The following is a 139,805-nucleotide window of genomic DNA, read 5'->3' on the forward strand; positions in this document are numbered from 1 at the left end:
GCAGGAGCCTGGTAGGCTGCAGTCCATGGGGTCGCGAAGAGTCAGACACGACTGACCGACTTCCCTTTCACTTTTCACTTTCATGCGTTGGAGAAGGAAATGGCAACCCACTCCAGTGTTCTTGCCTGGAGAATCCCAGGGACGGGGTAATCTGGTGGGCTTCCGTCTATGGGGTCGCACAGAGTCAGACATGACTGAAGCGACTTAGCAGCTGCAGAGAAAAAACAAATAGTGTTCACACCAATAACAAACTTAGAGTGGAAATTGTAGCCATTAAATACAGGTTTAATGATCTTTGCTTATATATAATCTTGTGATATATAATATATATATATATATAATGCACCATTTGTATACAGGTTTAATTACCTGATCCAAATGGAATATACCAAGAGCAGCAGGAATGTCCTACCTTTGACAAGGACAGAATACTACTCCAATTTCGGTCATTGCACCTGTCAAAAGTTGGACCAATTCCTATTTGCTCAGTTTTGCCAGGTTTGTTAAATCACTCTGATCAGCTACTACTTGGCAACTGCCAAGTCTGTTCTTTTTATGTATGCCTCCCCCTCCACTTGTATCTGGAAGACACCAGTTTATGCTCTTTGTGTGCACTTAATCTGCTCTGGGATAAAAACCTGTGGAAAGGAATTGGAGTTTAAGTGGTCACTCAGTTCAGTCACTCAGTCATGTCTGACTCCTTGTGACCCCGTGAATCGAAGCACGCCAGGCCTCCCTGTCCATCACCAACTCCCAGAGTTCACTCAGACTCAACGTCCATCGAGTCGGTGATGCCATCCAGCCATTTCATCCTCTGTCGTCCCCTTCTCCTGCCCCCAATCCCTCCCAGCATCAGAGTCTTTTTCAATGAGTCAACTCTTTGCATAAGGTGGCTAAAGTACTAGAGTTTCAGCTTCAACATCAGTCCTTCCAATGAACACCCAGGACTGATCTTTAGAATGGACTGGTTGGATCTCCTTGCAGTCCAAGGGACTCTCAAGAGTCTTCTCCAACACCACAGTTCAAAAGCATCAATTCTTCAGCGTTCAGCTTTCTTCACAGTCCAATTCTCACATCCATATATGACCACTGGAAAAGTCATAGGCTTGACCATTAGTAGACGATAAAAACTAGTGAAAACCTAACTCATTTTCCTAATTCTGGCTAATTCTGCTTACAAGCACAAGTTGTGTGTCTGATCCATTTCATCGTAAGTAGCTAAGCTGTGCAAAACCAGCAAGGTAGGGCTTGACGCTGCAAAAGAGGAATTTCCTCTGCCCTTATATTCTGCACATCTGTAGGTGCATATCATCCTTAAAAAAAAAAAAAAAAAACCTTTGCCTATTTATACTTAAAACTTTCTACAAATTTGACCCTTATAAGTCAGGCCAACTTTTGTTTTCATACATAGAATATACTATCCTAGCCATTTTTAAATAACATCTTACTCTGTTAACCATAATTCATTTAACCAATTCCCTATTGATAGGAAATTTTGACTTTTCCATTTTGACTTAACTATAAATATCCATATCTTTACATCTTTCCAATTTCATCTGTACATGGAGTGTTTGAGACAGAAGATTCACACATTTTTACATTTGATGAAAACAGTGAGAGCCTGTTCATAACCATCCTGTGCCTTCATAACCATCCTCCTGATTCCTGCATCCTACTTCACCTTCCATCTCAAGTTAGAATTGTTGCCTGAACAATACATGAATTGCTGTAGCGTTTTAAAATTCTGGACCTCTGATGATTCCATTGCAGTGTCTTATCACTGGCAAACTTTAATAGCCTGCCTGCCTTGTGACACTTTTCCTATCAGACCATCACCACCATCCAGACAGCATCTACAGATTATAAACTGTTATGGTTTTATACTCTATCTGTTCATGCCTCTTCTAGCCTTGAGTTGATAAATTACCTTCCAGGTTCCTTGAATTAATCATACTCCATAAACCATAAGTTTTATAAACTTAATAAACTTATAACTCCCTAAGTTTTATAAACTTAATAAACTCCGTAGACAGTTAAACACCGTCTTCCTCCCCAGAGCTGTTTGTTCAGCAGCCAAGAAAGCCAAGCTCTTTTTCCCTGCTTTAGGATTGTTGAGTCACTAAGTCACGTTCAACTCTGCTGCTCCATGGGCTGCAGCACAGGAGGCTCCCCTGCCCTCCGCTACCTCCCGAAGTTTGCTCAAATTCATGAACAATGATGCTGTCTACCCATCTCATCTGCTGCAACCCCGTTTTGCCTTCTTTCATTTCCAGCGTTGGGTTATATTCCTGAGTCAGCTCCTCCCATTAGGTGGCCAAAGTATTGGAGCTTCAGCCTCAGCATCAGTCCTTCCAATTAAAATTCAGGGTAGATTTTCCTTAGGATTGACTGCCTTGATCTTGCAGTCCAAGGGACTCTCAAGAGTCTTCTCCAGCACCACAGTTTTAAAGTACCAATTCTTCAGCACTTAGCTTTTATGGTCCAAATCTCATGTCCATATGAGACTACTGGAAAAATCATAGTTTGACTATATGGACCTTTGTCAGCAAAGTGATGTCTCTGCTTTTTAATATGATGTCTAGGTTTGTAATAGCTTCCAAAGAGCAAGCATCTTTTTTAATTTCATGGCTACAGTCACCTACAGTGATTTTTGAGCCCAAGAAAATATCTGTCACTGCTTCCACATTTTCCCCTTCTATCTGCCATGAAGTGATGGGACCTGGATGCCATAATGTTAGTTTGGTTTTTGTTTTTAATTTATTGTGACTGCAAGGTGTCTTAGTGGGGGCATTTGGAATCTAGTTGCCTGACTAGGGAACAAACTTGGGCCCTCTCCATTGGGAGCATGAAGTCCTAGCCACTGGACTACAAGGAAGTCCCTGATCTTAGTTTTTTTTAATGTTGAGTTTCAAGCCAGCTTTTTCACTCTTTCTCCTTCATCAAGAGGCTCTTTAGTTCCTCTGCACTTTCTGCCATTAGAGTGGTATTACATGCATATCTGAGGTTACTGATATTTCTCCTCAGTAACCTCCAAGATTTTGGTTTTGTTTTTTCTTTTTTATTATTTCTCGCAGCAGTGTTGATTCCAGCTTGTGATTCATCCAGCCCAGCATTTTGCATGATGTTCTCTGCACATAAGTTAAATAAGCAGGTTGACAATATACAACCTTGTTCTCCTTTGCTTTCAAACCAGTCTTTCCCTGTCTGGCTCTATTAATGTTGCTTCTTGACTAGCACACAGGTTTCTCAGGAGACAGGTAAGGTGGTCTGGTACTCCCCTCTCTAAGAATTTTCCACAGTTTGTTGTGATCCACACAGAGACTTTAGTCAGTTTAGGATACATATTTGCAAATGTGGCCAATGTAGTTGACTGAGGAGTAACCACATTTTATTTCTTTGGAGCTTTGGGCTGACTCAAAGATTTTTAATGAATGAAATGGCCCTAGAGAGAAGCCCTGTCAGATTCAGGACTCCATGGAGGGAGATTTTTATTTTTGTCTTCAGTTTTAGCAGAAAAGCTTGATTTTTTAAGATTCAAGGTTTACAAGAGAATAAAAAGATAAATCTCAGTCCCTCATTTTACTTCCCTAGGGGGAAGAAAGTTTTCTTGTGTCCCCTTTCAAATATATATTCGGAGATTTTTTTACACATACTATACACTGTACCTTGATTAGTATCACTAAAAACATACGTAAGACTTGCCAATGGGGAAGCAAGGAAGCATAGATAAATGTATGGCGGGCAGCGCATCCGAGATCATGGAGGAGGAAATTATTGGACCCTTAACTCACTCTTCAGTCTTCCCTCTGAACAGACTATTTCCTTTGTAACTTCGAAAGGGGGCTATAGATCTCAATTCCCAGCTCACATTGAGTTCACCATTGTGGTTGAAAAAGCCTGATTGGCCAAGGGTACGTTCACGTTTTCATGCTATGTCTGGATAGTGGTGGTAAGATCTGGGTTCGAAAAGGGTGTACCTGGACGTGTATGAGTGCAGGTGCTTGTGTAATAAGCCTCAGTGAATTTGTCTTAGTTTATTATTTCTGTGTTATGTTTTCTATGTCAGGATCTGTGGATATGATTTGGTACGTGTCACTCATAGTGTGACGCTGTATATCACGTTTGATGTGTGTGTCTGGCTGTGTGACTGCACTCTCGTTATCTAGATGTTCCTATTTGATGTCATTGTGTTTGAGGTAACTGTTGCGGTGTGTAATAGTCCACGTCTGTGTATCTTGTCTGTGACTCCTTCCTACCTCCCCCACTCACTGCATCCCATCATTCTTGAAGAATGGGCGCGTGTGGGGACACTGGCCCAGCTCCACTCCAGTTTTCCTAAGAAAACGTGACAGCACTCCCAGCGTTCCCCGCGGTCACAAGGGTACGGAGGAAAGGCCTTTGCGCATGCACACGTGTGCAGCTTGGGCGACAAGAACTTTGTGGTGGAGAGGCGGGGTCCTCCCTTTCCCTCTCGTGCGCTCTCTGGTGGCCTCGGAGGGCAGCGCAGACAGAACGAGAGGCGGGGCCGGCGGCAGCGGCGGAAGTGAAGTCACTTCCGGGCTGGGGTGTTTGTTTGGACTGGAGAAGGGAGGCTGCGGGCGAAGCGCGCGTCGAGCGGGGGAGCGGCGCTGCTTGTGGAGATCCGCGGAGGCCGACCGGATTCGTTGGCTGCCGTCCCCGCTGCCGTGCACTGGGTGAGGGGTTCCCTCGGGCGGAGCGGCGAGAAGGGTGCGGCGGCCCCGGCGGTCGAGGGACAGCACCTCGGCGACGGCTGAGGGGCCTAGAGGGTCCCCTGGGTCGTTGGCCCCCAAGCCCGTATGGCCCCCGTTGTTCCTTGCCTCTTCCAGTTGAGTCTGAGAGATGATCTTGGACCGACTTAGTCTCTTTCTTTGAGAAATGGCCGTCGCTTTTTTTTCTCATTGTCATTATTATTTATGATTTGGATCCCGCAGCTCTCTATCCGGGTCCTCGGTGGCGCGCGATGGTTGCCGGGATAGCACTTTCTCGCGAGCCCCCACCCCCACCCCAGTCCCTTCACCCCCGCCTCCGGTACCCTTTTCCCCTGCTCCCCGCTGCCGCCTCGGCAACAAAGCTCATTGTTTCTCCCCACTTTACGCCTGCGCGTCGCCACGCGCTGCCGCTACTTGCTGCGCTTGCGCGCTCCTCCTGAGGCTAGGGTGGGGGAAGAGAGAGGGGCGGAGGGACTGGCGGGTTGCCTTGCGTACTAGTAGAGCGTTTTGTAACCGTCCGCGAGCCTGTACCTTTCTGATCTGTTTTCTCCGGTTTCTTCGACATCCCCTACCCCTTAATTTTAGTTACATTGTATTCCGTGCTCGGGTTAGGAGGTCCTTTGGAGTACTGGCAACTCCTACTCCAGGACTGTTTTGAACTAGTTGAACTTTTAAGGGCTTAGCCAATTCACGTTTTTCAATTTTGGTTCTTGCACTTTTTAGTTTCTCTGTGCTATGCTTATTCTCTCGCACCATCAAAAATATATAGCTTGTGTTCAAGTTACTTGTTTCAAAACATTTGTTGAAGCAGCCAGCATTGATATTTTCTGTAACTGCAAAAAGGGACCTTTACTGCTTCTTTTGTTGTCTTATTTTCCCTGATTTTGCAACGCCATCATCTCACAGAAACCACAAACTCTAGAAAGAATTTGGCATCCAGTGTGCCGTGGGAGAAGGTCTAACAGCTGAGAGCTTTTGACATTTCAGCAGAAGACAAATTCCCATTTTGCATGTGCTGGCTAATCTTGTCTAATTAACCTGGTGGTATGATTTTTCACAGTGCGTTTTAGCAGTTGGTCAGGTGTTAGTTTGAGTTTTCTTTAAATAGCCTTTGAAATTTCATGGGCTGCAGGTTATGTATGCAAATAAATTCTCTAAGGGTTTTAATGAGATTCCTAGTGTTTGCTGTTTTGTGTTTCTGTTCCGGTCTGTGAGAGGATATTTTGAGCAAATTACGCTGTTTATACCACTTGTTAATTGTGAACTTGTTCAGAACTTCATTTTTTCTAACAAGTAGGTGTCTTTGACCAAAAAAAAAAAGGTAACTCTCCCAAAAGTGTAGCCTGCTTGTCTGTTTCTTTATGGGTTGGAAGGTGATTTTCATATTTATTTTAACTTGTGAAATAAGCAGGAAGAGAAGCTTGTCCTGCCCGTTTTGAAAGCAGTAGAAACTTGAGAGATTCTTTTATTAGGCACACACTTCTATAGCCCTTAGTAATGGAGGGCATTGTTCAAAGTACTTTTACAAGTATTTACTCTTCAGTGTCTTTAGGCAGCAAGTACTACTGTAAAATGAAGATTATAAATGAAAGAGAGATGTGGAGTAACTTGCCCAATGTTACACAACTAATAAGAGCTGGAATTCAAATCCAAGCGGAGATTATGTGCTCTTAACCTCTGTAGCATGCTGCCTGTGATTTAGTAACATATTCAGAGTCCTCTGGTGGTTAATGGCATATCTGGGATTTGAACCCAATCCAAAATGAAAGTTATCCAAGTTGTCTTGGTGATCTGGATCACCCTGTTGCACAGATACATTAAGATTTCACGTATGATACAGCCTGAGATTCACTATCAGTAACTCAGTCTTTTTTCTTAATTTCCTCATTGTTCATAGTGGTGCTGTCCAGTAAGATAGCTACTGAGCACATGTCTGTTGAGCACTTGCAATGTAGCAAGTGCAACCGAAGAACTAAAATTTTGATTGTATGGAATTAAAATTGTTCAGTCACTAAGTTGTGTCTGACTCTTTGATCCCATGGACTGACTGCAGCACCCCTGACCTCCCTGTCCTTTACCATCTTCTGGAGTTTGCCCAGGTTCATGTCCATTGAATCTGTGATGCCATCCAACCATCTCATCCTCTGCCACCCTCTTCTTTTGCCTTAAAATAATTTAAATTTAAATAGCAACAAGTATCTGGTGGCTACCAAGTTGGATAGTGTGAATTTATTTGAACTGACTCTGCTTCTTTTATGTATCAGTTTTTATAAATAAGGATGGTATTTCTGATGCACTTCGAGCTTTTTTCAGCTGTGTTGTACCATCCTTTTTCTTACCTCATAACGTAGTTACACTATAATTGAGATCAGGGTTATAGTCTTTGGGATTTTTCTGTGACATTGTTTCACTCCTGCAAGTGGTTGGACCTGTTGTTTTTATCTTATAGCTTGCCCTAGCAATCTTAATTGTTCTACATGTTTAGTAATACTGTTACCTGCTAGGTTGTTTGCCTAGGTACTCTTATTATTATCAATTTTACAGATAGGGAACCTGAAACAGATTAAATAACCTGCCCACTGTCACATATCTAGAAAGGCAGCCTGGTTCCAGAGCCCATGCTTTTAATCATTATTTTATACTGCCAAACATTAAACAAAAAATTCCGTCCTGCTCAGACTTCTGAATTAAATATAGAAGCTGTTGCAGAAATTTCTATATTTTCTCTCACTAACTAAAATACATATGTATACAATATATGTGTGTTTAAACAACAAATAACTTTAAAGGGCCTACAGTAGTTCAAAGTAGAGTCCAGTGGAATAAGAAAAGGTGGTAAGTCTGTGGAGTCAGTTTCTTTTGATTTTTTGTGGGGGTTCTGGTGGCACCACTCGGCTTGTGGGATCTTAGTTCTGCCACCAGGGATTGATCCCTGATTCCTGGCAGTGGAAGCCCAGAGTTGTAACCATTGGACCACCAGGAAATTCCTTGTGGAGTCAGTTTAATGAAAGAAGCAGAGAGAGAATTCTGTTTGAATTTTAATGAGAATTTTTTTAAGAGTTAATGTTTTTACTTTTTATTCCAGTTTTATTGAGATATAATTGAAATATAGCACTGTATAAGTTTAAGGTATATAGTATAATGATTTTATTTACATACATCATGAAGTGGTTAATGACAATTCTTAAGAGATGAAAAAGGGGGAAACTTTCTAAAACTTAAAAGATTTATTTTCATATTTTAAAATTTTGTAGCGACTATAAATGTATGGACACTGCTGGAAACCAATAAATGGCAAAAAATAGCTGAGGAAAAGAGTTTGTAGATTTAAAGTGCCAGATATCAGGAAAAAAACTGCTCTTAACCTAACCAAAATCTGGTGAAATTTCTTTCTTTTTTAGCAGCTCTTACTGAGCTATAGTTCGCATACCATGCAGTTCACCCATTTAAAGTATATAGTAGTCTTTAGTATTTTACCAGAGTTGTACTTCCATCAAATGAGGACATTTTCATTACCTCAAAAAGAAATCTTATGCCCATGATCTGTCATACAATATGTGTTCCTTTGTGACTGACTTCTTTGATTTAGCATGATGTTTTCAGTATTCATCCATCTATCAGCTGGTGGACCTTTGGGTTGTATCTCTACTGCTATGAACATTTTGCCTGTGTAAGTTTTTATGTAGATACATATTTTCATTTCTCTTGGGAATATACCCAGGAGTGGAATTGCTGGGTTATATGGTAATTCCGTGTTTAATCTTTTGGGGAGCTACCAGACTGTTTTCCATTTTAAATTTCCCATTGGCAGCGAATGAGGGTTCCAATTTTCCCATATTTTCACTAATATAAAGTATTATCTCATGGTTTTGATTTGCATTTTCCACATAGTTAAGGATGTTGAGCATCTTTTCATGTGTTTTTTGGCCTTTGGAGAACTTTGCAGATGTTTTGCCCATTTTTAAATTGGTTGGTTGGTCTTTTATTGTTGAGTTGTAATAGGTCTTTATTCCAAATAAAATTCCCTTATCAGATATTATTTGCCTCTGTTTCTTTTCTACCTTTCCAGAGATTCTATGCATTTGCAAATTGTGAACACACACACCCCCCTCACACTCACTGTGTTCTGCAAATTGTAAAGCTGGAGTTTTTTTTCCTTATGATAAATCCCATGTCAGCCTTATCAAGGAAAAGAGGGATATAGTCAAATGAGCTATGAAATAGGAGAAATTCGTTTCTGTTGTAACAAAATTCAAATTCTGGAGAAATGAGATTTTAGTGAAATAAAAATTACTGTGGTTAACCAGAGAGGTTTGTTATTCAGTTGCTAAGTCATGTCTAGCTTTTTGCGACCCCATGGACTGCAGCACTCTAGGCTTCCATGTCCTTCATTCTCTTCTGGAGTTTGCTGAAATCCATGTCCATTGAGTTATTGATGCTATCTCACCACCTCATCCTCTGTTACCCTCTTCTCCTTTTGCCTTCAGTCTTTCCCAGCATGAGGGTCTTTTCCAATGAGTCAGCTCTTCGCATCAGATGGCCAAAGTATTGAAACTTCAGCTTCGGTCCTTCCAATGAATATTCAGGGTTTATTCCGTTTAGGATTGAATGGCTTGAACCAAGGGACTTGCAAGAGTTTCCTGCAACACCACAGATTGAAATCATCAGTTCTTCAGCGTTAGCCTTCTTTATGTCCAACTCTCACGTCCATACATGCAGAAAACCTGAATAGACCTATCAAAACGAGAAAATTAAAGGTTGTTAATAATACCAAGCCCTTATAATTTTAGATTCATTTGTCTTTGGGGATCCCATAATTCTTGTTATTGAAATGATTCCTGAATATAAGGATGGAAAAATTCCTAGTTCATTTTTTTGAAAACTATATTTTATGTAGCATTCTCACAGTCTGGGTTTGCAGTTATTTTCTTTTGGAACTTGATACTTGTCACTCTGCCATCTATATTGTTTGAACCCTCTTGTATTTTTTATCTTTTTGCTGTTTTCTGGATACTTTCTTTTATCTTCAGTTCTATTGTATAGATCTAGTCTGCTGCCAAACCCATTATATTTTTGTTTATGTTGTGGTTTTTATATATCATCATTTGGCTGTTTTCCAAATCTATTGTGTGCACTTTTTATATTTAGCTGTTTTCTTTTTTTTGTTTGTTTTTGTTTTCTGAATATATTTTCAAGCTTGATAGGTAATGATCATTTTGCCACATGAGTGGCAACATGCTACATGAGTTTTGATTATGCTTTCTGTAAATTGCACTGCTTCTTGCTTGTTGTATCTTTTTTTTTTTTTTTTTTTTGCCTTTTGAATTTGGTTATCTTTCATTTTGAACTCTTCATTGGCCTTAAAGATTAATTTTTTGAGGTTCTTGGACTTCCCTGGTGGCTCAGATGGTAAAACATCTGTCTACAACGTGGAAGACCTGGGTTCAAGTCCTGGGTTGGGAAGATCCCCTGGAGAAGGAAATGGCAATCCACTCCAGTACTATTGCCTGGAAAATCCCATGGACAGAGGAGCCTGGTAGGCTACAGTCCATTGGGTCGCAAAGAGTCGGACACGACTGAGTGACTTCACCGAAGGCCTCGAATGAAGATGCCTTCCTCTCAAGGAATTTTACATTTGCTTTTGCCAGGCTCTGGCACCAGTCAAGGGCCACTTTATACTCAGTTCATGACTTGGGATGTTCTGGACTTCCCAGGTGATGAGAATTTATTCCTCCTATCCATAAGAGGTCCAGCCATAGTCACGGTATCTGAGTTCCCTTCCACCGTTCCCTTTTGATTAGCTTGGTGGGGAGTGGGAGTCGTTTTTGGTTCAACCTTAACCTGAGTATATAGCCCTTTGGGGTCCCAGCTTAGAGCGGGAGGATCTCCTGTTCCATCTTTCCTATATGCCTTTTGCCCCTTGAAGCATCCAAGGTCGATTCAAAGAAGCCTAATGGACAGAAAGAAGCCCTCAGTGCAGAGGCAGCCTCAGTGTTTAAAGTTCCACTTTGTTCTTTGAATTCCCACTTTACTTACTTTTCAGCACTTTTGAGTGTTTCTTTAGGAATATGTTATCTAACACTTTTAGTGAGAAGACTATAAATAGTCTACCACTATTGGTAAAAAGTTCTGATTCATTTATGCTTTAAGGAATTAAAATAGTTTCAAGTAAATGGATATGCCATCTTCCTGGCCAGAGGGCTTAACATAAAAACATGATCCTGATTAAACTGCAAATTTTTAGTAAAATTCCCATCAGACTGTTATTGACAACTTTAAAATTGATACAAAGATGAAAGTGCAAGATTCCCCTCTTCCCCAAGAAAGTTGCTAAGGGATTTGTGATACTAGATATTCAAACTTACTGAAAGGCTGCTCTATTCAAAACAGTATGATACTGTGCTGAAATATTTGAAGATGAAAGGTCATGATGAAAGGCCTGCAACATAGCAGATGGTTAAGCCAAAAAAAATTGTATAGAGAAAACAACTGTGGCAAAAAGCTAATAGTTGATGAATCTAGATGAAAGGTACAAGTGTTCATGATACTATTATTTTATTATGACTTTTTTGTAAGTTTAAAATTCTTAAACAATAAAAGTTGGGGATAAAACAGTATACAATATACCATCACAGAGCAAGGAAACAGTATAGTAGGAGTTTGATCATGATAAACCTGAGGAACAAGCTTTCATTTCAATAATGATGAATATAGATCTTTTACATCATACTCAAAGTAGTGCTCACATGAGTTAAAGATTTAGAGGACTTCCCTGGTGGTCCAGTGTCTAAGACTCCATGCTCCCAGTACATGGAGCCTGGGTTCAATCCCTGGTCAGGGAAATAGGTTCCACATGCTGCAACTAAAGATCCCATGTGCCACGACTAAGGAATGCCCTGTAAGCTAAATAAATATGCAAAAATATATTTAAAAAAATAATAGGAATAGTTGGGTTTTGGTGTGTTTTTTTTTTTTTTTTTTTTAAGGTTTCACTATAAAAAAGAAACTATAAAAATACTGAGAGAAAATAAAGGAAATAAAACCTCAAGATAGGGAAAGACTTCCTAAACAAGATGAACATATCCTGGCAGCTGTAGAGGAAAACAGTGAGATTCTTTTATGCCCACCTGTTTGCAAAAGTAAAATGCTATGTTGATTATATAGAGAGCTGTTGAGGATGCAGAGAAATGGGAGCACCCAGCTTATTATAGGAATGTACATTACCATAATATTTTTGGCATATAATCTGTCTTTTAAAGCTACAAATGCACATGGCCTTTGACCCAGTTATTCTCACTTATCAGAATGTATCCTACAGAAAACACAACTAGAAAAGGATGTGTGTACAAGGGTGATCAAAGCAGGATTATTTGTATTGAAAAAACTGGAAATGTAAATTGCATCAGAGAAGAAATGGTTGAATAATTGCTGCTGTATCCATTTAAAAAATTAAGTATACTTGTGTACATTGACTAGTAAGGATCTTTCATGTGATATATTTAGTTTAGCATGATTCTATTAAAATACATAAATTCTTTATGTGTGTCTCTATAAGCAAAAAAATATGAAAGGACATATACTAAGCTGTTAAAATTGACTACCTCTGGGTAAGATTGAAGATGGAAAGGAAAAAACTTCCTTAAGACCTGTTTAAGTAGGGCCTACTTTGTACATAAACAGTTTTTTTTACTTTAATGCTTCCTTTTCCAACAAAATTTCCTAACTATATGCAAAGACAAATTATCCAGAATTTTTCAAATGATTACTTTGATACATTGTTGTTTTACCATTTTGTGATTTTTGTTTAGGAAAATCTTATTAGATGTATTCTTACAACTACTAGATTTTTAGTATTAGTAATTTAATATTGCTTGTTCTGAATTAGTATTACTGTGTTGTTTTAGAAATCCTTTTATGAGATTAAGGCTAAAGATTAAAAATTTTGAATTACATTTTGTGATAATTTTAGGATTTTAAATAATAAAAACATGTTTTTTGAAGCCATAGATGTTCTTTGAAGCAAGTATGAACATTAAAAATTGGGGCAAGGGGATTATGGGTTTTCTCTGTTCGTTTCTGCCCATTTTTAAGTGGTTTCCATTAAATCATGAACGAAGACAAGACAGCAACAGATTGTTATGGTTTACTTCTCAGATTTTTTTTTTTTAAACTGTATTTGTCAAGTCATTACATACATTGTGTCCTCAAACATCACTGAAGCAAATTAGGTGCTTCTGTTTTGTTTTCAGGAGTTCCTGTTTAAGTTTTTATTGGTTTTGTTCTAAGCCACAAGAGACTAATATATATAGATTTGAGCTCACTGACTTGAAGCTGCTGCTTTTGGACTGCCTCTGAATAAGATGATGATACATCTCAGCGGTACACCTTACACTATATATTTTTTTTGGTGGTTTTTCCTAGTGGTTACCCTGGACATGACAAATAACACCTTAGTTTGTAACTCATGTGGACTAATGCTTCTTTAGTTTGCTGTAGAGAAAAAGAGGAGTTATAAAGCAAGAAATCTATTAGTGACTTTTGTATTTACTGTATAATTATCATTGTTTATTTCTTCCAGTGAATTCAAGTTAATGCTGGTATTCTTTTTATTTCAATGTGAAGGAGTCAGTTAGCTCTCCTTATAAGACAGGTATATTGGTAATGAACTCTCACTTTTTTACTTATCTGGGAATGTCTTAGTTTCCCTCCCCGCCCCTTTTATCCTTTCATATGTATTGTCCTGTTTTCTGGCTTCTAGTTTCTGATGTGAAATCATCTATTAATCTTGTTGTTTTGAAGATGCTTTTTTGGTCTTTGACTTTCAATAACTTGATTACAATGTGTCCATGTGGATTGCTTTGGGTTTATTCTACTTGGGAATTCCTTGAGCTGCTTGATAGGTTTCATCAAGTTGGAGGAGTTAGGGGCCAATTAGTCTTCACTCTTTCTCTTCTTCTGGGTCTCCCATTATGCATATATTGGTACATGTAATGGTATCCTACTGATCTCTGAGGTCTGTTCATTTTTAAATCTTCCATTATTTTTTATGTTTTTCAGACTAAATAATCTTCATTGATTTACCAAGTTTACTGATTCTTTCCCCAGTCAAACCTGCTGCTGTATGCTGAGGCACACCTTTAACACTTGAGCACTTTACAGCTCTTTCTTAACCTTTTTATGTGCAGAGCCTGAAGCTTGAATAATCTTGTCAGGTCTTTTCTGAGTGTGCTGCCAGCACTGGGCATGCCTGTGGCCTCTTAGGTTTCCCAGAATATGTAGGAGCTTTTCAAAGCCTTTATTCCCAAAGCATCTCCTTCACCAGCCTTTCTTCCTTTCCTTTTTGCCCCAACTGTTATTCTTTGCTGGCACTGGCTACTATATTTGCCTTTAACTGTTTTTGACAAATGCCAATTTAAAATAAGAAATTTTACGGTATTTGAACTATACACTCAATTTTTTTAAGACAGCAAAACACGTGTGTGTTAATCATTCAGTCATGTCCAACTCTTTGCAACCCCATGGACTGTAGGCCACCAAGCTCCTCTGTCCTTGGAATTCTCCAGGCAAGAGTATTGGAATGGGTAGGCATTCCCTTCTCCAGGAGATCTTCCCGACCAGGGATCAAACCCAGGACTCCTGCATTGCAGGTGGATTCTTTACCATCTGAGCCACCAGGGAAGCCCCAAAACATACATAGGACATAATATAAAGTGTTTGGTCTAAGAAAAATCAACAGGTGATAGAAGAAAATTTAAAATCTGGTAACAATACCTTGTAATTGTAGGTCTGTCAATGTTCTGAAAGTAAATGATCCTCACCCCTCTGGCTTTTCACTTGACTGGCTATAGCAGAAATCTGGTCAGCAGTTGTTTCTTCCTCAGCTATCTTAAGATGCATGATTAGTGCCTGGGCTCCAGTTGATTTTACTGGTTCCAGTTAGGATTTGTTTCCCAAATATTGCTTGACAATGAAATTTTATTTACTGTCCTTAATATACTTTCAGTGGGATCTGTACCAAAGCCACAGGTTGTTTGATGAGGTGATAATGGGCAAAAAGCTGACCTAGAGACATGTCAGATGCAGGGCTTGGGCCCTTTTTGCTAAGCACTATTTATATTTTGTTACTGGTTGGCATCAAACAAGGAGGGAGGGGTTCCTTGAGATTCCCAGACTATAGAATTTGCTGATGCAGATTTTCATTGTTTACATAAACTTATGCTCATGAAATGTATGGAAAACACTTTTTTCTTTAAACAAATTTTTATTTATATATATATATATACACACACACACACTATTATAGTCACTTGAATCATATTCAAAAACAAGTTAGTGGTATTTCTAGTACAGGTCTCACATATAATTGCTACTTAACTGTTCAGTTCTACTTGAATATTGAATGTCCTGTAATCTGCTAAACATGATTTTTATGTACTATTTTTAACTAAAAATATGTCATTTATTAATACTGTGGTCTTCTGAAAGGTAGGATGTAATGGGTATGAGCTGGGATAGGATACATGTTGGGAATATAATGAAAAGCTGTTGTAAATTGAGATGTGTTTGAACATCGTTTAATGATCGGTTTGTGTGCAGTGTAAACAAAGTTCCATGAAGTTGCAAAGCAGAATTGACCTCCTTCTTTTCATAATATTTGAGTCTACTCTAAAGTGTAGTTTGTTTAAAAATGAGCGTATAAATATTTGGTAGCCTGATATATAAGTAATTTACTTTAGAGGAACTGATTGCTGTTTAGTCAGAACTTGTTATCAAAATAAGAGGGTTTATTTAACCCAAGATTAATGATAAATAAAAATATCAAGGATATCTATCATCTGTTTTCTGTTGTGTCTTTTCACAGTGCTTCAGTTTCCTAATCCCAGTCATGTTTTCTTTCTACCCCACACTGTGTGTCTGTTCAGTAGTGTTCCGACCCTGTGACCTCATGGACTGTAGACTGCCAGGCTCCTCTGTTCCTGGAATAACTCTGGCAAGAATACTGGAGTGGGTTGCCATTTCCTCTTCCAGGGGATCTTCTCAACTCAGAATTCAAACCCGCAGCTCCCGCATTGCCCGGTGGAGTGGTTACCGCTGAGCCACCTGGGAAGCCCTCTACCCCACACCCTACCACATAAATCTCAGTCTGTCTCTGCCTTTTCTTTCATACACATACAACACTAAGGAAGGCAGAATTCTCAGTAATTCTTTTTTTAATTTTACTTATTGATTTATATTTGACTGTGCTGGGTCTTCATTGCTGGCAGGCTCTTCTCTAGTTGCGCCAGGCGGGGGCTGCTCTCTAGTTGCAGTGTGCCAGCTTCTCATTGCTGTGGTTTCTCTTGTTACAGAGCACGTGCTCAGTAGTTGTGGCGCATAGGCTTAATTGCTCTGCTACATGCAGGATCTTCCCAGATCAGGGATCAAACCTGTGTCTCCTGCATTGGCAGGCAGATTCTTAACCACTGAGCCACCAGGGAAGCCTTCTCAGTAATTCTTAATTCAGGACTTCCTAACAATGAAAAATGTTAGTGCCATGACACTATTGTCGTTAGTATTCAGTATTGGGGGAAATGCATATGTGCATCAGGATTGGGCCCACCCACCCCCACTGCTTAGAGACTTACCATTCATATTATATGAAAAGCTGTTTTTTAGTACTTATGTCCTGTTAAGTTCATAAAATTAAGTTAAAATTAAGTTCATAAAATGAGTTTAAAGGGCCAGGCAACATACATCGAGCAAGTCTGTCCCTGAACCTTACCCAAAGAAGGAAAACTATTTCTAGTATATTTGGGGTTTTCTGTTTAGTTTGATTATGACAACTTTGGAGTAAGAAGACATTTTTAAAACTCTCATCTTCATATTAGGTATGCTGTTGCCTTCCTTTGGCATAAATCACACTAATGTTTGGATTTACATACAAGTCTCTCTTGCTTTACGTAAACACATTTTTTAGCAATTTCGGAGTTAATGAACTGGTAGACTTACTGTAGGGGCGTCCCAGGTTGTGCAGACAGAGAATCTGCCTGCACTGTCGGAGACGCAAGAGACATGGGGTCAGTCTCTGGGCTGGGAAGATCCCTTGGAGTAGGAAATAGCAACCCTTTCCACTATACTTTCCTGGGAAATTCCATAGACAGAGGAGCCTGGTGGGCTACAGTCCATGGGGTCACAAAGAATCGGACACAACTTTTCGACTGGGTGTACACACACAGACAGAATACTGTAGACTCTGGAACTTTAATGCTTCAAACTTTTAGCTTGCAATATATTAAAAGTTTGTTAGTTTTCACTTCCAGTCCCTAGGTTTTTTAATATCAATTTTCCAAACCATGGTTGTTTTATGAAACATAGAATATTCTATTTTTAACAAATTAGATGGTTTGGGGATTCAATTTAAATAATTGTTTGCCTTTGTTTACTGTTACTAGAATCTAGGCTATTCTCAGTTATTCCTTAGACATTAAAATCGTTTAGGAGAAAAATGAAGCTTTCCAAATGCTTGGTTTATCATGTGGATTAATGTATTAATATGCATCTCATACCTAACCATGATGGCTGGTAATAATAGATGCTCACTAAGAACTGAAAGAATAACTGGCTAAATTAACTGTATTGTTGTTTTAAGGTTAAAAACTACATCTGACGCCAACCATGAAAGATCCAAGTCGCAGCAGTACTAGCCCAAGCATCATCAATGAAGATGTGATAATTAACGGTCATTCTCATGAAGATGACAATCCATTTGCAGAGTACATGTGGATGGAAAATGAAGAGGAATTCAACAGACAAGTTAGTTTTGTGTATAAACATTCTTTTTTATTGTAGCCCGTGATAACCGTCAAATAATATAATTGTACTTGTCCCTGAAATGTGTTTTTCACCTGGTCCCTTATATATGAAATACATGGATTTATGTGCCACCACTTCTGTTTTATTTGGATGTTGATTACTACCAGGTTTAACTGCTCAATTGAAATAACCTTGGGAACTTTTTTCAGTGTCTGACCCCAAAAATTCTGATTCAGAAGAGTTTAGGGTGGGACCTGATAAACTTATTTTTTTTTTGACCGTCTCAGGTGGTTCCTGGGAGCAGTAAGGTTTGGAAACCACTACCTTAGACCAGTCAGATTGTCCTATTGTGGTGAAAGTCAAGAGAATCCAGAGTAGACAGGCACCAGTACCAAAGTACTGGTTTTCATCTAAGGTTCTTGTTCTGACCAGCCCCCAAATCTGACACCACTGTTCTACTTTAGAAAACTCTCATACGTTGTAGAGAAGTCTCATACATTGATAAATGTCTTTATTCCCATATTTCTTGTACCTGTTTTCATCTTTTGTCTTGTTTTTCCCTGATCCTGACTTTGGCCATCAGTAGCCAGTGTGATTTGACCATATCTAGTTTTTTTATATATATATATATATATATATATATATATAGGAGAAGGCAATGGCACCCCACTCCAGTACTCTTGCCTGGAAAATCCCATGGACGGAGGAGCCTGGTAGGCTGCAGACCATGGGGTAGCGAAGAATCGGACACGACTGAGCGACTTCACTTTCACTTTTCCCTTTCATGCATTGGAGAAGGAAATGGCAACCCACTCCAGTGTTCTTGCCTGGAGAATCTCAGGGACGGGGGAGCCTGGTGGGCTGCCATCTATGGGGTCGCACAGAGTCGGACACGACTGAAGCGACTTAGCAGCAGCAGCAGTTATATATATTCAAGAGTATTAAAAAGGGTTAAGCAGTATGGTCTTCTATTTCAATGACAGTTAAGTTGCTGACCCTCTAAAGATAATTTTTCCAGTCATTTTTGGGTGGGTTTAGGGTTTGTATAGTTTTGGGAGTATCATAGGTAATTCTAATACCCAGTCCTGCATAAGAACACTTTTGTTACTTCTTCCCTGCCACCTTTAGTGGAAAGAAAGAATATTCTGCTCTGACAAGTAAGACATAGCAAAAATCTAAATATATCTTTCCAGGTCTTATGGAAAAGATTTTTTTTTTTACCTTAGCATAGAAGCAGACAAGGAAGGTATGACATTGTGATTTTTAATGGTTTAGTTCAAGATACTTTAAGCCTTTCCTAGTGATGTCATCTTACCAAGTATGCTATAAATTACCCTTTATTATAAATCCAGATAGAAGAGGAGTTATGGGAAGAAGAATTTATTGAACGCTGTTTCCAAGAAATGCTGGAAGAAGAGGAGGAACATGAGTGGTTTATTCCAGCTCGAGATCTCCCACAAACTATGGACCAAATTCAAGACCAGTTTAATGACCTTGTTATCAGTGATGGCTCTTCCCTGGAAGATCTTGTGGTAAAGAGTTATTTTTTCACCTTTTTAAAACCTAGTTGGTCTTTCTCATAAGTGGAAAAGTCAGCATCCATCTGTTTAAGAAGAGTTCTACGTCTCTTTCCCTTCAGAAATTCTACTGCTTCTTACTATGGAAGCAGAGGCCTCCTGGTCTCACTTATGATATGGAGTGACTTTTGGCAGCACTCTGGAGCTAGTCTGATTAATAGATTTCTGACTAATAGATTCCTTGACACTACTTTTAGTTATGACAACTACGATACCCTAGGATACGTAAATGTCTAAAAGCAGTCATTCAAAAGGGACAAGTATGTTCATGTGATTTGCCTGTGCAAAAGTAGCTAGACGGAGAGGTTTTGCTCTGTCTTAAATATTTGGTGAAATTACAAATTTTTTCTGAAGGGTAAAATTCTGGAGATTTTTTTCCTAACCCAGGATTTTCATTGAGTTACTCTAACTCTGTTTGGAATTATGATTTAACAAAGACTTACAAACTCTTGGCAGAAAAGGAACACAAACCTATTTATATTTTTAGTTATTCCCAGTGTCTCATTGCTGATGGTTTATTTGTAGTAAAAAGTTTTTTCAGGAACTGTGATAACTAAGCATCAGTACTAAAGTAAAACCTGATGATCCTTTTGCTAAAATTAAGATAATTTAGCCAGAATGTTAAACTTTCTTTCCATATGGACAATCTCTAGTTGCTTCTGCAAGACGGTTCTCTGGAATATTCCCCTAGACTCTGAAGTCATTTTGTAATTGTCTTTTATTCACTGTGCAGTGATTTCCTAACCTGGTTGTACATCATAATGACCTATGAAGCATTAAAAACAGAAATTTTCTCAGGAACATGCCATCCATAGAATCAGTCATCTAGACATGCTAATTTTTATAAGCATTCCCAGAGGATACTGCCAGCCTGCCCTTTCAGACATTTGGAAACTGTTTTCCTAAAAGGCTGTATAGAGAACACTGAAATGTACATTGTGGTATAGCTTTTGTTGCAGTAAAGGACAGTAACCCAATTAGGCAGATATGTGATCTGAACAGTCTGTTGGGGTATACTTGCTTATGGCTGGATTAGTCACTCCACAAATAATCCTGATTCCTCTGAGGAGAAAAGCTCTTTGCTCTAATGTATAACTTTACCTGGACCCAGTATCATCCCACTGTCTAGAAACTGGTTTGTTTGACTCAGTCTATTTGAGATTAACTCCTCCTAGTTATTTTGTATCTGCCCAAAGTTTAGATTAATTTCCCTTGAGAGATGAGAATGATTATGTTTAAATTATGAAACTTAAATTATTGCTCCAAAATGTTGTTTAATATGCTCTGGTCTTGAAGTAAGTAATGTTGAAGGCTCAGATTCAATCTAAAATCCTGCCAGCATCCCTACATTTCAGGCCCTGGAATCTGTCCTGGTTTCTTTTTGTCTTGATCAATTTGCATTCAAAAATGTGGTAGAGGAAAATTTCCAGCTGTTCCCTGTATGCTAACATATCTACTTAGGAAAGTAAAGATTTAGAAATACACAATGATGGTGGTACAAGCCTCTAAGGCTCTGAGAGGCTTTGGCCCATTCCTCCCCTAACTGATACAAAAACAGTCCCAGAGAGTGACTTATCCAGGCCTACATAAGAAGTTAGTTAGCAGAGCTGGGGTTCCAACTTAGATCTTCTGACTCCCCATGTAGTTTTCTTTTCCTGTTATATACCATGCTTCCTGTGGGAATTAGAATACAGCAATTAGAAAGACAACTCCATATTTTCAGTGAGCATCATAAAGTAAAATTAATCCATAAACAATTCCCCAATCACTTTAATCATCATTTCAATACTTGTTTAATGTTTGCATAGTTTGAAACTGTTTAAAGAAAGTCAACTATCATAGTTAAATAAATAGAATTCTGTGTTCTGAGACATTCCTTTGGTGGATGTGCAGTTAGTGAGTTTCCGGTTACACTTAAGCAAATTTAATTTCAAGTCCTACCTTCTGTTTAGGAAATTGATAAAATTTGATATAATATACATAGCTTACATCTGGTTCCTTCTTTCACTGCTATAGATGTGTTTTAATTCAGTTTGACCTTACCATCTGAATTCTTGCCTTTGTCTTTTTTTGGAAGATGGTTTTGCATGTGGATCTGGGTTGAATGCTTCTGAGTATCTGGAGATACCTGCTAATGAATTTGCTTTTTTACTTATTTTCCAGGTCAAGAGCAATCTGAATCCAAATGCAAAGGAGTTTGTTCCTGGGGTGAAGTACTAAAATATTTGAGTAGACGGGGCCCTCTTTTGGTGGATGTAGCACAATTTCCACACTGTGAAGGCAGTATTAGAAGACTTAATTGTAAAAGCTCTCTCTCGTCACTGTGTTACACTTATGCATTGCCAAAGTTTTGTTAGTCTTGCATGCTTAATAAAAGTGCTGAGACTGTTAAGTAAAAAGCTGTCAAACATTTACTGAGAACAGAATTGGCCCCATGGCTTGAAGTGACAGCAAGGAAAGAAGCACCAGTCAGGTTGTGTCAAAGCACCAAATTAAATGATCTCTAAATCTAAATTAAATTCTAATTGTTAAGTGAGTTCCTCAGTTCAGACTTAAATTTGCCTTTGTTCCCATCAAAAAGAATCTCCTTTTTCTGAAGAAGGCTTGCTGGTTAATTGAAATAGTTCAGTATAGACATTTAAATATGTCTTTAGTTACTGAGGTTACAAGGTAGTGAACCTAAGTCCCCTGGCTTTTATGGGGTGTTATCATGTAAGAAAATACTGAATTATCCTAGTGTTACATCTAAGCAAGTATGTGATTTGAGAATTCCATCCTTTTCTAAGGAGTCATTGCATCATAGCTATTACCTGTGTAAAATCTAACATTTGACCAACCCATAATTCAATTGAACAAATAAATTGTTACATATGATTTGAGTGGTGCTTTTCCTTGCTTTGTTAACCATCACTACAATAGTCTGCAGCACAACTTTTCTTTTAACAAAGCTAGAACAGTTTTGGCTTCTTAAACTTCTTATTTGGGTAGGTTAAGCTGCCATACGTGTTCAGTGTGAATAGTGTTTAAGTTGAAAATATTGTAAAAAAATTATATTTTTTCAAAAATATTTAAAAAAATAAATAATAGTAGAACTGAGCTGCTGATGTTTGTGTTTATTGGTGTTGAAATACGGACTCTCAAGTGGTGATACTCATTTTAGTGTGGGCCCAGTCCCTCAGGACAAACCTGTTGGCGAAATTTGCTGAGAGAGCAAGCTTTATTAGATTCCATAGTGTCAAATGTGTTGTTATATATAAGTATCTGTCCAAAATACAGCAGTAAAATAAATCCCATAGCCCCCTCCATAGCCCGCCTTGGTCACCTCAGGCTGCAGTGTCAAGGCAATCATATATATCCATGTTAAGAAACTTTCTGGCTGGCCAGTATGTTGGTAACCTTACTCTAGTATAAGCTCCACTGGCTTCTGCCCTTCACAAACCATTGCTGCTCTGATTGGCCTGGTTTGCTGTTGGGATTCACCTGGATCCCCTTTTTCACTCTCACAAACTAATTTATAATCTTTATTTGGGATAGGCTGTTGGTCAGCTAGCCATTTCCTGGTTCCACATACAATTATGCTTCATGGCCCTATCTTAAATTTGGAGGGCTCAAGATTAAGAATGCCATCTGGTCAGTTCTGGTTCACATTTTCCCTATGGTCCTTTGATGTCAGTACCTGTGCCTGCTGTTTTTTTAATGACTCCCTTACTAAGCTAATAAACAGGTAGGTTTTTTAAGACTCTGAAGTAGATGATCTTGTTCGGCTATTGTTCTTTATAGAACAATATTGTGGTGGTTCCACAATACCACCAGCCCCTTCTGTTCTCTACTAGCTCAGCACCACAAGTGGCACAGCAAGCTGCCAAGTATGTAAGCGTTGGAGACCATTTCCCTAAGCCTAGATGGGTGGGCAGATGAGTTCATTTCCACATACTGCCAGATGATCATCATGTAATATAATAAGAGGTTACAAACTTGAATAACCTAATAATTAAGAGCAAAGACTAACCAGACTTCCTGAATTTGAGTCTAGTGATTATGGGTAAGTCCCTTAACCTTTCTGTGCCTTAGTTTCCACCTTGTTAAAATGGTAGTAATAATAGTATCTATCTCAGGAGTATATTTAGTTAATACACATCAAGCACTTGAGACCATTCCCTGGTACAAATTAATAAATCACTTACTAAAACTTTCTATCATGGAGTCATCTAAGCTAAGCTCTCACCTTGTTGGAACTTGTCTGTCTGTGGCAATGTGCACATTAAAACTACCTTTTTTTTTTTTAAGACCTTGAGACATCACCCCATCAGGGCCTGTATGGCATAGTTTTAGGGTAACTGAAATCATTCTGTTTTGTAGAGGTTTTATTACAACTATTGAGACAGACCGCCTTATGTGAGAGAATTTTTAATATTCTTATACTTGTGTCAGTCATTTCTCAACCTTTTCCATGTCATGAAATATAATTTATCATACTACATGAGGTTGCCTATAGCTACAGGTTATAGCTCACAGGCTCCAGGTGACCCAGTATCAGTTCAGATACCCAAAGGCCGAAAGGATCAATATTTCAGCATACTTTGAACCTCCTACACGGCTAATGGCCCACACTTGTTGGGAAGTTCCACTGTCACTGTCCACTGTCCACTGTCATGAAATGGCTAAGGAGTTCCACATACATACAGTGACTTTTTACCCAGTCTCCCTTTCCATTGAAAATATTCAATTATGTTACAAAAATGGTAACTTGAGTAGTTGTCTCTCTGGTTAAAGCATAAGAATGTTGTGATTTTCCATCCCTCCCACAAAAGCCATAGACTAACATACAGTCCTACCTTTGCTGGGAATAATTTTTCAGACCTTGGTGTACATGGTTTCTGTGTTTTCTGGGATATCTTCTGGAACTGGAAGCTGGTTTTTTGACCTTGATGGAAATCCTTTGAAGACCGGGCAGATAGGAATGTATTTCAGAAAGGCAATTCTTTTTACCATGCTCATCCCAATGGGAAAGTCATAGCTTTTCAGGCTGGAAGACATCTCACTGTCAGCATGGGCCCCAGCTTTCCACTGTATCAGACCTCGTTCTTCTGGGCTTCCTGCAAGTGGACAAAGGGGTCACCAGAGCCAACAATCCTCTACTACCTCCTTCCCCATAACCTAGTCATGAGGGAAGAATTCCAGAGTTAACTTGATTCTCAGTTTTCTGGTCCTGCAAAGTTGAATCTATGATCTCAGCTCCTAACTTGCCTAGAGCTCTAGAGATCCCTGAAAGATACTGGTTATACATAATCAACATTTATTGCATATCTACAGTGTGCCAGGAGACGGCACCCCACTCCAGTACTCTTGCCTGGAGAATCCCATGGACAGAGGAGCCCAGCGGGCTACAGTCTGTGGGGTCACACAGAGTCGGACACAACTGAGCGACTAACGTGTAACAGTGTGCCATAATGCTCCGTGCTTAAGTGCTTTAAATTCATTGTCTGATTTCTTTGAAACATTGGTGGGAGATATATATGCACTATTCGGAGAAGGCAATGGCACCCCACTCCAGTACTTTTGCCTGGAAAATCCCATGGATGGAGGAGCCTGGTGGGCTGCAGTCCATGGGGTCGTTGACAGACACGACTGAGCGACTTCACTTTCACTTTTCACTTTCCTGCATTGGAGAAGGAAATGGCAACCCACGCCAGTGTTCTTGCCTGGAGAATCCCAGGGATGGGGGAGCCTGGTGGGCTGCCATCCATGGGGTCACACAGTCGGACACGACTGAAGTGACTTAGCATACCATAGCATATATGCACTATTATACAAAATTTTATGATGAAGAAGGTTAAGTAATTGTCAGCCTTCACCATCAGTATGGGGCTGGTGTTTGCTGGACCAATGGGGACCAAGTAGTACCCAGACTGCTGTGGAGGTAGGAAGGTATATTTTGAAATACTATAATCAGTATTAGTATTACGAGTCCATATTTGGAAAATAAACTCTAATACAAACTTCAGGAAGTCAAGCTAGGTAAAATCTTTGTTGGTGGTAGGGATACACAAGAGATTTTTCACAAATAGGGGGAAGTAGTTATGGGAGGGATTTGTGAATTCTCTGAGGTTTTCACAAGAGATGAGGTTGAAGACAAGTAAGTGGAAATTTAGTACAGAGATTTCCACACACTGGCAGCCCAGGTTGAAAAACCCCATGGGTAGAGAAACCAGATGTATCCCAAAATCTCAGAGGAGGACGCACTGAGGGAGGGCTGGGATGCGTGGGAGAGGCCACTGGAGCAGGCACTGTCTGAGCTGGGCCTGGCTGCACAGAGAGCAGACAGCAGAGGAGCTGGAGCTGTGGCACCAGACTGGGGTGTCTCAACCCCACTCCTCACCGCTGCTGGGACACAACCACCAGTGCATGCTCCCCACCTGCCTTCCAAACCCCTCCCTTGCGGTGCCTTCAACTCTTGTCCACATTCCAGTTTCCTTGGTCCTTCCAGAATCATCCAGGAAGCGCTCTGGATGACTCAAGCCCAGGTTCATTCACCTTCAGTTCAGTTCAGTCGCTCAGTCGTCTCCGACTTTGCGACCCCATGAATCGCAGCACACCAGGCCTCTCTGTCCATCACCAACTCCCGGAGTTCACTCAGACTTAGGTCCATCGAGTCAGTGATGTCATCCAGCCATCTCATCCTCTGTCGTCCCCTTCTCCTCCTGCCCCCAATCCCTCCCAGCATCAGAGTCTTTTCCAATGAGTCAACTCTTCGCATGAGGTAGCCAAAGTACTGGAATTTCAGCTTTAGCATCATTCCTTCCAAAGAAATCCCAGGACTGATCTCCTTTAGAATGGACTGGTTGGATCTCCTTGCAGTCCAAGGGACTCTCAAGAGTCTTCTCCAACACCACAGTTCAAAAGCATCAATTCTTCAGCGCTCAGCCTTCTTCACAGTCCAAACTCTCACATCCATACATGACCACAGGAAAAACCATAGCCTTGACTAGACAGACCTTTGTTGGCAAAGTAATGCCTCTGCTTTTCAATATGCTATCTAGGTTGGTCATAACTTTCCTTCCAAGGAGAAAGTGTCTTTTAATTTCATGGCTGCAGTCACCCTCTGCAGTGATTTTGGAGCCCAAAAAAATAGTCTGACACTGTTTCCACTCTTTCTCCATCTATTTCCCATGAAGTGATGGGACCGGATGCCATGATCTTTGTTTTCTGAATGTTGAGCTTTAAGCCAACTTTTTCACTCTCCACTTTCACTTTCATCAAGAGGCTTTTTAGTTCCTCTTCACTTTCTGCCATAAGGGTGGTGTCATCTGCATATCTGAGGTTATTGATACTTCTTCCAGCAATCTTGATTCCAGCTTGTGTTTCTTCCAGTCCAGTGTTTCTCATGATGTACTCTGCATATAAGTTAAATAAACAGGGTGACAATATATAGCCTTGACGTACTGCTTTTCCTATATGGAACCAGTCTGTTGTTCCATGTCCAGTTCTAACTGTTGCTTCCTGACCTGCATACAGATTTCTCAAGAGGCAGGTCAGGTGGTCTGGTATTCCCATGTCTTTCAGAATTTTCCACAGTTTATTGTGATCCACACAGTCAAAGGCTTCGGCATAGTCAATAAAGCAGAAATAGATGTTTTTCTGGAACTCTTGCTTTTTCCATGATCCAGCGGATGTTGGCAATTTGATCTCTGGTTCCTCTGCCTTTTCTAAAACCAGCTTGAACATCAGGAAGTTCACGGTTCACATATTGTTGAAGCCTGGCTTGGGGAATTTTGAGCATTACTTTACTAGCGTGTGAGATGCAATTGTGCGGTAGTTTGAGCATTCTTTGGCATTGCCTTTCTTTGGGATTGGAATGAAAACTGATCTTTTCCAGTCCTGTGGCCACTGCTGAGTTTTCCAAATGTGCTGGCATATTGAGTGCAGCACTTTCCCAGCATCATCTTTCAGGATTTGAAATAGCTCCACTGGAATTCCATCACCTCCACTAGCTTTGTTGGTAGTGATTCTTTCTAAGGCCCACTTGACTTCACATTCCAGGATGTCTGGCTCTAGGTCAGTGATCACACCATCGTGATTATCTGGGTCGTGAAGATCTTTTTTATACAGTTCTTCTGTGTATTCTTGCCACCTCTTCTTAATATCTTCTGCTTCTGTTAGGTCCATACCATTTCTGTCCTTTATCGACCCCATCTTTATATGAAAACTTACTGCTGTAAATTGCTTTCAACTCGGTTTTCACTTTCTATTTTGTTGGATGACTTTTTGCCCTTATGTGTCTGACTCAGGGCCATACTGGCAGGCTTCAGGAGCACTTGCTGAACTAAACTTTTTGCCCCTCTAAGGTTGGTTTGTGGGTAAAGGGGAAAGAGCAAGTATAAAGTGGCCTGTGCCCACAGTGTACCCGTCCCACGGAATAAAGCTGTATGACTCCGTTATTGACTGCATTCTGGGCCAGCCAGACCTGGGTTTGAGTCCAGGTTGTGTGACCTTAGGCAAATGATTTAACCACTGTGAGCTTCAGATTCCTCATCAATACATATTGAAGGACTTACCTACTATGCAGCATAATACATATAATGATCAGCAGGGATGGATTAATGATGGGCATTTGGGTTGAAGGAGAGGGATGTGAGGAACTCTGGCACTCTGAGGCTGTTAACATCTGGGTAGCTTAATCCAGCTGCCCAAATCACAAACCCTTCTGTACAGCTGCCTACCCAGATGCCCTCCATCTCTCTGGATTCCCTAGGCATCAAGGTTGCCACTTCCCTGTCTTCATATCCACAGGATGAGCTTCAGGTCTCACCTCAGCTTCCTTTAGGTGATATGTTTAGGGAGGGCGGGGTACCATAATCAGGTACCAAAATCCATCTATTCACTGGATAGCTTCTACCAGGAGCTCCCTCATCTGATGCTATCTAAAATCCCTGAAAGTACCAGGGAGCCCTGCCCCTTCCCTATGTAAACTCTAACCCACCAGCTGTGCACAGCCAGCCCCTGATTCCTGTGCTCTGAGTAGACACTTGTGTCTTCAGAGAGGGGAAAGCAAGTGGAGCCAGCTATATTTAGGCTGTTAAGTGACAGCAGACGGAGAGCTATCATCTTGTTTTTCCAATCTCTTATCTCCGTAGACTAATGCAATCTGGCCTCTGTCCCCACTGAGCTTTCCTTGATCTTACACTTCCCCTGGAACTCTCCAGCAAAGTGGTAGAGTGGCTGGGACACAGACTGTGAACTAACTGCATTGGATAGACTTTATTTAAATCCCAAATTTGCAGTGTTTAAAACCTTCAGTGAGTCACCTAACCCCTGATTCTTTTTCCTCACATAAAATGGCATTGATAGTCTGTCTCACAGGATAGTTTTTGAGGATAAAATGAGACATTTAGCTCCCTTCCTGACCCGTAAATATTTGGTAAATGCTAACAAGTCTCATTACTAGTCAGAATACCTGGTGACATTTAGTTTTTATATTTTGGGGGCACATAAACATGGGCTAGGAGGATTCTCAGGGACCCCACAAAGTATCCTCCATGACCCCTGTAAAAAGCCCTGATACCAAAGAGAAATGTTAAGAGCTCTCCTGGTAGCCAGCATGACAGATCACTGGCATATCTGGAGTGGGTTTTGCCAACATACTAATGCTACATTCCCACCTGTCCTATCCTAAGAAAACAAAGGCACCCCTCAATCCAGTGGCAACCAAGAAATGGCAAGGAAACAATTCATGGGGCCCAGGAATGACTCTCCTAGCCACATCCTCTTCAAGACCAAGAGGAAACTTGGCCTCTATGAGGCCAGTGGTCTCTCCCTCCAGCCCATCTGTTCCTGCTTCTCCCTGCAGAGCCTGCATTGCATCTGACCTGGCCACGGCTCCGGAGACATCTGGTGGACTGCCTATGAGTCCACCATGGTTCTCTGTTCCCCTCCCAGGGCTGACCCATACCTGGCACTGTGTTGTCCAGTATGAAAGCGAGGCACCCACCCACGAACATCTCCGTGGTCAGCAGCACAGTCAAAATCTGGTCCACCTCAGGAACGCCTGTGGAACAGGCCAAAGGCCAGTGAACGTGACGGCCTCATCCAGAGAACAGATCTCAGAGACGCTCCCCACTTGCGCAGCCTGCTGACTTCCTCGAGCAGGTGTGGAGATGGGACAGTACAAAATCCGGACATTCAGGATTATACCCTCTGCCTTTCCCATCCTTGGATTCAAATCCCAGTTTGCTGGTTGCTGCTTGTCCTGCAACAAATCATTTAACCCCTCTCATCTGTAATGAAGATAGTATCTGTCTCATGGAGCTGTTGTGAAAACTAAAAGAGCACATGTAAAGTTAAGACACAGAAAATGTCTTAGTAAAGGACAGTTATTGGTTAGCCACTTGGCTGCTGACTAACATCCAGAGTTGGGGAGGATTTGTGGCTCTGGCTGTGTGGAGCCTTTGAGGGAAGAGGCTATGCTCAGAGTCAAGCCCACCATACCTCCCCCACCTTGAGATGGGTAGACTCTTGGGAATACCTGTGTTAATGACGTCCGGGTTGGAGTCCAGGTAATTGGGCAGCGTGAGACCGAAGAACATGGAAAATCCAAGCACAAAGAGGTTGCGGGAGGAGTTCATGTCCACGAACTGCAGGTTAGACAGCCCCACAGCTGTAATCATGCCTGAGGGCACAAGAGAACCGCTAGAGGCTCCTAGCCCACTGAGTGGGCTCCACTCATTGCGACCACGCTGCGTCTTCAAAAGCACGCGCAACACTCACCAAAAAGGGTGCAGAACATCCCCCCTAGAATGGGGTCAGGGAGTGAGGCGAAGAGAGCCGTGAACTTGCCAATGGTGCCCAGAATTAGCATGATGCCCGCACCATACTGCACCACGCGCCGGCTGCCCACCTGCCAGTGAGCCAGGGGTTGGTGCTAGACCCAGGGGACGAAGCTGGGGGGAGCGTTAGTTGCGGGAGGGGAGGGGTGTGGTGGGTGGGCAGGGCCTGTTACAAGAGCCGGGCACGAATGGGTCAGGGCAGGATGTAGGGCGGGGCCTAGGCCAAAGTAGGACTGGTTTGTGGCAGGGCCTGCAGTACGTGGAATGGAGTTGGGGCTTTGGGCCGCTCTGGCTAATCCGGGCACCTTGGTAATCCCCAGGACGCCAATGTTGGGACTGGATGAGGTGGACCCATTTCCCGTGCCCAACAGCCCTGCGATAATGCAGCAGATGCCTTCGGTGAAGATACCCCTGTAAGGAAAGGGCAAGTGGGGGCCTTGGTCAGTGCTCTATCCTGGCCTGCGTCCTCCCATTGCCCTGGCCAGATCTCTTGCATCCCTAGGACTGTGCGAGCTACAACCAACTGTCCATAGTCGTCCCCCACTCTAGGCCAAAGGGGGTCTGGAAGCCAGGATCCCAGGTCTGAATGCTAGTCCCACTATCCTGGCACTTAATCTTTGGGTGATTCTGGGCATCAATCTCCTCATCTGTAAGATGCGGACAATAGGAGTACCTGTCTTACAGAGCCATTAATGGATTGCAGGAGAGAACGCACACCAAGGGCTAGACACACGGAAGGCTGTCAGTGACTGTGGTTTCTTTAAGACTTTGTTATTCCTCAGCTATTTGCAACAGCAAGTGATGGGAGCATCCTCACTTCATAAGTAAGGAGGACCAATCCTGGTGAGTTAGTGACTTGCCCAACTCCTTGTCCCTCTCCTCTGGGGTTCAACTCTGTCCCAATGTTTGCTTCCCGAGTGACTTTTGAGGGGATCAGACATTAGGGAGGACAGGTGGGCATACCTGTTGATAGCGTGTACTGGAGGGGGTGGTGCACCAGCCAGGCGGGCACAAGCATAGTAATCCCCAATGGACTCAATGATGCCTGCTAACGTGGCACTAAACATTCCCAGGACGGCTGCTGCAGTCACAGTGGGAAGCCCCCACTGACCTGAAGCAACAGGGAGACAGGCAGATGGATGCAGTGAGTGTTCCTAGCTGAGTCAGGGAGTAGAACAGGCAGTACTTGGGTAGAGCAGCGAGAGGGGTAAAAGGATCTCAGCCTGGGATGGGAGCTTATTTGGGATCACTCAGTCATAAAGCTGGAGTGAGGCTATGTCGGAATACACTGGCACTCTGCCTGGAACACTTTAAATGTGCAGTTGATACTTATTATGTCATCAGATGGACTGGGGTCACCAGGGGCCACATTGATGGTCTCAGTTGGAGGCACAGGGGCCCAGATGGGTTGCTCACAGGGATAAGGGATGCGGATCCAGGGAGCAATAGCCATGATGTCCCCTCGGGCATCTGTTCGTGCCTGGAAGCCATAGGCTGTGGGGTCTGAGGGCAGCATGTCCGTCAGGGTCAGCACATAGCAGAGCAGCCACACGGTCATGATGGCTAGCACGATCTGAAGCGAGGGTGGGTGAGGGGTCCACTGAGGGCCCAGGGAGCTCAGTCCAGGCTAACCAGCTAACCCGAGCCCCAGCCCCATGGTGCCCCAGCCCTAGCTCAGACCCTGGCCCCCATTCCTGGCTGGGACCTCATCTTTGCCTCTAGCTCCCCTACTGCCTTGGCCCTTTCTCCCAGCCTTAGCCCTGGACATAGGTCTAGCCCCTGCCTTGGTCCCAGCCCAAGCTGCCTGTCAGCTCCTCACAGGAAACATCTTGAAGATCTGGATGCGGAAGAGAGTGAGGCCTTTTCCCCAGCGGTAGACAGGCAGCAGGAAGGTGAGGTTTCGCAAGTACTGGGAGAAGAGGACGATCAGGAGAATGGAGCTGGGGGCAGAAGCACAAAGAGAAGATGGCTGGTGGGCTGTGCTGGGGCAAGAGCCAAGGCTAAGGGGGCAGGACATGAGGGAAGTGAGGGACTGGGGCTGGGCAAGGACCAGGCCTGGTGCCCACTCACCAAGCTGAGATACCCCAGTGGGAGCCCGCTCGGTCACCAGCAGCTTGGAAGACAGAGAGACCAATGAGGGAGACAGTGGGGGTGACTGTAAGAGGCCCGATGTAACTGAGCAGGGCCCCAGGCAGCCCCATCAGCCCAATCACCACCTCCACCATACTGGACACCATGATTGCACCCTGGACCTGGAAAAGCAAGATCAGCTGTAAGTCACTATGTAGAGGCCATGATATCTATGTTGTTTTTTTAAAAAAAGTTCCAAGGGGCTTCCCTGGTGGCTCAGTGGTAAAGAATCTGCCTCCCAATGCAGAAGACATAGGTTCAATCCTGGTCCAAGAAGATCCCACATGCCTCGGAGCAACTAAGCCTGTGCGCCACAACTATTGAGCCTGTGCTCCAGAGCCCGGGTACCACAACTACTGAGCCCACATGATGCAACTACTGAAGCCTGCATGCCCTAGAGCCTGTTCTCTGCAGCAAGAGAAGCCACCCCAACGAGAAGCCCATGCACTGCAACGAAGAATAACTCCTGCTTGCCGCAACTAAAGAAAAGCCCACATAGCACCCAAGACCCAACACAGCCAGAAATAAATTAATTAAACAAATAAAATTATAAAGAAAAAGTTCCTGGACCACATTCTCACATACCCCAATTCAGCAGTGGCCTTCCCCTCCATCTAACCACACTCTCAAGTGCAGGTCTCTTCTGCTCCACATGCAAACCCACCTCTCGTATCCGTGGGTGCCAAATATGTGAGGTATTCAGGGGCAGACTCCAGTTACCATAGATCTCTTCTGTGGGCAGAGATAGGAACACACACATGGATAGAGAGAAAGTAAAGACGCTGCTCTGAATGGACATGGGACAGACCCGACCTCCAGGCTCCAGGGATTCCCCTTCCCAGTGCAGACCCCAGAAATGCACCCACCTTCTGGAGGGCATTTCCATTTCTCTAGGGCCAGGATGGCTTTCGCTGGGACCAGAAATGCAAAGGCACTGGCCTGGAACAGCGGCAGCCTGGAAGCAGAGGCACAGAGCCACAGGGACAGGATGGGAGGTGGGGAGGCAGGAGCAAGAGACAGGGGAGACAGAGGGCGGGGGACAGGCACAGAGAGAGGCACCGGGAGAATCACAGGGACAGAGACACAGAGGAACAGGGACCGGGGCAGAACAGAGGGAAATCACTGAGGCCTCAGGCCGGACTCGGCGACATTTTGGGCACCTAAGAAAGAAAACAAATGGAGCCCCTAACCCATAACCTGCTCCCTTTCTCTCTCAGCACCAGCTCCTGCACTGTGACGGGCCATGGGCACAGGAGTGGATAGCTTGGCTCCTGTGTGCAAGCTCTGGTCACAACCTTCCTTCCCACAAACAACCATCCTTAGGCCACCCAGGCCTAGGACTGTGCACAAGGAGCAGGGAGCCCCCAGGAGGACAGGCCATTGAAGGGGCCCGCAAAGGCCCTGGAAGCAGGAGAGCGAGTGGTCCCGATTACCCAGAGTAAGGCTTAACTGAGGAGAACCCAGCTAGGCACGTTCCTTTTCCTTGAGGAACCCCCAGGGGTCCAGGGTGGGACCCCAGCCACCTGCCTCTAAGTCTGGCCTGGCAGCCAAAGCAGCAGGTGGGCACAAATAGCAGCTCTCTGTGTCCCACGAGAGTCCTCTGAGACTGCCCCTGCTGTGTGGGTCACTGCGTGTGTGTCTACGGGAATGGGGTCAGAGGTGCAGGTGGCACATGGGGAAGCTCACCGGATGCCCAGTGTGGTCTGGATGAGAGTGGTGATGCCCACACAGGTGAAGATGGTGCCAATGAGCTGGCTGACCATGTACTGGTCACGGCCCACGCATAGCGCCTCAGCCAGCAGGAAGGGCACAGCGATGGTGCCGCTGAAGCAGGTCAGGTAGTGCTAGGGGTTGGGGAGAGTGTGGGGGACAGTGTGTGACGCAGGGCCCAGGGAGCCCACCGGGAAGCAGGGGGGGCCTCAGAGCCCTCACACCTGCTTCAGTGGGCCTGAGCCCAGGCCACCCCTGCCAGGTAGCCCACTCGGGACTGATACTCCCATAAGGGATTCCCACAGAGCGACTGCTCACCTCTCTGGGAGTCGCTAATCTGCCCAAGCTGCTGTGGCGGGGGCCCTCCTCCCTGTCACTGGCGCTCCCCCTGGCGGGTGATGCGCTGGCCCTTTCAGGCCCTATCAAACCTCTTCCCCACCGACTTGGCAACAGTCACTGCAGCTGACCTTAGGTTTCTCTTCCTGTTACCCAGGATGACCTCGTTGGCCAGGGAGGGGGCTGGGATCCTGGGGTGGGTGGAGGGTGGTCGGGGTGGGGGATGCGCAGGGGGCAGGCCCTGGGAAGATGCCCACCTGGAAGCCCAGCAGGATGCACAGGTACCAGGGCGGCACATCTTCGATCTTGTACAACATGTCAAACTTGGGTTCTGTGGACAGGGACACTGGGGGGTCCCTTGTGGAGGTCCCTGCTGAACCCAGGGACTCATGCTGGGGGCAGCATATAGAATAACTCAGCAGGGAGCGTTGACACCCAGAAAAGTCCATTCTGCTTCAGAATCAATCAGGGGCTCCGAGTGGCCTGTTGGCTCCACAGACGGGGGCCTTTGCCCTCCCTCAAGCTTCACCTACCCAGCTCTCCCTTGGCCTGGCTACACCTGGCTCCCACCTCACGTTGCCTTGTGCAGGAATGAGTCCACTGTGCTGGCTCCTGGAGCCCCTGGAACCTGGGCCTTCTAGCCAAGGGAATGGGCCCGTGAGTCAGAAGCCTGGAGGTACCCCAGGAAGAGTCCAAGAGGGCTGAAGACTGTGACAGACCCTCTTGGATCCAATCTGGTCCCACCAGTGCCCCAGTCCTTGGAGTGTCTCCTAGCAGGGTGGTAGGCTGGCCCCCTGCTGGTTCCAGGCTGGAGTCAGCCAGTCCCAAAGCAGAAATCTCCTTCACCCCCACTGCCACCCCCACCCCCTCCCCCAGTTGCCACATTCCACCTGGGACAGTCACTCTTGATCCAGTTCATCAGAACTTTTCTCTCTGCCCTCCCAGGGAGCAGGCTTGCAGAGTGCCCCACCCCACCCCTGACCCACCCAACCCCACCCCCACCCCTACTCATCCCCCAGCACCTGTGTCTGGCCCTCAGCGTCCTCCCGGGCCCTCATCTTTGGGGCACAGGTGTGAGCCGTTCCTGAGGAGAAGGAGGGTTGGCTTTACGAAGGCCAAGGAGGACTTTACTCCACATATCAGGCATTGTTTGAAGTAAATCTGTAACCAGATCTCTATCACTGATTGCGAAAGGAGGGCCCAGGCTGAGGTAACGTATTAACTCTGGCTGTAGTGGAAAAGGCCGCCCAAGCCTCTGCCACATGTACCTCTTGAGCATTCCCTTGCTTGCCCACACCTGAGCCTGGGCACGGGCCACAAGTTTTCAAGAGAGGGCCAGGGTGAGGGTGAGGAGAGGATGCCCTTGGAAGGGTACCAGGCCCTGGGTGAGGTGAGGAGAAAGGGAGTGAACCTGGGCACATATGATGTCACGCTCTGAATCAGGTTTTTCCCTACTTATTAATAAAAAGTTAATCATTATCATCATCATAACCCATCTTGTTATTGGGGAATGACTGTGTGCCAAGCAACATCCTTGTATCATCAAGTCTAACCCCAGGCTCTGGGTGCTATTAACCTATTTTACAGCTGATGAAACAGATTTAGGAGATGTGATCTGACCAAGGCCACACAGGTCGCAAGGTTTTAGAAAACCGTTCCAAAAATTAGGTTTACCTGAACACCTAAACCCACCGTATTTATTTCTACATTAAATGTCATAAAGGACTGCCCTCCTCACCACTACCACTCAGGGTCCGTGAGGCAAAATCAGATGGGCCCAAGGAGCTGCCAGGGCTAGCCCGGTCTTGCCTGTCCTCTGTGTCAGGACAAGGATTCCTTTCCTTCCCTCCCAGCCAGGACCAGCTGTGTGCTCTGTGGGACCCAGTGCAAAATGAAAACCTGGGACCCCTGTTCCAAGTGTTATAATTTTTAAAACAGCAACAGCAGAGCGTTAAACCAAATTGGGGGGCCTTTCTAAGCGTCAGGCCCTGTGTGACGGCCACACAACCCCTGAAGCAGCCCTGGGCCAGACCATCTTCCCCTCCTAGGGGTTGGGGAAAGCCCAGGGGTTGAGGCTCTAGGCTGGCGAGGGCCGAGCCCGAGGTCCCAGGTTCAGCTCCCTTCCGTGCCTTCCCGGCCCCCTTAGGGTCCACCTACTTCTGGGTGGCTGTGCCCACGGCCAGGCCCTGCCCCGAGGGCTCCCAGGCAGCACCGCTGTCCAGCTGGGTAGCAGCTTCATGTCACAGTCCTGAATCCAAAGGCCTGTCCAGCCTCCAGCCCGTTGCTCCGGCCTCCAGCCCGTTGTTCTGCCTGCCTGTCCTCTCCTCTCCCTTCTTGGCTACTGCTCCCAGGTTCCCAAAGTTGTCTGACCAGTTCAAAGCCTGTACTCCTCAGCACTTTCCTCCCCACCCTCTTTTCCTCAGTACTCCCTAAGGGGCTGGAGAGACAGCCCCACCCTTTCCACACACTGTCCTTTGGTCATTCAAGTCTACCCAAACCACATACCACACACAAGGAGACAAGGCTGGCAAGCTGCACATGATCTCAGATACACAGTTGCACAAACACACCCATAGTCTGATGCAAAGTCTAAGTCACTTCACAAACACAGGACCACGCAGGTCCACATCACAGCTCCCAGCTCCACACCTGCTACTTCTGATGCCTCAGCCAATGCCTTGGACCCTGGCTCTCCCTGGGCTTCAGGGTTCTCTCCTGAGGGCCAGGGGAGGGGCCTCAGGCAGGTGGAGAACAGGCGATGGAACACAGAGCGCTGGGCTGCAGGGCAGCTCAGGGAAGCCACAGTGGTCAGGGCCTGCCTAGGACACCCCCATTCCTCCAGCACTATCCTTCCCCCCACCCCTAAATGTGAATTCCCTCCCAGCCCTGCCATTTCACCTAGGACTCTGCCTGAGTCTTTTTGTTGTCTGAGCCAAGGTGTCAACAGAGTATTACAGTGTCTGTTCTGTCCACCTCCCAGAGATACAAAGGAAACTACAAGCTTGAGCATCACTGACCCCAGATACCCAGACTCAGGTGCAACCCAGGTGGAGCTCTTTCCTCTGCTGCTAAAGAAAGGGCCGCAGGTGAGAAGAATTTCTGGGGAGGACGTAGAGCCAAGATCAGGAATACAGCCTGTTCTAGGAACCCCGCCCTGCCCTGCCCTGCCCCAGGGCCCAGTCACGCCAGCTGGGTCACAAGCAGAGTCTAGAAAGTGAGCAGCCTCTGGGCGTAGACCCAGGGAGACTCGTGTTCTGAAAGGGGCACAGCGAGTGCAGCGGCTGCAGTGGGTGTGTCCGCAGGTGACGTGCTTATGGAGTTTTCCTTGGCTTTCGTTTTCTCTCCTGAGGGATCTGGGGTTCCAAACGTGCTGATAACTGATTTCATGTGCCTTTGTCAGCTCACTCACATTTTCAACCATGACAGATCTCACTTACCTCTGGGAAACTGTGGGGCTTGTCCCTGGTCTTCTCCAGCAGAAACACCAATGTTTATCCTCCCAGCCCCCCAAGAACCTTTTGCAGAGAGAAGGAGTCGAGGTCACTGGTTTTATTTGAGTCCAGAGGGAAAGGCCCTGGCCACGTCCCAGGCCCCCGAGGCGGGAGGAGGGAGGGAGAGAGGAAAAACAGATGAGCAAAGCCTCCCTGCACCCCTCCTCCAGGCTGCCTGCAGAAAGGAGGGAGGCAGATCAAGAGGGAGGCCAGCTGTCTTCAGGGGCTGACCAGGAAGGAGGAGTTGGACTAGAGCTCTGTCCTTGTGTCTGGAGCCTTCTCTGAACAGGCCCCCCGGGGGCCTCCACACAGCAGCGCCTCCAGGGTCCCTCGACCTTGTTGGTGGGCTTCATAGATCTGGTCTTCTCCAAATTCCCCCAGGTAGTGAAAGCAGGTCTTGGAGAGCCTAGGGGAGCCCAGCAGGAGCCTCAGACTCTGCCCTGCCTTCAATGGGCAGATTCAAGGCTGCAAGGGCTCCATCCCACTCCAACCCTCCAGTCATCACCTGGTGGGCCACAGCCCCTCCATGATCATCACCATGATGCTCAGCTGCGCTCCTGTGCTAAGTCCTGGGCCCATGAGACGTTTCACCTGGTCCACTTCTCCAACTCCATAGCTGGAGGTGGAGGGAGGAGAGGGAGACAGCATTAGTGGAGCCTGTATCTACCCGAAGCGGGGCACATGGGACATCTACCAAGTTTAGTGCCCAGATTCTGATCCTCTCTGCTAAAAAACTGAGGACCAGAAAGGAGAAGCCCCTGGCCCAAAGTCACACAACACCCTTATCCCCTGGCCACCCAATCTTCTGCTTGCTCCTGGTTCCAGAGTTCAGCCTCTGTCCCAACCAGCCCCTACCCTTGGGCTGGAGACCTTGTGGAGTGTGTATGGTGTGAGTGGGAGGATGGGGACCCCCATTCATCAGCCTGCCCCTGGAGAAGTGAGGCAGGGGCCAGATTTTTCAACTTACCCCTGCCAGGTCTGAGAGCAGCTCTGGTCCAGGACGTCTGTGTATACTGACTCGCTCAGCTCACGACGGCCCCCAGAGTCCAGTGGGAGAAGCTTGGCCTCAGCTTTTGTCAGATGTTGCCACATCTGGAATAAGGAGGGGTTCAGAACCAGGGCTTCAGAACTACTCAATGCAGAAGGAGAGGCGGGGGAGAGCAGAAACCTGAGTCTCGGAGGAAGAACGAGGCAACGGAGCCTTTTGAGCAGGAAGCACCTGTGAGGCTGACTTCGTGGCCCTCCCCCAGGTCCAGAGAGCTGGGAACGTGCCAGCTGAGGCAGGATCCACAGCCTTGGGATGAGGTGGGTGGATGGGCAAAGCTGAGCTGGCCTGGGCACTGGGGGCCTTCCTGCAGGGCACACCTGCCCACCATCACCACACGTGATGTAAAACCACAAGAACAAGCAAAGAAAATAAAACCACTCAGTCATCAGTGACACATGTACTTATAGCACTTACACACACACACACACATACACACACACACACAAGTACTCAGACACGCTTGACAGGTTTGTATGTGAACTCAAGACACCCACACATGCTCATGGGCTCACGGACTCAACAAACATGCACACGTGCACACAAACCCCTGTGCTCCCCAGGTGTGCTTTGGGAAGGAGTCTGGACTTCAGGATCGGCCTGAAACGGGAGAAGTCTGAGAGGACTAGCTAGGGACTCCCTCATGTCCCAGAGATGGTCTGTCTGCTCTTTGCTGGGCAGACAGGTAAACTGAGGCACAGAGGTTCTGGTGAGGTGAAGATGGCAATATCATGGAAGGCTGAGTCTAGCTTGATGCCTGGGGGTGGGCTTGGGGATCAAAGGCCAGTGGTGGAACCTGAGGCAGATAGAAGGGTCTGGCTTGAGAAGGGGCCTGTGTAGGGGCAGGAGAGCTGCTGGGGGAGGGGGGACTCACCTGGTAGGCCACCGCCCTGCAGGCATCACATCGCAGGTGAGTAGGTATGTGAGTTGAGAACTTCTCTTCATCGTCCAGCTCAGGGGCAGTGGCAGTGAGTGAGGCCTCGTCTCCGAAGCCCCCTGGGATGGCCCAGGCCCCAAGGAGCGGCAGCAGTAGCAGCAGTGACAGCCTCATGGCCGGTGGAGCTGACTCAGTGAGCAAGGGCTGTGGTTGGGGTGCAGGTGTGTGGGTGCATCTGTGTGTGTGTATGTAGTGGGGGCTGCTTCAGAACACCTGGCCCAGACCAATGGGGAACTGACACTTCACCCCTCCCATTCTCTCCCTTCCCCCAGGGCCCTGGAGACTCCACGTGTGCACCTTCTCTCGTGGGACCCTGGCTCCAGCCAATGAGGCAAGGAGAGGGGCTGGGCCTGGGCAAAGACACATGGGAGCTGATACCTCTCATGACCTGGGACAGGCCACATGGCAGGCACTGTGCTAAGCTCCTTGGTGGAGGAGATGACTGGTTACTGTTGTCTTAAATCTACCCCCAAGAACACAAAGGTTCAGAGAAAAGTGACAAATTCAAGGCCACACAGCTAGAAGGGCTATGCTGAGACTGGAACCCAAGCCTGGTTGATCCCCAAGGCCCACTGACCACTCAGCCGCCAGAAGAAATGAGGTCACAGGCGTGACTGCCAGCCTAGGGCTCGCTCCCTGAGAGGCAGGTTTGCTGAAGGATGGATGCCCCAGTTTATGAAAGACACATGTGATACTCTCCCCCAAGCCACACCCAGGCATGGACGGCATTGTAGGGGGTGTTAAGAGGCCGCAGCAGGAAATCAGACACTTCACACCAATTTTTCCAGCCATTGGGGCCATTGGGTTTATTGCACATCACGATGAAGTGAGGGGCCCAGGAGTGGCCCAGGGCCCTCCTTGGCATCAGCATCTCTGGCCACAGAAAGATGTCCAGGTTATTCTGACTCATAGTTCTCTGTTTCCAATCCAAATCGAGGGGGGCAGTGACTCCAAGAGATGCAGGTCCACCAGAGGCCTGGAATTTAAGAAAGGCATTGATCTCCATCCCTAACACTGCTTCTAATGGTAACTGTTCTTATGCAAACTCTTCACACCACGTATCAGTCCCGCAAGGCCCAGTCACTTCACTCAGTACTCTACACAGACCCCCCACGAAGAGCACCTCCCACTCTGCGCGTCCCCCTCTGCTCTCCTGGAGTCTCGAGGCAATTGGAACACACACTGTGGGGCCTGTCCCTTCCTACGCTGTGACAGCCTGCAGAGCCAGCCCCTCTCTAGGCATGGTTGCCACATCTGTTACCAGGTGAGTGGAACCAGCTGAGAGCGCCACACAGGGGCATCCCTTCTTTCGCCAGCCCTAACCCACCCTCCACCCCATCCAGATAGGTCAAGAGTCTCCTGACAACAGCCCAACCATCCTCTCTGCTTTTAAGTCTTTCCCAATGACCCACTAATCTGCTCCTCCCCCCTCGGTGGGAACAGCCAGAACCCCCACTTATAACCCCAGAATGAGCCAGTTCAGTTCTGAGGGCTTAGACAAGCCAAGTCAGAGGCTGGAGTTGAGGAGAGAATGAGGGGCAGTACTCCCAGTTGCAGACTACAGTCACCTCCCACCTTCTCCCCAGTCCCCACCCCAGTAAGTCCCAGGCTGACCCTCCATGGCCCCTCCCATACTACTTCCCTGATTTACCTCCACCTCCTGTTCCCGCAGCTCCCTTTCTCAGATGATCCTCGCCTAGGGCCTTCTCCAGCCACTTTCCCCCACAGCCTCCCAGGCCAAGACTCAGATCCCCTTCCAAAGAATAATGGACTTGATACCAGTGTCCTTCTCCCTTCATCCCATCATTGCTCACTAGCCTGCTCCACCTCAGCTGGGCCCACCTTTGGGGAGAGACAGACATCTCCCTACCTCTAGGGGCAGCCCCTTCCTTGCAGCTCCCATTTCCTGCTGTCCCTGAGAAACCCCATCACCCCCTCAGGTCGGTTCCTGGGGCCATGTCCTGGGATTTTTCACACAGCCAACTAAAAATTGTCACTTGTCACCTGCCTCTACAAAGATGAAATCACTAGCCATTGCAATCTCTGACCTTCAACCCACCCTGAAAGTTCAGGGCAGAGATCAGGAATGAGGCCCTCTGTGCTCTGGGAGAAACTGGCAAAATAGGCCTTTAGATATTTATTTTCAGGAGAAGTTTTTATGAGCCCATTTCTTGCAATCTTCTCATATCTAGAAAAGCAATAAAATAGACATCTGCTCATTGTGACTAGCAGCAATCTTCTTCCAAAATGTGTGCTTGATTGCACTATCCTCCTTCACCAAAATCACACATATACTGACCTACCCCCACATAGACAACTTATGTGAGAGGTTGTCTCCCAGGCTTATAGTTTTTCATTTTGCCCCAAGTAACACTTTACTGAACTGAACACTTAATTCACAAATCTCATGTTGTGCATTTTTTTCAGCCCACAACACACACACACACCCACACACCCCAACACACCACACTCTGGGACTTGGGGAAAGGGTATAGGATTTTGCTGAGGTGGGGGAAACAGACAGCCATTTACTGAGCTCCAGCTCCATTAGCCCCCCCACCCCCACTCCAACGTGTCTCAAATAATCTGAAGGTAACTTTCGGTCTGAAAAAAACAAAAAGGCATGAGATGGGTAAAAGAAGAGATGATTGAAGGAAAAGAGGGTAAAGGACTGGATGCCAAAACCTTTAAGACCATCAATAGGCCCCAACATCATGCGGATCAGGCCCTGGGGCCTCACACAGGGAACAAGGAGCCCTTGTTGGGCTGCGAGGGACCCAAGCTGGAGGGTGGAGCACAGAGAAGAAAAGGAGGTGCGGGGCTGGGTGTCCCACTCACTGGCAGGTAGTACATCCCGTCCAGGGGCCCCGCCTCGGAGGCCCAGGGTAGCTGCGGGCCGCTGAAGGCCGGCGGGCCGGGGGATGGTGGCAGTGAGAGGCCGGGAAGGGGCCCATAGGCTGGCGGGTAGAGGCCGGGGCCCAGGGCCAGCGGAGTGTAGACGCGGCGGGGTGGCACCGAGGGCGAGGGTGGCAGCAGCACCTCCACGTACTGCCCGCTCTCAGGGTCGAAGAGCAGCCGCAGCCGAGGCTGCCGCGGCGCCTCCACAAAGTAGTAGCGGCCGCTCTCGGGGTCCACCAGGACCTTCCCCGGGTTTGCAGCCCCCGGCGGCCTACGCGTCCCCTGGGAGGAACCGTCCGCTGACCGGTCCAGCGGAGGCGCCGAGGCAGCGCGGGGCTGGGCCCGGGCCGTTCTACGAGTCGACGCCTGGGGCTCCCGCAGGAGGGGCGGCTGGACCGCCACCGCGGGCTCAAGGGCCTTAGGGGGCGTCTCCAGTTCGGATTCCATTCCAGAGCTCGAGCTAGGGTGCGCCTGCGGGGAGCTGGGGCGTGGCGGTCCGGGAGGTTGGGTCTCTGCCGGCCCTATGGGCGACTGCTGGGGTGAGGTGCGAGCGCCGCCTAGAGGGCTGGTCCGACCCTTGTTGTCTGGGACCAAGCGCTGAGCCTCTGCATCCCGGTTCTTTCCGCCAGGACCGTGCACCGCGACTCCCCGGGTTCTCTCAGGCCGGCGGCCTAAGGCCAGGGCACCAGGCAGGCGGATCTCAGTGCGCGCGAAGGGTTTCGCCGTGCTGTTCTCCGCCCTCCGCCGCAGGACCCCGTTGGACTGGGTAACGTCCCGGGGCACTGTGTCTGGGGTTGGCTCTGGGGGTTCGTAGGGGTGGGACACGACCGGCAGAAAGTCCTTGAGAAAAATGGAAGTGTAGTGAGACGGGGCGGGGGGCCCCAGCGCCTGAAGTTCTTGTGTCTTGGATGCGCTGCCTTCCTCCCCGCGGGGTTCTGCAGGAGGGGCGGGGACCCCTGAGTCTGGGGTGCTTGCCGCAAAGCTCGGCGCGTACGTGGTCTTCACCATCTTGCGTACGTCGCGGGGCCGCGGAATGGCCACGCGCGGGCGCCCAGAGGCCGCTTTTCCAGAGCCCACCGCTTCAGGGAGCACATCGACATCCACGGTGCGACTGAGAGGCAGCTGGGGTGCAGCCACCTCTGGCGACAGCTGGTTGCCTCGGGAGGCAAGATCCGGTATCTCCCGCGTGGACGGACTTTGAACCTCTGTTAGCTTTGGAGTCCCTGGTGCAGACGGCGTGGGCGGCACCAGTTCCTCTTGGGCCGCGCCATTAATAGCTACCCGCGTAGACACTACCGATGAACTCTGCACTGTGGAGTTCCACGTCTCCTGGGGCGATGGGCTCCACGTTCCAACAGGACGATCTGGAGTCTCCCACGAGGGCAAGGTCGGCGGGGACGGGCTCCTGCTTCCCTCAACTGCATCCCCATCTGCCGGGTGCGGCACCTCCCACGAGGAGGGAGCTTCGGGGGATGGGCTTTTTGCCCTGGCAACACCCCGATTCCACTGGGAAAGGGTCGGAGGGGAAGGGCTCTTTCTGCTGACAGTTTCCGTGACAGCAGCATCCTGACTGTCCCATGTAGAGGATGCCTCCGGGATCGATGGGCTACTCACCTTCCGAATTGTTCGATTCCAGGGGGACAGGTTCTGGGGGGAGGTGCAGTGAGGACCCCGCACGGTCCCATTTGGGGCTTCCCACGGCGGGGATGGGCTTCTCCGTCTCACAGCCTTACTCGAAACTTCCCAGGGGGGCCTAGACTGGAAAGGCGGACCCTGTGCCCTCAGGACGGTTTGAGCCGGAGTATCTCGCGGGAAACGAGCCTTCGGTTCTTTTTGGTGCACCTCCTCGGGCTTCTCCCCTGACTTCAGGAAGATGCTGGAACTAACTGGACCCAGAGGCTCGGTCCCGGGCGCGGGCTTGTCGCGCCGAATTGCGCGCTCCCGGAGGCTTGGCCACGGTCTTGGGGCCCTGGCTGGGGCTGAACTATAGTTCACCCGAGGCGGCAGAGACTTGGCTTCCTCCAGGGCCACCCGAGTACTGCGGAGCGTTTCCGGGGTCGCAGGCTCCGGCGGCACCGTGGGTCCAAAGGTGGCGTTGCTTGGGGCAGGGGGCGCCGGGCTCAGTTTTCTGGCTAGCGCCGTCTGCACGAGATCTGCGGCAGCCTGCAGGCGGCTCAGAGACTCGTCCAGGGAGCCGGTGCGCAGGAGCAGTCGAGGGCGCGGCGCATTGGCCTCCCGCGGGGGACTCCGGGGCCGAGGGCGCAGCTCGATCTGACGTTTGGGCACCGTCCGGGGCCTGGCAGGCGCGGTATGCTCCTCCAGTGCCACCTCCACACACTCGAACTGCGATGGGGTGGCAGGACTCGCCGCGTGGGGCCGCAACTCCAGGTAAGTGGCCCAGCGGGAGCCACCGTCGGGGCCCTGTGGCTGCGGTTCGTCAGGGATGGGAGACGTGGACCCAGGAGGAGAGAGGCTGCGGAAGGCCCGCGTCGTGAGCTGTTGCACTTCTCTATCCTCTGCGTCGGAGCGGCTGAATAGGGGCCCAGCGCCGAAGATGACTTCCATCTCCCCCGACGGCAGCATGCGCAGCTGGGGCTGGGGTGGTCGCAGGCCGGAGGCCGGGCCTCGCGGGAAACCCGAGCCGGGCAGTAGCTGCTGGCGGCTATTCTGGGCGCTGACGGACAGGCGAGGCTGCACGCCCGCCCCCAGCGCAGGGGCCACCCTGGGCCAATTCGCCCGGCCCTCTGCGTCCGGCCCAACGTCCGGGGGCTCTGGAGAACCCGGAGCAGTGTGGTAGGAGCCTGACGAACCGGACGAGTCCTGGCGCCGAGCGGGGGCCGCAGGCAGCCGCCCTGGGAACCCAGGCAGGGCTGGCTGGGCAAACGCGGTCAGCATGCTGGGGCCGGACGCGGCGCACTACCTCCCTCGCATTCGCCTCCGCTGGTGCCGCGGACGCCCGCATTGTCCCCGCCCCGCCCGCGGGTGCCGTGGGGGTCACCGCGCCTTAAAGCGGCCGCGTCCGCTCCTAAGACAGCGGCATAGCCAGCCAGAGGGCCTTGGGCCCTACCCTCCTAGATCCCTTCTCGGGCGTGAACCTGAGAGCTTAGGCTGACATTCCAGGCTTTGGTTTGGAAGGTGAGCGGAGGGCAAACATCCAACTTGGACCCAGGAGCTAGGCCCAACTCCACTCGTCCATCCCAGGTGAGGGAACTGAGGCTGAGCGGGTACCTGCTTGAGGTCAAGTATCCTGTGTGGATCAGTGTGTGAGCCAGGAGACCAGACAACCCAGGTCTGGCAATTTCATCTGTCAACTCCCCACATCTTCCCATCACTGCAGCGCACCCCTCCTCTCTGGCCCTCACAAAGCCAGTCCCAGCCAGAGCTCATAAGGGAGCATGCATCACCTTCCGTGACCATCACCACCACCTGCCCCATATCTTTGATAGAGGAGCATTGCATGGAGGGCTCCCCCAACTCCAGAAGTTGTACTGGGGCCTCAGAAAACATGTCCCTGGCTAGACCCACTGCTTTTGTGGAAACCTAGGCTGGAGGGGACAGTGCTAGCTTTTCAGGCTGGTAGAACAAGGCCCAGATGCTACTATGGCATCTTTTAGAAGGCAATGGCACCCCACTCCAGTACTCTTGCCTGGAAAATCCCATGGACGGAGGAGCCTGGTGGGCTGCAGTCCATGGGGTTGCTAAGAGTTGGGCACAACTGTGCAACTTCACTTTCACTTTTCACTTTCATGCATTGGAGAAGGAAATGGCAACCCACTCGTGTTCTTGCCTGGAGAATCCCAGGGATGGGACAGCCTGGTGGGCGGCCGTCTATGGGGTCGCACAGAGTCGGACACGACTGAAGTGACTTAGCAGGGTAGCTGCGGTCCCTTCTCTAAAGGCCTGTGGTAAGAATAGCTCTGTGTTCCCCCAGGCACTCACAATGCCCTCATTCCAGGCCCCATCACTTCAGGACCTGTCCTGGGGACAACTGCTGATGGGGAAGCAGCTACCACCTGTTACTATCCTGGGACGATGACAATGGGCACCACTTGCCCTTAAACTTCTGGCTTCAAGGTCCTGCTATGACTCAGGCCCCAGCTGGCCCTAAAGCAAGAGCACTGGCTCCTCCTACGCACTCAGCCTCACACTGACCCAGGAAAGGCTAGACTTGACAATCTGACTCAGCCTCCCCTGAGTGGGTCCCCTGCCTGGGTGTGTCCCCTTGATCACCTAGGGCACATTAGTGATGGCTTCTGAGAGGACCAAGCCTGGCCATCACATTCAGCTCTGTATATGCAACTTGAGTAAGTCATAAAGTCATAACCCTTCCACAGACTTTTATCCCACCTTAAAAACAGACATAGCAGGGGGAAAACAAAAAACCACACCACCGTCATAGCAGTCTTTTCCTCTTCCTCCATTTGTGCATATAAGCTTCTGTTTCAGAGAAGTCTAAGAAGATGCAAAAGTGATTCACAGGTATAACATTCTTGTTATGTGATGGAAACCGATTTCCCAAATTCACTGTGGTCCTAGAACCCACCATCTTTGAACTCTCCAGTTGGGGTGTCTCAGACACATAACACAGCACATACACACATAGCCCTTCAAGTTTGGAGTTAAATTCACAAAGGGCGCTGGGGTAACCAGGGCTGTTTATATAGGAAGGAATTTAATACCAAGAGTAAGAGGGATAGTGCCTACTAGACAACCAAGTAGTCCTTCCCTAGGCTACAACCCCATACCCCCATGGTCCCCACTATCATCCAAGGGAGGAAGCCAGGGGAGTAACAGGGGCTGGAGACTCGAGGCGCATCCTCAGACTTCTGAGCACAGGAATGGCCTGGCAGGTGGTGGTCCAAAAGGCAGGCAGGGAGGAAGAAAGGGGTGTCTTGCCTTTTACCCTGCCTCTTCCCTGGGGTCCAGGCCACTGTGAGGCCTGAGGGAAGTACCCACAGGGACAGGGTCAGGATGGGGACCTCCAGAGCAGAGAAGGCAGAGGTTGGGCTTTACAGCAGATAACAGGAAGGCGACAACCATTTTATTTTTCCCTGGGACGCTGACGGCTCCGGGCCTGACGCGTCCCCGAGGCTTTCTTATGCTTCTGGTCCAGCACTTGGGCCATGTAGTTCTCTTGCTGCTTCTGGATCCGGAAGTCAGACATGTGATTCCTGCAACGGAGCCGGCTGGGCGTGGGCTGGGGACAGCCCAGGGTAGGGAGCAGAGGTCTGGCTCCCCACTTCCATCAACAACCCCCAGCCTGGCCCAGACCCCTCACCTGAAGATCTCTTTCTGCTGGCTGATAACTTGCTGCAACTCCTTAATCTCATTCTCTTTGCCATTAAGTATATCTTCTTGCTTTATAATGTGAGACTCAATTTCTGTGGGGGAGAGAGGCAGGGAGGAGGAGGGGTTCCCATCCCATGGGCTCTTTCCTGAGATAAGGCATTCCCTCATGGGTCTTTTCAGAACTTGGCTCCCCCCGACCCAGGGGTTGTCCAAGAGTAGTTGCTAATGCCTGTGTAAGGATGAGTTTATTATAGAGTCCTGATGGGGTGGGGGTGTGTGTCAGTGACTTCACAACTCTATTCTGGACCAGGTGGCTCGCCTGTGTGCATGCAAAGGCCCTTGGAGAGAGATGGTCAGCCCTGCCCTCAACTCCTGCAGCTCTTTACAGATATCACCTCCTTGGTGAGACCCTTCCTAGTCTAAAACTACAACCCTTCACTTCCCAATATTTCCTATCCCATTTTCCTGCTTTATTTCCCTTTTAGCACTTAAATCTCACAGACCTCATGTTTTGCTCATGTCTTCTCCTCTACTAGGTTATAAGGTCCACAAGGACAAAGATTTTTGTTTTATTCACAGCTTTAACCCTAAGGCCTAAAACAGTACCTGGCACATAGTATTAAATAGATGCACAATACATTTATTTGTGGAATGAATAAACAAGATGTCCCCTGGGAGTTTAAGTCTTAGAAACATCGCCTAGTTCAGTCATTGCAAACCAACGCCTAGTTCAGTCATTGCAAACCACCCACCCACTGAGGGCTAGCAGGATGCCCAGCCCTATCTTAGAGCTTCAGGTGAGAAGACAGGACCCCAGGGAGATAGTGGTGGCAAAGCTTACCCCCAGATTAAGTGCAAGGATGAGTTTTGTGTCTTGGCTTAAAATCCAATGAGGCTGTAGGGATCTGGGGTTGCTTTATTTACATAATGTCTCTCAGGGAGCCCTGAAAAATTCTGATCCTCCAAGAAGAAAATCCTAAAGCATTTAAAGGCTAGACAAAGATTAAGTAGAATGTAAGCTCTGAAAATGCAAAAATGCTGAAGCAGTTAAGGTTTCAGAAGAGAAAATCTGGTAAAAAATTACAGCATATTTTGAACAGGGACATGGGTGAAGGAAAAGAAGAAAAACCCGGCTCACTGGGTCACAGGACCAGTGCTATTTAACCTCCTTCCCCAGGTCAGTCAGTGAATCCAATCTGATTGCTTATGAAGTTCTTATGGGAAAAAAGCATCAGAAATTTGTTTGAATCTTAAAATAAATGAGAGCTATTTAGACTAAATGGCACCCAATGAGAGAGTGGTTAGAAAAGACTCTCAGAAGAGTAAGGAACTATGTAAGTATACAACCAACCTGGAACCACATAAAGGGAGGTGTGGGGCGTTAGAAGTCAGGCCAGGGGGTGGCTCAGGTCCCCAGATCTGCTCAGGTGAGGGCTTGTGCCCTTCTGGAGGAATTCAGAACATTCTGCAGGGAGGCAGCCAGCTCCTCTCCTATGACTCACACACACTTTCCACAAGCAGACGCAGAGCCGTGAGGCCATGGCTGATCTCTAGGAAATGTCCTAGAGGAAGGGCCTCACCACTAGGAGAGAAGCCTAGGTTCCTTTTAGGGAAGTGGGGGGAAACCCAGGGAAAAGGGAAGGACTAGGGGAGCAGCATCTTTGGGTATGGAGGCATTGCCTGCCTGTTGGGCCACAGGAGAGGCCATGAGGCCATGAGGTTGCCTTAGACAACCATGAGGCTTGTTAGTCCACCTGGCCAGATCAAGATGGCAGCCTGCTGGCATCTTTCCAGTGAGAGTACTCACCAGGGGAAAGAGAAGACTGCATTGGTAGGTAGGGGGTGCCCAAGACTCCAGGTGAGGGCCCATCAGGAGAGACCCTAAACCTCTTTTGGGCTTGAACTCTGATCTACTCAAAATGAACACTGCAGTGAATGAAGGAAATGTTGCATATGGAATTCATATCTACTTCTTAAAGTAGGTAAGGGGAGTTTGGCATTCTGGGAAAATGAAAAGGAGTTCTAAGGTCTCAGGACACTGAATAGCTGACTGAAAGTGCCTCGAACTCAGAGCACCAGCTGAGCCAGCAAGTGGCCACAGACATCTGCACAGAGCAGAGGTGAAAACTAATGGCCCACAGACATATTGTCCTTGGGCCATACAATACTTTAAACATTTCTGAATTTTTAAATTTAGTGCCAACATGAAAAAGTCAGAAAAGCTTCCATTAGAATGTGCTTTCCAGAGTCTTTTTTAAAGATCTGACTGTACTGGGCCCCTGTTCCCACAGCAGAGGTGCTAGGCCCTTGGGAAGGAGTATGGCTCTCCACATTACCACAGTCCCCATTTCTCCCTGTTGGGTCCCCAGCACTCAGACTAAGGATCAGCTTCCATACAGGACTATTCTTTCCCTGAAAACAGAGTTATGAGTAAAGTACACTATTTCTATTAGTCACCAAAAGTGGGAAAACAAAAAGGTGGACTAAGAAGGTCGTATGTTTCAAGAAAAATGGGAGCGAGCCCGTTCCTTTATGGCCATGAAGAATATTGTACACCAACCACTTCCCTCATTTCCGTGGCCTGCCTGGTCCCTGAAGGCCTTTGCGAAGGTGTGGCCCGCTTGGGCTGGCCTGTATCCTCAGCCGGGGACAGAAGTTGGGGTGAAACCCTGCCCTGGACACAGGCACTGGGCTGTTAGGGAAGTGCCCATGTAAGCAAGCGTGGGAGGGACTGCGGGCCTCCCGCCTACCATTGCACTTGGTGATGAGCTGGTCCTTCTTGCTGGACTCCTGCAGGGCTCTGCTCTTGACACTGGAGAGCCTGAGTGGAGAAGATAAGGAAGGTGGGAAGGCTGATGGGCAGATGGGACCCCCAACTCTTCCCCCACTACCAAGGTCCACTCACGCCTTTTCAAAGGCCAGCTTCTCTTTCTCCAGCTGTTTAGACAGCACCTCTACCTCTCCGAGGGCAAACTGCAACTTCTCCTCTTCCTTGGCCAGGAGAACCTTGGTCTTGGCATGGGCTGCTTTCTCTTCCTGCAGGGGCAGCAGCAGTGACCTTATCACCACAAGCCACGCTGAGTCTCCTAGGCCCCCTTAATCAGCCCCCTTTCTCAGACAGGCATGTAGAAGGCATGGTACAGGAAGATTCTGTCCTCACTATGGGGGCTGGAGGTGCTCAGAGACCAGTGCTCAAGGACTGCCCAACCACTAGGATCCTGGGAAATGGGGGAAGATGAGAAGCTGACAGAGGCCATTACTTACCACCAGCTTTTTCTCCACTGCCTGGAACTCTTCTTTACTGACAAAATTTTCATCCTGGAGAATCATCTGCAACAGAGCCTGGTTCAGGGAGGGCCTGGGGTTGTGGTGGGAGGGGTTTCTCTAGGCACCAGGGCCTGGGATAGATAATGGATGATGCCCAGGGCATGTACGACAACACTGGGGCCCAAGGAAGGGAGAGTTCATTCCACAAGATTCACTGATGCTCAACTCTAGGTCCTGCACACAAGGAATAAGTCTCATGGAGAAGACACCATGGCCACCATGATGTGCGCTATGAGGCCTTTGCCTCAGCCTGGGGAAGGGTCAGAACTTCTTCAAGGGAAGGGATGTCACCCTGATATCTGACTGCTAAATGTGGGTGGGCCAGAAAAAAGGATGGAAAAGAGAAGTGTTCCAGATAATGAGAACACACATGTAAAGACCACGTGTCAACAGAAAGGCCTGGGTACCTTTAGGTAATTCAGTGTTCAGAGCGGCATTCAAACATTGGAGTGAGAAATAGATGTGAAGTCAGTTTTATCTATGTCCTCACCTTCTTATCAAGATAAAAAAACAGAAAAATCATATATCCCACTTGGCCATGATTTTACCATACATGTTCAGGAAATTTGTGGCTCCAGTGCTTTGTCCCAGCTTTGCATTTGATTGACAAGGCAAAAGCAAAGGACATAAAGGGGTTGGAAGCCCTTAAGTCAACATGTGACGAGCTTACAGCACTCAGCATGGAGAGTGGATTCCACAATAGGGATGATGTTATAGTTACTCTGTACACAGTGAAGTCATCTCCAATTACAAATGGGGAAACTGAAGCTCAGTGAATAGGCTGCCATATCTACCAGGCCCTGGACAACCAGGCAAAGAGAGCAGGGAACAACTTGGTTTTCTCTAAAATTTCTGGGTAAATGTTCCTGAGACATAGTCCCTTTTGGGCTCTACCTCGCTACCAGCCACAACACATCGGGGCCCCGCCTCCTCCGGATGACGCCATTGGCAATGTGGTCTCGGCAAGCCCCTGGCATAGGGACAGGGCCTGGCCCCGCCCCCACCACGTAGGCGTCCAGTCAGGCCTCCCCCAGCTCTCTGGCTGCGTACCACGTTCCTCAGCTGGTGGATCAGTTCCTCTTGAGACTCAATCACGTCCCGCAGTTGATCAAAGGCGAGACACACCGACCCTGACCCCCCCTGCGACCACCCGACGGGCGTCGCCATCTTTCGCCCCCGCCAGCTCGTTGGAAATGGCTGCCGCGGGCTGCTTCACCGCTGACGCCCACCAATGAGAATGCGGCGCCACAAAGCACCCTGGCAACCAGGGGCGGGGACTTCCTTTGTTTGCAGGGATGGGGCCCGCCTCTTAAAAGAGTCGCTCTCTTACAGGAGCCGCCTCGGGCAGAGAACCTGCAGCACCGTTAGTAATTTAGGTTTATAGGGAATTTGCACGTTTGTTATGTGGTGTCTTTATTACGCAGTCCTGAGGAGCGGGCAGGGCCCGGTTTAAACTTACTCTAAGGGCTGAGGAGCAGGCAACATTCACACCGGCCCACAGCCTTCCCCCAGGACCCATTAAACTACATGCAAGACCTTGAAGCAAGAGTCATGGACAACCCCTGCGTGTGTCTTTATCCCACTCTAAACTCTGAATTTCCCGCATAGTATGAGACTAATGTGATCCCTCTTCGAAGCTCTTAGGAACACACTTAGTACTTAGGGGGCCTGAGCTTCCCAATGAAGGGAAGCTAAAAAATATTAAAGAAAAGTGACTTAATCTAAGATAAGAGTCCTTATATTCTGGGACCAGGCTTTGGGCAACCTGAAGAGTCTGAAGATATTAGAACTGAAGTCAGGCTTTGAAGGAGACTTGTAAAATGGAGGAAAGGAAAAATAAAGTGATTACATATCCCCACCAATCCCCGATGAGGGTTTGTTTTGAAACCCAAATAAGATTATGCTTGGGGTAAACCAGAACTAATATTTATCAAGTATTCACTATTTCATGATACTGTTATGCCTTATTAGTATTATTTCATGTGACCTTCATAATAACCTTGTGAACTCGATTTTAATATCCCCATTTTACAGATGAGAAAATGTAGTTTCTATGAGAATGAATAACCCAGTAAGTCAAAGTCACCCAAGCCATTGAGCTTTGAAACAGTGTTTTGACGGGGGCAGTTTGATTTCAGAGTCCATGTTCTTAATCATGATGCTATGTAGTATTTTGTGAACATAATGGATTCTGAAGTTATGGAATTTGAAACTCCCAAGTAGGAAATGACTATATTAAGGAATTTGGGAAAATATGTTGTCAATGACCACAAAGGGAAGTTGAAATGGCAGGTAAGTCACTTAGGCGCTCTCCTCAGCTGCCTGGGTATCTCTTTTTGGCTGGATGTTGTGACCTGACAAAACATGATCATTCCTGTGGATCTCCCAGTGGTAATCCTTGTTTTATTTTTCCCTTTTTTTCTTTCCTTTTTTATTGTGTTTCTTCTGATGTCCTTGAGGGTAAGGCCACCTCTGTGGATCAATCTCTAAGGTCATAGATGGACCTTTCTGTGATGGAAACGTTCTGCACTGTCCAGTGCCAGCAGCCACTAGCCTCACGTGGCTTGGCAGCACTTGAAATATGGCTCATGTGACTGAGGAGTGCTTTTTAAATATTTAATAAAAATTCTAATTAGTTAACATTGACATTTAAATAGCCATATGTGGCTAGTGGCTATGGTATTGGATTATCATGGGCCTGTAGGATGTTCTGTGATTTATGTACCTCAGGACAGAGCCCTCTTGGAACTTTGTGTTTCAAATGCGAATGTTCCTCTGAATCACCCTGGACAAAGCTGTACATTGCTCTGGGGCAGCGATCCCTAAGTTTCTCCTCTCTAGGGTCTTTCATGAGGTGATGCTTTATGTCCCTTGCCACTCAAAGATCACTTTCACCAGCTGCTCTCCATGTTCAGGGCAAAACTCTGGAGTGAAATAGGCTCCCGCAGCCAGTTTCTAGGGGGTGGGAAGTTGTGAGCAAGAGAGAACCCTGGATCCAGGCCCACGGCATACTAGCACGGACTTGATCTGGGATGGTCCCTCTGTCCAGGGACTGCCAAGACTCCCACTCTGTGACAACAGACACTACAGGTTCCTCGCCAGCTGGGGCTCAGCAAGGCTCAGGATAACATGACATCACAGATAGCTTTGTGATCCTGCTCCAGGAAGGACTGCCTTTCTTCACAGGGCTGTCATCGTGGTTGATGTTCTGGTTATCTATTGCTCTATTAACGAACCACCCAAAATTAATAGCTTCAAAAAAAGTCATTTTGCTCAGAAATCTTCAGCTTGGGCAAAGTTCAATGGTGAAATCTTATTTCTGCTCTATGAGGACCAGGGTTCTTGGTGCCTCTCCACGGGCTGTTTGGGCTCTCTTATAGCATGTGACTGCATCCAAAGTGACAAAACATTCTGGTGGTCCAGTAGTTAGTTAGGACCCTGCGCGTCCACTGCTGGTGACCTGGGTTCGATCCCTAGTCAGGGAACTAAGATCCTGCAAGCTGAGTCTGCGGCCAATAAACCCTCAAAATGACAAAATGAGAGATGCGTTTTTCTTAAGCTCTGGGCCTAAAAACTGGGTTAGTGTCACTTCTGCCCAACTCTATTGGTTCAAGAAACCACAGAGTACAGATTCAAGCAGAAGGGACACCTCCTACCTTTTGATGGGAGTAGTTTCAGAGAATTTGAGCTGCACTTCCAGAGGAAGTCCTGACAGGTGTCATGTCATTTCCTTCCAAGGTTCAGTTCAGATAAAACCAGACTGGAACTTAGTCTAATGGGGGAGACAGATAATAATCAAATAAACACCCAAATAAATCCCAATTTAAGTCATTATTCAAGCAAGAAAAAGAGGAATAAGAGTAATTTAAAAGGAGATTTAGCCCAGCCTGGGTGTCAGGAAAGGCTGTAAGGAAAAGATGTTTGAGCTGAATGAAACCTATTAAGGTAACCAGGAAGCACTTAACAAAGGTGGGCAGGGGCAGGGAAGTGGGAAAGGGTACCAGAAAGAGGGAAATGTGAATACAATGTCCCTTGGGGAAGAAGGTTGGCAGAGTGTAGTAACTAAAAGGTTAGTATGGCAGAAAAGAAAACAATATACAGGACATCATGCTAGGATAGAGGCCAGAAACTTGGTAGAGGCTTGTTAAGCATTAGGCCATGCAGAAGACTTTACTGATTCTTATTATGAGAGCAAAAGAAAGCTACTGAAATATTTTAAGCAAGAGGGTGTTATGCTGTAATTTATGCTTTGAAACTATGTCTCTGGTTGCAGCAAGGTGTACAGATTGGAGGGGACCCTGAGTGGATGCACAGAGACTACTTATACTTAGGCAACTACTGCAGTGGTTTCTGTCAAGGTGGATGGTAGTTTGGGAGTCAGATGGTATCAGAGGAGACAGAGTAGATGGATTTGGGGTGTCCTGGAGGTAAAACTGATAGGACTTAACAATGGAAGGGATATGGGGAAAGGGAGCCGAGGTGTTTGGTTTTTTACTGCTGCTGCTGCTGCTAAGTTGCTTCAGTCGTGTCCGACTCTGTGCGACCCCATAGATGGCAGCCCACCAGGCTCCCCCATCCCTGGGATTCTCCAGGCAAGAACACTGGAGTGGGTTACCATTTCCTTCTCCAATGCAGGAAAGTGAAAAGTGAAAGTGAAGTTGCTCAGTCGTGTCCGACTCTTAGTGATCCCATGGACTGCAGCCCACCAGGCTCCTCCGTCCATAGGATTTTCCAGGCAAGAGTACTGGAGTGGGGTGCCATCGCCTTCTCTGTTCTACTGCTGCAGACTACCACAAAATGTAATGGCTTAAAACAGTACCTAGTGTATTACTTGCTCAAGATTCTGCAGTTTGAACTGGGCTTGGTATGCAGCTCATTTCTGCTGTGATCATCAGCAGGGGTGGCATAACCAGTTTGGCTCAGATGATACGTGTCTGGGTTCAGTTCTTGCTGCCAGCTCAGTTGTTTGGTTCTCCTCTGGATGGCTTCTCCACGCAGTTAGCTTAGTGGTCTCAGGGTGGTAGGACCTAAATGGAAGCTGCTGGTTTTGCCACATTCTATTGGTTAAAGATCAAGGCCAGCCCAGGTCAGAAAGGGGACTACACAAGGTCATGAATATTAGGCGTGATCCATTGGAGGATACCAAATTTAAAAGTCTACCACACAGAGTCTTCTGGGTTTCTGACTTTTTTCTTGGATGGATGGTGGTGCTATTCATGGAAATGGGAGCATTTCAATGGTGTTGCTTCCATCCCCATTTTTAATCACTGCACTCTGTAAGAAGGATGATTACATTTCAAGTCTCTTTTCCCTCAGAATTGTTTTCATTGATCCTTCATCCTGGATTAAGTCCCATTGTTATAGATTCCTTTGGTCCCCCCTTTGACATTCATCCCACTGGGAACTATTGTCTAATTGGCCTCCCTGTTAGATGAGAGCTCCAGGAGCAGTGGTGCTGGCTTTCACTGTTTCCTGATCTCCATCCCAAAAGCTCAGCTCACCTGGCACATAGTAAGTTCTCCATCTTTGCTGAATTGAGTAATCTTAATCTTTCTTCACATGAAAGGTATTACGATTATATTAACAATGTCCTGTATTTCTAAGCCATGACTAACCTAACAGGACCATGAGGAACAAAACCAGCAAGGAACTGGGATAACACCTGATGTTCAGATGCTAAGTGGATTTGATGTATCTGTTGGTTGTAATAAGCTGCAGCTGCTGATATCCGATGGAAAACAAATATTGAATTGGTGGTGTCACCGATGCTATCTATTGTTCTAAACACCAATAATTCCATTGATGTATGAGGGAACACTGGAGCAGAGGTCAAGAGCTCTGGTCTAGTCTAGTCCTAAGTGGCTCCAAGGAGTCAGGCAATATGTAGGACCTAAGAGTGCCATGGGCAAAGGTAAAAGAACAAAGGAAAACTATAAAGCCATTCTTTTAATATAAAATCATTTAATTTCTTTCTCTGTTAAAATATACTCAGTCCAGATGCTGTGGATCAGGTGACCAGATTTTTCAGGATTCTCACTCCATCATAAGCTGATTCCATCTGTGTCAAACCTGGTTCTGGTCACAGAACATTCACATCTTTAATTACAAATACTCAATGTGATGCAAATCATGTAATCATATCTAACACATAGGTATATAGTTTCTCGGTGGTCACTGTACAAGGTATCAACAATGCAGGCTCAAAAAATAAGATGTATAGTAAGTTGGTCCTTTCCAAAAATATATTAGGACACTAAGCTTACACCTTAAAGGAATAAAAAATAAATACTAATTAAGCGCTAGCTCCTGTGAGGAACAGTGCATGCAGACAGTGAACTCACATGTGTGGCCAATTCATAAAAGAAAGCTCTGGAATCCCAACAGTGTCTCCTCATAAAGCCAGTCCTGAGTGTGAGGACATAAATGAGAATAACACATAGCTTGGCCAGGCTGCTGGATTCCACGTGGGGTTTGGAGTTCAGCATAATTTCTAACAGTTTCCAACAGAAAGAACAGCAATGGTGTTTTCTTACTGGTCACTTTTCCCAAACTGTGAGGCCTGGCGCTGATCAAGGAAGTTCAGAAGCGTTCTAGTTTGAGCAGATGAACCCCAGGGTTACTAACCTGGGGACACAGATGCCTTCAAATTGTGCTGCCCTTTGTAATGAGAAGGGTTTTTATCCCACCCTCCTCACTGCTGATCATGTGCTGCAGAAGGCACTTCCATTCTTTTGAGAGCTTCGGTTTCTGCTTGAGCCTCAAGCCCTACTTCTTAGCCCCGTCGCCAGTCTGCATTCATGCTCACAAAAATAGTCGAGAGCTGCATGCCAAGTTCTGACAGCAAGAATAAGCCATAACTAGAAAGTTTATATATGATAAAACCTTCCAAATGATGTAGGCAAGAGGAAAACACTTATTTTACCACCATGCAAACAACCCATCTAAAAATGCAACCCAGGAAATTATAGTTTAACAATATTCTGGACAGTACCAAATAGATTAAACTATCCTCCAATCCAAAGCACATACTATCCCCTTGAGGAATGTGATGTGAGTGTTGTCGTCTATTAGGTAATAAATAAAACGGTACCATCAGTGCTATAAAAACAGACAATAGACCTGACATCTAATGAAGTGAGTTAGTATTGCCTCTATTTAGTATCATCACAGATAACTCATCTCTGCCATGAAATCCATAAAATGTGTGACTACACTATTCATGGGCACCTAGAGCAGGGACTTTTAACCTGTCAAGTCAGTTTAATTATGGTCCATTTTCTAGCAGAGTTTGGGGTTGGGGAGAGTAGAGCTTTGATTTTTGTATGTATAGGAAAACAACCTTCTACAGCCCATCTGGCTCACAGGCACATTTTACCATGTAAATCCCTTCATTCACTCCAAGGGGAACAAGGAAGTCCCCCCAAACCCAGAAGATAGACCTAGTTGGGTGACAAAAATTTGGCCATCTCTGGAGCTGCTCTCCCTCCCTGGAACTGAGCAGGTGTCCCCTACCAGCCACGAAAGCCCCACTCTTTACCTCTGCACTCATCTCCTGACCCTGTGGGATGCTCCCAGGTGAACCATACTAAATACGTCTGCTTAAATCATGGCTCTGCCACTGAAAGGAGAAACTCTACTTTGGAAATGAGTTTTAATGTAGACTCTCCTTGCAACAGGAACTTTTCTTCCATCCTGAAAACACATGGAGTGTTGACTACAGTCACCTACTGATCCTTCTAGGTTCAGATTCATGATAGAATCTGGGCAGCTCAATCCTGTAGCTCACCTCCACAGAAAGTCCCAGAACCACACAGTCCATGCGATGGCTTCCCTCTTCCTTGTCACCAGTGGGAAGAGTTGCCTCTTTTTGTTTGGTATGGTAAGTGGTGTAGTGAGGTGTGCTGAGTGGATGCAGGACTGCCATAGATAGGATACCAGGTTCCAGGCTGGGAGGTGGTGCAGGAGGGGCATCCTTGGGAAAGCTTCTGCTTTTACTAATATGGCTAGAATCACCTGAGCAAGGGGGATGTTCACTCACTCTGTACTTGATAATCAGCCTACCATCTAGCTCTGCCACAACCAGTTGTGTGACCCAGGTCAACCACGTAGCCTCTTTGGGCTGATGGTCTTATCCATACCAGGCACTTAACAGACATTGACTACATGAAAAAAGCATCTCCTATCACAACCACAGGTCACTGGGTTAAACAAAGTGACTGCTGGGCCAACACCAGATCCCACCAGGCCCCAGAGCCACAGACTAAGGGTCTTTCCTATCTATCTCTAGGTCTGAGCAGCCTGGCTAGGTGGGAATGCCTCCTCTTAGATCTGACCACTGTACCTCTATGGGGTATAGGGACTCAGCTCAAGTGTGATGCTGCAAGGAAAAATGACAAAGAACATTCTCTGTGTTCTATAATGGACTAGGGAAACTGCACTGAACAGCTGAGACTCAGACTTGCTTTTTACCTTCACCCCTGGCCCCTGTTTCTGTGTGTCCACTGAACTGTTTACTCAGTAACTCTTAATTTCTGGGCCCTTTGTAAGAGAGAGGGTTAAGAAAGTAAAAGAAACTGAAATCAGGTAGTTTGCTAATGCCAGTAACTAAACAGAGATTAGGCAAATGGAAAACTGTGGACAACAGTTTGCGTTTCTCTGTATTCCCCTTTGAAAATGGAAAGCTGAGTTGTTACAACAACTTCATCTGGTGGGGAGATGACTCTAACAACAGGAGAGGTATAATTTCTCATGGCACATTGTAAACAACCAATATTAAGCTGCTTTGGCTAAGCCTAGGAATGACTGGATATTGAGATTTCACTGAAGAAGGAAGAAAATATGAATCTGCTCTGGGATGCCCTGAACTACATTCCTAGAGGCAGGTAGGTACGGCTCAGGGGGCTGGATCTAATGCTTGGCCGTGAATTTAGATGACCTGCCCCTTGTTCCTGAAGCCAACCCCCAGGAAGGATTCTGTGATGACAAGTCTGGCTCCATGCTGAAGCGCCTCCAACTCTGCCCACCAAACAAAGTTAGCAAATTGTGAAATGTTCATCATTTCCTAATTTTGTATTATAAAATGGAATTAGGAACATAAACAGTAACATGTAGCAAAACCCCGAGCCTGCGTAGGACTATCAGCCTCTCAGCCACCTCTGCGTAGGCCAATAAGTTTGGAAAGTTTTTCACAGTTTTCAAGTTTCAGAGATTCTGCTTTCTGTTTCAGTCGTTCATCTCTGTATAATCCTGCCAAATTGGTCAACTCCGACTCTGAAAGATAAAAGAGGTAACCAATTCATCAAGAGAGTTGAGCTCCTTTGTTTCACTTCAATACTTCTGGAAGCAAAGCTCCTTTTACTTTAATGCTTTTTCTTTCAATTAAGTTTAAGAAAAAAATTCATTTACTCGAGAAACATGTATCAGGAAGCTATACCACACCAGGTGCTGAGGATTAAGGGACACCTGTGATCCTGGAGTCCGACAGTATCTGTGCTCCATTACAAAAGCACCAGACTTAGTTCTTATCAATAGAACATTTGGCACAAGACTTAGGGAACCTGCACGTGTGCAGTAAGAGGAGACTCTGTGTCAAGGCTTTCCTACGAATGGTATTCACGTGGCAGTTGGGATAGAATGGAGTCCGATCGCCTGTTCCTGTCATCTGAAACAAAAGCAGCTGCTTCACCATTCCCGAGTTGCTGGAGCATAACTCACACGCGCTGATGGACACAGAGCCCTCCTCTGGGGGCCTGCCTGCTCTAGGTGCCCAGGCTGCTGGCTGCATCCTTCATGCCCTCACCACATGGGGGGCCCCTAACTCAAAGGGCAAAGGCAGCTGGATTCTTTTAAAAGTGAAATCATCTGGATCTGGTGACCTCTATCTCCTTGACAAAATGTATTTCATTTTCTCCTCATAGTGGAGAAGGTCATTCTATTTTTAACCAGAATATAATCTCTGCTGTCCTCCCAGACTCAGCAGCGGTTTGGCTACCTCTCTTTTTCATTCTTTTGTGTAGTTTCAGAGACACTCTGAGGAAGGAATGCCTGAAGAGAACCTCCAGAGACATGTTGTGTATTAACAGGAAGGCATGCTTGGAGGGCCTGTGTAGCTTCAACAGCAGGTAGCTACTCAGTGTTTAAAGGCCCATACTTGTGAAAATGCTATTTTAATCATTCTTAAATATGCCTATTCATTCTTAATCATCTTGCTGACAGATTTTGTTTTTCTTGGTGAACACGAGGCACCTGTCTGATTAATCAGCAAACTGACTGGAAACAGGACTTAATACTTAGCCATGGGAAACAATGGGCATTGGTTTCTGAATAAGTCTCTATCGACACAAAATACTGGCATTTCTGCTCACAATGATTCTGTTTACACCAAGTAAGGCCCAAAGTGCAGATTAAGTGCAGGACTTTAGGGCGAGGGGTGGGGATGCATGAAAACCCACCCTCTTCAATAGGGGCTCAGAGCCCAGGCCCTGGCCCAGCAGTTGCTTGGCAAGCAGCAAGTCTCCTAGGCTCCAGAACAATGTGCTTTCACCTCATGGTGTGGGGCCTGCATTGCGTGCCAGCCAGAGCTTGCCTTGGCATGGGCATTCTCGTGGGTGATGCAGCTTTGTGGAGGATCATGGGCCGCACCCAAATGAGAGTCCTTGCTGCCTTGTTCCACCCAGAGCTGGGCACTGACTCCATTTGTCTGGCTGCTTCGGCATGTGGGAAACCTGTTCAAGAGGGCTCTGTGATCCTCTGGAGTCACAGCTGCACCAGTATGTAGAGCAGATTCTGTGGCTCAGCTTTTCCTTGAAATGATTTCCTTAGGGTTTTTTGTTACTGACCTTATCCAGATGTCTCACTGCCTGAAATCTCATTCCAGAAAACATTAACGGCTAGTGATTCTTTCTATTTTCTACACTGACAACCACTGTAATAAGCTGATGAAAGAAAACATACGTGCACATATATGAATGCTTTCTCAAAACATGCTCCAAAGGTTTAGAACCCTGCTCCAGAGCAATGACCCTGCAGAAGAACAGTGTTTCAAGGAACAATGCCCCACACCCCCATGATCATGGTTGGAGAAACTTCTCTCCAGATAGCCACTGAATCCTTTTGTACTTCAATGAACAAAAGCTCAACTCAATGAATATGTTACTTTTGACAAATTCTGTTAATATTCAGTACCTTCTAAGGAAAAACAAAATCTTTGGCAGGGGCAGAATCCAAGGAACACTGTTTTCTTCTCTGCATAATGTTTCCCCTGCTCCAAATGCCAGTGTAATAGATGAGCAGAGCACTGAGCCTTTAGAGTAAACTGACTTGGGCAAATTGCCAAGAGAAGCAAGTCCCAGAGCCTCCTCTCCCAAAATGCTCTGCCCAAAAGCCCAGATGGGAGTCCTGACAGATCCCAACCACCCTCATGATCCAGCCCTGTGAGACAGAGCTACATCTAGTTGAGCAAGGCCAAGCGAGGTCTGGATTCTGTTAGGATCAGGGCACTTACTATATGCTAGACTCTATGCTAAGTGTTATACTCATGTCATCTTCTATAATCCATACAACCTCCTTGGGAGGAAGTTCATTTTATACCCATTTCAAAGCCTAAGCTTCTGCCCTCTCTGCTATCCTGCTCCAGAGCTTGGACAGTTCTCCTCTGCCAGGCAGGGCTGGGGTCTCAGTCCCACTCAGCCAGGTCAGGAGGCAGTCCTGCCTTTTATTTTAGTCTGTCCCAGCCCAGGGCCATGGCCACCTCCCCTAGCGTTGGCTTTATTATCTAGATGCAGCTGTGAAGGGGTAGACAGGGCACCAGTGTTTACAGTAAAGGAGTACTCATAGAAATTCACTCTGATGAACATTCTAAGGAAGAGCAGAGCACAGAAATTAACAAAAGATGTTAAAAGACAATGGCTAACCTTTGCTAAAAGCAGTTTCCATTCGGTATTTTGCTAAGACTGAACTTTGTTCTCAAGCAGGTTTATTTTTACAACCTCCATCCATGTGCTAAATTTAACCATGTTGGCTGCACTTGCTGCTGGATCCGGAGGGCAGATGCTGCCTGTTCTCAAATGGCACTTGGGTTGTGTGGCGGCTCCGGACAGCCACCATCCTTAAATGCCAGAAATAGATTTTTAAGGGGTGTGTGCTGATAACCCCCGGTTTGGAACTTGTGGGTACACATGTCATGCTCACCCACTTGATTATACCTGGAAGGTGCCAAAGCCCTGGAAGCAGGCCTCACGAGGATGGGGACACAAGGCTAGAAGCCACCTTAGGTGTAATCCTTTCCATGAAGGTGTTAGTCGCTGAGTTGTGTCCGATTCTTTGTGACCCCATGGAACGTAGCCTGCCGGGCTCCTCTGTCCATGGGATTCTCCTGGCAAGAATACTGGAGTGGGTTGCCATTTCCTTCTCCAGGGAATTCTTCCTGACCCAGGGATCGAAACTGGGTCTCCTGAATTGCAGGTAGAGTCTTTACCATCTGAGCCACCAGGAAATCCTAACCATGAGCTCTTTGCATAGTTCTAGCTGGTGTGTGTGTGTGTGGCGGGGTAGGGTTTAAGAAATATATATTTTCACCAATTTATTGCATAAAGCAACAAATTCAAGACCCTCTCATGGCCTAAAACAATGGAGATTCTTAGGACATACACTGACCCTCACCTGATTTGGATCAGGTGATCAATTATAATGCCTTTAAGTCTAAGGCCTCTATCTTGCTCTAAAATTATTTCCTGGTTTTTGAAACTAGAAAAACCTAGTTTGACAGTGGGGTAGGGTTACTTCCAGACCCCTTGTTTTTTGTTTTTTCAATAAAAAAAGCAATCGCCTCTTCCTGCTGAATTCCCCCTTACATCCAAGTCAATGCCCACCATGCTCCTAAGGCACTGAGAGGTCAAGTGGGCTCCACCCTACAGGAGTAGACAGTGGACACAAGGTCCCTCAGGGCCAGGGTTAGGACACTAGCCCTGCTCAGTGATCCCTCAGCAGTTTCACTTTTTCCAGTCCCGAGAATCCACTCTTCAAAAGACATTTGTTGAGCATCTGTTCTGAAGCAAAGACTGCCAAGGGCTTGGGACACAAAATTAGTAAGACATGGTTCTTGACCTCAGAGAGCCCAGAGTCCAGCAGGGAGACTGTCATATACCTAGAGGACAGGAACACTGTGAGGGTGGTACTTCAGTAGGATGAGTGAAGGGCTTTAAACACACAGAGGAAGGAGAGATTAACTTGGGGTGGGGTTGGGATGCAGATGGCTCAGCAAGCGCTTAGTAGCACTGTGACTGAGGATCTAAATTTATCAGACACTGTTAGATGTTTAATAATACCCGGTGATAAGTTTTTTAAAATGAGTTAGTTTGCTTTTTAAAAATTAACCAAAGCCAAGTTTTATAAGATACAATTACTAATGCCTCTGTGTGTGTGTGTGTGTGTGTGTGTGTGTGTGTGTGTGTGTGTGGGCAGGGGGGAATTCAAGTGGGAAGAAAGGGAGCCTGTTGGCTGAGGCAGGGCTGCCTTGTTACAGCACTCCCCATGAATGCTCACTGCAGTCGTAAGCCAAATCGTAAGCCAATACTGTCACCCTCGCTGTCTCCAGACAGGGAAACGGTGTGGAAGGCCTGTTCCAGTAAGAGAGTCACTTTTGTTCTGTGTGGCCACAGCTGATTGGAGGGGAAGAGAAGGGGCACCAGACTCAATAACAACAACCTATCAAACTTTGGTTAGGCTGGAGCAGATTTCCCTCTGGGAAATGTGGAATTAAGAAACCATGGACCAAAGCAGCGAGCTACTTAAAGAGGAACCTTGTGACGTAGAAAGGGGCCAATGACTGGTGGGGTTGGGGAAGTTGGGGGAACGAATAAGAGGGTGGCAACCAAAATAAACTAGGGCAAATCAAGGCTGTCAAGGAGAGCTTGAAAAAACGTACGAAAACAGTTGGCAAAGAAAGGACAGAAGGCAGATAGGCAGACAGATGTAGCAACTCAGAGACAGACAGACAGGCAACTAGTCCTGCCTAAGTCCCTGAAGATTTCAAGCCCTGGCCACACGTATCCTGTCATAAGCCTCCCTTTTTATCACAATATTTCTAATATCCTGAATGGGGCTCTGTCCTGTCCGTGTTCACATAAACATGAGTAGCTCAGAAAGAGAGGAGAGATCGCTACGCTGGGGATACCTCAGGGTGGCACCAGCTAAAGCCCCTTTTAAGCATCTTACTTTGTTGTTTCTCCTTCCAACAACTGGTCTGGATGTAATCAATGTAATCCTTCTCTATCGTCTTCTCCAGGTCACGCAGAGATGCACCTCTGTAGGCCTTGTCAAAGTTTTTATCCACGAAGTAAGGCACCTGTAGGTTCTGGGTTTCTCTAGAAATGGTGTGGCCCAAGGTCCTAAAACAAGGAGAGGCTCAGGTGTGCTTGTTATATTTGGAAATATCACTCTTAGCACTGGCCTCGCTGATATCATCATCACACTCACCTCTTCATAGATGCAAATACCATTTCTAACACATCAACATTTATTATTTCCCAAGCAAAGCAGTAAGTGCAATGTTGTCATTGTCGCTACTCTATGAGCATGTTCAAGTGGATTCAGTCTCAGCATATTTACTTTATTCTCTTAAATGAGTCATCTCCCTCTCTTCTTTCTCCCTCTTTCTCTCTTTAAATTTAAGACATACATCATGATGGGTTTACATATATTGTGAAATGATTACCACAATGTCTAACATGTCTAATAGGTAATCCGCTAACATCTGTCTTCTCATATAGATACAATAAAAACAAAATAAAGAAGACCAAAAAAAAAAAAAAACCAGACAAGAATAAAGGAAAAAATTTTCCTTGTGATGAGAACTCTTACTACTTAGTCTCTTTAACTTTTCTATCATTTCCTATCATACAGCAGTGTTAACTACTATAACACTGTATTGTATGTGACATACACCGTATTTACTAACATTTATCTTACAACTATTAGTTTGCACCTTTGACCATCTTCCTTCAATTCCCCTCCCTCTCTCTTCCACCTTTGGTAACCAGAAATTTGATCTCCTTTTCTGAGTTGTTTTTTTTTAGATTCCACATATAAGTGAGATTATACAGTATTTGTCTTTCTCTGACTTACTTCATTTAGCATAATGCCTTCAGAGTCCCTCAGTGTAGTCAGAAATGCTAGAATTTTCATTTTTTAGGGCTGAATAATATTCCTGTGTGTGTATATACGTGTGCGTGTGTGTGTGTAGGCTTTCTCCACGTCGTGGCTACCATAAACATTGTTGCTATGAACATGAAGGTGCAGCTACCTGGATTCACCTCTCTTGGACTGTTTTCTCTGTTAAAAGTAGAATGCTGAAAATTTAAAAAGCAATTTATATATTCTGTAGGACCTGGCATGGCAGCTGGCACAGAGTGGCTACTGGTAAATGTTGGTTGAATGAAATGATTGCTACAGTAAACTATTCACAAATAACGAGACAGCTTATACCAACTTAGTAGCAATTTTTAGGACATGATAAAAAGTACTTCACACATAGCTGTTAGATGAGAACTGCAAAAAACTGAGACAATAGATTTCAATTATACCTCCAGGCGAACTCTTAGTGATATCCAAAAGTCTCTGATGTTCAGAAACTTTAACAGGTCGTGGGTTAACTAAAGTCTAACCATAAGAAAGTATAGAAGGGAGCTCAAATTCCAGTTAAAACAATGTGATGGTACTGTGCAAATCCAAGCTGACTTTGTTCAGATTGAACAAAGTCTATCTTAAAGGAGTTATATTTGACCTTTTCCTAGCTTTTCCTTTGATCTCTTAACTCATGGATCTTGCTGGATGTCTAAGAGCTCAGGCCCCGATTGCTCTTGCCTGTTTCTGGAAAGCTGAGGGCAGGTTCCTGCCTACCTCACTGGCCTGACAAGAAAGGAGGTGGCAGTAGCATATGGAGAAATATGGGAAGTCAGGAAATCAGAGGGACTCACGCCAGCATGACCTGATAGCAATAACCTCTCTCTGAGTCTCAGCTTTCCTCTCTGTAAAATGAAGATATTGATCTAGAATGATAGCCTTAAGGCTATAGTGATCACCAAGAGCTCTTCCTCTTAGGTACTGTTCCACGACAGAGTCCACATTTGAAAGTTTTTTGTCTGCTAAACTCTAATTGTGAATAATGGCTCATTTCCCATTATTAATTAAAAAAAAACCAGTGATTCTCAAATTTTGCATGGACCAGAATTATCTGGAAGGCTTGTTAAAACTCATATTGCTGGTTCTCACCTCTAGAGTTTCTGATTCAATAGATACAGAGTAAGGCCTAAGAGTTTGCACTTCTAACATGTTGCCACTTAATGCTTGGTCTAGGGATCAAACTTTGAGAACTGATTTAACTGAAATACTTAATTGAAGAAATTTAAAAATTCCTACCAGAGCTCATATTTTTCATGCAATACAAACTTTATAATGATTTCTATATTTTTAGCAAAAGCAAAGAAATGAGATACTATGGTTTGACTGCACAGCCTTATGAATAAAAGTCCTAATCTTGCAGTTTCTTAAATTGGGCATAATCACTAGATCTTAGTTACTATGTTCTCAGATTCACAGGGGTGCAGCGATACTTTCACAAGCTCATTACGGTCCTTTCTAACTCTAACATGGAATGTTAAAGATTTAATCTGAACCTGGAGTTAGTCTGTTAATCCCTCAGAAACCATCTGTTGCTGTTCCGCAGTTGACCAGATGATGTCGCTATAGAACAAAACAATCCAGGTCCTGAATACATGGAAAACTGCCTGAAGTAATTTTGAGTCTCTGCATTATTACTATCCAGCTGCTCCTTTAAACACAAAACCAGTGTTTTCCACAACAAAAGGTGACGTGAAATGTTAGAAATGTACCAGCTTGTTGTTAAGAAAGATTTTAAGTATTTGACTTACGATTTATAGAACAGACTATATGGGGGATTAGCAGCTAGCAGCTGAGTAATCACAGATATGATCACAATCACCAGAACTGGAAGTAACTGAATAAATGCAGAATATGTAGTCTGAAAAAGAAAAAATATTTGGTGTAAGTACTCTTCATCAATATAAAGCTTACTGAAAATAGGACAGTTTTCCCAAAGAAAATATGCATTACTAATGCATTGCACATTGCCCATAGTTTTTCTGAGAAGGTTGTATTTTCTGCTGAGAAGTACCAAACAGCTCCATTCTGTCTGCTGAAAAGGCTGAAGGGGGCCCACCCACAACCTGGACTGACACTCAGTAATCCTGCAGCCTCCTTTTCTAAGACCAATGAAGCAGACACCTGTGTGCTAGTCTGCCCAGCCTGTACCCTCACAAGGTCATGTTATCATGCAGTTCTGTTGCCTTGGCCTCAGCTGAGCAGACTGGGGGACATCTAGCAGACATCTAACCATAGCAGGGATGATCACATTCTTCCTAAGAATCTGGGATTGAGATTCATCACCATTCACTGCTAGGCAGTCACTTGTAAGGACACACACTCAGAGGCACTGTAGACTGGACACTTGCAAGGGGAAGTAGAAAAGCCAGGCTGCTTAGACAGAACAAAGCAGATGTAGAGAGTCAGGAAAACTGGAGACAGTCTAGCCCCAAGAGTCACAGAGAGCACAGCTGCGTGATGCCTGACAGCACCCCAGTTCCTGGCTCCCATCTGTCACAAGGCCCAGCGTGCCTCCTGCCCTTGAGCTTCATGAGACTCCCTCGATCTCTTAATTTAAACCCCCTTTAGTACTGAATATTATAAAGGGGGTCCCTATTCTCTGCAGTCAAGAAAATCTTTTTCAAGACAGCCCCATAGGGGAACAGATTTCCCGGGATAGTCCCCAAAGAATGGGTGGGGGAGGGGGTACCATTCTGGCCTATTTGGGCCAGTTATCCAGCTCTTCTTACCATGCTTCTGCTTTCCTAAAGCACGCTTTAGCACATATCTCAAGCTGAACTTCAAAAACCTGATCTTACTCCATAAGGGTTAGTTTCAGTATGAGCGTTTATGGGCCGCTATTGTCCTATCCTCCCCAGGTACCTGAGGCTTATCTTCTTCCTCTTCCTTCCGTGTCTGCATTCTCTCATGTCGGTGCCGCCGGCGGTAATAGTGGGTGTCATCTGTCACATTTGAAAACATATGAATATTTCCTGGAAAAGAAAGAAAAATACTTAGCACGCAAATATGGCACACACCTCTTCCTTGCCTTTTCCAAGGTCCGTGCTTCCAACTAGGTTCTTTGAGGGTAGGGTATTGTCCCATATTACCCAATAGAAAAATAAAACAGTAGGTATATCAAGTGAACCAGCTGAAAATGGGACATGCTTAGCTCTCTCACCCTTATTTAAACAGTCCTTTGTAACTAGCGAGTGAGAGCAACCCGAGAGGCAGAGAAAGAAACAGCACTTGGGCCATGAATCCTGTCTGACATGCTCTTATCTGCCTTCTTGCCCAATATCAGATTATGTCACTAGTATCTGTAATTGCAACTCCACAAAATTCAATCTACTTCCAAGGCATTTAATTAACCCAACTTCCAATTCTCTGGGGGTATTTTTCTAACCTTTACCTTTATATAAGTGCTAGTTTACAATAATTATAATATAGGAATTTTGCTTCTAATTTATAAAACACTTAAAAAATATCGGTTGGTATTATCAGCCTCATTTTTTGGTGAGGAAACAAGATCAGACGGACTAAGTAAAAATCATGCATAGTTGGAGGCTGGAGACGACTTCAACCTCAGCTTATCTGATTCCACAGTCTTGTTTCCACCATACCACGGCCCCTCTATTCAGATCCTGAAAATATATATGACTGTTTTTGGCCACACCACATGGCATATGGGATCTTAGCTCTCCGAACCGGGATCAAACCTGAGCCCCCTGCAGTAGACGTGCAGAGTCTTAACCACTGGACCATCAGGGAAGTTCCTAAGACTTCTTAAATGAAAAAAGTTGGGATACTAACCTGTAGGAAAATGTCCTCCAAAGAAGACATTGAACAGCTCTTCTGGAGTGATGTCGGTTTCAAAGTCCCTGTAATAATTATAAGGTCTGGCTCGAGGGGCAGTGAAAGTCACCTGTTCATCTCCATATTCATCATAGCGGAGTCTCTTGTCAGGATTGCTCAGGACTGCAAAGGCATTTCCTATTGCTGCAACAAAAACAAAAAGCACCAGAGTACACAGTCTGTTACGGCTGAGGGTAATCACAGTAGTAGCAGTGAAGAGTTGGTGCTGGACAACTTCACAGTGACCCAAGGAGAGGTGCTTGGGCCTGGAAAGTTCACCGAAGTGCTTGCCCTTGAAATCTTCCCAAGATCTAGTTTGATAAGCCTTAAACACTGGAGTCAAGATAAACTTAGAAGTACTGTGCTCCTTCATCAAAAATGTGTTATTTCACTTGAGAGCAATAGTTTATGGTCAGAAACAGTTTATACATAAGCAATGGTATTCTAACATGAAGTCACATACAGTCTCCTGAATAAAATAATAAATAAAAATCCTCCTACTTGGTTAAAAGCAAAGTCCTCAGTCATCAGTCTTATTTCAGCTTACTTTTAAACATAGTCTTTAGAAATTAGGAAATGTATCTCCAGGGAATTCCCTGGTCGTCCAGTGGTTAGAACCTGTGCTTCCACTACCGAGGGTCCAGGTTTATTCCCTGGTTGGGGAACTAAGATCCCACAAGCCAGTCATTGTGGCTTAAAAAAACAAAAAAAATGTCCAGTGCCTCAGTGAGGGATCAAAGTCTGAATAGACTACATAAGCATACCATCACTTCTCCCTGTGCACAAATGTGCAAACTTTGTCCAATTTCATTTAAACATACAGTCAGTACCACCAATCAAAGAATCACCAAAGAAATCTTAAAAAAAAAAATCTTTTAAGTCATTCCCACCTGCCTACCTTTAATTCAGTCAACACTATCAGAAACATAGTCAGAAAGAGCATTTCCTTGTGAGTCTTCTAGTCAGGGAACTGTATTAAGTATTTATAGCAATAGAACAGTTAAGCAGAAAAAAAAAAAACCAGAAAAACCTAAACAGAGTTGTTTAAACATTCACATCCCTTGAAATCTGGCAGATTTCTTAGAGAAATGGCATCAGTCTGTGACGTACCCTACATGAAGGTATGAGGAGAATGTGGTTTATCTGTTTCCTTATAGAAACTGTGGGGAGAATGAGATTCACAAAGGCACATCAACAAAGGTAGCTTGTCCTCTAAGGTAAATGCTGACTTTAAAAAAATGTCTCAGATCTATCGTTTTTTTTACTTTTTTCTTTTTTACAAACATTTATTTATTTGGCTGTGCCGCATCTTAGTTGGGGCATTAGGGATCTATAATCTTTCAGTTGCAGCACGTGGGATCCAGTTCCCTGACCAGGGATCGAACCTGGATTCCCTGCATTGCAAGCACCGAGTCTTAGCCACTAGACCACCAGAGAAGCCCCTACTTTTCCTTTTGAAAAATTCCAATCTCCAGAAAAGTTGAAAAAAATAGTACAATAAACACCTTTAACCTTATTCATCAATGTTAGCATTTTACCACTTTGCTTTTCTCAATGCTCTACACATACATGCATATATATATAATATGTATTCATTTTTTCTTGCTAAATCACTTGGAAGTAGGCTGAAGATATTCTGACACTTCACTCCTAAATATTTTAGCATACATCTCTGAAGAAGAAAGATACTCTCCTACATGATCAAAATATAATATCACAGTTAAGAAAATTAACACCAACTCATTATCACCCAGTAAATCCATTCAGGGTTAATGTACTGTCCTTGGTTTCACATCTCTTTAGTTTCTTTTCATCTGGAACAGTCTCCCCACCTTTTTTGCTTTTCTTTTATTGAATTTTTTGAAGAGTAGTTCAGTGTTCTTTGTAGAATGTTCCATATTTTGATTGTTTCCTCTTTATTAGATTCAGGTCAAACATTCTGGCAAGAATACCACATAGTATTACAACATGTAATGTTAAATTGTTCTAGTAATGGTGATGATAAATTAGATCACTTGCTTAAAGTAGTAACAGCTAGCTATCTCCATTACTTAGAAAATTTTCCCTGTGCAATCTGGGCTTCCCAAGTGGCTCAGTGGTAAAGAATCTACCTGCCAATGTAGCAGACTGGGGTTCAATCCTTGGGTTGGGAAGATCCCTTAGAGAAGGAAATGGCAACACACTCCAGTATTCTTGCCTGGGAAATCCCACAGACAGAGGAGCCTGGTGGGCAACAGTCCATGGGGTCACAAAAGAGTCAGGCATGATTGAGCAACTAAATAACAACAAAATCAGTAAGTATTCTGTGGGATAATACTTTGACATTATGTGAATATTCTATTCAACAACAACCTATTACCCAATGGTTTTAGCATCTACTGATAATCCTTTCCTGAATCAATGACATTCCTCAGGGTGAAGCTCTTAAGTGAAATTTTTATTTATGTATTGGATGCAAAATATTTTTTGAGAATATGTTTCTGAAAGTATCACAGAAATCAATGGAAAAAGCTTTGATCTATAACTATGTTTTTGCTCTCTACAAAGTCTTATAAAGCCTTTTTATACTAACCACATGTTTATAATGCAGGTTTCATGAACAAAGAGTTTCATGGTCAAAGAAGCTTTGAAACGCTATCTAGGTCCTGCCTGCAAGTGGCTACCAACCTTTAAGTTCCACAAGAGGAATCATATCAGTTTTACTTACCCTGGCACCGGACACATAGATCTTCAATAAATATTTGCTGAATCAAAGAATAAAAGGTTCTGTAAGATATTACAGAGAAACCAATTTTTTTTCCCAAAAGAAATTAAAGTAAGAAATTAAGGAGAGAGCTATGCTAATAATCACTACCTAAGAGGTGTGGCAGGAAAAAACAAGACCCTGCTTGTAGCCTTAGAAAACAATTACGAGAGAGGCTGGAAACAACTTGCTGTGACCAAACACCACAAGGAGGGCATAATTAAGCATTAGTTTAGGATCAGACCTTTGAAAGCATCTGTTGCTCCAGGAGCACAGTTCTTGTCAGGATGAAATTTCAGGGCAAGTTTTCGGTAAGCTTTCTTAAGCTCTTCATCACTAGCATCTCGTGAAACTCCCAGAATTTCATAGTAATTTCTGCATTTCTTGATCCTAAAAACACAAATCAGAAACATTTTTTTAGTATGTCTACAAAGGTCCCTTTTGTACAATTAACTGCTAAATAGTAAATCAATATCCAATCTGTGAGACCCAAAGCAGAAAGAGAGAAAACTGGTGAACACATTAATGAATCATTCAATTCACTAACAATGTCCTCCTCCCAGTGACAGCTTAATTCCTTTCAAAGTATTTTTACATCTAATATGTTATTCTTTCTATATCCCTGTAAGTGGGTAGAACAAGTATACTAATCCTTATATTAAGGCCCAATCTAAGGTCCTCAAAGTTGAACCACAGGACAGCAAAGGCAGAAGAAATACCCTAACCATTTTTTAAAATGTACCTCTTTTTTATGGCTATCTTTTTAAACTTTGTTTTAAAAAGTTATAAAGGCACCTTACCTACCTCCTGAGAAATCTGTATGCAGGTCAAGAAGGAACAGTTAGAACCAGATATGGAACAACAGACTGGTTCCAAATTGGGAAAAGAGTACGTCAAGGTTGTATATTGTCACCCTGTTTATTTAACTTATATGCAGAGTGCATCATACAAAATGCCAGGCTGGATGAAGCACAAGCTGGAATCAAGTTTGCCCGGAGAAATATCAATAACCCTTAGGGCAGAAAGCGAAGAAGAACTAAAGAGCCTATTGATGAAAGTGAAAGAGGAGAGGGAAAAAGTTGGCTTAAAACTCAACATTCAGAAAACTAAGATCATGGGATCCGGTCCCATCACTTCATGGCAAATAGATGGGGAAACAATGGAAACAGTGAGACTTTATTTTTTTGGGCTCCAAATTCACTGCAGATGGTGACTGCAGCCATGAAATTAAAAGATGTTTGCTCCTTGGAAGAAAAGCTATGACCAACCTAGACAGCATATTAAAAAGCAGAAACAACAAAATTCTGTAAAGCAACTATCCTTCAATAAAAAATTTTTTTAAAAAGCAGAGACATTACTTTGCCAACAAAGGTCTGTCTAGTCAAAGCTATGGTTTTTCAAAGAGTCATATATGGATGTGAGAGTTGGACTATAAAGAAAGCTGAGTGCCGAAGAATTGATGCTTTTGAACTGGTGTTGGAGAAGACTCTTGAGAGTCCCTTGGACTGCAAGGAGATCAAACCAGTCAATCCAAAAGGAAATCAGTCCTGAATATTCATTGGAAGGACTGATGCTGAAGCTGAAACTCCAATAATTTGGCCACCTGATGTGAAGAACAGACTCATTGGAAAAGACCCAGATGCTGGGAAAGATTGAAGGCATAAGGAGAAGGGGAAGACAGAGGATGAGATGGTTGGATGGCATCACTGACTCAATGGACATGAGTTTGAGCAAGCTCTGGGAGTTGGTGATAGACAGGGAAGCCTGGCATGCTGCAGTCCATGGGGTTGCAAAGAGTTGGACATGACTGAGCAACTGAACTGAACTGATGGTAGAAGAAAAATATCCAAAATACTAAACTATATACAGTGAAACAACTTCCTGCTTCCCCATTTTCTGTTCCCCAATCTCCTATGCTAAGAATAACCACAGTTAGAAGTTTTCTGTGGGGATTTCCTTGGTGGCCTAGTAGTTAGGATTCTGAGCTTTCACTGCCATAACCCAGGTTCAATCCCTGGCCAGGGAACTGAGATCCTACAAGATGCACAGCCAAAAAAAAAAAAAAGTTTTCTCATTCCCATGTACAGAGACAGCACATGTATAAAAACAGCCCCATTTTTTAACTTTTTTTCTTATTAATACCTAAATGTAAGCATATTACAATCACCCTTCTACATCCTTTTTTCAAACAACAATTTATCTTGGGGATTGACCAGTAACTTACAGAGATGAGAAGTACAGGGTTAATAGTTTATACCACCAGAGCAGCAGTTCTGACCTTTTTGATATAAAAAGTCTTTTATACTCTTGAGCAGCAGTGAGGAGATACCCCTCGTCCAAGGTAAGGAGCATTGGCTGCACTTTGCTGGAGCAGCCGTGAAGAGATGCCCCACGCCCAAGGTAAGAGAAACCCAAGTAAGACGGTAGGTGTTGCAAGAGGGCATCAGAGGGCAGACACACTGAAACCATACTCAAAGAAAACTAGTCAATCTAATCACACTAGGACCACAGCCTTGTCTAACTCAATGAAACTAAGCCATGCCCTGTGGGGCCACCCAAGACAGGCAGGTCATGGTGGAGAGATCTGACAGAATGTGGTCCACTGGAGAAGGGAATGGCAAACCACTTCAGTATTCTTGCCTTGAGAACCCCATGAACAGTATGAAAAGGCAAAATGATAGGATACTGAAAGAGGACACTCCCCAGGTCAGTAGATGCCCGATATGCTACTGGAGATCAGTGGAGAAATAACTCCAGAAAGAATGAAGGGATGGAGCCAAAGCAAAAAGAATACCCAGCTGTGGATGTGACTGGTGATAGAAGCAAGGTCCGATGCTGTAAAGAGCAATATTGCATAGGAACCTGGAATGTCAGGTCCATGAATCAAGGCAAATTTGAAGTGGTCAAACAAGAGATGGCAAGAGTGAATGTCGACATTCTAGGAATCAGCGAACTGAAATGGACTGGAATGGGTGAATTTAACTCAGATGACCATTATATCTACTACTGTGGGCAGGAATCCCTCAGAAGAAGTAGCCGTCATGGTCAACAAAAGAGTCCGAAATGCAGTACTTGGATGCAATCTCAAAAACGACAGAATGAGCTCTGTTCGTTTCCAAGGCAAACCGTTCAATATCACAGTAATCTAAGTCTATGCCCCAACCAGTAACGCTGAAGAAGCTGAAGTTGAATGGTTCTATGAAGACCTACAAGACCTTTTAGAACTAACACCCAAAAAAGATGTCCTTTTCATTATAGGGGACTGGAATGCAAAAGTAGGAAGTCAAGAAACACCTGGAGTAACAGGCAAATTTGGCCTTGGAATACGGAATGAAGCAGGGCAAAGACTAATAGAGTTTTGCCAAGAAAATGCACTGGTCATAGCAAACACCCTCTTCCAACAACACAAGAGAAGACTCTATACATGGACATCACCAGATGGTCAACACCGAAATCAGATTGATTATATTCTTTGCAGCCAAAGATGGAGAAGCTCTATACAGTCAGCAAAAACAAGACCAGGAGCTGACTGTGGCTCAGACCATAAACTCCTTATTGCCAAATTCAGACTTAAATTGAAAAAAGTAGGGAAAACCACTAGACCATTTAGGTATGACCTAAATCAAATCCCTTATGATTATACAGTGGAAGTGAGAAATAGATTTAAGGGCCTAGATCTGATAGATAGAGTGCCTGATGAGCTATGGAATGAGGTTCGTGACATTGTACAGGAGACAGGGATCAAGACCATCCCCATGGAAAAGAAATACAAAAAAGCAAAATGGCTGTCTGGGGAGGCCTTACAAATAGCTGTGAAAAGAAGAGAAGTGAAAAGCAAAGGAGAAAAGGAAAGATATAAACATCTGAATGCAGAGTTCTAAAGAATAGCAAGAAGAGATAAGAAAGCCTTCTTCAGCGATCAATGCAAAGAAATAGAGGAAAACAACAGAATGGGAAAGACTAGAGATCTCTTCAAGAAAATTAGAGATACCAAAGGAACATTTCATGCAAAGATGGGCTCGATAAAGGACAGAAATGGTATGGCCCTAACAGAAGCAGAAGATATTAAGAAGAGATGGCAAGAATACACAGAACTGTATAAAAAAGATCTTCACGACCCAGATAATCACGATGGTATGATCACTGACCTAGAGCCAGACATCCTGGAATGTGAAGTCCAGTGGGCCTTAGAAAGCATCACTACAAACAAAGCTAGTGGAGGTGATAGAATTCCAGTTGAGCTATTCCAAATCCTGAAAGATGATGCTGTGAAAATGCTGCACTCAACATGCCAGCAAATTTGGAAAACTTAGCAGTGGCCACAGGACTGGAAAAGGTCAGTTTTCATTTCAATCCCAAAGAAAGGCAATGCCAAAGAATGCTCAAACTACCACACAATTGCACTCATCTCACACGCTAGTAAAGTAATGCTCAAAATTCTCCAAGCCAGGCTTCAGCAATATGTGAACCGTGAACTTCCTGATGTTCAAGCTGGTTTAGAAAAGGCAGAGGAACCAGAGATCAAATTGCCAACATCCGCTAGATCATGGAAAAAGCAAGAGAGTTCCAGAAAAACATCTATTTCTGCTTTATTGACTATGCCAAAGCCTTTGACTGTGTGGATCACAATAAACTGTGGAAAACTCTGAAAGAGATGGGAATACCAGACCACCTGATCTGCCTCTTGAGAAATCTGTATGCAGGTCAGGAAGCAACAGTTAGAACTGGACATGGAACAACAGACTGGTTCCAAATAGGAAAAGGAGTATGTGAAGGCTGTATATTGTCACCCTGTTTATTTAACTTATATGCAGAATACATCATGAGAAACGCTGGACTGGAACAAACACAAGCTGGAATCAAGATTGCTGGGAGAAATATCAATAACCTCAGATATGCAGATGACACCACTCTTATGGCAGAAATGAAGAGGAACTAAAAAGCCTATTGATGAAAGTGAAAGTGGAGAGTGAAAAAGTTGGCTTAAAGCTCAACATTCAGAAAACAAAGATCATGGCATCCGGTCCCATCACTTCATGGGAAATAGATGGAGAAAGAGTGGAAACAGTGTCAGACTTTATTTTTCTGGGCTCCAAAATCACTGCAGAGGGTGACTGCAGCCATGAAATTAAAAGACGCTTACTCCTTGGAAGGAAAGTTATGACCAACCTAGATAGCATATTCAAAAGCAGAGACGTTACTTTGCCAACAAAGGTTCATCTAGTCAAGGCTATGGTTTTCCTGTGGTCATGTATGGATGTGAGAGTTGGACTATGAAAAAGGCTGAGCGCTGAAGAATTGATGCTTTTGAACTGTGGTGTTGGAGAAGACTCTTGAGAGTCCTTTGGACTGCAAGGAGATCCAACCAGTCCATTCTAAAGGAAATCAGCCCTGGGATTTCTTTGGAAGGAATGATGCTAAAGCTGAAACTCCAGTACTTTGGCTACCTCATGTGAAGAGTTGACTCATTGGAAAAGACTCTGATGCTGGGAGCGATTGGGGGCAAGAGGAGAAGCGGACGACAGAAGATGAGATGGCTGGATGGCATCTCTGACTCGATGGACGTGAGTCTGAGTGAACTCCGGGAGTTGGTGATGGACAGGGAGGACTAGCATGCTGCGATTCATGGGGTCGCAAAGAGTCGGACACGACTGAGCGACTGATCTGATCTGATCTGATCTGAAAAAGATATAATTGGATATTATATAGCCTCTCACGTGAAAAAGGCAAATATGTGTTTGTATTATTATGAAGATATTGTGTGTTTTTTTGGGGGGTGGGGGACAGCTGCACCAAGCAGCATGTGGAACTTTGCTGATCAGTGGTCAAACCTGCACCCTCTGCAGTGGAAGCAAAGAATCTTAACCACTGGACCACTAGGGAAGTTCACAAAGATAGTTTAAAACTTGTAGACCTCTTTCCAAAATGGTCTTGGGATTCTCAAACCACACCTTTGAGAATGACTACAGCATGAACTCTGGAGTCAAAATGCCTTGGTTGGCATCTGACTTTGCTGTGGACTTAACTCTGTTTTATCTTTTGAAATGGGCTAATAATTATACCTGTATTTCACAGAGCTGTTATAATTAAATTAAGTGTTCATTAAAATGCTTGATAGCATCTGACATGATGTAAATATTGGCTATTGTTAAAAATCTACCACATTCTACAGATGGCCAACAGGCACACAAAAAGATCTCAACATTGCTAATTACTGGAGAAATGTGAATCAAAACTACAATGAGGTATATATCACCTCACATTGGTCAGAATGGCGATGATCAAAAAGTCTACAAACAAATGCTTGAATGGGTATGGAAAAAAGGAAACCCTCCTACATTCTTGGGAGGAATATAAATTGGTGCAGCTATATGGAGAACAGTATGGTGGTTCCTTAAAAAAGCTAAAAATAGAACATATGGTCCTGGACATACATCTGGAAAAGATGAAAACTCTAATTTGAAAACATACATGCACTCCAGTGTTCACAGCAGCACTCTTTACAATAGCCAGATGAATGGATACAAAAGATGTGGTGTATATATATATATATATAGTGGAATATTACTCAGCCATAAAAAACAAAGAAATGCCATTTGTAGCAACAAGGACGGATCTAGAGATTATCATACTAGGTGAGGTAAGTCAGACAAAGCCAAATATCATATAATATCACTTGTATGTGGACTATAAAAAGATGACACAAATCAGCTGATTTACAAAACAGATACACTCACTGACACAGAAAACAAATTTATGGTTACCAGAGGGGAAAGCTGTCTAGGTTGGCCATAACTTTCCTTCCAAGAAGTAAGCATCTTTTAGTTTCATGGCTGCAGTCACCATCTGCAGTGATTTTGGGGTCCCCTAAAATAAAGTCCGCCACTGTTGTCACTGTTTCCCCATCTATTTGCCATGAAGTGATGGGACCAGATGCCATGATCTTCGTTTTCTGAATGTTGAGCTTTAAGCCAACTTTTTCGCTCTCCTCTTTCACTTGCATCAAGAGGCTCTTTAGTTCCTCTTCACTTTCTGCCATAAGGGTGGTGTCATCTGCATATCTGAGGTTATTGATATTTCTCCCGGCAATCTTGATTCCAGCTTGTGCTTCATCCAGCCCAGTGTTTCTCATGATGTACTCTGCATGTAAATGAAATAAGCAGGGTGACAATATACAACCGTGACGTACTCCTTTTCCTATTTGGAACCAGCCTGTTGTTCCATGTCCAGTTCTAACTGTTGCTTCCTGACCTGCATACAGATTTCTCAAGAGGCAGGTCAGGTGGTTGCTATTCCCATCTCTTTCAGAATTTTCCAGTTTGTTGTGATCCACACAGTCAAAGGCTTTGGCATAGTCAATAAAGCAGAAATAGATGTTTTTCTGAAACTCTCTTGCTTTTTCCATGATCCAGCAGATGTTGGCAATTTGATCTCTGGTTCCTCTGACTTTTCTAAAACCAGCTTGAACATCTGGAAGTTCATGGTTCATGTATTGCTGAAGCCTGGCTTGGAGAATTTTGAGCATTACTTTACTAGCGTGTGAGATGAGTGTAATTGTGCGGTAGTTTGAGCACTCTCTGGCATTGCCTTTCTTGGGATAGGAATGAAAACTGACCTTTTCCAGTCCTGTGGCCACTGCTGAGTTTTCCAAATTTGCTGGCATATTGAGTGTAGCACTTTCACAGCATCATCAAGGTCTGTCTAGTCAAGGCTATGGTTTTTCCAGTAGTCATGTATGGATGTGAGAGTTGGACTGTAAAGAAAGCCGAGTGCTGACGAACTGATGCTTTTGAACTGTGGTGTTGGAGGAGACTTTTGAGAGTCTCTTGGACTGCAAGGAGATCCAACCAGTCCATCCTAAAGGAGATCAGACCTGAGTGTTCATTGGAAGGACTGATATTGAAGCTGAAACTCCAATAATTTGGCCGCCTGATGTGAAGAACTGACTCACTGGAAAAGATCCTGATGCTGGGAAAGACTGAAGGAGGGAGAAGGGGATGACAGAGGATGAGATGGTTGGATGGCATCACTGACTTAATGGACATGAGTTTAGGTAAACTCCAGGAATTGGTGATGGACAGGTAGGCCTGGTGTGCTGCAGTCCATGAGGTCGCAAAGAGTCAGACACGACTGAGCGACTGAACTGAACTGAACTGAAATGAGGGGAAAGCAGGGGTGAGGGAGTGGGAAGGAAGGGGACAGGTTAGGACTTGGGGATTAACAGATACATACTACTTTATATAAAATAATCAATAAGGTCATACTATATATATATATAGCACAAGGAACTGTACTCAATATCCTATAATAATCTATAATAGAAAAGAATCTGAAAAGAACATATATATATATATATATATATATATATATATATATTCAGTTTTACGTAACATAATATTTTGCTCCACACTAGAAACTAACACAATTTGTAAATCAACTATACTTTTAAAATCTACCACATTCTTCTAAAGGGTGCATATTCTTGCACTGTTATGGATGTATGGGCTTCCCAGGTGGTTCAGTGGTGAAGAATCCACCTGGCAATGCAGGAGACTTGCGTTTGATCCCTGGGTCAGGAAGATCCCCTTGAGGAGGAAATGGCACCCTACTCCAGTGTTCTTGCCTGGAAAAACCCCACGGACTGAGAAGCCTGGCAGGCAACAATCTACAGGGTTGCAAAGAGTCAGACACAACTGAGTGACTGAGCATGCATGCATGTACATTCCCTACTGATGAGGCATTTAAAGTACCTCCAGTTTTTTCTATCACACAACTCAGTTGAGCAGGCAGAGGCTCACAGTGTTGCTGAAGAGTTCATAAGTTAGTAACACAGTCGGGACTGTTCATGCAGGGTCTGGAATGTCAGTTGGGGTCCTTCCCCAATAGCTGCTTGTGGGGATCCTATGGATTCCACACCCTAGTTTCCAATTCCTGATTCCATGGCAAATACTCCCCTGCCTCTCTCTTTCTCTTTCCATCTCTCCCTTATCAGATATATAATTTGAAAATATTTTCTCCCATTTTGTGGGTTGATTTTTCACCTTCTTGGTGGTATCTTTTGAAGTACAAAATTTTTAATTTTGATGAAGTCCAATTTGCCTATATTTTCTTTTATAATGTATACTTTGGTTGTCAACACAAAATGACTCCCTAATCCAATGTCACAAAGCTTTACATTTATGTTTTCCTCTAAGAGTTTTATAGTTTTAGCTCTTATATTTAGGTCCTAGGTCTTAGAATAAATTTTTTTATTTGTGTGAGGAAGGAGTCCAAGTTCATTTTTTGCAATGTGGATATCCAGTTGTCCCAACAAGAAGACTAGTCTTTCCCCCATTAAATTGTCTTGGCACTCTTGTCAAAAACCAATTAATCATAAATATAAGGGTTTATCTCAGGAGTGTCAATTCTACTTCATTGATCTAAATGCCTATCCTATGCTAGTGCACACTATCTTCATTCTGAATCTTTGCAGTAGGTTTTGAAATTGGGAAGTATGAGTCTTCCAACTTTGCACTTTTTTCCCAAGACTGTTTTGGCTTCCCTGGTGGCTCAGATGGTAAAGAATCTGCTTGCAATGCAGGAGACACAGGTTCAATCCCTGAGTTGGGAAGATCCCCTGGAGAAGGGAATGGCTACCCACTCCAGTATTCTTGCCTGGATAATCCCATGGGCAGAGAAGCTTGGCGGGCTACAGTCCATGGGGGTCACAAAGAGTTGGACATGACTGAGTGACTAACACTTGGTTACTCTAGGTCCTTTGCATTTTCAGGATGCATCCTGAAATCCATGAATTTCAGGATCAGATTGTCAATTTCTGCAAAAAAAAGGTAACTGGGAATTTAATAGGGATTGTGTTGAATCTGTGGGTCAATTTGAGGAATATTATCAAAATGAAGATTGCTGGGAAAAATATCAATAACCTCAGATACGCAGATGACACCATCCTTATGGCAGAAAGTGAAAAACTAAAGAGCCTCTTGACGAAAGTGAAAGAGGAGAGTGAAAAAGTGGCTTAAAACTCAACATTCAGAAAACTAAGATCATGGCATCCAGTCCCATCACTTCATGGCAAATAGGTGGGGAAACAATGGAAACAGAGAGAGATTTATCTTTTTGGGCTCCAAAATCACTGCAGATGGTGACTGCAGCCATGAAATTATAAGATGCTTGCTCCTTAGAAGAAAAGCTATGACCAACCTAGACAGCATATTAAAAAGCAGAGACATTACTTTACCAATAAAGGTCCATATAGTCAAAGCTATGTTTTTTCCATAAGTCATGTATGGATGTGAGAGTTGGACCATAAAGAAAGCCAACCGCCAAAGAATTGATGCTTTTGAACTGTGGTGTTGGAGAAGACTCTCGAGAGTCACTTGGACTGCAAGGAGATCAAACCAGTCAATCCCAAAGGAAACCAGTCCTGAATATTCACTGGAAGGACTAATGCTGAAACTGAAACTCCAATACTTTGGCCACCTGATGTGAAGACCCTGATGCTGGGAAAGATCAAAGGCAGGAGGAAAAGGGGAAGACAGAGGATGAGATGGTTGAATGGCATCACTGACTCTATGGACATGAGTTTGAGCAAGCTCCAGGAGCTGGTGATGGATAGGGAAGCCTGGCATGCTTCAGTCCATGGGGTCGTAGAGTTGAACATGACTGAGCGACTGAACTGAACCAATATTAAGCCTTTCGATTCATAAACACAGGCAAACTTCCCATTTAGTTAGAGTTTCTTTATTTCTTTTAATGAAGTTTGTAGTTTTCAATGTACAATCTTACATTTGTTAAATTTATTCCTAAGCATTTTATTCTTTTTGATGCTGTTATAAATGAAACTGTTTTCATTTTCGGATTGTTCATTGTTGCTGCTGCTGCTGCTGCTAAGTCTTGTCCAACTCTGCGACCCCATAGACGGCAGCCCACCAGGTTCCCCCGTCCCTGGGATTTTCCAGGCAAGAACACTGGAGTGGGTTGCCATTCCCTTCTCCAATGCATGAAAGTGAAAAGTGAAAGTGAAGCCACTCAGTCGTGTCCGACTCCTAGCGACCCCATGGACTGCAGCCTTCCAGGCTCCTCCGTCCATGGGATTTGCCAGGCAAGAGTACTGGAGTGGGGTGCCATTGCTTTCTCCGTGTTCATTGCTAATGTATAGAAAAATAATGATTTCCCTATGCAAGTTTTCCCTTACAGGTGCCCCAGGGCATAGACCCATTGTTGCTACTGGTTTTTCCTAAGTTATATACCAAAGACTCCAGAAGGCTTTTCCTTGAAGAGTCAACCAGGTGGTGCCCAGGACCCTGGGGCAGCAGCTGGCTCCTAAAAAAGTCCATGACTGTGGGCACCTCTGTCTCTACCCTCCATGTTCGTGACGCCACCTGGCCTTCTCTTGCATGTTGGACAAAGGATGAACCACAAGAGTTTCTTATCATCACTTTCAAATGAGGATTTTTCTCAAAATAGCAGCAGCAGCCAGGGGAAGGGAGGGAGGTTTTATTCATTTCCACAGTTTATACTGAACCTTTTGGAATTACTGTTTTTCCCAAATTTTTCTCTGGCGGTGGATGTGTCATTGAGCCAGCCATCCCCTGAAGCCTTAGTACCCCAAGCTGCCCGCCAGGAGGGGGTCACTACCCTCCCGGAGCTTCTCTTGGATCTCTTTTAAAAGTTCCCCAACAAATAGGATTCTTGCTGGAAAAGGAAGCTTGGTTAAGAAATGTCAAATATGGCTTTATAAATAAAGTCCTGCCCTGTGATGAAGTGGCCACCCTAGCCCAGAGAGATGCTCAGAATTGGATATGGATGAGAGCGACCTGCCTGTGCTGACCCCAGTGCTCTGTCCCCATCATCCCGACCCTCTGGTTTCAGTAGATGTCCCTAGATGGGCTGAGCCATGTGCAATAAGAACATGGATCTGCTATATTTCTTGACTAGAATTCTGAAATTGTATATCTATAAATATATGTTTATTAAGTGAAAAAAAGAAAAATAACGATTTTCGTATATTGATCTTTGCTGAAGTCATTTATTAGTTCTAATAGTTTGTGTGTGAATATTCCTTAAAATTTTCTATACTAGATCATAACATATGTGAATACAGTTTTACTCCTTTTTTCCAATCTGGTTGGCTTATTTTTCTTGCCTAATTGCCCTAGCTTGAACCTCCAGCACAATGTTGAATAGTAATAGCTAGAGTGAATGTAGTTGTCTTGTTCCTGTTCTGTTTCTGATCTTGGAGAGCATCAAATTATTCATCATTAAGTATGATGTTAGCTGTGGATTTTTTGTAGATGACCTTTATCTGGTTGAGGAAGTTCCTTTCTATTCCTAGTGTACTGAATATTGTTATCATGAGTGTTGGATTTTGTCAAATGCTTTTTCTACACCTATTGAAATGATCATATGACTTTTGTCTTTTATTCTATTAATATGGTATATTACATTATTTTATTTTCATGTGTTAAACAACCTTGTACTCCTAGGATAAATCTCACTTGGTCAAGATATATAATCCTTTTTACATGTTTTAATGTTGCAGAAATCTGTATCCATCTTGTGATGCTTTCATCTGCTTTTGGTTATAGGGTAATACTGGTCTCATAGAATGACTTGGAAAGTGTTCCCTTCTTTGGTATTTTCTATAATAATTAATGAAAGATTAGTTAATTCTTCTTCAGACATCTGGTAGAATTTACCAGTTCAGTCATCGGTGCCTGGGCTTTTATTTGTGGGAAATTGAATTTATCCATTTAAGTTCTCTAATTTGTTTGTTGGCATATAATTGTTCACAGTATTCTCTTACATAATCATTATTTTTTTAAGATTGGTAGTGATATCCCCTATTTCACTTCTGATTTTAGTTATCTGAGTCTTCTCCCTTTTTTGGCTTGGTCAGTCTAGCTAAAAGTTTGTCAGTTTTGTTGATAACCAATAACTTTTGCTTTTGTTGATCTCTATTGTTTTGCTATCCTCTATTTCATTTATTTTCACTCTATATTATTTCCTTGTTTGTTTGAATTTAGTTTGTTCTTCTTTTTCTAGATTAGGTTATTGATTTGAGATTTTAGAAAAATAAACATTTATAGCTATAAATTTCCTTTAAGTATTGGTTTAGCTGTATCCTATATGTTTTGGTGTGTTGTGTTTTCATTTTCAATCATCTCAAAGTATCTTCTAATTTTCCTTGTGACTTCTTCTGTGACCTATTTGTTATTTAGGAATATGTTGTTTAATTTTTACACATTTGTGAATTACCCAAATTTCCTTCTGTTGTCAATTTCAAAGAACATACACTGTTTTATTTTAATCCTTTTAAATTTATTAAGGCTTGTTTTATAGCCTAACATATGGTCTACTCTGGATAATATTCCATGTATACTTGAGAAGATTGTACATTCTGCTGTTGTTGAGTAGGATGTTGTACAGATGTCTGTTATGTCAACCTGGTTTTCCCTGATTCTCTTAGAGTAGAAGCAGGGCAGTTACTTCAGATTATAGCCTAACACTCCACTTCCACCTAACTTTGCCTCTGAGGCCAAGATGTTATTGTGCTTCAATGATAATAATAATAGCAGTCATCTGCTCTAGGCACTCTACATAAAATCATTCATCTAATCCCACCACAGGCTCACCTTTGTACTCCAAGCAGTTGCTCCTCTGTATAAGTGGAGTTCCCCTCACCCTGTCTGGTCTGACTCCATTCATTCTCAGACTTCTTTTCCTTCTGTCCCTTCATGCAGTTACAGCAACCACAGGGGTCATGACTTTCAGGAGGTCTGTCTTCTGGGTATTTGTTTCTTCTGACTGCATCAATGTAAGCTGCAAAACAACAGTACCTCCATAAGGGTTCACTCTGACCTGCAAATCAACTTTGCTACTGGCCTTAGCTATCTGGGAGGCTGCCTATAGGCCAGTGAATGTTTGAGGGCCAGGTTAGTGGTATCATACTGACTTTTACAGATCCAAATCCATACAAAGCAGAAGAAACATCTTCCTTGAGAAAACAATACAGAAAATATAGAAGCAATCATGAAAAACTTTTAATGTCAGAAACATGAAGCATTAAAATGTCCATCATCCCTATAGGCATCAGCCAGCAAATAATCTTGATTCAGGGCCAGTAAAGGCACTCCAGAGGCATCTGCCCAATACCTTGGATTTAGGGCAGCACCACGGAAGTCTATTTCTCTGTGGTTCATGGTCAGGAGAGAATTGTTCATAACATATTTTTTTTTGTTGCAATATTTTCCACCACTAAGATTTAAAGTAGAGATGAGTTCAATGTTTAAATGGTTACAGAACTAATACATACAAGACATTTGGCTAGATAGATCAAGGAGGTGTATCAGTAAGACCTACTCCTGACCACAAAGAGGTTACTGTTTAAAGGGAGAGAATTTAATTAATCATAATGCCTGCAGAGTGTGAAGAGGGCCATAGGAATATAGTCAAAGAAGGCAGAATGCTCATGTCCTGTCTAGAGGATCTGGGTAAGACAAAAAACCCTTTTCTCCTGCTTAATATCTTAGTGACTACCCGTTGCTCCATGTCCAGATCTCTTCTTATGGGCCTAGCCTGTCTCTTTAGCTTCAAATCTCACCACAAGGTCCTCTGTACTCTACCTTCTACCACAACAATCTCCCTTCAGATCAGCAATACCTTGTTTTCTCTGGGCCTTAGCACATGCTGTTCCTTCTGCCTGCAAAACTTTCTCTAAGTAGGTCTGGCTAGCTCCAGCACATCCTTCATGTCATCATATGTAACGCTTTCTTCATGAGGCCTTCTCTGAAACCCAGGTCGTGTTGAGTGCCTTAACAGTATACCCCCACCAAATCTACGACCTTGCTGTGTAGCCCAGGACATTTTGGGCTTCTTTTGTAACTGACTGTTTACCTGTCAAACTCCCTCAGTAGACTGAGAGTTCTGTGGGCTCAGGGGACCATGTCTGTCAAATCCATAATGCAGAATACATAATAGGCATTGGTTCAGTCCTCTTTGCCTGACTGTAGGATGGAATGGGCTGGCCTATCCGTCCCAGTGCTGGATGCAGGGGCAAGACGAAACCCAGGTCTAGGGTCAGGCAGCCCAGTTTGGAGGCGAGGATAAGGGCCGGGTAGGCAAGCTGCGGGAGACCGCGTTACCCCGCCCACCCTGGCGCGTGCCGGGCTTGATAGCTGCAGGCCCTGGGCGGGGCTGGGGGCCGGAGGCAACAAGTCGTCACAGGTGACTGTGGGTATCGAGCCGGGTCCTCAACTTGAGCTAACGCTTCTGGATTCCATATCCCGGTCCCCTGTCCTGGAGAGTCTCCTACCTCACCAGGAACCCCACTCAAGCCCAGCATCTTCTCATAGGCCTCTGTCCTTCATCTCAGGCCCAGGATCTCAGCCCTTTCAAGTGCCTTCAGGAGTCCCATCCCTGATTTCTCCGAGACCCTGCCCTGTCCCACCCTCCAGCCAGGACCTGGTACCTTCCGTCCAGCGCTCCCCGCTGCCCAAAGTCGCTGCCATATCGGTTCCCAGTCAGCAGGTCGGCCGAGCCTCCCCCGCGCCCGAGGCTAAAAGGGAAGGGGGGCAAAAAAGCGCGAGGCATGCTGGTCATTGTAGTCCAATCCATAGGAACTGCGGCTCACTGGACTACAATCCCCGGCCTGCATTGCGCCAGGGGTCGCAGCTGCAGTGGTGTAAAGGGGCGCGACCCTTGAAAGGCCTGTGGAGGAGTGTTGCTGCCAGTTGACTGTTAGCGGCTCATAGCTGCTACTGTGACAACTGCGGGCAGAGCTTTTCCTCATTTGTAGCGTGGGGATAGTGGCTTCCACGCCGCATAACAGCTGGGAAGTTCAAGGAGACGCGATGAGATTCACTGGGAAAGACATTGCAAACTATGGGCTAGAGGGTGACATTGTGACTATTTTTAGCCTCAGGGATGTCCTTTTAAAATATACGCTGACCCCCTAATTCTGTGTAAAAGTGTGTGTTTGGTCCAGGACAAGTTTTGGTGATGTTGAACCCAGCTCTGGGAAGAATCAAGGAAATTAAAAGGTGAGAATTTTATGTGGTTAGAAGGCAGCGTCTCTGGCATAGTTTCATTAGAATGTCCAGTAAGAGTAAGGCGTAGAGAAAGAAGAAAAAGTCAGGTTTTGGAGCTGGCATTAGATTCCTATATTTGCTTTTCCTTAGTCTTCATCCATCCCAGGATGTCTGAAGTCTCCATCAGACATCCATCCCTGAAGTCTCCAGGGCCCCTCTGAGACTTCTCTCCTCCACCCCATTCGTTTACTGGACCCATCCCCTTTTCTGAAGTACCAGGCCCTAGGAGATGAGTGAAAAGGAAATGAAGAATTATCCCTGCATTTTCCCACTCAAGTTTGCATGGAGCCTAGTGAAGAATAAAAGCGATTCTTAAGTGTCCTTACTGATTCATCCCTGCAGTGAGTTGGGATGGCCAAAAATCAGGTCTGCAGAAGTGAAACATGATCATGTACATCCTCAAACAAAAAAATCACCTGGAATTCACTGAGATCTTAGTCACAAAGACCAAATAAGTTATGTCAACTATGATATCAAATAACAGCTACTTAGGTAGTTGGGGTGGAGTGGGGAGATATACAGCCCTAGACACAAACTGAAAGGGTAAATGCCTTCAGTTGTAAGCAGTTCCATCCCTTCCCTGCAGTCATGGCCCTGGGATACATGAACATCAGTGTGTACACAGAAGGCTGGGCCCTGAAGAAGCCACTTGTGCTCTTCAGACAAGGGGTCTGATCAGGGACATCCTTTAGGTGGTTAAAGGAAGCTTATTTGGTTTAGGGAGGCTAGACAGACTACTCTAGAAGATGAACAGGGAAAGGTGGAATATGTCTTGAAGTCCAGGGACACTAAACTAGAGTCAAAGATGTCAGAATACCATGAAGTCAGAGGTATCTGGTTGAGAGTGGGCATGCTAGAGCATTATATGGGAGAAATTGGATTGAGAAGAGTGCTATGAATTATGGGGCTACTTAGGAGTAGGGTCACAGACTACTAACCAAACTGATCACATTGACCGCAGCCTTGTCTAACTCAGTGAAACTTTGAGCCATGCCGTGTAGGGCCTCCCAAGATGGACGGGTCATGGTGGAGAGTTCTGACAAAACGTGGTCCACTGGACAAGGGAATGGCAAGCCACTTCAGTATTCTTGCCTTGAGAACACCATGCTGCTGCTGCTGCTAAGTCGCTTCAGTCATGTCCGACTCTGTGTGACCCGTAGACGGCAGCCCACCAGGCTCCCCCGCCCCTGGGATTCTCCAGGCAAGAACACTGGAGTGGGTTGCCATTTCCTTCTCCAATGCATGAAAGTGAAAAGTGAAAGTGAAGTCGCTCAGTTGTGTCTGACCCTCAGCGACCCCATGGACTGCAGCCTACCAGGCTCCTCCATCCATGGGATTTTCCAGGCAAGAGTACTGGAGTGGGGTGCCATTGCCTTCTCCTGAGAACACCATAAATAGCATGAAAAGGCAAAAAGACAGGACACTGAAAGATGAACTCCCCATGTTGGTAGGTGCCCAATATGCTACTGGAGATCAGTGGAGAAATAACTCCAGAAAGAATGAAGAGACAGAGCCAAAGCAAAAACAACACCTAGTTGTGGATATGACTGGTGATGGAAGTAAAGTCCGATGCTCCAAAGAGCAATATTGCATAGGAACCTGGAATGTTAGGTCCATGAATCAAGGCAAATTGGAAGTGGTCAAACAGGAGATGGCAAGAGTGAACATCAACATTTTAGGAATCAATGAACTAAAATGGAATGGATTTGGTGAATTTAACTCAGATGACCATTATATCTACTATTGTGGGCAAGAATCCCTTAGAAGAAATGAAGTAGCCATCATAGTCAACAAAAGAGTCCAAAATGCAGTACTTGAATGCAATCTCAAAAATGACACAATTATCTCTGTTTGTTTCCAAGGCAAACCATTCAATATCACATCCAAGTCTATGCCTCGACCAGTAATGCTGAAGAAGCTGAAGTTGAATGGTTATATGAAGACCTACAACACCTTCTAGAACTAACACCCAAAAAAGATGTCCTTTTCATTATAGGGGACGGGAATGCAAAAGTAGGAAGTCAAGAGATACCTGGAGTAACAGGAAAATTTGGCCTTGGAGTACAGAATGAAGCATGTCAAAGACTAACGGAGTTTTGCCAAGAGAACTCACTGGTCATAGCAAACACCCTTTTCTAACAACACAAAAGAAGACTCTAAACATGGACATCACCAGATGGTCAATACTGAAATCAGATTGATTATATTCTTTGCAGCCAAAGATGGAGAAGCTCTATGCAGTCAGCAAAAACAAGACTGGGAGCTGACTGTGGCTCAGATCATGAACTCCTTATTGCCAAATTCAGACTTAAATTGAAGAAAGAAGGGAAAACCACTATACCATTCAGGTATGACATAAGTTAAATCCCTTATGATTATACAGTGGAAGTATATTATACAAATAGATTCAAGGGATTAGATGTGATAGAGTGCCTGAAGAACTATAGATGGAGGTTTGTGACATTGTACAAGAGGCAGTGATCAAGACCATCCCCAAGAAGAAATGCAGAAAGCAAAATGGTTGTCTGAGGAGGTCTTACAAATAGCTGAGGAAAGAAGAGAAACTAAAGGCAAAGGGGAAAAGGAAAGATATACTCATTTTAATTCAGAGTTCCAAAGAATATCAAGGAGAGATATGAAAGCCTTCCTCAGTGATCAATGCAAAGAAATAGAGGAAAATAATAGAATGGGAAAGACTAGAGATCTCTTCAAGAAAATTAGAGATATCAAGGGAACATTTCATGCAAAGATGGGCACAATAAAGGACAGAAATGGTATAGACCTAACAGAAGCAAAAGATATTAAGAAGAGGTGGCAAGAATACACAGAAAAACTATACAAAAAAGATCTTCATGACCCAGATAACCACAATGGTATGATCCCTCATTTAGAGCCAGACATCCTGGAATGTGAAGTCAAGTGGGCCTTAGGAAGCATCACTATGAACAAAGCTAGTGGAGGTGATGGAATTCCAGCTCAGCTATTTCAAAGCCCAAAAGATGATGCTGTGAAAGTGCTACACTCAATTTGCCAGCAAATTTGGAAAACTCAGCAGTGGCCACAGGACTGGAAAAGGTCAGTTTTCATTCCAATCCCAAAGAAAGGCAATGCCAAAGAATGCTCAAACTAGCACGCAATTGCACTCATCTCACATGCCAGTACGGAGAAGGCAATGGCACCCCACTCCAGTACTCTTGCCTGGAAAATCCCATGGACGGAGGAGCCTGGTGGGCTGCAGTCCATGGGGTCACTAAGAGTTGGACACGACTGAATGACTTCACTTTCACTTTTCACTTTCATGCATTGGAGAAGGGAATGGCAACCCACTCCAGTGTCTTGCCTGGAGAATCCCAGGGACCGGGGAGCCTGGTGGGCTGCCGTCTATGGGGTTGCACAGAGTCGGACACAACTGAAGTGACTTAGCAGCAGCAGCAGCAGCAGCAGCAGCTCATGCTAGTAAAGTAATGCTCAAAATTCTCCAAGCCAGGCTTCAACAGTACGTGAACCATAAAATTCCAGATGTTCAAGCTGGTTTTAGAAAAGGCAGAGGAGCCAGAGATCAAATTGCCAACATCCATTGGATCATTGAAAAAGCAAGAGAGTTCCAGAAAAACATCTATTTCTGCTTTATTGACTATGCCAAACCCTTTGACCGTGTGGATCACAACAAACTGTGGAAAATTCTTCAGGAGATGGGAGTGCCAGACCACCTGACCTGCCTGTTGAGAAATCTGTATACAGGTCAGGAAGCAACAGTTAGAACTGGACATGAAACAACAGACTGGTTCCAAATAGGAAAAGGAGTACGTCAAGGCTGTATATTGTCACCTTGCTTATTTCACTTACATGCAGAGTACATCATGTGAAATGCCAGGCTGGATGAAACACAAGCTAGAATCAAGATAGCTGGGGGGAATATCATTAACCTCAGATACACAGATGACACCACCCTTATGGCAGAAAATAAAGAAGAAGCAAAGAGCCTTTTGATGAAAGTGAAAGAGGAGAGCGAAAAAGTTGGCTTAAAACTCAACATTCAGAAAACGAAGATCATGGCATCTGGTCCCATCACTTCATGGCAAATAGATGGGGGAACAATGGAAACAGTGAGAGACTTTATTTTGGGGAGCTCCAAAATCACTGCAGATGGTGACTGCAGCCATGAAATTAAAAGATGTTTGCTCCTTGGAAGAAAAGCTGTGACTAACCTAGACAACATAGTAAAAAGCAGAGACATCACTTTGCCAACAAAGGTTCATCTAGTCAAAGCTATGGTTTTTCCATAAGTCATGTATGGATGTGACAGTTGGATTATAAAGAAATCTGAGTGCTGAATTTATGCTTTTGAACTGTGGTGTTGGAGAAGAACTCTTGAGAGTCCCTTGGACTACAAGGAGATCAAACCAGTCAATCCTAAAGGAAATCAGTCCTGAATATTCATTGGAAAGGCTGATGTTGAAGCTGAAGCTCCAATACTTGGGCCACCTAATGTGAAGAACTGACTCATTGGAAAAGACCCAGATGTTGGGAAAGACTGAAGGCATAAGGAGAAGGGGAAGACAGAGGATGAGATGGTTGGATGGCATCACCGATTCGATGGACATGAGTTTCAGTAAGCTCCAGGAGTTGGTGATGGATAGGGAGACCTGGTGTGCTGCAGTCCATGGGGTCACAAAGAGTTGGACATGACTGAGCGACTGAGCTGAACTGAACTGAACTAGGAGTAGGGTCCAGGTTCAAGAATTCTGGACAAGATTTGGGAAGCTGAGGCCTCTTGGAAATGTCTGGTACCTCAATGACCTTTCCCGTTATCCTCTGAAACCTCACTTCCTCCACTTCTAGATGGCTTGGTGACTTCTAGATCAGTAAAAAATGGTTTAGCATACAACTTTCTCAGATATTACCATGCAAATATATCCATCAGCTCATTTACACTTCAATTAACACTTCTGGGTGAATTTTTCTGTGACTATATCACCAGGACTAACTTAGAACTCCAAATCCTCAACATTTAGAACACGTCTGTGCCAGTTTTTGCTTAAGCACGCCAACTACACAACAAAAATAATTCGCACTGTCAAATTCAATCTCTGTTTGGTAAAAGAGGAAACTGTGGGCTTAAAGGGCTCAGGATGGAGGTGCTGGGGAAAGTAATCAGCAGGAAGAGTGAGAGCACCTGGGAAGGAAATAAGGGACAAGAACTTGGCCTCAAACTTGAACCTCAAAGAAAGGGAGGTAGGTGCAGAAAGAAGTTCAAAGAGATGAGAAAGGACATCCACAAATCAAGGGGGAAAATGCTGAGCATAGCCACACAATGTTTCCTAGCAAATTCAATAGAATTGAGTAGTACCAGCCTGCCTTGCCTGGAAAATCCCATGGGCGGAGGAGCCTGGTAGGCTGTAGTCCATGGGGTTGCTGAGGGTCAGGCACGACTGAATGACTTCACTTTCACTTTTCACTTTCCTGCATTGGAGAAGGAAATGGTAACCCACTCCAGTGTTCTTGCCTGGAGAATCCCAGGGGCGGGGGAGCCTGGTGGGCTGCCGTCTATGGGGTTGCACAGAGTAGGACATGACTGAAGCAACTTAGCAGCAGCAGCAGCAGCAGCCTGGCTTTGGGAAATTGTGTTCAAGACCTGGGCTGGGAGGTCTGCAGTAACTATTCATCTGCTAAACCACTTCACCTAGAATCAGCCTCAGATTTTCTATCAGTTTCTCTACTTTTAGAAAAATTTGTTGAACTGTAGTGAATTTTTGCTGGTGATACTGAGGTTTGCTGTGTCCCCTATATGATTGAGATGCTGCTCCATCCAGCCCTGGAAGAAAGATACTGAATAAATCATCCTTCTGTTTGATGGAGCCTGTGCTCCTGAGATGACTTTTCAGTTGACCTCCCATTGGATGCAGGGAGAAGCAAGGGAAGAACACATAGCAAGTAGCCCACCCCTGCCACCTGTTCCTGCCTTGGAGTCCTGGAGTCCTATGTTAGCACAGGGAGGAAGCCGTCCAGTAAATGACCACCATCCTGTTGTCTAGACATCAAGGAAGAAATATGGGCTCAGGGAAGCTGCAGGGAAAGGCTATACTTGGATTTCCTGTCAGAGGTGGGGTTCTGTATTTACATAAATAGTAGGATTCTCCAGCAGAAACCCCTCTAATATAGCTTGCTAGAGAGCAGAGTTCAGCATGAAGTGAATTCATCCTTAACCTCTTCCAAAAGGGTATTTATTTGACAACAGGAAAGTCAACTTGGCTAATGTGGTATTTCAATGTCAATTTCAGGGTAAAGGCTTTTAGTCTCTTGTTGATACCAGTTCACCCCATCTCTCCCACATATAAATTCCTTAGGACTAACAGCTCATATTTGCATAACATTGTCCAGAATCAGGGGGAAGTTTGTGGCCTTATAATGAAGATGTCAACTGAGTTACCTAGAATGAAAGCATGTCCTTAACCTAATTAGTCCAGCATGATAAGGAACTGAACCAAGTCCCCTCTCAGTCAGAGTAACAATAACAATTCAAAAAGAATCCAGTACTTCTAGACATTGTTAGGTCACCTGGAGAGTTCTGTCCCAGTGAATGGATTTTTGTACTGGAACTGGCTAGGAAGTCATGTGTTTTTTGCATTGTGGCTTAAATAAAATATATCAATTATTTTTAAAAGCTATAGAATTGCTGTCACATGTTGGGTACTCCAGGAAATAGAGTCTCTGAGATTTGTATGCTGAAGGTTTATTGTTGAGTGTTCCTAACATTAAGTTTCGAGTTATAAGGGAAGCAAGATTAAGCAGAGGGAGAAATTGATATAAGGAGTCCAGGTCTTCACCCCTACCTCCACCCCCATTGACTGGTCATAAGTCAGCTATGAGCCCTCAGCAGCCAACACTCCCAGCAGTTTAAGGTCAAGAGTCTTGATCCTGAAGTGGGACCTGGGTAGTGGTACTCCACATTATCTGCTGCAGTTGCCAGCTAGCCCTTTTACTTTCCAAGTGTCTTCACATTTACTATTCCATTTTACTTACCAAGTAGCCTGTGAGATAGACAGGGCTAGGCCAGGATCATTCTTCCACATTGATGCACAACTAACACGTAGGAAAATCTAAGTCCCAGAGTCACCCAATACTTGTCTCTGGCTCCCACCCAGAACGATCTCTGCTCAAAATATTGTGTTCATTTTCTCTTACATCTTGAGTTTATCAAGTGTAGAATATAAGAACTAAAAAAGATAGGGAAGACCAAGTAGTCTACCCACCTCACTTTAAAAGTAAGAAAATAGTTTCAGAGATGGGGATGGTTTCACCCAAATCAAGCTGCAAGTCTGTGGCAGAGCCCAGCCTTTTAACTAGATTCTCTGCACTCACAAGCCAGTTTTCGTGACCTCTGATGTACTGGGCACGGTGTACCACATAGAAGCTACAGACATGAGCAGGTTACAGGCCCTGCCCTAGAGGATTTTACAATCCAGTCGGTTTCTTCAGACCACTTTAATAGTTTCATTGAGACAAGTAGAGTGAAACTTTCTGTTCTAAGCTTTCTCTATCCTGTTACTTCATAGAGTCTAAATCCAGAAGAAAATAGCCTATGGTTGCTTCAGAATGGCTGATTTGTATTTTCCTGTGTTCTAAACTGCCATCAATCAGATGCTTACGGTGCTCCATGCAGACATACCCAGATGACTCTTCCATTGACTCTCCCCAACCAAAATTCACTTCCAAACCAGTGTCACGGTAGAGATTACTAAGAATACAGATTACTTTCTTTTTCTCATTCTCTTTAAATGACTTTACCGTGTTTGTGAACCTTCATTCTGTTTCTCAGACACAGAAATCATAGCTGTGTGGGGCAGAGGGGGTAGATTTAGGTTTATGAAGTCATAGATCTATCCTTCCCAGTGCTATTCCCACCGGTAGGATGAAAGTGAATCACGTCTACTTGGGGCAGGCAGAGGACATTTGCCTTTATATTAGTCAGCTCTTGTCACCGAAGTGTCTGAATCAAAATGCGTTGTACCTCTCGTGTTCTCACTCTGCAGACCAACTGGTGACAGTTGGTCACTGTTTATAGCTCCTTTTCTGTCCCTTCTATTGGAGTGGTTAGTCCTCATCACTACTTAATAAATCAATTAGAACAAGGCAGACCTAATAAAACATTTTCTCCACTTCCCAAGTTTCTCAGAGAGCTCCCTACAGGGGTAGAAATTGTACACATGCCTTACCTCCAAAAGGAGGCCCCAGAACTGCTAAAACACTAAGAAATACTCATGGGAGCATAGACCTTAAAAGAAATTAGACTGCAGGTCAGAAAATAACTTTAATGCCAAGGAAAAAGGATCAGTTCATTTTGTCATTCTCCTTGCTCTGGCTCCATAGACTCCTTCCTGTGACTTTGAAATGGCAGGGAGGAGCAGGCTGTGTTTCTAGGCTGACTGTTCACATGGGAAAGCGTCTCTCATACTGGCAGCTCCCTCTCAGATCTGGAGGGATGCTAGTGTCCTTTCAGTCTGGGAGTAAATGGGAAACAATAATTTATATCTGGTTCATTGCCTCTACTGATTCCATCACCTTCTTCCTTACAGTCACAGGGCAGTTGCATCATCATCAGATCCATTGGGACCCAAGGTTGCTTTTAAAGAACCTGCAAAATAAATACATAATGAGGATGGGTGACGTTATTAGCTATGTTGGGTAGGGAAAGAAGAGTCTGGGCCTTCGAGAGTATCTCCTTTCTGATTAAGGAGATAGAGCCTGAAAGGAGGAGGAAGGAGAAGGAAGGAACCAGGGGAAAAATGCACCTTCTCTGCTGAGGGGCATCCTTTGCTGTTATTCATGTTGATGTTCTTCATCGAGATAAGAGTGATGCTCTCTTTCTCTCCATTGGCTGTGGAACCGCTGGGGAAGGAAGGGAACATGGGTTTTAGAGAGAAGAAGCCACAGGGCATTGAGGGTCAAGGAATTGTTGGGGGGAGTATTGAAACTTAGACCTTTGTTTTGAGAAGCCTTTATTTTGGTGGTAGACTGTCATCAAATGAGTATGTGCTTTGAAGCCCAAAAGACTTGTGTTTAAATCTTAGTTTTAAATCTTACTACTTGTGTGACCTGGACCAAGTTAAAACCTCCCCTGCATACTAAGTTGCTTCAGTCGTATCTGATTCTTTGTGACCCTGTGGAGTGTAGCCCACTAGGCTCCTCTGTCCATGGGATTCTCCAGGCAAAAATGCTGGAGTGGGTTGCCATTTCCTCCTCTAGGGGATTTTCCCGACTCAGGGATCAAACACATGTCTCATGTCTCCTGCATTGGTAGGCAGGTTCTTCACCTCTAGCACCACAACTTCTCTTAAGTCTTATTTTTTTAATGTAGATATTTCTGCATTAAAATGTAGAATGCAGAATGTGTAAAATGCAGAAATATCTGCCTTGAAGAACTCTAAGGACTTGACAGAATATTCAGTTCAGTTCAGTCGCTCAGTTGTGTCCGACTCTTTGCAACCTCATGAATTGCAGCACGCCAGGCCTCCCTGTCCATCACCAACTCCCGGTATTACAAAATACCTAAGATAGTGCTTGACACATACAAGGTGTTTAGAAAGTGGTTCCTTAAATACGTACCCTCTGTTTAAGGAGTATATTAGAATCTGAATTCCTTCGCTTTTCATGAAGAGGCTAATAAAGGCTTAGCCTTGGGGATAAAGGATTCCTTGGGGGTAAAGTCCATCTCCTCTCGCCTGACAGTTTCCTTTCAGTTCCACCCCTATCCTGTCCACCCCCAGCCCTGGCCTCAGTGAGGCTGTCAGGACTCGTGTGTGTGTGTGTTGGGGGGGGGGTGTGGGGTGTGGGTGTGTGTATGTGTGTATAAAAAGCAGGAAGCATTGGTTCCCTCTTGGAGTGGAGGAGTAAGAGGTCAGTAAATGATTCTTTCCTTGCACTTCTAATAGTCTTACCTTTCAGAGAGCCCTGAACTCCCAGGTTTCTGGGGATCTGTAAAAACCCAAAGGCACAGGTTAGAGGCCACAGGCTGTAACTCAGAAGGCCAATTGGCCCTTCAAAGCCCACCTAAGTGGACCACCCCCGCCCCATTTCTCATTTCTCCTGCGTGCTGTTCCTTCCCTCAATTCTGGGCTGGGTGCCAGGCCTAGAGTCTGGCTGTGGGTCCCTCATCAAAGAGAGGCAAAGCGGGCCCTGAGAGTCAGGGCATGTACCTTCAGACTCCTTGTTCTTCCGACACTTAAACCTTAGACTGACCACACTGACCAGGACAATCACCACAACCACTAGGATGGCAATGAAGCTGATAACACCTGAACAGGGAGAAGAGTGGGGTGAGGGAAAGGCAGAGGCAGGGACAAAAGAGGGCAACAGGAGTCCAGATTCCCTTCCCAGCTGAGTGCTGTTTATACAGGTTCTGGGAGCAAAGTGAATTCCCCTTCACTCCCAAATGAATGCGCTCTCAGCCTGTATCCCTGGCCAAAGTGACTTCCACAGCCCACCCCATCCTCTCTTAAGAACATGGAGTCCAGCAGAGTCCAAAAGAGCTGAGTGGAGGGCCAATGGAGGCTCCTTCCCCACCAGCATCTTCTTCATCAGTCAACCCTCCTGAAACAAATGGGCAAGATTTGAACTTTTGTTCCCAGACCCAGAGTTCAAGTCAGTTCAGGCATGAGCCTCCCATCCGCCACTCCCCACCTTCTCCCTCTCACCAAATGCAGCCACAGTGAGCACCGTCTCTGACGTGGGGCTGGGTGGGACAGTGGAGTCTGCTGTCGTCCTAAAACTCATGTTGGGTGATGTGGAAGTAACATTGTGAGAGGTGTCTAGAAAGGAGCAGGGAGGGATGGAGGTATCAGTGGAGGGACTGACTCAGCCTACATGAGAAAGCCAGTCCCTTCCCACTTCCCCCAGGTAGAGGACTGAGGAGAGAACTCCCACAAGAGACACCCTCCCACCCTCCAGAACTGGGAGACATGGGATCACGGGAAGAGCACTGTGGTTGCTCATGTTCCTAGTTCCAGAGGACTTCAGAAAGTTCAGGATGCTTCCCCTCATTATGCTTTTCCCACCACACCCGTGGGGCCCAGAGGAGGGCTGCAGAGATAGGGAGTCAGACTGGGCTCCTAAAACAAAACACAGGGAGCCATCTGTGTTTTGCCAAATGTTGAACTGGGAGGAAGGAAGGGCACTGGAAGTTTGTCCCCAGGCACTGACCTAAGAAGTCAGGCTGCCAGTTAATGGACACACGTTTCTGATGCTCTCATAATGCAGTACTGTTGCCCATCTCTGCCCAGCTTCAACACATTTACTGTAGGCCTGATTGCAATTCCACAATTCCACTTCCTTATCCTTACCCCCCGCCCCACCAAATAAGGTGGGAAGTATTAAAAAACTCGAAGAGCAGAGGGCTGGGACAAGAGAAAGGGTCAGGGCTCTCTGCTCTGTGAGCACAGACAGGACATACCTCCACTCATGCTGTCACTGCTCCTGCCACTGCTCGGAACATCAGCGCCTGCACCATAAAACAGGGCCCAGATGGAAGGCACCCACCCACTCCTGGTTTTCTCCCATATTGCCAGGTGAAGGCCAACCTGCCCTGAGAAGCGTGTAGCCCTTTCCCAACCCTTTATGCCTTCCTTTCCATCATTTTGCATTTTCTTACCCCCGCTCCCCGCCACTTATCCCATCTATGTCTTTATTAATTCTGAGTCCAGGCTCCTTTTACCTTCACTGTGACCCATTCCTAGCTCCATTCTCCCCACCCTCAGCCCCAGGAAGCTCTAGTTGTCTCCCAAAGCAGGGTACCACTGGTGTGGACCCTGGTGTGAACCCTCATTGTGGGGCAGGACCCTGGGCCTCCTGAACAAGGAAGAAGGAATTCAGTCAGACATGACCCGGTGTTTTTCCACCCCCGGCCCTGGGTACTCACTGAGTCCTGACGTGTGTTTCTGTGACTGGGACCAAGTCGGTCCCGGAGAGGACGGCAAGTGATCAGCCACGGTGCTTGAACTCAGAGTCACGGCTTCCGTGGAGAACTGTGAGGGCGTCTCTGATGCTGCTGCAGATTAGGAAGCGCATGTGGCCTGCTTAGGGCCTCAGCCAGCATGTGACCAGCGAGGCCCTTTAGTCCCAAACCTGCCTTCAGTTCCTCTGGGCCTTTACCTTTGCAGTGCCCTCTGTCTGCAGTATGCCCTACCGCCCTCCAACCCACAGCCTCCATCTGACTGACTTCTTTTTGGGCCTCAGCTTCAGAGACCACTCAGTCTGGGATGTCTGGCCCTACATCTGAAGGGGTTGATGTTGCCTGGGTTCCCATAGCACCTTTGGCTTATGCCCATCGTGACCCTTCCCCGCCTCCTAACTGTCAATGTGGGGTCCTATTTACTTGTCTGGTCCCCTACTACTCTGTATTGTCCTTTAGAGCAGACTCCATGTCTGCCTCCTTGTTGGACCCTGTCTGGATGACATCTATAACCTGAGCAGCGGGGTACCTGTGGTCCAGGTGCCGGACAGAGGGCTTAAGCTGTTGGCCTCTGTGGAAGGACCTGCAAATATAGGCGGAGGGCAGTTGGAGGCTGGGCAGGTTTGGTGATGCCACCACGCTCCCTAGCCCACCCAAGAACCCTTGGACTCCAAGCAGGTCTAAGGGCTGGGGAGAGGGCAAGGGGCAGGCTTGGCCACTCGGCAGCCACACTCACTTGTTTCAGGGGAAGCTGGCTGTGTGGTTGAACTTTGACTGCTGAAGGCTCCTGAAACAGATCATCTGAGACTGAGGGTCCACTGCCTCTGACTGCTCTGTCTCCCTCTCTTCTTCGCTAAGCTGGTGTTTTCTAGACTTTTCTCCCTACCCCATCCACCACCCAATCATCCATCTCTCTCCACTCTCAAGGCATGTGAGAGATTACTGCAAAACGGGCCTGGAGCTCTTCTTTCCTAAGCACCCAGCCCTGAATGACACAGCTGGAAGCTGCGGCCGGCAAGAGAAAGGCGAACATACAGACTAGCTTGGCGAGCTTTCTGCCCAGTGCGCACCCTGGAGAGGAACCCAGGCCTTTTGGCTTCCAGCCCCCTGTGCTAGAAGGCAGACAGCCTGGCAGAGGGCTAGAGGATGTGACTCCAGCTCGTGGTGCCGGCTTCCTCTGTGACTCAGTCGCACTGTCACCACCACTTCATGGTTCAGTGTCCCAAAGTCCTTTCCGGTCTCTTCAACCCCACATGGGTTACATACAAACCTGACATGAATCCAGGGGAAGGTTGTTTCAAATTAGCAATATGTCCGAGGACAGAGGGCCAGTGACAGGACACGTCTAGACAAAGACCCAGAACTCAGGCCTCTCATTTAGGTCTCCCTACAGTGCTGCAGAGCCATTCCTTTTCTGTGAATGCTGTCATCCTGGCCTTGCCCCAAGGGAAGGGGATGAAAAGATGTGGTGAATAAGATGGAGTTAGGGGCTGGGCTTGGTGTCTGGGCTGTCTCTCTGTCCCTCCTGCTGGAGGGGGGGCCTACAAAGGAAGCAAGTTCTGAGGTACACACGGGAAGCAAGGAAATTCTAGAATGAGCAACCAGTGTACTCTAACAGGTATAGGCTACTTTGGAAATGGTCACTGTTGGCCAAACCCAGGGAGGAGCAATTATCAGGAGGCCCCGGTCACAAGCCCTCGTTCCCTTTTCTGTATGTACACGTGTGTGCTTGTGGGCCTCCACGTAGAGGCCGTGTGTGCTGGTGTGCCCATACATGTGTCCCCTGTGTGTGTGGAACCTCTTTGCTCATTTTCCACAATGAAATCATTCCTGAAACCTGTGAACAATGTGAAAGGAAAACATCGTGGGGAAGTGGAGCCGCCCAGCTGGGTTCCCGTCCTCCACTGGCTGGGCAGGGACTGCAGCCACTGGCCTGGCCTCCTGCTCCCTCGGCCCCTCGTCAATAGGGAAGCACCAGGCCTGGAAGCCCTGGGGCCCGGGTGAACAGAGGCGGCTAAGGGCCAGGGGCCCGCCCAGCCTGGGACAGCCTGCTGGTCTGTTTATTTTCTTTAACCACTGCCTTTTTCCGTGAGGCTATCACTCAGATGGAGAGGAATTAATTGCTTCCAAGCCCAAGCTTGCCCAAAGACTGGGCCACGTTTTTCCAGGTCACCATCTCTCATAGCCCCATTCCCTCCTTGGGTGGGGGTGTCAAGCGGGGAGCTAAAGCTTCTAGGTGCCCCAGCCTAGAGAGAACTCTTCCCAGCTGACCCTGGGCGAACCCTTTCAATCTGAGGCATGTCTATCAGTAATTGATAGACATATATCAGATAGATCAATCTATCAGTTATTGATCAAGCATATCTAAGGTACCATCTTAGTTCTAGAAAGTTATAACTTTGGTTTTTAGTGGGAAGGCACAGTTCACTGCCTTCTTGCACTTTTCTAGAAGCAAAACTAGTTAGAAGGAGTTTCAAAGTCACAAGCTCCAACTAGCAGTGACCTGCTCTCTCTTTGTCTACCGTCTCCCCTCCTCCAACCAGAACACTGTGTCAACAGTGGATTCCTCACTGAGGAGAGGAGGGACTTGGGGAGCTTGTGTTCCTACAGGCGGAGGTGCCTCAGGCCACTGGGCATGCAGAACTGGAAGAACACTGACCACAGGGATTTCTTATTTTCTTGTGTCCTCTCCCTTATTCCTACCTGCTTCATTCCCTTCTAGCCTCTCTCCTCTCTGTCTTGACCACCACCACACTATGTTCCTCAGCAGCAGACTTAAGTAGTTAAAATCATGGATTTTGTAGACTGATGGTCTTGGGTTCAAGCCCTGATTCTGTCACTTACTGTCTGACCTGGGCCTCAGTTTTCTTTAAAATGCAAGTGATTTTAGTAGCCCACAAGTGGTTGTGAGGATAAGAAAATGCACACAAAGCACTTAACATAGTTCCTGACAGCTCATGCTCAAGAAATTCTGGACATTTTAATTTTTGCCCCTTCTCTTTAATCCTCTAAGTTTCAAGTCTGCCCTGAATCTGTGTCTCCACAGTCAAGTCTCTCTGTGAGCCTGAATATCCTCGAAAGATTCTCCAATCCAACAAAGAAGACAAGAGTGAGGGCTCTGAGATCCTGGGAGGAGCGGTTAGGATACTCAAAGGTGCTCATGGTTCAGGCAGAAAAACTAAGGACATTCCCAGCCCTGGTGCTTGCTTGGGGCAGGAAGGCAGGTGGGGAAGCTGGGAGAAGCCTAGCTTTGTGAAAATGTCCCCTCATGAGTCTCACTTTTTCATTTCCTCCTCTGCCATTTCTGCAGTTTCTACAACCACCTAGTCCCCGAGCCTCAGGTCAAGTGAGTGACTCTGTCCTCCTGGGAGGGGGTCGGCAGGCATAGGATTGGGATGATCAGAGTTTTACACTCAGTCTTTGGGCTTTCAGAGACATGTCTGACCTCTCCAGGAGACAGACTGTTGGAGTACTCAGGCCCTCTCACCCACCACCAAAAAAAAACCATCCTCCCTCCCCTCCCCATCCAAATACTCTAGAACTTCCTTCTGCTGCTTTGAGCACATGCTCCTAAATCCTCGGCGGAGGGCTTGTGGAGGGTGGAGTGGGGGTGGGGAGGGGATGACCAAAGGGAAGTTTCTGCCCTGTGAGTCAGAATCTCCTGGATTTCTCATGATTCCCAGCAATTGCTCCCTAATTAGAAGACCCCTTATGAGCTACCTCGTAAGTCATAAGCTACCAGAGCCCTGAGATGTGTTGTTCCCAAGTCATTTCTTTTGGGGATGATTTCATCTGGCCCCCTAGATGAAATGTGTACAGTTTCTTAGGCAAATAGTTCTTTCTATCTAACCTGAGTCTTCATTGCTGTGATTTGACTGTAAAGTCAATAATTGGAGATCCTAGGTTGTTATTCCTCATATGAAAGAAGAAAAAAGATCACCTGTGAAGCCCAAGGTACAGACCATTTTGTGCTAGGACAGCCTGGGGGGAGCTTTCCAGCTTGAACCTCACACCAAGACAGTCACTTCCCACATTTCAGGGGGCCAGCCTCTCTGGGGGGCCCAGTTCTCCCTGGAAAGTTTCCCACCAAAGCATTTAAGAATATCTCTATTTTACTGCTGCCTGGGAATGACCAGCTCCCCATCCAAGTAATCCGCTTCATGACAAGGCTCTGGAATTTCCCTCCAGGAGAGTGAAGCCCTGGATGGAGAGCCTGCGTGCTGTGCGTGTCCCAAAGGAGGGACAGGCGCCCAGAACTGCTGGCCACTGGAGAAGAACTGCTGAAGGATGGTGGTGGGTGCCTCTTACCTTGGAGCAGGAGGAAGCCCAGGATGGCCCAGCGCAGCTGCGTTTCTCTGACACTCCCCATGTCAGCTTGGTCTGCAACCGGCAGGCAGCCTCTGAGTGGAAGCTCTGTCCATAGTGGAGAAGAGAGAGGGACTGCTGGGGCGGGGTGGGGGGTGGGGGCTGGCTCTCCAGGAGCTTCCTGTCAAAGAATAGAAGGAAACAGATTGGGACTGGCTCCAGGGGCCCTGCTCAGTCAGGCAGCCCAGCTGAGGATGTAAGGCCCAAACAGCGCAGCGCCTGCGCCCAGGCTCCTTGTGGCCTTGGCTAGGGCTACGTGGTCTCCGCCAGGACCTGGGCACAAAAGCCTGTGATGGCGACCTGGCCCCGCACCCCCTCTCTTCCCCTCTGCAGGGGTCCATCTATCCCTCCACACACCACCCAGAGGTTTTCTTGAGTATCACTCTGTCTCACTGAGCCCTAAAGCTCAGCCGCCCACCCTCTGTAGACTCTGAATCCTCTACGCACCTCTCCCTCCTCAGGCCTCCAGATCCAGCTGGGACTCCTTGCATCTTTCAGGGAGGTATTACAACATTCTTGTTACTCTGCATAGAAAAACTAAAGGACCACGTTCTAAGCATCCCTCCCTCAGCCCTCCCCTCGTGTTGGGGTCCAGTGTTCCCTGTGCTCCAGCAGCACCCTGTCCTTAGCGTCCAGCCAGCCAGTTGTACTCACTCTGCAGGTCAAGTCAGAAACCCAGTGACCAGAGCTTAAGTGAGCTTGGAGGTTGAGTGGAGTCCCTAAAAATCAGCATGTGTAGCAGCTGGGCTGAGAGACAAGAAATCAGGAGGCTTACCTTCTGGGATCAGATCACAGGGTGAGAGGAGTTCCTAGGGGGTCTCCTGGTCTCCAAACTAGAATAAAGGGTGGTGGCTGCACAGTGAGGAACAGATTGAGGGATGGCTGGTCCTATGGAGTTAGTTGGGAACCAAAAGTTATCCTTTATAAACTGTTTCCAGGGGCACTTCCCTGGTGGTCCAGTGGCTACGACCCTATGTTCCCAGTGCAGGGGGCCTGGGTTCAATCCCTGGTCGGGGAACTAGATCCCACATGGTGCAACTAAGACCTGGCCCAGCCAAATAAATACATTAAAAAAAAAACTGTTTCCAGAGAGAGGCAAAATTAGTGGGCACTTCTTGTAACTCAGAAGCATTAAAGCACACACATTCACAAATGAAGTTATAGACAAATGCAAACAGACATAACAGAATTCATACTTGTAAAAACCAAAGAAGAAAAAGCACAAAGAGAGAAGAATGCCTTGCATGGGAATGATAAATATCAAATTCAACAAGATGATTATCCCTAGGGTGAGAAGGAGGGAAGGGGTAAGGAGTGAAGCTTCCATTTGTAATGTTTTCGTTCTTAAAATTCTTTGAAATAAATGTGACAGACTATTGAGATGAACAGAACTGGTGACTGGACCAGAGAGACTTAGTATATTATAGTCTGTACTTTTCAGTGTGCTTGAGAAATTGCTTTAAAAAAAAAATCAAAGGATAATGACTTCAGGGAATCAGTTGGGATGTACAGCCGGCAGGCTTGGGGGCGGGGGCGGGGTTAGAGCAAGTGCTTGGGATCCGGTGAAGGAGAGATGAGCAGGCAGACTCAAGCTCCTGAAGGTGGCAGGGGACGTGAAAGGAGGGGCCTAGGAGTAAGATCAAAGCACTGTCAGAGTTGAGGGCCGGGCCCAGGGTAGTCCAGATGTTCAAGGAAGTGAAAGCGCGGGAGAGAGCGGTGAGGTGTGTGCGCAGAGGGTGTGTGCCCTGTAAGCCCCATAGACGTGGCAGCTCCGGGTAGGGACCCAGCTGAGGCAACCGGCTCTCCTTTGCCCGGCTGGCCGCCAGTCCCAAGAGAGCCTTGCACAGCCGGACAATGCATCAGGTAGATTCTCAGCTCACCCCCTTCTGCCAGGCTGGTGAGACTCCCGCAATCAAGGGCTCCAAGTCTTGCACCAGCCTCTGCTTCCCTTTTCCCCCTGTACATCCGGAACTGCTTCCCCACCCCCTACCCTGGGAGCTCTGTGGCCAGGGCCCTAGAGAGCGCAAGACTTTCAAGCAGGGGAGGTGAGGTAGGTATTAAGCTTTAAAGATGCCAAAGGACAGGTGCTGGGGATGGGTGGGGTGGACAATGTGACTCAGGAACTAAAGGGAGTGGGTTTTTACTGGCCAACCCCCCCTGGAACCCAGTTGCCTACCCATGGGGATGGCCAGGCTGAGGCTTAGAGTTAGGGGAGGGTCTCCATCCCAAGGGCTGCTCCTTATGGTCCAGCTGGGGAAGGGAAGACCAGGGGGAGAGCTTCTTGAGCCTGTGATAACCTTGCCAGCTCTGGGGCCTATGGTTTGGAGATTTGCTACCTTGATAGTAAACCCCATCACCACCCAATACTTAGCAGGGTAGAGACAGACAGAGGTAGGGATCATGACCCCCAGCTTTAGGCAGAAGAATGCTGGGACCCTGAAAGAGATAGAGGCTGGCAGGGGGTCTCCTTAGTCCATCTTGGACGGAACCAGGAATCCCCTGTGAGTGTTCCATAACCTACAGCGCCCACCACAACCTGATCCGGAAGTGGATATTATGGGGTGAGGTATAGATCTTACCTCCCCCAAGCCTCTGGGGTTCATGCCTCCTCTTCCTCTCTCCCTCCCCTGGAGTCCAGCCTTCTTCCTACCATGTGGGTGGGGAGTAGTGGGAACCTAAGAAGCTGGACACAATGACTCCCTTTTCCCGGGACTGAAAGGAATAGTTGCTCACTGACCCCTGGCCAAGACAAGGGAGAGCAGTCCAAAATGTGCTAGGACTCCTGACCCAAGACATTAGATGTATTTAGGAATTTTGCTAGAGACCTGGGAAGAGAGATCAGTGGGAGAGGACTTGGTGGGGGAAGGAAGGATAAACTTTATATGCTAGGCTGTAATAAAGCCCCTCTCTTTGTCCCTTTCTGAATGACTTTGTCTCCTGATCTCTGTTTTGTCCCCTCTGTTCTCTGTATTTATCTTCATTTCTATCTCTTTATCTCTCTCTCTCCTTGTATCTTCCTCGTTTTCTCTGTATCCCCTTGTCTCTTTCTTTCATTCTATCTATTGCTATGTATTTATCTCTATGTTTTTCTGTCTCTGCCATCTCTTTCTACTTCACCATGTCTTTACTGTCTCTCTGTCTCTGTCTGTTTGTCCCTCTCTCAGTTCCCTTTGGGTGTCTATCTCTCTCTAGCTTGGTCTTTCTCTGTGTGTACATGCCCATGTCACCCTCTCCCTCTACCGCTTCCCTCGCAGGCTGGCCACCATCCATGGCTTTCTCCAACTGTCAATGGCTCAGCAGGGCAGGAGCCCCAGAAGCAGCTTCCGGAGGTGCTGGGTGGGGCCTGGGACCCTCGTCCAGTGGTCGGGCTGCCCCTGCTTACCATCATCGTCGCTGTCTTTGTCTTGCTGGCAGTCTGTATTGTGGTGGCGGTCCACTTTGGGCCAAGGCTGCACAAAGGCCATGCCACTCTCACCACAGAGCCACCATCCCCAAAGCCAGAGGGCGGCATCTACCTCATCCGCTGGCGCATGCTGGGCCATCAGGACAGTCACGAAGACCCCCAGCAGAAACCTCCAGGCCCTGACTCCCACCCCGTGCCAGATGGGCCCAGGTTCAGCATCAATGAAGTCACGTTTCTGTAGGAGGGAGACTTTGGAAAGTTGGCCTCAGCTGTGTCAGAACAAGAAACTGGACAGAATAGTGCATGCTAAGTTGCTTTAGTCATGTCGACTCTGCGACCCTATGGACTATCACCCACTAGGCTCCTTTTTCCACGGGATCCTCCAGGCAAGAATACTGGAGTGGGTTGCCATGCCCTCCACCAGGGGATCTTCCCAACCTGGGGAATGAACTCGAGACTGCCTATGTCTCCTGAGTTACAGGTGGGTTCTTTACACACTGAGCCACCTGGGAAGCCCGGACAGAGAAGTAGGGCAAAAGCAAACCGGGGCTTGGGCCTCAGAGCTTCAGAAGGGCACAGCTGGACTCACTGGAGCTGCCCTCTCAGCAGAGTATTTGTAGAAGAAGCCCTGTGAGGACCAAAATAATAGAAGAAACTTGAGAGCCCTGCCCAGAAACACGCTGCTGTGAGCGTTCCCAGTGCCCAAAGCCACCCTAACAAACCTACCCCCTTCTCTTCAGGAAGCATCAGACCCCTGAACCTCCTCCTCTGAATTCCTACTCCCTCCTCCACTCCTTATCTCCCCTTTTGGTGTCAAAGTGAGTTCAGCTGGGGAGATTCCACCATCCACCCCACCCTTGTGTAAGGATGTCAGAGGTTCCTGGTGGAGGCCCTGTCCCCATAGCCCCCAGGTCCTGTGAGGGCAACCAGAGAGAGCCAAGTCAAAGAACCTAGGGGTCTGCCTTCTCTGGGACTCAGGAAAGGAAGGCAGATCCACTGCCCTTCACTAACTGAGCTTTGGCTGTCAGGTCCCCAGCCTTGCCAACTTCCAAGGGCCCTAAAAGCCCTAAGCACCACTTGCATGTGTGCACGCTAAGTCGGTTCAGTCATGTTCAACTCTTTGCAACCTGATGGACTCTAGCCCTCCAGGCTCCTCTGTCCATGGGATTTCCCAGGCAAGAATACTGGAGTGGGCTGCCAAGCCCTCCTTCAGGATATCTTCCCGACCTAGGGATCGATATCTGTTACGTCTGTTACGTCTCCTGCGTTGGCAGGAGGGTTCTTTACTACTGATGCCATCTAGGGAGCCCGCTTGTAGATTCCCAAGTTGTTTTTGAATTACCTCCACCATCTTGGGGCAAGACTCTATCTCACTTTCCCAGGATTGGGTAGGGGAAATTGGGGGGCTTTCATTACCTCCCACTTTCTGTGTGAGTTGGCCTGTTGGAACCAGTCTAGAAGTTACCACAGGACATTTCCCAGATCCAGAACCTTCCAGCTGGTAGGAAAACAGGAAAGGAAAAGGAGGTCTGTGGAGGTTGTCTGGGGAAATGAAGGAGTGGAGGTTCCTGCAGAAGGAGGGACATGGAGGTTGGGAAGATGCAGGAGGCAGGGAAGGCAGAGCTGAGCCTCTCAATGGCTCTCTGGAAAGGCTTCCCTTCCTTGGACACCCTTGAACTTCACTTGACTTGTGCAGTCAAGAACATGCAGACAGACATTTGTGGAGGGACTTCTGGACTTTACTCTGGGGAACGCCTGAGTGCAACAAGTCAACCTTGGGGAGTGCCCTCGGAAATACCCCAGCACAATCAAGGACTCTGGAAAATAACAGATGAAGAGGAACAGAGACTAATGTGTGCAGAGGACTGGCCTCCACTGGGATTGGTAAGAGGCAGCTATAATGTTAATAGTTGCTCCTTCTTGTGGGCCCATTATGTGCTGGGCTCCAGGCTCATCTGTGGACCTACAGATATTGTAATGTTTACTCCTCATACAGCCTTAGGAGGAGGAGGAGCCACTGTTATCCCCATTTACATTTGGGGATATCAAGACCGCAGCAGGACCCAGGTACTAAGTGGTAGAGTCAGGCCTTGAACCTGGGACTGGCAGACTTCACAGTCTGGGCACCATGTTGGGGGCTGGGTGGGTAGGTAAAGATCTTATTGGGCTGATTTTTAGGTATTGGAGTGACTGATGTGATGTTGGGGGATCCTCAGGGGCAGAATGGCTGGCACAGTGGGGGAGGGGTGGGGACTGTTTCCCCTTCACTCCCTTGGCTCTGTCATCCTTGGGGGCAGTGGGTTGCTTCTGACAAATGTGTGTCTCTGTGGAGTTTTTTTCCATAGTAATGCTGTACTCAGAAATTCATATTGAGCATTTGTGATAAAAACAAAGATGGGAGAGAGGGAATAAGTCTTGGGTGGAATGGATGGAAGTGGCAGAAATAGGCTGTCTGGCCTCCCAGATGGGGGCAACTTTGCCCCCACAGTGGTTGCCGCAGTGGATCAGTTCTAACAATGATGGCACAAAGTGTGGCAGGTGAGTAGCCAGCTGTGTTGTCCAAGATCTCCAGAGTATATCCCATCACCTCACACAAACTCTCCTCCGCCTTATTCAGGGGAGTCTCATCCGGGGACATTTATTCAGTAGCCACTGCTTCTTTGAGTAGTCCCTTTGCCCAGGACACAGCTGTGTTTACTCCTTATGGCATCTCTGTGCTGGCTCAGGTCCCTCCCTCTCCCCCAAGTCACCCACTGAAGACAGGACATTGAACGGCCAGGTGAAGTGGGATGCTTCCCAGCTCCATGCTCTCAACCTGACTGGTGGGCTCTGTCTACATTGAAATGATGGCCACTATCCTACGGCCCTGAGCTAGTACGAGGAGGCATGTAAGGAACTGTGTGCAAGCAGATTCAGACACTGTAATAAAGGGCAACCGCTGTATCAGAGACTGGCCAGAAAAAGATGGCATACTCAAATAAATAACCTGAAGAGTGTTTAAAAAGGGGACTACTTAAGAACTTCCCTGTTAGGCCAGTGCTTAACACTCTGTTCTTCCACTGTATGGGGCTCAGGTTCAATCCTGGGTCAGCGAACTAAAATCCCACATGCCGTGTGATGCGCCAAAACATTTTTTTTTATTTGTAATTTAAAAAAATTTTAATAAAAATTAAAGGGGATTATTTAGAAAGGGCAGGTATAAGGAAACTACAAGTGAGAGGGAGCATTCCAGGTGAGCATCAGTGAGATGGCAGTACCATCGTCAGGCCTGAAGAGGGATGGGGAGGAGCAAGTTAATGAAACCTGGAGATAGACAGGGTTACTGAAAGGATCCTTTAGGTCTAGAGATGAAGAGAGCCCACAGTGACCTTGAAACTCCTGGGAGGGACATGGGAGAATAAATATCCCAGCCTCACCCCCCTCCACTCCCTTCTCTCACTGCGGCTTCCCATTGTCTGAATGTGACCAGAAGTCAGAGGGCGAGGGTGCCTGTTGATGCCATCCTAGGACAGAGGAGAGGTGGAGGGTAGGTCTGAGCATCCAATGGAGGACACCTGGAAGATCCCTTAAATTTACCTTATTTATAATAAGTAAATATGACCTTATAATAAGTTTACATTTTTTATTTTTTTAAGGATTTTTTCATTTATTTATTATTATTTTGGCTGTGCTGGGTCCTTGTTGCTGCATACACGCTTTGTCTGGTTGCAGAGAGCAGGGGCTATTCTTAGTTGCAGTGCATGGGCTTCTCATTGCGGTGGCTTCTCTTGTTGCAGAGCACAGGCTCTAGGCATGGCCTTCAGTAGTTGTGGCACACATGCTCAATAGTTGTGGCTCACGGGCTCTGGAGCACAGGCTCAGTAGTTGTGGAGTACAGGCTTAGCTGCTCTGAAGCATGTGGAATCTTCCCACACCAGGGATCAAACTCACATCCCCGACATTGGCAGATGGATTCTTAACCACTGGGCTACCAGGGAAGCCCCTGACCTGGCATTTAGAGTTTGCAGAAAACCTATACAGCCATACTACTCATAACTACCCTGTGAGGTATATAGGGCAATGATTATAATCCCATTTCATAGATGAGGACACTGAGGCTCAGAGAGGTAAAACAACTTGCCCAAGGTCACAGGATTCATCTTGAAATGTCAAGTCCAAGGACCTTCTCTGAGAGGGCAGAAATCTTTTTATTATAGCATGTTGAGCCACAAAGAATTCAGGTTTATCTATCCAGTTTTACCATTTTGTATGGTGTTCTGTGGTAAGTATTTTTGTAAAATAAAGAAAAAAAAAAAACAATAATAAACCAAGGACAATCAATGCTTATTAAACTCTAAAATATTATTTTCTACTAGGCTAAGTAAGGATTGTTCCTTAATTACAAATTGATTATATTACTGCAGCTTTCCCTTTCTGCAGCCAAAATATCCTTTTTCTTCCCTAAATGCCCTTTTTCCTGTGTCCTGTAAAGTGAGATAAAAATATAAGGATCCAGCATCTATAGCACCTTTTGATGGTGGTGTTTCTGGCTGTTAGAAATCTTTCACTAAAAACTAATATGTCTATTTCAGAATAGCTAATTTAAATTTATGGTTAAACTACAAGTTCTACATTCCACAAATGGAAAATTAATGTTGAAACTAGTTTTTAATGCTTTATATACATTTATCCCTTCAAGACTCAGTCCCAACGCATATGCAGTTTTTAACGTGATTCACATCTCTGGTTTCATTTGCTACCTTTCTCCATATCTCCATTAGGTCTTTGCAGTAAGTTTTTTACATGTGACTTCTAAAGTTTTATATTACTAAGCTCTGGAAAATATGAATTTTTATGTTGGTTTGGAAAATTCATGAATTGAAACTTTATTAACTTAAAGTTTAATTCAGAATGATTTGTTGGCTTGCTTCAAATATTAATCACTACAAAAAGAAAAGTCACTGGACTATGGAAGGAAGAAATGATAATTAAACTGGACCTGGAGGCTCATAAAAATGAGGGCATTAGTGGTATCAAACTTTTTACTTAAAAAACAAACAAACAGAAAACCCTCCAAATTCATTAAGCAGCCTTCTTCGGTCAAGTATAAATATCATCTCCCACATCTCAGCTGTATGTACTCTCTTTAGACACTAACATACATATCTATATATTTGAAATATCTAAAGTACTGAACAGAGAAGGCAATGGCACCCCACTCCAGTACTTTTGCCTGGAAAATCCCATGGACAGAGGAGCCTGGTAGGCTGCAGTCCATGGGGTCACTAGAGTCAGACACGACTGAGTGACTTGACTTTCACTTTTCACTTTCATGCATTGGAGAAGGAAATGGCAACCCACTCCAGTATTCTTGTCTGGAGAATCCCAGGGACAAGGGAGCCTGGTGGGCTGCCGTCTATGGGGTCGCGCAGAGTTAGACACGACTGAAGCGACTTAGCAGCAGCAGCAGCAGGCCTCCAGCTGCTGAAGAAAGAAATCCTTTCAGAGTCTCAGGGTTGGCCAGGGGCTCAGGAAAGGTGACTGGGGCCTCAGAAGACATCCGAGCGGAGCGGGAGAGGCTTTTCCAGGCCACTGATGAGGAGCTCAGGCTCTTGGGACAGTACAGAGGAACCGGGCATCACTGAGGTCTCTGTGCTACCCATGGTAACCTCCCTTTCCTCCTGCCGAAGGTGCTGGAGAATTTCCTGTGACAAGGAGAAGCTGCTTCCCTCTGCAGGTTCTGGAATGAGGAGGGGAATGTGTAGGGGGGTGAAGGCCTCACACACACCCACTCCAGCACACCCAGAGGACTTGCTGGGGGTCTCCTCCAACCCTCCTTCTGCCACCTCCTCCCCACCCCTAGCCATTGGGACTGGAGTTTCATGAAATCCTAGAGCCAGCAGTGGTTTTAGAGACAAGAGAATTCTACCCTCCTACTTTTAGAGATGATACATTAGAGATGAAAGGGACAGAGACCTGCCTAAGGTCACAGAGCAAGGGAGTGACACTGCTGAGGCTGCAGTCCTGGTGTCTTGGTGGGTGGCTGGGGGCTATCTGCTTCCTCTGGCACTCTAGATGAAGGAAGAGACCCCTGGAGCCACCTCTTCATGCTCCACCCAGGACCCATAGCCAAAGACCTCAGAAAGCCATTGGGTGTCCCATGGTGGGGAGAGAGGACCTTCTTCAAGGGAGACAGGGGCAGGGCTTGAATGCCCTGACCACTCAGGAAGGCTGAGGACTGTCCTATCTCCTGCTGACCCCCTGGGAGGCCCTTGAGGCCCCCAACCCTTCCTGTCCTTCAGCTTGTCACCCCCTTACCCTGGTAGACAATGAGGCGGCAGTTGTTCTGAGACTCAGGGGCATTTGCCAGGATGTCTTCAAGTGTCCGGCAGAAGAGTTTGGCTTGTTCCAGCCGATCTTCCCGGCTAAAGCCAGCTCGGCCATCCTGTGACATGGCAAACAGGGTCTGCAAGGGGGTGGCGTATTCCAGGACACAGACGCCTGCCTGGAGGAGGTAAAAGGAAGATAAGACTCAGCCAGAGGTCAGGCGGACAGACTCTGGACTCCACTGCTCAATCTGTAGGGGTGGAGTCTGGGAGGTGGCCACCGGATGGGGTCGATGACCTTTGCCTGTGAACCCCACTCCTAAAATCACAGCCAGGGACTGCATTAAATTTACCCTTCCCAGATCCTTCGTCTAGGCTGTCAACTACTTCAGCTGGATGTCAAGTCCGGGGACTGGACTCTGGGTTCAACTCTGCTTGGGTTCCCCACAGCCTACATGAAATCCTTCAGACATTCTCTCGATCTTCATCTGGGCAGCTTTATGTTCCAGAGCATGGTATACTCAGGGTGAAATCGTCCACTTCCGCCCTGGTTCTCTGAGTCTCAGTGTCCTCTTCTACAAAGCAGGGGTCATAACAGTCCCTACACCACAGAGTGGTGGTGAGGATTCCATGAGGTGGTCAGATGAAGCACCTGGAAGAGCATCTGGCTTGTAATAAGTGCTCAATAAATGTTACTAGGAATTCCATGGTGGTCCAGTGGTAAGGACTCCATGCTAGGGTTCAATCCTTGTTCAGAAAACTAATATCTCGCAAGCCTCACGATACGGTCATAAATAAATAAATAAATAAATGTTACTTAATCATCATCACTCAGAACCTAATTTTGCCCAGCCCTGGGACCGATCAGAGAAACTGAGGCACAGAGAAGGGCAGTGAATTTTCATCACGGCTTGGCCAGGGCTCGGAGTTCTGAGTCTCTAGGCCTGACCCCTTCCCAGTGCCACCTGCTTCCCTGCACACGCACCCGCTGCCCATTTTCCAGAAGCTCATAGATGCTGTTGGTGTAAACCCGGCCCTTGATGCCAGCACGGTCGGCACTCTGCTGGGGCAGCTCATGTAGGAAGCGAATGTTGGGGTCAGCCACGTTCAGGTCGTCAGGCACCCCACAGTCCAATGGGAAGAGGATGTGCAGCCGGTGGCTCCCTGCACCCTGTAGCGTGTTGTTGTGGAACTGATTGTAAATTTGGATCCGGGCCGGGAGCCCTAGGGTGGAGAGGTCCAAGAAGTCATTTCCACCAACTCTGTCTCCCAACAAACTCAGGACAGAGATGCAGGCCCTTGCTGCCCTCACTGTGTGGGTGCAAGAGCCCTGGGGGGCCAGCCCACAGGCATTGCCTGGGGGGCCAGGAGAGGCAGAGCATTAGGCAATAATGTTTCACCTACTCCCACCACCCCTTTCTCCCCCTCACTTGACCTTTGTCCAGATTTCTGTTAGCCCCATTCTTTCCCACTACAGCTTTCAGAGCTCTGAAAGGCAGGCAGATCCCTGGGAGTTGCCATGCCCAGCAACCCCAGGTGCACTGAACTAGACCTCTAGCTGAAGCCCTGCTGTCTAGCAAAGGCAGCCATGAGATGGGGGAGAACCACAGCCCTGGCCAGCAAGTTAGAAGAATGAGATGCGATTTGTAAGTTTCCAGTGGGGTAGTCAAGGGTCCAGGGTCTGGACAGGCCTGTGTTCGAATTCTGCTTCCTCCTATAGCTAAGGTGTGTGACTTTGGACAAGTCACTTTATCTCTCAGAACATCTCTGATGTTCTTAACTCTAAAACAAGGGTGATGATTATCCTGTCCTCACAGAAGTGAAAGTGAAAGTCGCTCAGTCGTGTCCTATTCTTTGCCACCCCATGGACTATAGAGTCCATGGAATTCTGTAGGCCAGAATACTGGAGTGGGTAGCCTTTCCCTTCTCCAGGGGATGTGAATTAAAAGAGAAACTGTAAATGAAGGGCATACAGCTTGCAGAAAATATTTATTGAAAGAATTCATGGGTGACTTGGGACAAGTCCCTTAATGGATCTAAGCCCCGAATTTCTTCCTGCAAACCAGGCATAATAGTAATAGCCTTCAAGCCTATAAGATCGCTTTTGGAATCATATGGTTTGTTAGACTGAAAATGCTTTGAAGGAAGCTCAAATCTGTGTTCCGTGATGACCTCGACGGGTAGAATGGGGGTGGCGTGGGAGGGAGGCCCAAGAGGGAGGGGATATATGTATACACATAGCTGATTTAATTCATTGTACAGCAGACACTAACAACATTGTAAAGCAACTATACTCCCAACAGCAATAAATAAATAAAGTTTTGGAAAAATAAATAGCAACTGAGAACTCTTGGGGAAAGAAAAAGAAAATGCTTTGAAAAATATAGTGACTTCTGGAAACAAGGTTGCGTATCTTACTGTCTGTCTTGTAGATCTAGAAATGGGGGCATAGAGGACGGCCCACCTGGCAGGATCAGCCTCAGGTATCCAATATAATATGACCAGGCCAGCCCATGAGCCACGTTGAAGTTCCTTTTTTCACAGATTGCAGAGACCTCTGCTGGGGCCAGGCCCTGTGAACAGCAGGGTGGGGCCTGAGGACCTCCATGAAGGATAACGAGAGCGCTCCTCCCCCAAGATTTCCCAACCTCCTGCCAATTGGCTCCCTTCTCTGCCATTGCTGAACCCAGACAATTCTAGGCTCTAGTCCAAGGGTCAGCTTCTAAACTGATCCCATTCCCAGTACTGAGCTCAGAGCAGGTCACAATAGCCGCACCTCCACCCAACCAGATCCTCCACCTCCCTGTATGTGATACCTGGAGTCCCAGGAGGATGTTAAGTGCCTGTGAGAGGCCCAGGAGAGCAAGCATCCAAGTGAAGGGCAGGTCAGCCATGTTTGGGAGGGAGCAGTAGAAATAGCAGGACAGCAGCAGCAGGGCCCCGCAGCGCATGGAGGAGCACAGGCAGGCCCGCACAGCCCTCCAGTAGCTGCCGTGGTACCTGCAGGTGACATGCAAGTTCCAGACTCCAGCCCAGCTCAACCAGAGAGGGGCAGGAGGTACTTCAGGGAGTCACCTGGAGTGGACGTGGCACAGCTCCTCGGCCAGACTGCAGATTCCCTTGATTAGCAGTCCCATCTGCTGGGAGGCCAGGTGGAGCACCAACCACTTGAGAGTGTAGTCTGGTGGCTCCCCCAGGCCCCAAAGGGCCACCAGACAGGCACTTAGCAGGACCAAGGCTGCCTTTTGGGCCCTAAGACCCCTGGGCTGTGGGATGGATGGATGCAGGCTGGAGTGAGGCATCTGTGGGTACCAAGAAATCCATGGTTGTTCTCCCCTCACTCTCCTACAGTTCCAGGACTGAGGCCCTGAGTGCGCATATCCCCCAGCTCTCCAGTTCCCTGGTGCCCAGCCATACCCAGAAAATGCTCCTGGAGACACCTCTAGGGGACAGGTTGGGCATACAGCATCCCAGAGCTCCAACCCAAAAAGATTTGTTGCAAACAGAGTAGGTGGAGAAAGAAATGCATGCACACATGAGTTGGAGCAAACTCGGGGAAACAGTGAAGGACAAGGAAGCCTGGCGTGCCATAGTCCATGGGGATGCAAAAAATCGGACATGACTTAGCAACTGAACAACACATACACACCTCACCCAACCCCAGTGAGACCACAAGTGTGGTGAAGAAAGAAGACAGCGACTACCCCAGACCCAGACCTGAAAGTGTCCTGTGAGGTACCACTCAGCAGGGGACCAGGGCTTCCCTCTCCCCACAGTCCACCCCAGGGAGGACCTTAGGCAGCAAAGCTGTAAACCATAGTCCAGAGGGTGGAGGCACCCACCTCTGCCACCTCTGTAGGGTCCTCAGCCTTAGAGCTCTGGCTGGCCGGCTCCTGATCTTACCTTCTACCTCTCAGACTGCAGGTTGTTTCTGGAAGATCACAGGAAGAGAAGGCCCAGCACAGGGGCTCCCAGCAACCAAGGGTGGCCTCTCAGGGTAGAGCCTGAAAAATGAAAGGTTAAAAACAACTGCTGCTTTCTCCACAGCACTCCAGCGCTGGCATCTCACCAGACCACAGCCTCACTGTGCTTGCTGAGGAGGTTATTTCCTGCCTCCCAGGGCATTCTGGTCAGCCACGCCTGCCTTGGGGTGAGGGAGAAAGCATGAGAAGGCCCCTGTTCCATTGTCCACCCCTCAAATCGAGGGTGTTCAGAAACCCTCTCACACTCTTCACAGCCACAGCCCTGAACACCAGCTGCCCCTCAAGCCCCCCAGTCAAACACACTCTACCAACACCCTCGTGAGACTCACACACCCAGCCAAGCATACACACTGCACCATGCTGCCCTGCCTGGTGGTTTTATTCTGATTTGCAAATGCAGATCCTCTTTTTTTGAAGACTGTGACATCAGACTAGAGGCGGGGAAAATGAAGAGTTATTTCCTGTAACAATAGCCTTCTAGTAAAAACACTTAGTGGGAGCCAAAGGGCTGCTGAAGTGTGGGGTTTTGGCTCTCTATAGGAAGTATTATAGCAACACTTGTGACTTCCCAGAGAGAACCTGGTGCTTCCAGCTAAAAAGGCAGTTGAGTGGATAATGATAGTAATAACGATAGTAATAACGATAATAATAATGATAATGCTGCTAAGTCGCTTCAGTCGTGTCCAACTCTGTGTGACCCCGTAGACGGCAGCCCACCAGGCTCCCCGTCCCTGGGATTCTCCAGGCAAGAACACTGGAGTGGGTTGCCATTTCCTTCTCCAATGCATGAAAGTGAAAAGTGAAAGGGAAGTCGCTCAGTCATGTCCAACTCTTCGCGACCCCATGGACTGCAGCCTACCAGGCTCTTCCGTCCATGGGATTTTCCAGGCAAGAGTTCTGGAGTGGGGTGCCATCGCCTAATAATTAAGTGCTTACTGTGCTCCAGACATTATGCCAAGTGTTACATATATTGTTTCACTTAGTCCACTCAGCCACCCTATCAAGAAGGTATAATACTATCTCATGTTCTAATGAGGTGGATGAAACTGGAGCCTATTATACAGAGTGAAGTAAGCCAGAAGGAAAAACATAAATACAGTATACTAACGCATATATATGGAATTTAGAAAGATGGTAACAATAACCCGGTGTACGAGACAGCAAAAGAGACACTGATGTATAGAACAGTCTTATGGACTCTGTGGGAGAGGGAGAGGGTGGGAAGATTTGGGAGAATGACATTGAAACATGTAAAATATCATGTAAGAAACTAGTTGCCAATCCAGGTTCGATGCACGATACTGGATGCTTGGGGCTAGTGCACTGGGACGACCCAGAGGGATGGTATGGAGAGGGAGGAGGGAGGAGGGTTCAGGATGGGGAACACATGTATACCTGTGGCGGATTCATTTTGATACTTGGCAAAACTAATACAATTATGTAAAGTTTAAAAATAAAATAAAAAAAAATACTATCTCATGGACAATCTGAGCTTCAGTGAGGTGAATTAACTTGCCCCTGTCCCCCCCGCTAGTAAAGGAGGGAGTGGGGACATGAATCAGGTGGATGACTTCAAAATCCAGCTGGCTCTGTGCTTTGATTCCCCAGAAAGGGGTGGAAGGACCAGGGTCAGATTTCATGCTTGCATTTTTCCGGAGGGTGGAGAGTGCTTCTGGCCATTTTCTGGCACACCAGTAAGCTGATCAGATTCGAGAAGAGGGCAGGCACAGGAGTGGGATTGGGACAGAAGCCACAGAGCAGAAGCGGTCCATATATTTCCAGGCCAGAGGGTACTTGCCTAGACCCTTCCCCACATCCCAACCAGACACAAGAAGACACACCATGTTCATAGATGCCACTGGCCTCTTGAGAGCAAGGAGGCTCCCAGAAAACTCTCATTTTTAAAAATAATTTTCCAAGAATGGAGAAAATTCTCTGCACTTTCTCTCCCCTACAAAGGCTCACAAAGGGGGCCCCTCTGCGGTGGACAAGGGCTCTGGTGCTTCAAAACCAAAGAAAATCAAGGTTGTCAAAGAAAACTTCTGAGCAGAGTCCTCCCAGAGTAGGCAACTCCACAGCTGTCCCAAACTCCCCCTGTGCCAAGCAACCTTTGGCTTTTACTATCCTGCCCTGCCTTCCAGATGTTGGGAAAGATTGAAGGCAGGAGGAGAAGGGGACGACAGAGGATAAGATGGTTAGATGGCATCACCGACTCAATGGACATGAATTTGGATAAACTCCAGGAGTTGGTGATAGACAGGGAGGCCTGGCGTGCTGCGGTTCATGGGGTTGCAACAAGTCAGACACGACTGAACAACTGAACTAATACTGATACTGATCCTGCCCAGCAGCCAGCACCACCTCCGCTGGGTGGTACCATTTCTGCCAGCTCCACTGCTCCACAATGGTCATCATTTCCGCTGAACCTGTTCTTCATCTCTGCCCCCTTCTCCTAGAGGAAGATTCTCTGTTTGTGGGCCAGAATGGTACCATGAATCAGAAGCCTTAAAAGACACATAGAATCATAGACCTAGCAATTCACTTCTGGGAATCCTTCATCAAGAAATAATCAGGGCTTCCCTGGTGGCTCAGTGGTAAAGAATCTGCCTGCTAATGCAGGAGACATGGGTTCGATCCCCGGGTCAAGAAGATCTCACATGCCATGGAGATTGGGCCCGTGTGCCACATCTAGTGGAGAAGGCAATGGCACCCCACTCCATTACTCTTGCCTGGAAAATCCCATGGATGGAGGAGCCTGGTAGGCTGCAGTCCATGGGGTCGCTAAAAGTCAGACATGACTGAGCGGCTTCACTTTCATCTTTCACTTTCATGCATTGGAGAAGGAAATGGCAACCCACTCCAGTGTTCTTGCCTGGAGAATCCCAGGGACTGGGGGAGCCTGGTGGGCTGCTGTCTATGGGGTCGCACAAAAAGTCGGACATGACTGAAGTGATTTAGCAGCAACAGCAGCAGCCACATCTAGAGAAAAGCCTGAGTGGCAATGAAGACCCAACACAGCCAAAAATAAATAATTAAAAAAATAAATAAATAATCAGACAAAGGCACAAAGATGCCCATTTTCAGATGTTTGTGCAAGTGTTGTTTATTCCAGAGAAAAACTAAAATCTAAATGTCCAACAATAGGGGACTGATTAAATTGTGGTTTATCTTAGAATGTTAGGCAGCCACTAAAAATGAAGAAGTAATTTTGTATGTTGACTCTTAAATATTTTTAGCATATTGCTTCTTACTGGAAAAAAGCAGAGTACAAAATAATATAATTGCATTTTTAGAAATACGCATTGCAAGAGAAAAGGTCTGGAAGGCTACATAACAGGAAAAATGCTAACAATGATTACTCTGTGTAGCAGGACTATGGGTGATTTTTTGGTATGTTTTTTCCTTTTAGCTCATCATGTTTTCAGGGTTTCTTTTCCTGACATTGAACATGTATTAGTTGTTTGGAGTATGCTGGTGTTAGAGAAGGACCTTTCCTTGCCTCTTCCACTTTCTGGCAGCCCCAGGTGTTCCTTGGTTTGCAGCTGTAGCACTTGAGCCTCTGCCTCCATCATCACAGGATGACGGTGTGTGTCCCTGTCTTCACATGGCACTTCCTCTTCTTATAAGGACACCAGTGTTGTCCACTGGATTAGGGCCCACCCTAATCACCTCCTCTTAACTCAGTTGCAGCTACAAAGACATTGTCTCCAAATAAAGTCACATTCACAGGTAGAGGGAGTTAGGACTTCAGTATCTCTTTTGGGGGACACAGTTCAATCCATAACAAGGTCAGTGCAGAAAGAAAGATTGCTAGAGAATTGTTTGGAGCCTTGTGGATTGTGGCCAGGGCCTCAGGGCATGGGGAGTGTCAACAACTGCATGAAGGGGATTTTCCTCATCAGCTATGCTGATGGGCAGAGACCTCAAAGCTCTTCCAGATGGCCATCTGGCATCCAAAGAGGAAGCTGAGGACCACAAAGGGAAGTTAGGTCCAAGTGGTAGAAGACATATGGAAGCTGTAATGGGGTTGGAAATAGAAATGAAAGCCATTTCAGACCAGCACTTCCGGAGTGTCTAGAGGCAAGAAGCAACTACCAGTAAGTGAAGGAGAGGCCCCAGGAGCAAGCAGGCTGAGGAACAGAGTGTTGGCACTCAGAAACACTGACCAGAGGGCAGCAGCCTGAGACCTTGGCAGTCTGCAACTTGAATCTAACTTCCCTCCCTTTGGCCCAGTTATTTAACGTCTTTGAAGTTTAGCTTCCTCATACCTAAGTGGGGGTAGTAATGCTTTTTTTTTTTTTCTCATAAAATTATCATGAGAATGAAAAGAAATAATGTGTCTGTAGGCCTGACTTGTAAGTTCTCAGTGACAGCTAACTGTAATCACCATCACCATCACCATCATCATCATAACCATTGAGAATCACATTCTTCGAGTTGTCAGCCCGCTCATCTTGGCCTCTGTCCTGGGCTCAAGCAGACACAGAGACTTGATGTCTCACCTGTGGGTGGCTCTGAGTCTGACCCCAGCCACTTCTTTATGTAACTTTATTGCCCCATCATGCAGCTGTCTAGTGTGTCATGGTCTTTCTTAGACAAGACAATATCCTAGTAAATGTGATAGAAAAAGGGGCTGGATGATGCATGACTGGGGTTGGGGAAGCACAGCTGATTGAGCTACTGTATCTTCAGAGGGTAAATAATGGCCCTACATCTTCCTGGAAGGTGGTATTCATGAGGGTGGTGAAATCTACAGTTGTTTCTTGTTAGTTTTAGGTAACAGCCTAATTGAGATATTCACATACCATACAACTTACCTATTTAATGCACAGTTCAATAGTTTTTAATATAGTCACATCACCACAATCAAATTTAGAACATTTTCATCACCTGAAAAGAAATCTTGTAGGCTTCAAGGTTGAATTCTTTCTTCCTTTTGGTTTCTGTCCTCCAAAGTTTGGTCCAGTGATTTGTGTAAGCTTTGTATAGGGTGATATTTGTGCTGAGTTTTGTTTTTTTTTTCCTCTGATGTGCAGGGCTGAGTGAGGTGGTAGAGCTCTCACTGTTTGCAGATGACGTGATACTATACAGAGAAAATCCTAAAGATACTGTCAGAAAATTACTAGAGCTAATCAGTGAATTTACCAAAGTCGCAGGATACAAAGTCAATACACAGAAATCACTTGCATTCCTATATACTAACAATGAAAAATCAGAAGGAGAAATTAAGGAATCAATCCCATTCACCATTGCAACAAAAAGAATAAAGTATCTAGAAATAAACCTACCTAAGGAGACAAAAGAACTGTATACAGAAATAAAAGACACTGATGAAAGAAATCAAAGATGACATAAACAGGTGGAGAGATATTCCATGTTCCTGGGTAGGAAGAATCAATATTGTGAAAATGACTACACTACCAAATGCAGTCTACAGATTCAACGTGATCCCTATCAAATTACCAATGGCATTTTTCACAGAACTAGAACAAAACTTTTCACAATTCATGTGGAAACACCAAAGACCTTGAATAGCCAAAGCAATCTTGAGAAAGAAGAACGGAGCTGGACGAATCAACTTCCTGATTTCTGATTATACTACAAAGCTACAGTCATCAAGACAGAATGGTACTTGCACAAAAACAGAACTATAGGCCAATGGAACAAGATAGAAATGTCAGAAATAAACCATGCACCTACAGACACCTTATTTTTGACAAAGGAGGCAAGAATATACAATGGGGCAAAGACAATCTCTTCAATAAGTGGTGCTGGGAAAACTGGACAGCTACATGTAAAAAAATGAAATTAGAACATGTACTAACACCACACACAAAGATAAACTCAAAATGGATTAAAAGCCTAAATGTAAGACCAGAAACTATAAAACTCTTAGAGGAAAACATAGGCTGACCACTTGATGACACAAATCAAAGCAAGATACTCTATGACCCACTTATCTGTCTTTTTGATTATAGCCATTCTCATTTCATTGATATGAAGTGGTATCTTATTGTGGTTTTGATTTGCATTTTCCTAATGGTAAATGGTGTTGAATATCTTTTTATGTGTTTATTGCTATTGCACATCTTTTTTGAGAAAAGCCTACTCATATTTTTTGTCCATTTTAAGTTGGGTATTTGTCTTTTTACTATTATTTAATAATTTGTTATTGTGATAATCATAGGATTTTTTTTTTATATTCTAGATACAAGTCCATTATCAGATAAATGCTTTGCAAAATTTTTCTCCTATTCTTTAGGTTGTTTTCTCACTTTCTTCATGGTGTCCTTTAAACACAAATGTTATTAATTTTTATAAAACCTAATTTAGCTTTTAGTTTGTTGCTTGTCCTTTTGGTGCTGTATCTAAGAAGCTATTGCCTAATCAGGGTCACAGTGATTTGTATATATGTTTTCTCCTAAGAGTTTAATGATTTTGGCTTTTACATTTATATCTTTGGTCCATTTTGAATTTTTTTATATGTGATGTGAGTTAGGGATTCATGTTCTTCTTCATATAGATACCCAGTTGTCCCAGCACCATTTGTCAAAAACTAGCCTTTCTCCATTGGCACAAATTGTTTTGTCAGTTGTCAAAAATCAGCTGACTCAAAACGTGAATTCTGTTTATGAATTCTCAATTTTTTCCATTGATCTATGTATCTATTGTTATCCTAGTCCACACCATCTTGGTTACTATAGCTTGTAGTAAGCTTCGAAATTAGAAAAGTTTGAGTCCTCCAACTTTGAGGACTCCAACTTTGCTCTTTCTTTTCAAGATTGTTTTGGCTGTTTGGGTTGTTTAATTTCCCATACACATTTTGGGGTCAGCTTGTCAATTTCTGCAAGGAAGTCATCTGGGATTTTGACAGGTATCAGATTGATTCTATAGGTCAGTTTGGGTAATATCATCATGTTAACATTATCAAGCCCTTGAACATGAGATGTCTTCTCATTTATTCAGGTCTTTTAAAATTCCTTTTAGCAATGTTTTATATTGTATACTGTAGAAGTGTTGCACTTATTTAGTATTTTACTCTTCTTTGGAATTTTTAAATTGTGGTAAATGTGTATAACACAAAATTTGCCTCTTTAATCATTTTGTTTTTTTAATTTATTTTTATTACTTTTTATCAGTCAGTTCAGTTCAGTTGCTCAGTCGTGTCCAACTCTTTTCAACCCCATGGACTGCAGCATGCCAGGCTTCCCTGTCCATCACCAACTCCCAGAGCTTGCTCAAACTCCTGTCCATCGAGTCGGTGAGGCCATCCAACCATCTCATAATTTTGTTTATTTATTTGGCTGCACTGGGTCTTTGTTGCTGTGCCCAGGCTTTCTTTGGTTGTACACGCGAGGGTTACTCTTGTTGCAGTGCACGGGCTTCTCTTTATGGTGGCTTCTCTTGCTGCAGAGCACAGGCTCTAGCGCACTCAGCCTCAGTAGTTGTGGCATATGGTCTTAGTTGCTCTGCAGCATGTGGAATCTTCCTGGACCAAGGGTTGAACCTGTGTCTCCTGCATTGGTAAGAGGATTTTTATCCACTGTACCACTGAAAGATTGTTGTTGAGCCATGAAAGATGCCAGGATTCTTGGCCTCCAGAGGAGAGGAATTCAATCTGGGACCAGTAATGAGGCTTGATCGCTCAGAGCTTTTGTGTAATAAAGTTTTATTAAAATATAAAAGAGATAGAGAAAGCTTCTGACATAGACATCAGAAGGGGGCAGAAAGAGTGCCCCCTGCTAGCCTTTACCAGTATGTTGTATACCTATCAGCAAGCTGTTAATTAGAGAAAGGAGATGTCTCAAAACTCAGAGTGGCACCAGGCCCCTCACCCACAACATGCATTTTGAGAACCAGGTGAGTCATCCTGGACCATAAAACAATTGACATGAATCTTGAAGAAAGGCAGGTTTCTAAGTAAATATATAGTTTCATTAACATAGATTAGGAGAGCAATGTATGAGTAAAGCATACAGGTTTGTTGAGCACTTATCAGTTCTGGGTCTTAAGTGGAACCGACTTGAAGAAAGACAGAGTCTAGGGTAAATACATAGTCATTAACATAGCTTATGACAAACATAAGGTTTGAGAAAAGTTAAGTTCAGGTGGAGCCAGTTGTCATGGCAACACAGAATTTTAAGACAAACCTCTTTTTAAATTTGTATAGAGAAAGGGAAAAATCTAACACTTGCTTGTTTCCTCCTGCCACTTAAGAGAGAGAGAAAAAATGTCTGATACTTGCAGCCTATTTCCTCCATTTGGAGACCCCTGGCCTTCCTGCCTGTTACCCTCTCACCACCAAGGAAGTCCTAAAATTCACTTGTTTATTTACTCTAGGCTAGGCTGGATCTTCGTTGCTGCTCTTATGCTTTCCCTAGTTGCAGAGAGAAGGGGTTGCTCTCTAGTTTCGGTGCTTGGACTTCTCATTGCAGTGGCTCCTCGTGCTGGGAAGCACAGGCTCTAGGGCTTGTGGACTTTAATATTTATGGCCTATAGGCTTAGTTGCCTTGAGGCATGTGGGATCTTCCTGAACCAGAGGGTGAATCCGTGTCGCTCGCATTGGCAGATGGATTCTTAACCACTGGACCACTGGGGAAGTCTACACTTTGACCGCTTCAGGTGTACGATTCAGGTGCAGTAATTCATTCATAGTGTTGTTCAATAGTCACCACTATCTATTTCCAAAATTTGTTACCATCCCAGACAGAAGCTCTATACTTATTAAGCAGTAACTCTCGACTTTTTCCTCCCTTTAGTCTCTGGTAATCTACTTTTTTGTCTCTATGAATTTGCCTGCCAGTGGTGGTTTAGTCGATAAGTTGTGTCTGACTCTTACAACCCCATGGACTGTAGCCCTCCAGGCTCCTCTGTCCATAGAATTTCCTGGGCAAGATTGCTGGAGTGGGTTGCCGCTTCCTTCTCCATGAATTTGCCTACCCTCTATATTTTATATAAGTTAAATCATACGCTATTTGTCTGGCATATTCCACTTAACATAATGTTTTTAAGGTTCATCCACAAGTGGTATCATGTAGCAGACGTTATTCCTTTATATGAAGGCAAACTTCAGGGAGGGGAGCTAAGTGACTGAGAGCAAGTAAGAGAAGGAGACTCACTTTCAACTGCATTCCTTTTCATGAGTGAATAATATTTCACTCTATGTATGTATCATATTTATTTACTGATGAACACATGGGTTGTTTCCACCTTTTGACTATAGTGAATAATGCTGCTGTGAATATTTACACACAAGTATCTGTTTGAGGTCCTGTTTTCAATTCTTTGGGGTATGGAAAGTGGAATTGTTAGGTCATACAGTAATTCTATGGTTAATGTTTTGAAGAACCCTCAAATTATTTTCTATTTTATTCTTTTTCATGTTATTGTAAATAAAATTGTTTTCACAATTTTATTAGACATACAGTGTTGTAACTTGCTTTTTTTAAGATGAGGGATCATTTCATAGACATATTTGTGGATCAATAAAGGTAAAATTTCATCATAATTTTTGGTGTATACCTAGTACTCCATGGTATAGAATTACGAATCATGATTTAGTCAGTGACCTATTTGGAGACATATCAGTTCAGTTCAGTCACTCCGTTGTGTCTGACTCTTTGCGACCCCATGGACTGCAGCATGCCAGGCCTCCCTGTCCCTCACCAACTCCCAGAGCTTGCTCAAACTCATGTCCATCCAGTGAGTGATGACATCTAACCATGTCATCCTCTGTCTTCCCCTTCTCCTCCTGCCTTCAGTCTTTCCCAGCATCAGGGTCTTTTCAAATGAGTCAGTTCTTTGCATTAGGTGGCCAAAGTACTCAAGTTTCAGTTTCAGCATCAGTTCTTCCAATGAATATTCAGAACTCATTTCCTTTAGGATGGACTGGTTGGATCTCCTTGCTGTCCAAAGGACTCTCAAGAGTCTTCTCCAACACCACAGTTCAAAAACATCAAATCTTCGGTGCTCAGCTTTCTTTATGGTCCAACTTTCACATCCATACATGACTACTGGAAAAACCATAGCTTTGTCTAGACAGACCTTTGTCAGTAAAGTAATGTCTCTGCTTTTTAATATGCTATCTAGGTTGGTCATAGTTTTTCTTCCAAGGAGCAAGCATCTTTTAATTTCATTGCTGCAGTCACCATTTGCAGTGATTTTGGAGCCCAATAAAATTAAGTCTCTCACTGTTTCCATTGTGTCCCCATCTATCTGCCATGAAGCTTTGGGACTGGATGCCATGATTTTCATTTTTTGAATGTTGAGTTTTAAGCCAACTTTTTCACTCTCCTCTTTCACTTTCGTCAAGAGGCTCTTTGCTTCTTCTTCTCTTTCTGCCATAAGAGTGGTGTCATCTGCATATTGAGGTTATTGATATTTCTCTCTGCAATCTTGACTCAGTTTGTTCCAGTCCCTCATTTCACATGATGTACTCTGCTTATAATTTAAATAAACAGGGTGATAATATACAGCCTTGGTGTACTCCTTTCCCAATTTTGAACCAGTCTGTTGTTCCATGTCCAGTTCTAACTGTTGTCTCTTGACCTGCATACAGATTTCTCAGGAGGCAAGTCAGATGGTCTGGTATTCCTATCTCTTTAAGAATTTTCCACAGTTTATTGTGATCCACACAGTCAAAGGCTTTAGCGTAGTCAATGAAGCAGATGTTTTTCTGGAACTCTCTTGCTTTTTCTATGATCCAGCGGATGTTGGCAATTTGATCTCTGGTTCCTCTGCCTTTTCTATTTTTTTTTTTCTTTAGCCATGGACTTTATTGTTGAATATTTGCAATAATTATTCTATACACAAATGCTAATTTCTTACAAAACTCTGTATTCCATATTGCTAGGTCACTTCACTCTTCATTTTATGTCACATTTCCATCAAGAATTATTTCCACAAATCACAATCTGCCTGATTGTGTGTTGTTGTTATTCAGTTGCTAAGTTGTGTACAACTCTGCAATGCCATAGACTAGCCCACCAGGCTCATCTGTCCATGAGATTTTCCAGGGAAGAATACCGGAGTGGGTTGCCATTTCCTTCTCCATGTCTTTTCTAAAACCAGCTTGAACATCTGGAAATTCTCCTTGCTTGGAGAATTTTGAGCATTACTTTATTAGCATGTGACATGAGTGCAATTGTGCGGTAGTTTGAGCATTCTTTGGCATTGCCTTTCTTTGGGATTGGAATGAAAACTGACTTTTCCAGTCCTGTGGCCACTGCTGAGTTTTCCAAATTTGCTGGCATATTGAGGGCAGCACTTTCACAGCATCATCTTTTGGGATTTGAAATAACTCAACTGGAATTCCATCACCTCCACTAGCTTTGCTCATAGTGATGCTGCCTAAGGCCCACTTGACTTCACATTCCAGGATGTCTGGCTCTAGGTGAGTGATCACACCATCGTGATTATCTGGGTCGTGAAGATCTTTTTTGTATAGTTCTTCTGTGTATTCTTGCCACCTCTTCTTAATATCTTTTGCTTCTGTTAGGTCCATACCATTTCTGTCCTTTATTGTGCCCATCTTTGCATGAAATGTTCCCTTGATATCTCTAATTTTCTTGAAGAGATCTCTAGTCTTTCCCATTCTATTATTTTCCTCTATTTCTTTGCATTGATCACTGAGGAAGGCTTTCTTATCTCTCCTTGATATTCTTTGGAACTCTGCATCCAGATGGATATATCTTTCCTTTTCTCCTTTGCCTTTTGCTTCTCCTCTTTTCTCAGCTATTTGTAGGGCCTCCTCAGACAACCATTTTGCCTTTTTGTATTTCTTCTTCTTGGGGATGGTTTTGATCACCACCTCCTGTACAATGTTACAAACCTCCGTCAATAGTTCTTTAGGCATTCTGTCTATCAGATCTAATCCCTCGAATATATTTGTCATTTCCACTGTATAATTGTAAGGGATTTGATTGAGGTCATACCTGAATGATCTAGTGGTTTTCCCTACTTTCTTCAATTTAAGTCTGAATTTTGCAATAAGGAGTTCATGATCTGAGCCAGTCAGCTTCCAGTCTTGTTTGCTGACCATATAGAGCTTCTCCATCTTCGGCTGCAAAGAAAATAATCAGTCTGATTTTGGTATTGACCATCTGGTGATGTCCATGTGTACAGTCTTCTCCTGTGCAGTTGGAAAAGAGTGTTTGCTATGACCAGTGTGTTCTCTTGGCAAAACTGTGTTAGTCTTTGACCTGCTTCATTTTGTACTCCAAGGCCAAACTTGCCTGTTACTCCAGGTATCTCTTGACTTCCTACTTTTGCATTCTACTCCTCTATGATGAAAAGGACATCTTTTTTGGTGCTAGTTCTAGAAGGTCTTGTAGGTCTTCATAGAACTGTCAGCTTCTTTGGCAATTGTCATTGGGGCAAAGACTTGGATTACTGTGGTATTGAATGGTTTGCCTTGGAAACGAAGAGAGATGATTCTGTCATTTTTGAGATTGCTCCCAAGTACTGCATTTCAGACTCTTTTGTTGACTATGATGGCTACTCCATTTTTTCTAAGGGATTCTTTTGCCCATAGTAGTAGATATAATGGTCATATGAATTAAATTCACCCATTTCATTCCATTTTAGTTCACTGAATCCCAAAATGTCAATGTTCACTCTTGCCTTCTCCTGTTTGACCATTTCCAATTTGCCTTGATTCATGACCCTAACATTCCAGGTTCCTATGCAATATTGTTCTTTACAGTTTTGGACTTTACTTCCATCACTAGTCACATCCACAACTGAATGTTGTTTTTGCTTTGGCTCAGCCTCTTCATTCTTTCTGGAGCTATTTTCCATTCTTCTCCAGTAGTATATTATAGGGCACCTACCAACCTGGAGAGTTCATCTTTCAGCATCATATCTTTTTGCCTTTTCATACTGGTTCTTTTCATAGGGTTCTCAAGGCAAGAATCAGTCAGTTCAGTCACTCAGTCATGTCTGACTATTTGTGACCCCATGGACTGCAGCATGCCAGGCTTCCCTGTCTATTACCCACTCCTGGAGCTTGCTCAAACTCATGTCCATTTAGTCAGTCATGCCATCCAACCATCAGGGCTAGAATACTGAAGTGGTTTGTCATTCCCTTTTTCAGTGGACCATGTTTTGTCAGAACTCTCCTCCATGACCCGTCTGTCTTGGGTGGCCCTACATAGTATAGCTCAGTTTTGTTGAGTTAGAAAAGGCTGTGATCCAAGTGATCAGTTTGGTTAGTTTTCTGTAATTGTGCTTTCCATTCTGTCTGCCCTGTGATGGATAAGGATAAGCTTGTGGAAGCTTCCTGATGGGAGGGACTGGCTGTGGGGGAATCTGGGTCTTGCTCTGATGGGTGGGGCCATGCTCAATAAATCTTTAATCCAATTTTCTGTTGACGGGTGGGGCTGTGTTCCCTTCCTGTAGTTTGGCCTCAGGCCAAACTATAGTAGGGTAATGGCAGTAATGGTGACCTTCTTTAAAAGGACTTATGCCAGGACTGTTGTATTCAGTACCCCTGATCCCATGGCAAGCCACTGTCAACCCACACCTCCACTGAGACTCTTAAACAGTCATAGACAAGTCTGGCTCAGTCTTTTGTGAGGTCACTGCTCCTTTCTCCTGGGTCCTGGTGGGCACAAGGTTTTGTTTGTTCCCTCCAAGAGTCTGTTTACCCAGTCCTTTGGAAGTTCTGTAATCAAATCCCACTGGCCTTCAAAGTCAAATTCCCTGGGGGTTCTCAGTCTCTTTGCTGGATCTCCAGGTTGGGTAATATGTTGTGTGCCCTAGAACTTTCACAACAGTGCGAGAAATTCTTTTTGGTATAATTGTTCTTTTAAATATTTCTTTGCAATAAGCAACTTTGCAGCAAGCATAGGAAGGTGTATCTTCATGTACTTTTCTGATTATTAGGAGAGATTCTTAGAAGTGGGATTGATGGATCAAAGACTATGCCTATTTTTCAGGCTTCTGATGGATATTACCATAAGGCTCACTAGATTTATGCTGTTTGTTTTGGAAGCCACCACAAGAAAATAGGAAACAACTCAAATTTTCAACACCAGGGGATCAGTTAAAATAATGACAGTACATGGTCAACAGCCACAACAAATTATAATGTTGCGTAGAATTACTGACACTGAAAGACATTTATAGTCATTTTAAAGTCACAGAACTAGTTACAAAATAGTCCATATCAAATAAATTTGGTTGCTTCCATTCAATGTAATACTCTGCAAATCTTAAAAATGAGGCAGTTCCCTATGTACTAATATGGAAATATCTGAGTGCTGTAGAATGAGATCAAAGAGTAAGTTGCAGAGCAGTGAGTGTGGAAACAGAAGGATAGATATGTATGTATCTGATCTTCCCTGGTGGCTCAGACAGTGAAGAATCTGCCTGCAATGCAGGAGACTTGGTTTCAACCCCTGGGTTGGGAAGATCCACTGGAGAAGGGCATGGCAACCCACTCTGGTATTCTTGCCTGGAGAATCTCCATGGATGGAGTAGTCTGGTGAGCTACAGTCCACGGGGTCCCAAAGAGTCAGACACGACTGAGCAATAAGCACAAAGCACAGCACACATGTGTGTCTGTGATATGCCAGAATCAGGTGAAGCCAAACTTCAGGGAGGGGAGCTAAGTGGCTGAGAGCAAGTAAGAGAGGGAGACTCACTTTTAACTGCATACGCTTTTATACCTTTAAATTTTTAGAGTGTGAGTTATTACCTGTTCAAACATTACGTAAGATAGGAATTAACCCCAGAATGAACATTATGACAACCATTTTTGTTTTTTAAGGCTGATGTATGTATTTGCATGAGAAACATTCTGGTCGTAAATACAACAAAATGTTTGTAGCAGTTATTTGGGAAGGAAATTTGGGGTATCTGGAGGTTTAAAAAAAAAATCCACAAATTCTTTCATATTCTTGCCTTCAAAAGGTGGAGTGTAATTCCCCTCCTAAGTATAGGATTAACTATATCATAAAAGGCATTGTTTACTTCTTCCTTGTTCTCTTTCTTGGATCACTTGCTCTGGGGACAGTCAGCAGCTGTGTCAAAAGCCTGTGCTCTAGAGCCCACATGCCGCAGCTACTGAGCAACAGCTAGAGAGCAGCCCCTGCTCGCTGCACCTAGAGAAACCTCATGTACAGCAACTGTGTGCCACAATGAAGACCCAGCACAGCCCAAAGAAAAAATTTGATACTGAATGGCAGTGAAGTTGCTCACCCTTTGCCTGACCACACCAGACTGGGTGAGAGCCTTGCCTCCTACTTCATGTCAGACCAAACATCCTCTATCTGGCCTTGTGCAAGATTTATCATTTCTGTTGGTTTGGTTGTTGGTTTCTTGGACAGACAACAAGCTGTGGGAGAACAGGTCTCAATTTGGCTTGTTCTCTGCTGTGGCCCTGAGGTCTGTCACACAGCAAATTCTCTGTATACAGACATTCAGAGATCAGATCAGATCAGATCAGTCGCTCAGTCGTGTCCGACTCTTTGCGACCCCATGAATCGCAGCACGCCAGGCCTCCCTGTCCATCACCAACTCCCGGAGTTCACTGAGACTCATGTCCATCGAGTCAGTGATGCCATCCAGCCATCTCATCCTCTGTCGTCCCCTTCTCCTCCTGCCCCCAATCTCTCCCAGCATCAGAGTCTTTTCCAATGAGTCAACTGTCTGCATGAGGTGGCCAAAGTACTGGAGTTTCAGCTTTAGCATCATTCCTTCCAAAGAACACCCAGGGCTGATGTCTGGGGAGGCCTTACAAAATACAGACATTAATAATGAACAAATAAACTCAGGAGACCTGAGAAATCTCTTCAAATGCCTGAAGTGCTGTATGCAGCCAAAGAGCTCTCTTCTTCTGACCTACAGAAGGCAAAACAAGGACAAAGTGATTGTCAAGTTTTGGTTCTGAGTCAGGAAGGATCTTCTAATAATAAAGGCTACCTGTGTTACTGACCCCGGTTCTTGGAATCTTTAATCAATAGAAATTGATAAGAGGCCAGAGGAAAATCACAGACAAAGCTTTACTGGGACCGATGCTACAGCAGGACGGAGTGAAAACAAGTAATGGATTGTCTTGTTTCTCCCCTCAGTTGGGGCGGGGGAGGGTGTGGGGGGGTGGTAGTAGATGGGAATGGGGGGTAAGAGGGAATGAGGAAGGGGAAGGTGGGGTAGTGGGGAGGAGGGGAAACAGCTGGTCCCTTAAATAAAGTGATGGTATGGGCAAATTTGTGGGTCAGGCCAGAGGGATGGCTTAGGTTGGGGTCCCCAACCTCCAGGATCTAATGCCTGATGATCTGAGGTGGAGCTGATATAATAATAATAGAAATAAAGTGCACAATAAATGTAATGTGCCTGAATCATTCCAAAGCCATGCCCCATCTCCAGTCCTGGAAATGTTGTCTTCCACGAAACTGGCCCCTGGTGCCAAAAAGGTTGGGGCCCACTGGCTTAGGTGGTCTGCCCACCCGCTGGGTGGCTCCATGTGCAGGGATCATTCACAGTACCCTGCTTTTGCTCCCTGAACCCCAGAAGTGGCAGTTGGATTTTGGTCTTTCTGTATCTTGTTCACAATTTGCCCCAGCTGCAGGTGCACACAGTTATTTTCAGTCCCTTACAGTTTCTTGATATTCTGTTGCTCAAGGAGAAGTTTGTCCAGGTGTAGGAACTGCAGTAAAGGGTCCCAGATTCCAGCCTGTCTCACCTGCAAAGTGGTAACCGGTGGTCACCAAAAGGGTTTACAAGAAGTCTGGTGGGCTTGCTGTGAGGGATGGGCTGTAGAGAGAATTCCAGACTGAGCAGAAGTTATGAGTTGCCAATATCCCAAGCAAGCTGGGCTGCTGGGGAAATCATGAGGGTGTCTTTCTCGTGAGGGAGGGGCAAGGAAGTGGATTATTTTTGCACTTGAGGAACTTGCCTCTGATCCAGGCTGGCTGAGCAGAGCTGGGTGTTTTCACGGGTTCACACTTCCCCATCCCAGCCCCACTTTTCTTCTCAGGCCTGAGGGAGGCTGTGTGGCTGGCACTGGTGACACCTGGTGGCCAGCTGGACTAGGACAAAAGCAAGCGCATCATCTACCTGTCCTGTCCATCTGCTTCATAGCTGTCCTATACAGTGCTTGGACTGGAGGAGGCCTGGCTTTTGAGGAATGAATGGACGAATGGATGAACACAGACAGTAAAGAGGAAGAAGAGATGCTGTCTCTCTCTGATCTGGAGATCTAAGCAGGTGGACCAACCTGGATACAGGAGGGGGCCAGACATTTCATCCGCTCAGGGAAGTACAGACAAAACAGTCTCTGCTCTCTCTTTTGCCTCCCTCCTCTGTACCTGTCCTGTGTCCTAGGGGAACATATGAGGTAGGGGAAGGGTCTATTTCAGGAAAAGGCTAAAGTTAATTATTAATAAAAGTTGCTCCTGCATCTAAGCTTAATTGTCCTATGAAGCTATGAATAGAGACCCATGGGCTGATTTGGAAGTTCCCGAATAAAGCTCCTTTCAGGGCAAGGACAATGAGGCACAGAGAGGGCAGGAACCTGCTTAAGGTCCCACAGCCAGAATGTAGCAGGGCCAGGACTCCCAGGTCCATTTCCTTAGGTCAAATCATAGCATTTGACCACCTAACATAGAAACAGAGGAAAGGAACAGTTGATATGGAGCCTAGAGGACCGATTACAACAAGCACCTTAGCCTGGCAAGCAGGGCTTTCCCGTTACCTTATGACACTCCCCCACCCCAAGAACATGCCTTTCCTTTCAACTGAAGAAATGAGTGTGCATCACCTCCCAACCCACCCAGAGCCCTCCTCTCAACCACTCTGCTTTATATCCATCCCTTCCACTGTACGGATGGGCTTAACCTCCCTGAGCCTCAGTTTCCTAATCTGCAAAGGGATTGTTTGAGGTGTGAGAGAGGCTGCTAGCCAAATGCTTAGAACAATGTTTGGCACAGGGTAAGCATTCAGTGGGCTTCCCAGGTGGCGTTAGTAGTAAAGAACTCTCCTGCCAATGCAGGTTAGACTTAACACATGTGGGTTTGATCCCTGGGTTAGGGACAAACCTGGTTGGGTTTGTCCCCTGGAGGACAGCATGGCAACCCACTTCAGTATTCTTGCCTGGAGAATCCCATGGACAGAGGAGACTGGCAGGCTGCAGTCCATAGGGTCGCACAGTCAAACACGACTGAAGCAACTTAGCATGCACACACTCAAGCGTTCAGTAAGAATGACAGCTGTTATTGCTGTTGTAATTAAGACCCAGTGGAGAAGGCAATGGCACCCCACTCCAGTACTCTTGCCTGGAGAATCCCATGGACGGAGGAGCCTGGTGGGCTGCAGTCCATGGGGTCGTTAGAGTCGGACACGACTGAGCGACTTCACTTTCACTTTCCACTTTCACACATTGGAGAAGGAAATGGCAACCCACTCCAGTGTTCTTGCCTGGAGAATCCCACGGACAGGGGAGCCTGGTGGGCTGCCGTCTCTGGGGTCGCACAGAGTCTGGCACAACTGAAGCGAATTAGCAGCAAGTCCTTCCCACAACTAGATGGAGACATCTTTGAGCACAGAGGGCAGAATACCTTGATTCTGTGTCCAGAGAAACCCCGGGACACAGAGGAAGACCTCTTTTTGGCTCTAGAGGGCATCTGCTGACTGGTTTCTCTTAGCGTCTTCTCTACGTGCTGCTATCGGAGGCTGGCTTTGCAGCTTTCATTCCTTAAAGCTGTAATGAGTCACTTGTCTGGACTGGGTTTGAGATTTTTCTGATGGATCAAAAAGCCAAGAGAGACAAAGTGCTGCTGGAGTACCAAGATGCCATCCCCAGCTTCCCTGGGTGGCACAGGGGTTGCTGCTGCTGCTGCTAAGTCACTTCAGTCGTGTCCGACTCTGTGCGACCCCAGAGACGGCAGCCTACCAGGCTTCCCTGTCCCTGGGATTCTCCAGGCAAGAACACTGGAGTGGGTTGCCATTTCCTTCTCCAATGCATGAAAGTGGAAAGTGAAAGTGAAGTCGCTCAGTCATGTCCAACTCTAACGACCCCATGGACTGCAGCCCACCAGGCTCCTCTGTCCATGGGATTTTCCAGGCAAAAGTACTGGAGTGGGGTGCCATTGCCTTCTCTGGGTACAGGGGTAGGGGGGACTCAAAACCCCCAGCAGAAGAGCAGGGGTGAGTTCTTAAGGCCACAGAGAAGAAAGCTGATCCACCAACATAGGTTCTCCTTGGCATCCTTGGGAGGGGCTTGTGCCCTTAATCAGACCCCCTCTGAGTAGCAGCTTGAGGGGAACTGGAAGGACCCCTACTTCCTAACCCCTGGATACTTCCACTTCTCCATCTTCAGGGCCAGTTTATTCTTGGTTGCTCTTCTCTCTTCCTGCACCATGCCAGATCCTTGAGCTTGGAATATGCCCAGATATTCATTCATTTGGGATTCAGGAAGTATTTATTGAGTCCCTTTTCTGTGCCAGGCACTTTACCATAGGAGGTTACATTCTGGTTGGGGATAGGGGTGGGGACAAAGAAGCAGACAGGCAAAATTCCACTTAATAAGTACTGTTTTAGGAGTAAGCCTAGGGCCGGAAGGAGGTGACCTTTAAACTCAGTATGAAGGACGTGGAGGAGGTATAGTCACCGGGCAAGAGGAACCTGTGTACAGCCCAGGAGGAAAGAGAGCCTTAGCTTCTTCTTCTTTTTTTTTTTTTTTTAAGATTTTTATTTTTGATGTGGACCATTTTAAAAGGTTTTGTTGAATTTGTTACAAGAGCCCTAGCTTTTGGAGGAGTTGCAAGAAGTAGGTTTCAATCATGGGAGGCTTATTAGACAGGGGTGCCAGTCTCAGGGATTCTGATTTGGTGGACTTGGGGGTGGGGATCCAGAATCTTCACATTTAACAAGCTCCACTAGTGATTCTGAAGTGGGTGGGGCTATGGCTCAGCATGTGAGGGAGACATTGTGGAAGACGGGCTGGAGATCGCAGGGACCATGCTGTGAAAGGCTGGTGGGTCAGTCCGATGAGGTTAGTCTTTATACCAAAGGAATCAGAAGGCCACTGAAGAGCTTTCATCCAGGGAACAACAAGAATCTCTGCAATGATCCCTCCTCCAGCTGCAGTGTAGAAAGAGGACAGGACCGCTGGCTGATGTGACCTTCCAGCCTTGAGTAGGTGTTGGCCTGAATTGAGAAAAAGGCAGTGGGGCCAGAGAAGTGGCTGAATTTGGGAGAAGAGGGAGGCGGGCAGGAACAACCACAGGACCTGGTAATGGGCTAGCTGTGAGATAAGGGAAATGAGGTGGCCAGAGGGCAAGGAAATGGTGAGGGGCCAAAACCCAGTACAGGAAGTCCAAGGAGTGTGAGGAATCCCTAAAACCCAGTTCCCATGCTGAATTTATGATTAACCTCTCTGTCCAAAGCTTTATTCCCTTTCTTGTCCCATCCCTGTCCCCCTCAGCATTGAGGACTATCAAAGAAAAGGGAAGACTGAAACTGAGCAGGACCCTGCGGGGCCTTCCCAGGTACAAGCCCCCATTTCTTGTTTGGCCTTCCCTGAGTTCCAAAGAGCAGACTCAAGCAGTTATGAGTAGAGTAATGAGTCTGAAGGGATATAGACAAAAATGTGAGTTGTTCTGCAGAAACTCAGACCCCCACCCAGTGGAGTATGATGATGACATGCTGCCCACAAGCATGTAGACTCCAGACTGATTGGAACCAGAAGGCTAATGATTGAGATTCCTGAAGCATCACCTGTTACCTCACCACCAGCCATTCAGAAAAATGTCCGGGAGCTGATTATACTCCCTGTAACCTTCACCCCTTCTTGTTACCTTTTAAAACCCTTGCCTGAAAGCTACTGGGGAGTTTGGGCCTTTTGAGTACTAGCCACCTGGTTCTCCTTGTTTGG

At 45.7% G+C, this 139,805-nt stretch overlaps 9 protein-coding genes across 18 annotated transcripts; 2 read left to right on the forward strand and 7 right to left on the reverse strand.

Annotated features, from left to right (window-relative positions):
* Nucleotides 1–4,540: 4,540 nt before the first annotated feature.
* On the forward strand, nt 4,541–22,195 carry PAIP2 (poly(A) binding protein interacting protein 2). The gene is made up of 4 exons (XM_070374432.1): nt 4,541–4,694; nt 17,359–17,522; nt 18,875–19,054; nt 21,263–22,195. Exons 2-4 carry the CDS (start codon nt 17,385–17,387, stop codon nt 21,317–21,319), a joined length of 375 nt encoding a protein of 124 aa, XP_070230533.1. The 5' UTR covers nt 4,541–4,694; nt 17,359–17,384; the 3' UTR covers nt 21,320–22,195.
* SLC23A1 (solute carrier family 23 member 1) lies at nt 19,061–36,465 on the reverse strand. Its single transcript, XM_070374431.1, has 16 exons — nt 36,256–36,465; nt 35,121–35,182; nt 34,356–34,490; nt 33,739–33,896; nt 32,919–33,007; nt 32,717–32,784; nt 31,993–32,174; nt 31,742–31,862; nt 31,339–31,495; nt 30,886–31,033; nt 30,228–30,333; nt 29,864–29,993; nt 29,622–29,765; nt 29,049–29,144; nt 23,935–24,195; nt 19,061–20,773 (listed from the first exon to the last, which is right to left on the reverse strand). Exons 1-15 carry the CDS (start codon nt 36,335–36,337, stop codon nt 23,954–23,956), a joined length of 1,920 nt encoding a protein of 639 aa, XP_070230532.1. The 5' UTR covers nt 36,338–36,465; the 3' UTR covers nt 19,061–20,773; nt 23,935–23,953.
* A 1,367-nt stretch (nt 36,466–37,832) lies between these two features.
* On the reverse strand, nt 37,833–40,091 carry MZB1 (marginal zone B and B1 cell specific protein). Its single transcript, XM_005900173.3, has 4 exons — nt 39,509–40,091; nt 38,557–38,681; nt 38,095–38,205; nt 37,833–37,995 (listed from the first exon to the last, which is right to left on the reverse strand). The coding sequence occupies exons 1-4, from the start codon at nt 39,683–39,685 to the stop codon at nt 37,839–37,841; spliced, it is 570 nt and encodes a 189-aa protein (XP_005900235.2). The 5' UTR covers nt 39,686–40,091; the 3' UTR covers nt 37,833–37,838.
* A 138-nt stretch (nt 40,092–40,229) lies between these two features.
* PROB1 (proline rich basic protein 1) lies at nt 40,230–45,395 on the reverse strand. 2 transcript variants are annotated; one of them, XM_070374430.1, is made up of 2 exons: nt 42,410–45,395; nt 40,230–40,547 (listed from the first exon to the last, which is right to left on the reverse strand). In XM_070374430.1, exons 1-2 carry the CDS (start codon nt 45,362–45,364, stop codon nt 40,245–40,247), a joined length of 3,258 nt encoding a protein of 1,085 aa, XP_070230531.1. In that variant the 5' UTR covers nt 45,365–45,395; the 3' UTR covers nt 40,230–40,244. The 2 variants fall into 2 exon arrangements, with proteins under 2 accessions (XP_070230531.1, XP_005911845.2); XM_005911783.3 differs by having other exon boundaries at nt 40,351–45,394.
* Nucleotides 45,396–47,106: 1,711 nt separating this feature from the next.
* On the reverse strand, nt 47,107–52,295 carry SPATA24 (spermatogenesis associated 24). Of its 2 annotated transcripts, XM_005900174.3 has the most exons (6): nt 52,136–52,295; nt 51,023–51,088; nt 50,664–50,794; nt 50,509–50,579; nt 47,748–47,850; nt 47,107–47,640 (listed from the first exon to the last, which is right to left on the reverse strand). In XM_005900174.3, the coding sequence occupies exons 1-6, from the start codon at nt 52,250–52,252 to the stop codon at nt 47,511–47,513; spliced, it is 618 nt and encodes a 205-aa protein (XP_005900236.1). In that variant the 5' UTR covers nt 52,253–52,295; the 3' UTR covers nt 47,107–47,510. The 2 variants fall into 2 exon arrangements, with proteins under 2 accessions (XP_005900236.1, XP_014335066.1); XM_014479580.2 differs by lacking the exon at nt 47,748–47,850.
* A 7,840-nt stretch (nt 52,296–60,135) lies between these two features.
* On the reverse strand, nt 60,136–88,422 carry DNAJC18 (DnaJ heat shock protein family (Hsp40) member C18). The gene is made up of 8 exons (XM_005900178.2): nt 88,309–88,422; nt 86,474–86,660; nt 73,087–73,232; nt 70,058–70,243; nt 69,128–69,237; nt 68,014–68,123; nt 65,300–65,472; nt 60,136–60,355 (listed from the first exon to the last, which is right to left on the reverse strand). Exons 1-8 carry the CDS (start codon nt 88,346–88,348, stop codon nt 60,231–60,233), a joined length of 1,077 nt encoding a protein of 358 aa, XP_005900240.1. The 5' UTR covers nt 88,349–88,422; the 3' UTR covers nt 60,136–60,230.
* An 8,797-nt stretch (nt 88,423–97,219) lies between these two features.
* ECSCR (endothelial cell surface expressed chemotaxis and apoptosis regulator) lies at nt 97,220–105,334 on the reverse strand. 3 transcript variants are annotated; one of them, XM_005900175.3, is made up of 10 exons: nt 105,183–105,331; nt 101,611–101,661; nt 101,404–101,457; nt 100,842–100,970; nt 100,377–100,424; nt 99,622–99,735; nt 99,124–99,222; nt 98,866–98,902; nt 97,720–97,816; nt 97,220–97,562 (listed from the first exon to the last, which is right to left on the reverse strand). In XM_005900175.3, the coding sequence occupies exons 1-10, from the start codon at nt 105,241–105,243 to the stop codon at nt 97,554–97,556; spliced, it is 699 nt and encodes a 232-aa protein (XP_005900237.1). In that variant the 5' UTR covers nt 105,244–105,331; the 3' UTR covers nt 97,220–97,553. The 3 variants fall into 3 exon arrangements, with proteins under 3 accessions (XP_005900237.1, XP_005900238.1, XP_005900239.1); XM_005900176.3 differs by lacking the exon at nt 101,611–101,661 and having other exon boundaries at nt 105,183–105,328; XM_005900177.3 differs by lacking the exons at nt 101,404–101,457; nt 101,611–101,661 and having other exon boundaries at nt 105,183–105,334.
* Nucleotides 105,335–105,794: 460 nt separating this feature from the next.
* Nucleotides 105,795–112,104, forward strand: SMIM33 (small integral membrane protein 33). The gene has a single exon (XM_070374439.1). The coding sequence runs from the start codon at nt 108,164–108,166 to the stop codon at nt 108,881–108,883; it is 720 nt and encodes a 239-aa protein (XP_070230540.1). The 5' UTR covers nt 105,795–108,163; the 3' UTR covers nt 108,884–112,104.
* Nucleotides 112,105–113,270: 1,166 nt separating this feature from the next.
* On the reverse strand, nt 113,271–119,372 carry STING1 (stimulator of interferon response cGAMP interactor 1). Of its 6 annotated transcripts, none has more exons than XM_005900180.2 (8): nt 119,264–119,372; nt 118,851–118,951; nt 118,023–118,249; nt 117,764–117,947; nt 117,412–117,520; nt 115,933–116,171; nt 114,940–115,126; nt 113,271–114,361 (listed from the first exon to the last, which is right to left on the reverse strand). In XM_005900180.2, exons 3-8 carry the CDS (start codon nt 118,247–118,249, stop codon nt 114,171–114,173), a joined length of 1,137 nt encoding a protein of 378 aa, XP_005900242.1. In that variant the 5' UTR covers nt 118,851–118,951; nt 119,264–119,372; the 3' UTR covers nt 113,271–114,170. The 6 variants fall into 6 exon arrangements, with proteins under 6 accessions (XP_005900242.1, XP_070230536.1, XP_070230535.1 ...); XM_070374435.1 differs by having other exon boundaries at nt 119,260–119,278; XM_070374434.1 differs by lacking the exon at nt 119,264–119,372 and adding an exon at nt 119,033–119,253.
* Between the last annotated feature and the right edge of the window lie 20,433 nt (nt 119,373–139,805).

Source organism: Bos mutus, chromosome 7 (assembly GCF_027580195.1).
Source record: "Bos mutus isolate GX-2022 chromosome 7, NWIPB_WYAK_1.1, whole genome shotgun sequence".
Classification (NCBI taxonomy): domain Eukaryota; kingdom Metazoa; phylum Chordata; class Mammalia; order Artiodactyla; family Bovidae; genus Bos; species Bos mutus.

Bases quoted from the DNA above. Each gene is read 5' to 3' on its own strand.
- PAIP2 (XM_070374432.1), top strand. From the start codon at position 17,385: ATGAAAGATCCAAGTCGCAGCAGTACTAGCCCAAGCATCATCAATGAA. The intron at 17,523-18,874 runs GTTAGTTTTGTG...TTATAAATCCAG, and splicing joins AAGAGGAATTCAACAGACAA to ATAGAAGAGGAGTTATGGGA. The intron at 19,055-21,262 runs GTAAAGAGTTAT...CTTATTTTCCAG, and splicing joins CTTCCCTGGAAGATCTTGTG to GTCAAGAGCAATCTGAATCC.
- SLC23A1 (XM_070374431.1), bottom strand. From the start codon at position 36,337: ATGAAGCTGCTACCCAGCTGGACAGCGGTGCTGCCTGGGAGCCCTCGG. The intron at 33,008-33,738 runs GTGAGCTTCCCC...CTCTGCTTCCAG, and splicing joins CAGACCACACTGGGCATCCG to GCTGCCGCTGTTCCAGGCCA. The intron at 30,334-30,885 runs GTATGCCCACCT...CTTTCCTTACAG, and splicing joins CCAGTACACGCTATCAACAG to GGGTATCTTCACCGAAGGCA.
- MZB1 (XM_005900173.3), bottom strand. From the start codon at position 39,685: ATGAGGCTGTCACTGCTGCTACTGCTGCCGCTCCTTGGGGCCTGGGCC. The intron at 38,682-39,508 runs GTGAGTCCCCCC...TCCTTATTCCAG, and splicing joins GCAGGGCGGTGGCCTACCAG to ATGTGGCAACATCTGACAAA. The intron at 38,206-38,556 runs GTAAGTTGAAAA...CTCCACCTCCAG, and splicing joins TGCTCTCAGACCTGGCAGGG to CTATGGAGTTGGAGAAGTGG.
- PROB1 (XM_070374430.1), bottom strand. From the start codon at position 45,364: ATGCTGACCGCGTTTGCCCAGCCAGCCCTGCCTGGGTTCCCAGGGCGG. The intron at 40,548-42,409 runs GTGAGTGGGACA...CTTAAATTCCAG, and splicing joins ACGGGATGTACTACCTGCCA to GCCTCTGGTGGACCTGCATC.
- SPATA24 (XM_014479580.2), bottom strand. From the start codon at position 52,252: ATGGCGACGCCCGTCGGGTGGTCGCAGGGGGGGTCAGGGTCGGTGTGT. The intron at 51,089-52,135 runs GTACGCAGCCAG...GCTCTGTTGCAG, and splicing joins TCCACCAGCTGAGGAACGTG to ATGATTCTCCAGGATGAAAA. The intron at 47,641-50,508 runs GTAGGCGGGAGG...GCTCCGTTGCAG, and splicing joins GCTCATCACCAAGTGCAATG to GAATCACATGTCTGACTTCC.
- DNAJC18 (XM_005900178.2), bottom strand. From the start codon at position 88,348: ATGGCAGCGACTTTGGGCAGCGGGGAGCGCTGGACGGAAG. The intron at 86,661-88,308 runs GTACCAGGTCCT...GTTGTTTTGCAG, and splicing joins CGGGGAGCGCTGGACGGAAG to CTTACATTGATGCAGTCAGA. The intron at 60,356-65,299 runs GTAAGATGCTTA...TTTATCTTTCAG, and splicing joins TTGGAAGGAGAAACAACAAA to AGTCGGAGTTGACCAATTTG.
- ECSCR (XM_005900175.3), bottom strand. From the start codon at position 105,243: ATGGGGAGTGTCAGAGAAACGCAGCTGCGCTGGGCCATCCTGGGCTTC. The intron at 100,425-100,841 runs GTGAGTACCCAG...TTTATGGTGCAG, and splicing joins GAAACACACGTCAGGACTCA to GCGCTGATGTTCCGAGCAGT. The intron at 98,903-99,123 runs GTACATGCCCTG...GGGTTTTTACAG, and splicing joins GAAGAACAAGGAGTCTGAAG to ATCCCCAGAAACCTGGGAGT.
- SMIM33 (XM_070374439.1), top strand. From the start codon at position 108,164: ATGACTTTGTCTCCTGATCTCTGTTTTGTCCCCTCTGTTCTCTGTATT.
- STING1 (XM_005900180.2), bottom strand. From the start codon at position 118,249: ATGCCTCACTCCAGCCTGCATCCATCCATCCCACAGCCCAGGGGTCTT. The intron at 116,172-117,411 runs GTGGGCCGTCCT...TCTCCACCCTAG, and splicing joins CCTGAGGCTGATCCTGCCAG to GGCTCCCGGCCCGGATCCAA. The intron at 115,127-115,932 runs GTGCGTGTGCAG...TACCTCCTCCAG, and splicing joins TTCTGGAAAATGGGCAGCGG to GCAGGCGTCTGTGTCCTGGA.